General features: G+C 33.2%; 13 protein-coding genes and 1 pseudogene across 16 annotated transcripts; 8 read left to right on the top strand and 6 right to left on the bottom strand.

Moving 5' to 3' along the window:
* Positions 1-1,611: 1,611 nt before the first annotated feature.
* On the bottom strand, positions 1,612-2,943 carry LOC25491731 (repetitive proline-rich cell wall protein 2). Its single transcript, XM_013599746.3, has one exon. It carries the CDS (start codon positions 2,869-2,871, stop codon positions 1,846-1,848), a length of 1,026 nt encoding a protein of 341 aa, XP_013455200.2. The 5' UTR covers positions 2,872-2,943; the 3' UTR covers positions 1,612-1,845.
* A 3,254-nt stretch (positions 2,944-6,197) lies between these two features.
* LOC25491730 (transcription factor DUO1) lies at positions 6,198-8,198 on the top strand. Its single transcript, XM_013599745.1, has 3 exons — positions 6,198-6,391; positions 7,165-7,402; positions 7,740-8,198. The coding sequence occupies exons 1-3, from the start codon at positions 6,198-6,200 to the stop codon at positions 8,196-8,198; spliced, it is 891 nt and encodes a 296-aa protein (XP_013455199.1).
* Positions 8,199-8,610: 412 nt separating this feature from the next.
* Positions 8,611-14,418, bottom strand: LOC25491729 (uncharacterized Rho GTPase-activating protein At5g61530). The gene is made up of 10 exons (XM_013599744.3): positions 14,261-14,418; positions 13,117-13,239; positions 12,752-13,014; positions 12,533-12,595; positions 12,427-12,445; positions 12,070-12,168; positions 11,880-11,957; positions 11,548-11,792; positions 9,983-10,145; positions 8,611-9,155 (listed from the first exon to the last, which is right to left on the bottom strand). The coding sequence occupies exons 2-10, from the start codon at positions 13,175-13,177 to the stop codon at positions 9,010-9,012; spliced, it is 1,137 nt and encodes a 378-aa protein (XP_013455198.1). The 5' UTR covers positions 13,178-13,239; positions 14,261-14,418; the 3' UTR covers positions 8,611-9,009.
* A 3,013-nt stretch (positions 14,419-17,431) lies between these two features.
* On the bottom strand, positions 17,432-20,335 carry LOC25491728 (cation/H(+) antiporter 2). The gene is made up of 4 exons (XM_024780428.1): positions 20,174-20,335; positions 19,382-19,819; positions 18,830-19,135; positions 17,432-18,646 (listed from the first exon to the last, which is right to left on the bottom strand). The coding sequence occupies exons 1-4, from the start codon at positions 20,333-20,335 to the stop codon at positions 17,432-17,434; spliced, it is 2,121 nt and encodes a 706-aa protein (XP_024636196.1).
* A 4,098-nt stretch (positions 20,336-24,433) lies between these two features.
* Positions 24,434-28,172, top strand: LOC25491727 (quinone oxidoreductase 1). The gene is made up of 5 exons (XM_013599742.3): positions 24,434-24,710; positions 24,801-24,942; positions 26,124-26,350; positions 26,772-27,029; positions 27,746-28,172. Exons 1-5 carry the CDS (start codon positions 24,519-24,521, stop codon positions 28,049-28,051), a joined length of 1,125 nt encoding a protein of 374 aa, XP_013455196.1. The 5' UTR covers positions 24,434-24,518; the 3' UTR covers positions 28,052-28,172.
* Positions 28,173-29,171: 999 nt separating this feature from the next.
* Positions 29,172-35,673, bottom strand: LOC11434689 (mitochondrial import inner membrane translocase subunit TIM44-2-like; annotated as a pseudogene).
* Positions 35,674-43,649: 7,976 nt separating this feature from the next.
* Positions 43,650-47,822, top strand: LOC11432860 (uncharacterized). Of its 2 annotated transcripts, none has more exons than XM_013599741.3 (3): positions 43,650-43,797; positions 44,742-46,027; positions 47,278-47,822. In XM_013599741.3, the coding sequence occupies exons 1-2, from the start codon at positions 43,795-43,797 to the stop codon at positions 46,014-46,016; spliced, it is 1,278 nt and encodes a 425-aa protein (XP_013455195.1). In that variant the 5' UTR covers positions 43,650-43,794; the 3' UTR covers positions 46,017-46,027; positions 47,278-47,822. The 2 variants fall into 2 exon arrangements, with proteins under 2 accessions (XP_013455195.1, XP_003605354.2); XM_003605306.4 differs by having other exon boundaries at positions 43,659-43,797; positions 44,651-46,027.
* Positions 47,823-48,215: 393 nt separating this feature from the next.
* On the bottom strand, positions 48,216-49,621 carry LOC11424511 (protein LURP-one-related 15). The gene is made up of 3 exons (XM_003605305.4): positions 49,328-49,621; positions 48,972-49,199; positions 48,216-48,673 (listed from the first exon to the last, which is right to left on the bottom strand). Exons 1-3 carry the CDS (start codon positions 49,559-49,561, stop codon positions 48,536-48,538), a joined length of 600 nt encoding a protein of 199 aa, XP_003605353.1. The 5' UTR covers positions 49,562-49,621; the 3' UTR covers positions 48,216-48,535.
* A 4,691-nt stretch (positions 49,622-54,312) lies between these two features.
* LOC11425711 (PH, RCC1 and FYVE domains-containing protein 1) lies at positions 54,313-62,839 on the top strand. 2 transcript variants are annotated; one of them, XM_003605303.4, is made up of 6 exons: positions 54,313-54,724; positions 56,085-56,171; positions 56,676-58,685; positions 59,155-59,301; positions 60,675-61,642; positions 62,466-62,839. In XM_003605303.4, exons 3-6 carry the CDS (start codon positions 56,817-56,819, stop codon positions 62,617-62,619), a joined length of 3,138 nt encoding a protein of 1,045 aa, XP_003605351.2. In that variant the 5' UTR covers positions 54,313-54,724; positions 56,085-56,171; positions 56,676-56,816; the 3' UTR covers positions 62,620-62,839. The 2 variants fall into 2 exon arrangements, with proteins under 2 accessions (XP_003605351.2, XP_024637041.1); XM_024781273.2 differs by having other exon boundaries at positions 54,313-54,755.
* Positions 62,840-68,806: 5,967 nt separating this feature from the next.
* LOC11430604 (non-specific lipid-transfer protein 4) lies at positions 68,807-70,386 on the top strand. The gene is made up of 2 exons (XM_003605301.3): positions 68,807-69,311; positions 70,115-70,386. The coding sequence occupies exons 1-2, from the start codon at positions 68,971-68,973 to the stop codon at positions 70,125-70,127; spliced, it is 354 nt and encodes a 117-aa protein (XP_003605349.1). The 5' UTR covers positions 68,807-68,970; the 3' UTR covers positions 70,128-70,386.
* A 12,047-nt stretch (positions 70,387-82,433) lies between these two features.
* On the top strand, positions 82,434-83,509 carry LOC11434678 (non-specific lipid-transfer protein 4). Its single transcript, XM_003605297.4, has 2 exons — positions 82,434-82,795; positions 83,478-83,509. Exons 1-2 carry the CDS (start codon positions 82,455-82,457, stop codon positions 83,488-83,490), a joined length of 354 nt encoding a protein of 117 aa, XP_003605345.1. The 5' UTR covers positions 82,434-82,454; the 3' UTR covers positions 83,491-83,509.
* Positions 83,510-83,519: 10 nt separating this feature from the next.
* Positions 83,520-89,531, bottom strand: LOC11425593 (uncharacterized). Of its 2 annotated transcripts, none has more exons than XM_024781098.2 (4): positions 89,272-89,531; positions 86,983-87,564; positions 85,670-86,002; positions 83,520-85,042 (listed from the first exon to the last, which is right to left on the bottom strand). In XM_024781098.2, exons 1-4 carry the CDS (start codon positions 89,413-89,415, stop codon positions 84,767-84,769), a joined length of 1,335 nt encoding a protein of 444 aa, XP_024636866.1. In that variant the 5' UTR covers positions 89,416-89,531; the 3' UTR covers positions 83,520-84,766. The 2 variants fall into 2 exon arrangements, with proteins under 2 accessions (XP_024636866.1, XP_024636867.1); XM_024781099.2 differs by having other exon boundaries at positions 86,983-87,559.
* A 768-nt stretch (positions 89,532-90,299) lies between these two features.
* LOC120579877 (F-box protein At5g46170-like) lies at positions 90,300-90,839 on the top strand. Its single transcript, XM_039832610.1, has 2 exons — positions 90,300-90,573; positions 90,652-90,839. The coding sequence occupies exons 1-2, from the start codon at positions 90,300-90,302 to the stop codon at positions 90,837-90,839; spliced, it is 462 nt and encodes a 153-aa protein (XP_039688544.1).
* Positions 90,840-94,756: 3,917 nt separating this feature from the next.
* LOC11429715 (uncharacterized) lies at positions 94,757-95,947 on the top strand. Its single transcript, XM_003605293.4, has one exon. The coding sequence runs from the start codon at positions 95,008-95,010 to the stop codon at positions 95,707-95,709; it is 702 nt and encodes a 233-aa protein (XP_003605341.3). The 5' UTR covers positions 94,757-95,007; the 3' UTR covers positions 95,710-95,947.
* The last annotated feature ends 19,886 nt before the right edge of the window (positions 95,948-115,833 follow it).

Below are 115,833 nucleotides of genomic sequence, written 5' to 3'. Positions count from 1 at the left end.
TTCTTTTTTCTTTTCAATTAAAATCAATTTTCTTTTTCGTTTCAACTCATCTTTCAATTCTATTTTCATCTCTTCAAAAGCAAGCAAGTTTAAGCACAAAAAGTTAAATAAAATCAAGAGGTTCTCATAGAGTACTACGAATATTTAGGGTGCTAATACCTTCCCTAAATATAACCAACCCATGAACCCTAAATCTTTTCAAAATGGGTGGTTTGAAACTTTTTCCCCTTTAAAAAATTTTTTGTTCAGTCGTGAGATAAAAAGTGAGTCAAAAGCTAATCAAATGGCCTTGACCTCCGAAAAATGGCGCGACACTAATCATCATTTTAGTCCTTGACATTAATCATTGATATTTGTAAAAAGGAAATTTAATCTCATTAATTGAAGAATGTAAGACAGTTTATTTAGTTCAATTACCAAAACATATCTTCAGGAAACATCGATCAAAACTAGGGGTGTTCAAAACCGAACGAACCCAATAGAAAAACCGCAAACCAAACCAATCCAAACCGAAACCGCAAAAAACTGCACTTGGTTCGAATGAACTCGGATGACTTTTACACTGAACCGCGCGGTTCGGTTTGGTTTGCGGTTTGCATCTCAAGTACCAAACCAAACCGCAAGAATAATGAATATTACTTAAACATGTACTAGCCCAATTACATAGCTCAAGAATAATCTCATTTGATTAGATTTTTCCATTGTTGCACCATCTGGTTCGATTCTAATTCCTTTCCATCTCTTTCAATTCATTTTCAGTGATGAATTTGTTTCTTTTACTTCTCAATAATTTGTTTCATGCTTATGTTTCTTCTTAATTTTACCTATTTTGATATAAGTTTTACCTAATATTTTATCATATAAACAACAAAATAAAATGTCCTATGTTTATTTTGTAACAAGTTGGCAATATTAGAGTTAATGTAATATTTTTTCATCTCGCGATAAACCGTACAAACCGAACCAATCCAAACCGCATTGGTTTGGTTTGGTTTTGTTTGGATGACTATATAAAAATCAACTGAATCAAACCAAACCGCATGCTTTTTTATCTTGAGGTTTAGATGACTTTTATGCTCAAAACCGAACCAAAACGCACCGCAAACACCCCTAATCAAAACCAAGTCAAAAACCTAATTTTCGTGATCCTTATCTTAACTGATGCATCAACACAAATATAAAACCTTGCGAATTGTGATGCTAATTTTGAAAAGGTAACTAAATTAAATGGCATTCTATAATTGAAGAGACTACATTATCATTTCCATATTTGAGTGAATAATTTGTCCAACTCATTAAACTTTAAGCACCAAAATGATTTTTCAGTTTCTATTAGTACACAAGAATCTTAACGTATATTATGTCAAAAATAAAAAATAAAAATCTTAACCTAAACTTGTTTTGGAAAAATTGTCATATCACGGACATTTTCCAAGTTGAAACTAAAGCTACCACTGAGTCAAGTATATTCCAATGAAATTACAAGTTCGTTAATTTAGTAAATTCGAGATTCAAACATTAATTAATTATTATTTATTTCCACCGTTCAAGACTGAACTTTCATGCACCTTACTGGTATGATAGGGAACAAGTAAAGTATACTCTGTCAAATTTAGTCAACAAACACAAAATAAGAAGTACTAAATCATAACGTTCTTATTCATAATTTGAAGTACAAATGGCACCATTTTCTTTCACACTCTTGTCTTGGCAATAGCATTTGTAAACATAAGATTGAATTGAAGATTTCCAAGAATATATGATCCTTGCTTTGGAAAGTTTATATATCTCTTATTTACTTAAAAGCATGCTTTAAAAACGAGTAGTGCCAACTACGGGAGGGTACTATGGGTGGTGAGGTGGTCCGTAAACTGGTGGCTTCTCGACTGGAGGCTTGTAAACCGGTGGCTTGTAAACTGGAGGTTTCTCAACTGGGGGTTTGTAGACCGGAGGCTTGTACACAGGTGGCTTCTCTACTGGTGGCTTGTAAACTGGAGGTTTGTACACCGGTGGCTTGTAAACTGGAGGCTTCTCTACAGGAGGTTTGTAGACCGGGGGTTTCTCGACTGGGGGCTTGTACACAGGTGGCTTCTCAACTGGTGGCTTATAAACTGGAGGCTTCTCAACAGGTGGCTTGTACACTGGTGGTTTCTCTACTGGTGGCTTGTAGATAGGAGGCTTCTCAACAGGGGGTTTGTAGACCGGGGGTTTCTCAACTGGTGGCTTGTACACTGGCGGTTTCTCTACTGGTGGCTTGTAGACAGGAGGCTTCTCTACAGGGGGTTTGTAGACCGGGGGCTTCTCAACTGGTGGCTTGTACACTGGTGGTTTCTCTACTGGTGGCTTGTAAACAGGTGGCTTCTCTACAGGGGGTTTGTAGACCGGGGGCTTCTCAACTGGTGGCTTGTACACTGGTGGTTTCTCTACAGGTGGCTTATAAACAGGTGGCTTCTCTACAGGTGGTTTGTAGACCGGAGGCTTCTCAACTGGTGGCTTGTACACTGGTGGTTTCTCTACAGGTGGCTTGTAAACAGGTGGCTTCTCTACAGGTGGTTTGTAGACCGGAGGCTTTTCAACTGGTGGCTTGTACACTGGTGGTTTCTCTACTGGTGGCTTGTAAACAGGAGGCTTCTCTACAGGAGGTTTGTAGACGGGGGGCTTCTCAACTGGTGGCTTGTACACTGGTGGTTTCTCTACCGGTGGTTTGTAAACTGGAGGTTTTTCTACCGGTGGCTTATACACAGGTGGCTTCTCAACAGGGGGCTTGTAGACCGGTGGTTGGTAAACCGGAGGCTTGTCATAATTGGCAAGACCCCGAGGGATAGCAAAGAGAGCAAAAAGAAGCAGCACTAAAAAGTTTGAGGAAGCCATGTTAGTGACTTATGAGTTTGGTGCATAAAACACAAGAGTGACTTGCTGCTTTTATACTAGTCGTGATCTTAGTGAAACCACTCAGTCACAGCTGCCTGACTCAATCTTGATAAGGTAATGACTTGGCACTCTCTTATAACAAAAGTCAATGGTTGTTGCTGATTTTCTACATTATTTACCTACGATTTTGTTTTCATATGGTTGCCGGGTCTAAAATTATGTGTGAATTTGAAGGACAAATTGCATAATTTTACAATACACCGACAGGATCAGTAATTAAATATGCCAAAAAAATGTTATTATATAATGTTTCAGTGAGAGTAGTTGCTATCATCATAACTAAACGAAGATCTGGTACAAGATCGTACAATTCTAAAAAATGATGAAAAATAATAGAGACGTGAAACTTGGTTATAAAAATTATTTTTATGATGATGATTGATAGGGTATAGTTGCCATTTATAAAGAAAAACACACACACACATATATATATATATATATATATATATATATATATATATATATATATATATATATATGATTTGCTAGAACACACCCACTAGTTTTTATGTGACACCTTAAGGTGTATTTAACCACTTTTTAGTTATTCACTTGCTAAAATACTCCTTCTAAAAAATAAGTGGGTGTATTCTAGCAAATGCCTATAGGATTTGCTAGAACACACCCACTTGTTTTTTTAGAAGGTGTGTTATAGCAACATACACCTTAAGGTGTATTTATTAACTTTTTAGTTATATCTTGCTAAAACACTCCCACATAAAAACTAGTTGATGTGTTCTAGCAAATCCATATATATATATATATTATCGAAAACAACACAAATTTTGTGTCTAAAACAGAAAGATTGAATTTGTAAACAAACTTACAACATTCAATTCAAGAGTACGACATAATATCTAAAAAATTGACAAAGTTAAAGTGATCGAAATACTAATATATTTAAATATATAATGTTAATAATGAAGTCGGCATTAGTTAAATCAATTATAAGACAAAGCTAATTCATCAATTTCATATAAATAAGTACCAATAACAAAATGAAAAAACCGAACTATACTGCACTAAGAGGGAAACCAAACTACGTCTCAATTTTGGATATATATAAATTATGGGAAATGTTAACTAGTGTTTTGGGCATTGGTTAAGAAATTATAAAAGAAATATAATTTTTGGAAATTGTGTATTTTATTTTTTGAAATTTAAAAAAAATATTGCTTTTAATGTTAACTTTGACATATTTTTTTCATTTTTAATTTCTTAACTAATATCCGGAGTGCTGATTAACATAACCCATAAATTATTGTATTTTAATTTATCCTAACTTTTTCTTAATCTTGCATGTACCCTTTGTCCTTCCACCCACTCCTTTGTCTTGGTGATTACATTGTTTCAACTAAAGATCAATGACTAATTAAGGACAATGAATTTTAACAAATTGTGGACTAAATTGGTAAGGAGTTGCACCAAAAGCATATTCAAGATAAGTGCACCACTTTTGTAGAAATAAATAAAAAATAAAATTCCAATTTTAGAAAATAATTGCATAAGCAAACAAGAACCAAAACGAAAACTACTCCAACTAACCACCCAATTGCACCACTACAACTTTCAAAAAATATTAAAAAATAAAAAAACTCAACGGATCCTCAAGAGTGCTCCCACACCTTACCAAAAGAAAACAAGAGTAACACGCTTACTCTTATTTATTATTATATTTCAATCATCAAACTACTCTATTAACTATAATTAATAAGAGTATTTTAATTAATGAAACATATTTTACCATTAAAATTAAAAATATTAATCATTTTTTTAATAACTGTGTAAAACTATAATTAAGGAATCATCTATATTACATTTGTATCGGCCTTTTGCTAGCTTTTCCCATCGAACAACCTCTTGTCATATTGTCTCCGGCTGATTCACATCTATAGGCGTGCCACCTTCTCTTCGGATACATTGCGCAGCCATTCACTCCTCAAGGAGGGTCGATGCTCGAGCTAAAACCTGATCATTGGTCTCCACCTTCTGTTGCCATAATAAGGTTCTTACGTTTTCAAATGCTCCACAAGATTGTGGCAAAGAGAGAACTTTGAGACGGATTAGGTTGAGACAAGAGACTAAAAATCACAGCATCCATGTTATAGTTTAGCCTTAATGCCTTGTCAATCTTATCCCATAAATTAACCTCTCTCCAAATATGCATAGCACCATGACACTCTAAAAGAATATGAATATTATCTTCAAAATTACTTCTACACAACACACAATCAACGGGACAATGCATGCCTCTACTACTTAGTCAAGCTCTTATGGGAAAATATCCTCTACAAACAAGCCATACTAGATTCTTTATCTTGTGGGGGACTTTATTATCTGCTATCTCACTAACACAAAGTTTATATGCACTTCGCACCGAATACATTCCATTCTTTTCAACTTTCCAAATCAATTTATCTTAATCAACCAACGGATGCAACGGCGTATTTAAGATCATTTGAGCCGTATTTAGATCAAACATATTACATACTATATATAAAGAAAATAGGCTCTTTTGGGCTGAATTTTTCTCCTTCCAATTATACCCTTAAATAAATTTGACTATAAGAATGTTATTTTGTTGGTGTCATTCAAATATATAAGAATTTGTATTATATTTGTTTTTTTTTTAAAGATGTTATATTTGTTATATTGTTTGGTATCTTTGAAGTATAGTTTGTTATAATATGAAAGTGCAAAATATAATTTATCTATGCCTATAATTTTAATCAAAATCAAATCAACTTTAGTCAAAATTGTATAAATCTATTGTTCGTAATTATGAAAACCGAATAAACGGACACGGAATGCCTGTATAAACGCTAGTATAAGATAATCTTTTTTCTTTTTCAAAAGATAGATAGATTGCTTTCTGCACAATGTATTTGTACCAAAAAAATTACACAATATGCATAATTATCGGAAATATGCATAATTATAATGAAGCAAAATTTTAATTTCAAAAAAGTGAAGAAATGGCGGGGTTATGGATGTTCCCACTAACCGTCAAAACCGTTCATAATGCTTAGTGGAAACAAAAATCCCATGAATCCAATCCACATAAAACCTAAACATTAAACCAATAACATACTGCCACGTCACAAAACAACAAAACAAAATCATTACACACCCTCCACGTGGACAAGTGCATGCATTATTCATGCACCCAACCACATAATAACACAACCGTCAAATACATTTCAAATTTAATTTGTCACACCATAAATAAATGAAACGAAAAAGAAACAAATTATGCATTGAAAAAAATGGAAAGAGAATATGAAAGAGGTTACATAAAAAAAGGACCATGGAGTAGTGAAGAAGATGAAGTGTTGTTGAAACATGTTAACAAATATGGTCCTAGAGATTGGAGCTCCATTCGATCCAAAGGTCTTTTGCCAAGAACTGGAAAATCTTGTCGGTTAAGATGGGTTAATAAGCTTAGACCCAACTTGAAAACGTAGTAACAATTTTCTTAACCCTAATTTTAATTATTGTTATACTTAATTTGAACATTGACATTGATTTCATGTTGTGTTGCAACTTTTTGTTTTTAATGTGATGTGTTTGCGTTTGTGTTTGTTTGTATTTTGTGTTTTTTTATGGTACTTGAATTAGACAAATGTTGCTTGTGCATCAAACTTTGGTACGGTGTTTATTGTTCTTTATGTTCAATTGGTAGTTTTTCACACCTTACAAATTTTTGGTGGTAATTTATACTAGTAACGAATTATAGAATCCTCTGTAACACTGACATTTCTGATCGAAAGTGTGATTGATATTTGCCAACAACACATGTGATTACATTCAATTGATATGGTTTTTTAATTATTACCGATGTTAATGTGTCAGTGTAGTGTGTAGTGATTGTGTTTGATTCGATACTTCAAAGGTTGAAACATTGGATATAGTATTGTGACTAAGTTTTATACAAAAAATTAACTGTTTTTGACGGTACATTGTGCATTTGTTTCTATGCATCTGTTTGATTTGAAAAATGTCTTTGCCAAAAATAGTTAGATACAATACAAGAATATTTTACCTTGCAATAAACGTAATAAGAGTTATTCTTTTTAAGGAAGTAATGATATTATTGTCAAGTGTTGGTGTTGGTGTTTGTGTCAATTTGTAAAATAACAATGTCGTTTAATTTAATAGTGTTTGTGTTGGTGTAAGGAAATTGTTGTGTTTTGTTTTGTGATGAAAGTTTGAAATGTGTGATTTCAATTGTAGAGGATGCAAGTTTTCATCAGAGGAAGAAAGGGTGGTGATAGAATTACAGGGGCAATTTGGGAACAAATGGGCCAAAATTGCTACATATTTGGAAGGGAGAACAGACAATGATGTGAAGAACTTTTGGAGTAGCAGGAGAAAAAGGATGGAGAGGAATTATCCAAGGACACCATCACCACCATCAAAGCAACAGAAAAACAAAGGAAAAGCTGTTTCTAATCAAGTAAAAGTTGAAAAGGTTAAGTGAACATGATTTTCTCTTCAAACTTATAAATAAATGAAGTTTCTTTAAATAAGTGAGTCATGTTATTGTCCGCAATCACGAAATCATTCTGAATTGTCCGATTTTATTCTGATAGTGTCCACATTTTGACTTAGCGTATTGAACCTATTTTGCAAATTTGTAATATGAATCATCTGATTAATATTGGAGACTAGAATCGTGTGACAAACAAACGTGAATGCAAGGTTATCTCGATAAACGATAATTTTAGTGAGGGATTTTCAAAATACACTTGATCTATTACATGAAAGATTAGAAAGTATGAACTTAATGATGAAATTGTCTATTTCAGGTTCCTGAATGTGGTTCCAATCAGCTGGAGGAAAATCTTACTTACCCAACTTCTTATATGGCAAACAAAGAAGAGTTCAAGATGATCAACCTTCCAGATTTGACAAAGCCAAACTACCAAAATTTGGAAAGTGAACTTAATGGAATTATTGAGTTTGAGGCCACTCCACTTCACACAGTACCATCATTTGAGTCTTCATCAGCATACAATTTTCCATTACTCCCTGAATCACAGATGGACTTTCCACTATTCCCAGAGTGCCAAGACCTTGTTCAAGATCCCTTTGACCCTAATTTTATGGACATGTTTGAGCAGAAAAAATGTTCAGAAAGTGTGTGGAGCAAGAAGATTGGAACTAAGTTGCCAAGTCTTGGACTTGAAGGAAATTCTCAGAGTACAAGTTCAAACTGCTTCTTTCAGGACATTCCAACTGAGATTTTTGAATACTTTTCTCAGTAATCATTTAACTCTTATTTTACATTTACCATCTTTTCCAAGTATGCTAATGCATGAACTTGTTTCAGGTTTCTTGAATTTACTAAAGAAAAACCTGATAATGCACAATGTGTGACTAGTTGAAGGTCTTATTTAATACCTTCATATTCGAAATATTTCCATTTTTAACTATCAATGAACATGTAAGTCTTATTCATTCTTTCTTTTTTTTCTTCTTAATTACATATGCATAACTTGAGCCCCTCAATAATTACTGAAAAATGAAAACTAGTAGCTGCACAATGAGGGGAGAAATTTATGGAATCTACTTGCATATTCTTCAAATCAAACTTACTTTTCTACACCCCCTTTAGCAACACCCTTGCAATCACACATGTATTAAGTATTGATACATATTGTTCTTAGGTGCACCAAATTGACCTTCAAATATGTGCAATCATGACTACATAAACAATAAACAGATCACATGTCATTATTTTTCCACCAAAAAAATATAATATCACACCACAATAAAAGTACATTAGTGATGAGAGTTTCTGCAAGGAGCAAATAGTAGCTGTACAATACTTTTTGCAATCACCCCTTCACCCCAAAAAAATAAAATCTTAAGAAGACCTAAAAAAATCAGATATACCTTTCACTAAACTGGACCAGTACCCAACATGTTTTCCCAGCATAAACATAGCTGCTATATAATGATCGTCACATCCAGATTGGAAAACATTATTCCAAATCCAATATATCCAAATTGGAAAACATTATTCCAAATCCAATACATCCAAGTCGAAGAATCAAAGGAAAGTAGTATGATCATTCATTTCCAAACTGTCTCATTGGCGTCGGTGAAGACTGCATTATGATGTTCTATGAGCAACTGAACAACCTCGATTGCACCAAAGTCAACTGGCATGCCTTCGTCCAAAGGAATAAGAGAAGATGCATCCATTGCTTCACTCTCGTCTGCAACAGAGAAACAAGAAAATAAGATATATGGTAATCTCCAATCCGCACTATTTCATTGCAGACCAAGTTTTAGTTCAATAGAAGTAAAACAACCAGCTGTTAAACTAACTTTTTTTAGTCTTCCAGAATATTTTGTGATTAGAGTGCAAATGCTGATCATGAGTTAGAATTACAGCTTCATGCAAATTTTAAAATGTTTAGCCACACCCCTTGGAAAGAAGATCCCAAGAGGCTAACATCAGTTAATCATAGAAGTGATTTGTAGCCAAAATATTCTTTCATGAAAACATTCAACAGTTCAACGTCAGTAGGTGTAAGGTTTTTTCAAATCCTTTTAGACAACTTTGGCGCTTCACTAATATCCCACTTTTGACTTTTTATAATTGAAAAACACTAAAGAACTTCAATCTTTTTATTCTACATTGAATTCCCAGCACTAAACAACAAAAGTCTTTTTTCATTACTTGGAGTTGAGTACAGAGATCAATTGAAGCTATCATTAGGAGAAAAAAAAACCAATTTTCGGAAGGGCAATTAAGATCAATCTCTTTTAAATGTTTTCTCTTGGGTATTCTTAGTTCTTTCTACACCCAAAGTTATCCTCCATATGATCAGATCCTATATTGGCCTTCTTTTCAAATTGCCAATATGGAAATACAGGTATAGTGTTCATTGAAGATTATTGAATATCATTATGTTTTCAACGCACAATACAACCTCTACCTCATAAATTATGACTTAGAAGAAGATAGTTGACTTTTCATCACAGCCTACATAATGAATTGTATGTAAATAATCACATGTTTAGGCATCATTTTTCATACCAGCAAGCATGTCCCAAGTAGTTGAACCAGGTTCTGGATTCAAGCTCTGTTTGGAAGGACTTTCTGACATTTGACTCCAGTATTGACGATAAGTTTCAGGTCTACATCCCTTTTGCCACATGATAACAGGTGCCATTTCCATTGCAAGGCTCCGAGAGTCCATCTGAACAAGGTCAACAATGTTTTGCACACTGATCAAAACCAATTTGCATGTAGAATCTAACAAGTAACAAAAGTTTGATTGTTCTTAAGGTCAGCCAATGATGGGAAAATAAAAACAGTAAAGCACCATGATGATCATATTCAGGGGGTGAAGAAGGTCGCTAATTCTGACAAAGCAAGTTATACAACTTGGGAAACAGTGCTAAAATGAGGAGAGAGAGAAAGATTAGAATAGAAGGAAAAGAAAGTTACTGAACACGGAAAATACTTCAAGTTAAAACAAAATTGTAACGTATTAAGGTGCATATACTAGTCAGTGACATAGAACTACCCAAATCAAACAATGAAAACCTACAATAAGACCATTAGAAGAAAGTCTAAATTAAACTAGGAACAAATCCTATCCCATAGAATATACAACAGCAACAACCACGCCTTATCCCACTAAGTGGGGTCGGCTACTTGAATCAAACGACGCCAGTGTTCTATCAAAAACCATGTCTTTCTCCAACTCATTAATCTCTAGATCCTTCTTAATAGTTTCTCTTATAGTTTTTCTAGGTCTCCCCCCCTACCACTAGTCATATGACTCTCCTCCATCTGATCTACTCTCCTTACTAAAAAATTCACAGGTCTTCTCGCTACATGCCCAAACCAACTAAGTTTAGTTTCTGCCATCTTTTCTACTATAGGTTCTACCCCAACTCTCTAATGTTGTCATTTCTAATTCTATCCCATCTAGTCTTACCACACATCCAATCATATGTATGACTTTATAAATAGTTATGACTAGTCAAAGTTACCCTACATTTCAAATAGTATACGACATTTTTCAAATGTTTTACAAGTGGACAATAGTATGCTACATTTACCGTCAATAGTCTTTGATCAAACAACAAAATAATAAGGTGAAACACAAGAAGATTAAAGAATGTTGTGAAAAATATAAAGGTAAGCAGATGGCTAAACACAACTTGAGAAAACAACATGACTCACACAAGTGTCAGACTACAAGTGAGAAAATTAAGTGTACAAAACGGTTCAGAAATCATAACCGTCAAAACCAATTTTGTTAAATACATGACCTAACATATGAAAACAAATCAAATGTCTTAAAAGAAATGAACAATTCAAATGACAATACAGATTTCCAAACAACAAAAGAAATGCATAGATTCAATTTACTTTTGACATGGGTTAAAAGCTAAATACCAAGCAAAAAAAAGTTAATTACTTAATTAGGTTTTAGGAAAGGAAATGTGTATCCAAGAATGACGAGATTTGGGCCAAAAGAATCCACCATACATATTTATTAAATAGTAAAAATAGCGCTCATCCATATACGAAACCCAATCCCACTTCCACGAAGCAATTATTCACACTCACTTACAGAAGTCGCTTACCTTATTGAGAAGTGACTTCTGACTAGCACGGAGCAAAAGTGCGGTTATAAACTCCAGAGTCATATAGTTCACACTGGAAAGCCTCTTAAGTATGTTTCTCATGGAATATATGTTGGTTCGAGCACCTTTGATCTCATTATAAAGCTCCAATGTGGTCAGTGGCTCAGGAAGGCTAGCAAGATAGTATTTTACAAGAGCTGCTACATCAACTGGATTTGAGCCTTCTGGCACCGCAGCAGTTGAATCTGCAACATACAACTTTATAACCAAATATAGCACTGTCTAACTTTAATGATATAATCTATCAATTACTGAAAGAATGATCGATATACCTTGGTTGTATAGGGCAACCAACTGCTGAATAACCTTTTTGTCCCCTTCAGATTTAAAAAGATATGGCAGATTCAATCCTACATATGATTACAACCGTGGAATTACTACAGGATTTGAATTAAACAATCAGAAAAAGAAAGAAACATAGACTGATACATGGATATAGAACCTTACTCTAAAAAAAGCTACCTGAAACTATAAGGTAATCTGCACAATTGACTAGTATCTGAGGAATAGGCTTGCTGCAATCTTGCCTCTGTACAGTAATCTCAATCGGAACTCCAAATACTGAGGTCAAGATGATGAACGGTTAACTACTAGAATGCAGGAAGACACCAATTTTTAATTAAAGTAAAAATCTACATCGAAGAAAAGTATGCTATGCATAACAGTGTGTCAAAATGGAATTCATCGTAAGATCCCTTGTTAGATCAACGGAACTACTTCTACATAGATAACAAAAAACACTGGATAGTTCTACATATTCAGTCCCATTTCCGTCAAATAAATACTCACTTGTTCAATTATGTGGTTTGAGAAACTTACCGTCAGTTTTAGCAACTCCCTACAGAAAAAAAGGAAATAGTAAGAATTTTTTAGAATGATCTATACTGGTAAATAAATGTCACACAATTTTCCAATTGTCATATACCTTTTGCCATCTTTCAATGTCTGTCAAGATAGTCTTACTTTTTTGTGCCGTTATTTTTGCCACCTGAAACAAATGATAACGAGGCCAAATAAAAGAAAGAAAAAATAAAGAATCTGAGCATCAAATTGGAACAACAAAAATATAATTAGTGCTAACTTGGTGTAAGACTAGTAAATAAATGTCACAATTCGCCAAAAATCATTTACACGACCACATTACCTCTTCAACCTTGGATTTCCCCACAACCACCTTTTCTTTTGTTCCTGACAAGCCTCTCCTTAGGAATGCACCAGTTGTAGCAGCAGCAGATATCATTCGGTCTTGCACAGCATGTCTTGTAGACGGCTCCTGAAGACGTGCCCACCGACTTTTGACTATTGTCCCAACTTTTCCCGCCACTTCAGCTACATTACTCTTTGTATCCTTCGTGACCTCGCCAACAAATGTTCCCGCTGATTCCTTAGCTTCTTTAAGCTTGACCCCTACATTGAATTTATATTTGAACAAACATAGACACAAACAACTATCATACAGTAAACAAGAAAAAGAAAAGCAAAAATGTGCACAGATTTAGTGAAAGGTACCTGAGGAAGAAAAGAAACCACTCGCCTTATCTTGCCACTGAGGTGAGATTACAGAAGGCATTGAATCAGAAGCTAGTTACAAAAACAACTCGATAACGGAATCAGTTGAATTGAAACTCGATTCTGTATAGAAATAAAGCGCCATTAAAGACAAGTTAGTTGAGAAGAGTGATTCAAAAAACTATAGTCATCATCATGAATTCACTTAAACAAACTTCTGTTTATAAAATTCATAAAATAAAAGGATTTAAAGAATATGCACTTTCAATATAAACCAGTGACATCACCCAACTTTTGTAAGGGTATTTTGAAATTTATGGTAGGATATGAAAAAACGGTGGTCTCTTATAAGATGTCCGTGGAAAACTGGTTTACACGGACATTATATTGGCCATTAAGATCCTGTTCAAATAAACTATTTAATTAAGCACTTACAGCGTAAGCACACACTTCCATTTAAGTGCTTTTGATTAAGCTATTTCTATAACAAAAACTAAAATATTGTAAAATTGTTTACATATAAGTTATAATTTGTCTTCATAAGCTATCATGAAGAGCTTATGAAGATAAGTTGAAAACTGCTCATAAAAGCAGTTTCCATAAGCTCTCTCAAACACTCTCAAAAGTATTTATGCCTATAGATAAGCTCACATAATTCAATCAAACAATGACCATGTCTGGATAAACAACTTAATTTGCAGCTTACAGCTTAAGCACTTATCATGACAAGTGTGTTTATGATGTATAAGCTACTTCTATAACAAAAACTCAAACAATTTTCATCTACGCAATAAGCCGTAAGCTATCCTGGAGAATTAACAAAAATAAGCTGAAAACAGTTTATGAACATGTCATATAAGCTCTATCAAACAGTCTTATAAGCTCAAATAAGTCAATCTAAACATGCCATAATCTCTAAATAAATCAAAATAAAATAAAATTAGTTATCAATTATCAATATGAATTTCAACAAAATCATCAATCATAAAATTAATAATTTATTTTTTAATTTCAACAAAAAAATAGTCAACCTTGACCATAAAATTAAATTGAAATACAGAAAATATGAACAACAATTGTTAACTAAACTATAACAAATGAATGAATGAAAAAAATTAGAGAGAATCCGATAAAAAAATTGTACCTTGTTCGATTGAGTGGAAAGTAGAGTTAGAGAGAGAAAGAGAAAGAGTGCGACAGAAGAGAAGAAGAGTTTAGAGAGATATGGATTAAGAATAGGACTGCTCTGACAAAGTCGTTAGATCGAATCAAGTAACAACAAAATTATAACGGCACTTCTTTTGTCTTTTAACTCACTTTTTTTTTTTTCTTTCTTATAAACAAAGATTCTTCATTCGCATGTTTAATGTTTGCATCGGCATCCGTTGAAAATTTTATGTGTTTTATATGTATAAACAAATTTTATGTAAATATATGAGAAAACTGATATAATAAAATTGCGGAAACTTGTTAATATATATTGTCAAAATATAAACATTAATATAGTGTTTCTATTGAATAACTTTTTATTTTATATGCAAAACACCGTTCAATGTTTGCACCGCATCTTTTGTAGATTTTTTTAGCACAAATCAAAATGGTATATATATATATATATATATATATATATATATATATATTAACAACAGTGAAGCTCCATGCACAAGGAGTGCAAAGAACACAACCGATCAAAATTTAGAGACACAAAGAAAGAAAAGTCCAACCAAAAATGTTTAAAAGGTTAGTTTTTTTTATATTTTATGTATTATTTGAATGTTAATTAAAAAAATTAAATCACATTAAAAATGATTATCCCACTACAATACAAATAGTATTATCTATAATGTATATAGGGATTTTGGGCTAAATTTTTTAACCTTACATATATTATGCATTGTCCATACCAACTGAGCTAAGCTTACCATGATGAATTTATTATGTATTGAATAAATAAATATTGTATAAATAAATTTGAATTTATTTTCTAATTTTAAATTTATTTTAAGTGCATAAATAAATTAGAACTTATTTTCTAATTTTGAATTTATTTTAAGTTCATAAATAAATTAGAATATAGCAAATAAAATTTAGAATAAAGCGAACAAATAATTTAGAAAATAAATAATTTAGAATAAAGTGAACAAATAATTTAGAGTAAAGTAAACAAAATCATTTAGAATAAAGTAAATAAAATAATTTGAATATTAGTAAATAAATTAAATAAAAGTAGCCACTAACTAGCACAAGGGCATTATAGTATTTTCAGCTGGTTGTGAGCGAAAAGTGCAGGAGGAGAGCAGAAATCGTACATCTTAAGGTGCTTGTATCCTTAAAATTTTATTATTAATTAAAGCTAAGAATAATTTCAAAGATGGGTTCTCTTAACGTGTTGGCTCTAGTGATTCATTTTTTCTAGTATACCCATTGGACTTCCATTGACCCTTTCGTGGACATTAATGACATGGCTCTCAAAATAAATGAAGTATGTACCTGTATCATCCATTTGTACAAGAGTGTGAAGAACTTGATGATCTTTCAATTTAGCCTGAATTATCAATCAGTTGTAGAAATCTTGAACCTTGGTTTGTAATATCAATACTTGGATTCTAAGCCAAGTGCTTATGATACAATTAATTCAATGAAGTATTACTATAGGATCCAAAAGTTCATGAACGATTTTGATTCTCTATTTAATAAATAGATAATCACTTTATTAATAAAAAACCATTCAACTTAGCATGAACAGATAGCTTCATCACACACATCCCAAACAATTGAAAGAAAAACACTCTTCACCTAATAGCACTACCTATATCAGCAAACTGCATATGCCATAGATCAACAAATCTAAATACAAGTATAACAATCACATACTCACTAGAGAGCACTTATCACTTCATCACATTTTTTTAACCACATACTCATTAGAGAGCAAGTAAACAAATTCTTAGAAATCATATTCATCTACGATGAAAAAAAGAAGGCACATTCCTGTATTTTATAATTTGATGACGTGGCAGTCATTAAGTGGGTAAATTTTAAATGATTAAATTTTATAAGGATAATTTGTCAGAATTAACGATTACAGTGACTAATTTTTAAATGACCCTTAATTATAGGGACGAAACACATTAAAGCCCTGTACGTTATAAGTTAATAGTACCTCTTTTCAACATTTTTCAACAAAAAATAATGTACCTCTTTTCAAGAGGTAATATTAAACTTCTAAACAAAATTAAAATTCTAGCTTGAAGGTAATATTTGTTTGATCTGGATAAGCTGGTGCATAAGCTGGCGACGAATCTAAAATTGTGTTAAAACAAACATTCTCATCAATCTTCTTAGAGCTTATGACTTTCACATCCTTCAAGCCATGCCACCAACACTTAGTTTCAGTAGAAATGCAAAAGCAATCGTTCTCTTTTTTTCCCATTAGCGTCTCATAAAAAAACTGTAGTTTTAGATGATAAACAAAATAGAGTTAGAACTCACAAGCCACAGAAAACATTAATTATAAACATTTTGGAGATAAATGCACTTTTACCCCTTTTCATTTGAGCGACTTCCGGTTTACACCCTCTAAAAAAAATTGGATTTCAACATTGTAATTTAGAGATTATTTACTATTTAAACCCTCGTGACATTTGACTGTACAAAACATTGTAAAAGATATTGTAGAATTTTTCAGTTGACTTAAGGTCTTCTTATTTGCTATTTCAAGTGTTCGACTTAAGAGGTTGAAGAATCAATATTAACCTCCTTTAAGTTATCGCAACGCCAAAACTCCAACCTCTTGAAATATCAATCTTTTCAGGCATGTCACAAGAATTTAAAATAAAACTCTCAAGAAAAGGGAATTTCGGAAACAATTCAAGAAACCACTTGTCTATTCAAAAAGTACTCGCCTTAGTGACAATACCCTCAATGAGAAAAACTTGATTGAATAATTCATGATTATTGGATCAATCTTGATAAACCCATCCAAATTGTAAATAACTTAAGGCATCAAATTGTAACGTTAATAATTTATGGGACCAAAATGTAACCAGCAAATAATTTAAAGGATCAAATCATTAATTAAACCTGAATTTTGGTTCTCATTCCCAAAAGATAAACAATATGGTTTGTAATTTAGACTAAATGTGAATAAAAAATTACGATTAAATTGTATGCTTTTTTTTGGACTAGATGAAATGTTGTGCTTGTTAATTTTTTGTTTAACACAATGTTAAGGGAAAAAAAAAAGTTTCATCTATACACCTTATGTTCATAAAGCTAAGTACATGAAGAAGTCTAACTCTATTGTATTTAAATGTTAATCATGTATTAGACCTTTCTTGACATCTCTATGTTGTTGAATGACCAACACAGAACCATGAATATCAAAATCTGAAGAAGCTAAAATATCACCAACTGATCCAAGTTCTGGACATTCCTCCCAATCACTCATATCTATTGTTAGTGAACTATTTCCTCTACCACCCTTTCCAACTATAAACAAAGAGTATATGTCACCAATCTCTTTCAAACATTCAACTGTTTGTCTTCCATTCTTCACAAAATTTTCTACATATCCAATTTTTCCCGAAGCGACATGCCTGTTATAAAAATCAACCATGAAGTTATTGTCAATCTCATCATTCGCAGTCTCTTCCCCGGACAACGACATTAAAATCTCTTTTTCCTTAGATTGTACTCCACTTTTATCAATTTGTTCATTTTCTAATTTAGACGACAACAAAAATCTAATGATTGTCAAGTTAATTCGAGGGCATTTTGAAATGCGTAGGCTCCAAGCAACAGCCTCGCGGTCATCCGGCCCTCCAAAAAAAAGTGTTGCAACATTTTGAATGGTTTCAGATTCTATTAGTTCCGAGAAACCAAATGATGTAGTAAGTCCTCTTTCTATAATTACACCGACAGAACAAGGTGCATGCCTAAGAACCTTCTGATTAGTAATCCTTATACCTTCTTTTCCGCTTTCAAGTTTTCCATCGATTCGTTGATGCTTGTGAAAGGGAAGAAGAATAATCGATACTTGAAGATTTTCTGCTTCGCTGCACACTTCTTCATACAGACTTAGAAAAGAAGAAACTGTCCTTTTTTGTTGGACCAAAATCTTTGTGTCTTCAGTGAAGGTATCTAGGGCATTATTAATGTCCACCACATCATTTCCACCAAAGGCTTCGTCATCATCGCTGATATCGCCATTTTCTTTTTCATGGTATAACAAGTTTGACTTGATTTTCTTCACAAGCTCTATTAAGTGCATTAAATAAGTGGTGGAAGGTGATGTTTTAGAGCCATGTATTGCTAGTATTGTGGCTAGTATCGCAGATACTTGTCGAGGATCATACACACAAGCCAAAATTTTAAGTTCATCTTCCATTTCTTGTGGTTCAATTGTTGTATGGTTGTTTGAAAACATTTTCTCTTCCCCCTTTGCTATAAACGACACAATTATTCCTGATATTATTGTGTTTAATACTATCGATACTAGCAACACATTGTAAGATTCGGCATCAAAACTCTGTAAATGTAAATCAACAAAAGAAGAAACATGAATTAGTACACATTACATACATATTAGATCATTCTAATTCAAAATAGTTGATATTAACAACATAGTCTCAACCCATCAAGTCGGGTTGGCTATCTGGATCAAATTACGCTATAACATTCTATCATAAATCAAGGCGAGAAATGTACTCACAGTGATTTGCTTTGCTGCTGCACCAATGAATAACAAATCAGCATATCCTCTAGTGTTCAACATGAAGCCAAGAAAAATCCCTTCATTTGTAGGAATATGAAGGTAACGACAAACTATAAGAGTTCCGCCGAGTTTGCTACCAATGCTCAACAAGATCAATATGGCTACATTGGCTGTTCGATTCAGTCTTGTAAACACATTTATGAGGTCACATTGTAATCCCAAATATCCAAAGTATACTGGAAGGACAAAGTTATAAATTGAATAACCAAGTTTTTGTAGCAATGTTCTAGCTGTTTTACCTTCCTTAGGAAACAATAATCCAATAATGAAACAACTAATAATACTATTGTAGCCAAAAATTTCTATAACTATTGAGCTAGTTAGAAGCAAAAAAAGTATTAGTAATAGTTCAGTAGCTTTTAGGTATTTTTGGTTTCTATTTCTTGAGTTTAACCAAACGGCTAAGTACTTGTTAATTAGAACCACTATTATTATAGTGATAGCACAATAAAAACCATACAAAATGTGGTATTCTTTTTCCCAACTAACTATCACATTGAAGAACAATAAGCAAGCCATTTCTGTAATCAACGCTGAAGACACCGCGATTCGCCCGATATCGGATGCAGCAAATCGTAACTCCGCCGTCAAACGAATCACCATGGGGGAGCTTGTGTATGATACCATTAGCATAATGGTCATATAAAAGTAATAGTTGGGATTAGTATCATCAGTTAACTCTTGATGCAAATAAAATGAGACAGATAGACCAATTATACCACCCATTAGGGCACCTCCACATGCTACTAAGGTTACCATTTTCCAATGGCGCAATGTGTAGTGAATATTCATTTCCAAGCCAAATAAAAACATGAAATTTATGCGACAAAAGAAGCTCACTACTTGATAGTAATTTATGGAACTGGCTGGAAAGAATGTCTCTTTTATATATGGAATATGAGACATTGGACCTAATATCAACCCAGCCTGTTTCAACAATGCAATATAAACCAATAATTAGTTAATTAATTATAATGAAACTTTCAAATCAATATTTATAGTAACATTAACAATCGAACACAATTAGGGTTTCATGACATCAGGTTAGCGGTCACGATTTTAAATTGTGGTTGCAGTTGCAATTATGTTGCGAACCCCTTTTAATATTGCAGTAAAATGCAAGAAAATATAGTTGATGCATTCAAAATTTTCGTTGCATACCGCAATTTAAAACTATATCTATATCATTTGTAAGTGCGTAACAATTAAATTTTAAATAATTTAGAATATAACGAATGAAGCAAAAAATATATAAAAAAAAAGAAGTGGTTTTATGATTACCAGAATTTGTGCAATGGGTCCAGGTTGGCCCATAGTCCTAAGAACAACGTTGAAGAAGTGTGACACAACAAGAATGCATGACACTTGCATACCCATAGAACTTAGAGGGTTAACAAGATCATCGTTACAAAACATGTCTTGAGCGTCATCCATTGACGACATTGTACTTTTGTTTTGTGTTTGTCAGAAATCAATATGTTAGAGAGGTGATTAATGATATGAAATTCTAAGATCTAACAAAAATAATTTTGCATACGAGGGTCTTCAGGTTCATGTTTCTGATCCTAAAATATTGGTGGAAGAATAGTAATAACAAAACATTTGTCCTTTATGCTCTTTCCTCCTTTACTTTAGCCAAGGCTTACTGCTAATTATTATATTAGTTAATTACTTAATTTTAATAGAAGTAGATGCATCGAAACAAATAGATTGCAACCTATCCAAGAGTGCTTAGATGAGATGGAACGGGTCTCTTATAACTTAACCAAGGTCTTGTGTTCGAATCCAACTTGAGCATGTGGCAGCGTTAAAACTTAAGGAGAGCTTGCCGCCCATTTAAGTTCCATAATACTCGAAGGAATAGTCTCCGCAGTTATGCACGTATCCGATTTACACCCAAAATAAAATAGATTGCAACCTATACGCACACCAAAATAAAATGAAACATTTGTAATTTGAGCTTGATCTTTTTTTTTTTTTTTTTATGTTAAAGATAATTCAATTAACTAAAGGATGACCATAAATCAAATATCAATATTACATAAATATAAGTCGAAGTCTCTTCATACAATTTGGATTATTAAGCTAAATAATGGGCAATTTTATTGGTCTCAGAAAAGAAAAAAAAACCATAAAAACAGACATGAAAATTAGTACACTCCCCATTAATAGATTTTACATAGGTGGGAGATTGTTGATGAGCGTTTAAAGTCAGGGGCACATTAAAAGCATCTGATTCTGTTATAAGATTAAAAAAAAAACATGTTTTTGTAAATTTCAACCCTTCCGCATAGCTAAAACATTTAGTACCTCTAAATTTGGCAATGAAAAGATTTGTCAAATATGAGATTTGGATACAAATGCATAACTAGTTTAATAACTTGTACATATGCACATATGAGATTTGGAGGGTTATCGAATCTGGTAGCTTTCACATGTTCTATGTGATGTTCCAACACCAGACAGAAAATACGAATGATGAATGTAATGTTTAGGAACATCGTGCTAACAGAAATAAATAAAACAATACAAACGTAAAAGACAAGAAAGTAAAGTGCACAGGAGGATTGTTAACCTAGTTCGGTGACAAACACACCTACTCTAGGGCTACCAAGCCAGGAAGGAAATCCACCAGTGTAGTCCTTATTCTAAGTTCTCAGCAAACTCCAAGTTTACAACTCTAGACCTAGGACCTACCCGTCTTGACTTCAACCTAGGAACTCCTAGATCTGAGATCTCATCTCACTTCCGTCAATCAATCACATCCCCTGTGATTATCAGACTACAGCTCAATATTGTGAAGTTATCTTCAAAGACAAACTACCTTCGTGATTCAAAGCTTAGGAGTAGCAACAGCTTACAACTCAATAAAACAGTCCTATGCTTGCATCAAGATAATACAAGAAAGGCTCACAATTAACAAAAACAAAAACTCAGTCCTTATCATGTATCAAAGTGATACAAGAAAAGGCTCACAAATAACAAAGACTCAAAACCCTAAAAACTCTATTCTTGATATGACGACTTGAATGAATAAATTAAGTTTTGCACTCCGCAATATATACTGAAGCAATACGGGCTAAATAGTCTTGTTGGGCTTCAGAACAATGTAGATCCAAAAGTTGATCCACGTAACAAATCAGTAACAAATATAGCAACTCTAAAAAGTAGGAACATCTTTAGGAACTACCAAAACACCACCAAAGATTCCTAAAATATTGTCTATATTTTAGGAACAAATCACTCAGCTGATTCTGGACAAAAACGCGTTACTTGGTTAACAAGAATTAAGGCGTGGATGCCTTAATAAGATAAAGTGTGCGTATAGCTAGGCAAATAAACATGGCACACTGAACCGTGCCAAGATGTTGGAACATCATATCCAACATCATAAATGAATATTTGTTTTAGCAATAATGAGAAGTCAATACACAAATATCCAACAGAATCACTTGTAAATCATGACAAACCTTTTATTTTTTGAGAAAATATATATAAAGAAAATAAAATATTTATAGTATATCAAATAGAAAATTTATTTTGCCAAATCTAAATGTATAAAATTTCAAATATCACCTAAGAAATAGTAAAAATAACTATTCTCACTAAAAATGACTAAAATACCCTTCTAGGCCAAAAATCCACTATAACCAAATCAAATACGCACAAAAACAATTAAATACACATAAACACACATAATAAATAAAATAATTCTAGCTAAAAACGGATTGCTACACGATGCACCAGGCATTATGCGGGAACCTTGACGAAATCTGCGAGCAAGAATTGTTCTTTTCTATCCACCTCCAATTTTGAAATGAGCATATGAAGTAGTCCTATACATCAAAGTGCATTCCCACACGCGTAACTTGATAGCTGATATATGATGAAATTCGAATACCAATAGTAAAGAAAATTAATACTCACCACACAGCCAACATCATATTCATCAAAGGTCAATATCTTCTCATAAGAAAATTCAAAATTAAAGTCATCATGCACAAAAGGGGACGACAAGACATCAAATTTATGGAAAGGAAGGACTTTCTTCCCAAGCTTAAACTTCATGGGAGCGAGGGGTAAACTTAGGAGTAGATATCTTCCTCCCAAACCTATCCTTCATGTGGATACCAAACTTGCCCATATCGACAAAAACCATAGTCACCCAAGATCCGAGAGAAACATTGTAAAAGTCCTTGAGGGCATGCCAACCCGTTGTCAAGTAAATGTGGTCATTGTTCCTCTCGACCAAAACCTCGAACTCATTATAGTTAGAATCCACCAACCTTGCGTAGCGTCCAATTTGGCCCCCAAAGTCATGACCAAAGATTCTTAGCGAAACAACCATGCCCTAATAGTCAATAAAAGAAGAAACAAAATGTTAATAAATGAATTTCGCAACGATGGCAACAACAAATACATGAAGAAAGCATGACTCACGTGTTCAACATCAAACTCAACGACATAGGTTATGTACTTGATACGAAGATCGTTGACGATCTTTTCCAATTCGTACGTTGGATTTGGGTTCAAAGATGCTGGTAACAAAACATAAAGAAATAATCAGTATTAGGAAGATGTAGTATACAATACAGTAAGTATAGCAAAATAAAGGGGTCTCTCATCTCATACCCGTCAAAGCATGGTACGAAAGCAAAGCTTGTATGTCGTTGTTGGCCATGTTTTTGTGCAGACGATGGGATTTGAAAAGATGCGATATGAATAAAGTGAATCAAGTATATATAAAGTGAATCATATACCATATGTCAATTAATCACTTTACATTGGGGGGGAAGAAATGGATGAGAAAGTATAACACCATTTAATGTAATCTAGAAAGGTGCAAAGCCGTCACAAATGGCATTTAGTTTCATAGGGCATGGGGGAATTCAGAATTTGAATTCACTGTTGTAATGCGTTCATTGTATGTCGTTGTTGGCCATGTTTTTGTGCAGACGATGGGATTTGAAAAGATACGATATGAATAAAGTGAATCAAGTATATATAAAGTGAATCAGATACCATATGTCAATTAATCACTTTACATTGGGGGGAACAAATGCATGAGAAAGTATAACACCATTTAATGTAATCCGGAAAGGTGGAAAGCCGTCACAAATGGCATTTAGTTTCATAAGGCATGGGGAAATTCAGAATTTGAATCCACTGTTGTAATGCGTGCAAGCCATTAGTCAGATTTGATCAAGGGATGATATGTTAACCGCGCCTAGTGACAGCGATCCAACATCCTGGATTCTTTGGCACCTAAATAATTAGGTTTAGGGTTTAGAGTGGTCATTGCAATGTTAATTAGGATTAGATATAAGTATAAGTATGATGCCTTAAGAGCATTCGATAAGAAGTTTAAAATGAAAACTTTATCTTAGAATTCGTGTGTTCAACACATTAAAACATCAAAAAATATTTTTTTTTGTATAAAAATTATGCATTGTTTTCATTCTTTTTAATCCTTAACAAGTGCACGTGACGACCCTATGTTCATCACTCTTGTATAAATGAAGTATAGAGAAAAAAATAGCAAAGCCGGACTTTGTTCCTATCTAGACCGTCCACATTCATTCACATCGCATTTGTAACATAAAACCAAAACCATAGGACAAAACAAATGTCATTGCGTTTGTCATCATTGTTGTTCAAACACCACAACCTTCTTCTTCATCACTCTCTACTACAAAAACCAACAACCCCTTTGACCAAAATCATCACTTCAAAATCATCATCACACATAACAAAATCATTTTCAACATCCTCAGAAATGGTGAAAGCTATTCGAGTTCATGAACTTGGTGGGCCACAGGTAAAAAAACTATGATGTTTTGTTTTTTCTATTTGTCTTATGTTTTTTGTTTTCTCACGTGACTTGTATTGACATGATCACGTGACATAGGTTATGAAATGGGAAGATGTTGAAATTGGTGAACCTAAAGAAGGAGAAGTTCGTGTGAAGAATAAAGCTATTGGTGTTAATTTTATTGATGTTTATTTTCGTAAAGGGGTTTATAATGCTCCTTCTTCACCTTTTACTCCAGGTTTAATAATCATTCTCTAGTGAATTGTGTTATTTGTTTTGTTGAATTAAGGAAAATTGTATGTTATTTGTTTGTGTTTTGAATGATCTGTTTATTGATTATTTTAGTTAGGCCCTGTTTGGATTTGTAGCTTATAGCATAAGTGCTGCATTTATCGTGATAAGCACTTATATGTAAGCTATTTCATAAGTTATCTTGGAGAGCTTATGAAAATAAGCTGTTTTGCATCTTATGAACATAAGTTCTCCCAAAAAGTTGTACAAAGTGTTTATGTTTATAAGCTCAAATAAGTCAATGCAAAGATACCCTTTATCTTAAAGTATAAGCACTTGTTTGAGTGTGTTTGTACTGTGTTGGGCTAGTCGTTTTGCTCTGGCTTCAGTTGGGGCCCCCCGCTAGTGAATGGTGGGATTGGTTCCGTGGATTTGTCGGTTTTTTTGGCCATATACTGAGTTCCAAAAAAAAATATGTAAGGTTTTTTTTTAGGTTATTTCAATAAACTATCTGAGATAGATTATGAAAAGTAAATGCTAATATAGAAACTTTAATGAGTTAGTCATCATTAGAGACACGGAAAATTGGTCCCGAATTTGTGAAATAGCAAATTAGTTGTCGAATTTGAAAGTTGCAATCAATTCAATCACCTGTCTTCTAACAGCTTCAGAAATGTTGAGTTCGAGCATATTTTAATTGATTGACGAGCTTCAATTTTAAAAACTGGTTTGCCAATTTTGAGAGACCGAATAGTCTAATCTGAGAACCAAAATTGTGATTCACTCAGACTTTAGTCTTTTTGAAGAAGACTCAGACTTTGATCTTAATTTCATCTTTGAGTACACATACGTACTTATAAGATGATCTTTGGTGGACATTCCTTCAATGTCACTCATAAATTTTCAGTGGCAACTCCTAAAGTCAACTTTGTTCTTAACTAAAGTCCCTGTCTATATTGATATAACTCATGTAATTTGATAAAATGATCACTTTATTACTCATTGTAACATTCTTGTAAAATTTATTTATTTTTTCATGAGTGCTTGTTAACAAGTTTATCAATAACGGCTCTTTATATGCTATTGAACACGGGCACTGCTGATGAATTTCTTAACATTTCATTGCAATGTATCTCATGCCAAGGTATCATGTATTGAGCGAGTTCTTTTCCTCATTTGATGTGGCAGGTATGGAAGCTGTTGGCATTGTGACCGCAGTGGGTTCTGGACCCACTGGTATACAGGTTGGAGATCTTGTAGGTTACGCTGGTCAACCAATGGGCTCATATGCTGAAGAGCAGATTCTTCCTGCAAACAAAGTAGTTCCTATCCCTTCTTCCATTGACCCAGCTGTTGCAGCATCCATCTTGCTGAAGGGCATGACAGCGCAATTTTTGCTCCGAAGTTGCTTCAAGGTTGGTTACTACTATAAATTAACTTTATTATCATATTTGAACGAAGCCTTTTTGCTTTGAACTTTGTTATAGTCTCACATTAGATAAAATGTGATTTAGAAATGAGTGTATAAATAGAAGACATCTCTCACCTTACAAACCGGTTTTGTAAGGATGCATTTGGCTCAACTCAAATTTTAAGATGTATCAGAGCCTATCTAAAATTTGTTGGGCCATGCGCTATCAGGTTGCATTCTAAATGTGCGTAGGGGGAGTCTCACATTTGATTTGATATGGCCTAAAAATGAGTTTACAAGTGAGAGGCATGCCACACCTTACAAGCCGATTTCGTAGGTTGAGTTATACCAAACTTAAATTCTAAGAATTTTCGTTAGCATGCTAATCTAGATTGTTATTAGTATTTTTGTTTTTCGGTTTGCAGGTTGAACCCAGTCACACAGTTCTTGTCCATGCTGCAGCTGGTGGAGTTGGATCCTTATTGTGCCAATGGGCTAATGCTCTTGGTGCAACTGTTATAGGAACTGTGTCCAATAAAGAGAAAGCAGCTCAAGCCAAGGAGGATGGCTGCCATCATGTTATAATATATAAAGAAGAGGATTTTGTCGCCCGCGTCAATGAGATTACGTCAGGCGGTGGAGTTGAAGTTGTCTACGATTCCGTCGGAAAGGATACCTTTGAGGTAGTGTACCTATTCTATTCTATACTACACCTTAATAAAATTTCCAATTCAAATGGTTGGTTACTTGAATGGAAAAGTTAAAATTAATAAATTTATACTCTTGCATGGAAGCATCATTGAAAGTTGCTTCTTTTCTGGTTCTTTATGTGCTCCTTCTGATATGATATGATATCTATTTGAGAACCATGAACGGGCCTAGATTGGGGCCCAGAAGTTTAAGGATTGTTGTCAGATTAATAATGTATTAGAAATTTGGCAGCTTACTGGTAAAGATTTTGTGCTTTTTCACGAAATTGAGAAAGAAAAATGTGGGAATTAGAGATCTTAAGTTCTGTTGCATGTCATTACAGAAAGACTATTCTTAAGTGTCATTAGGAAAAGACTTTTCTCACGATAGATAGACTTAGAGTCTGGTTGGATTTGCTTATTTGAGCTTATGTACTGGCATAAACATTTGTGAACTGTTTGAGAGAACTTATAAAAATAACTTATAACATGCATGTTCGTAAGTTGTTTTCAACTTATTTTCATAGCTCTCCAGGATAGCTTTTGAAAACAACTTATAACTTATATGAAAACAATTTGACTTTATTCTATCTTTTGTTATAAAAATAGTTTATGCTCAAGGGCTTATATAGTAAACACTTATCCTATAAGCTCTCAATTACTCCGTTTATGTAAACCAAGCCATTGATGATATTCTATGATATGTACAGGGATCTTTGGCATGCTTGAAGCTTAGAGGCCACATGGTCAGTTTCGGACAGTCATCCGGCTCGCCTGATCCAGTTCCATTGTCTTCCTTGGCTACAAAATCTCTGTTCTTGACAAGGCCTACCCTATTTCAATATGTTGTCACTCGCGACGAGCTCTTGAGGGCTGCTGGTGAGGTGTTTGCTAATGTTGCTTCTGGTGTCTTGAAAGTGAGAGTTAATCATACTTATCCATTGTCTGAGGCAGTTAAAGCACATGAAGACTTGGAAAATAGGAAGACCTCTGGATCTGTTGTGTTGATACCATAAGGTTATCAATTGTATGTTGTGTTAGACATTAAGTCCTTGTTGGATACCTATCGAAAGAAACTGTTTCATCTTTTTTATTAATAAAAGGACTATTTTGTTCAACAATAGTTTACTTCTTAAATGACTATGTTTCTGTTATCATTGTTGTATATTCAATAATTGGGGGGAATGTTATGGAACCAAAATCACTTAAGAAATGTGATACCAAACAATTACGATAAGTATTTGGAGGACTAAAAGGAAGTTTAGCCTAGCTAACATGGGTTGGGTGTAGCTCTAGCATAAGCCAAGGTTCAAATATCGGTTGGAAAAAATACTCATATTTAGTGTCTGACATGCCCTAAAATGGATTACCTACAGTGGAGGAAGCTTATTAAAACTAGAAAGAAGTTGAGCCTTTCAAAAGTTTGTTTTGAAATTTATGTTTTGAAATTTATGTTATGTGATCCAAGCTGCTTCACTATATAAGGAAGACTTCAAGACCTAATTATTCATTCAAGCCGTCATTCTAAAAGTTTAGATTTTTAGGGTTTGAGTCTTCATGTATTCTGCTCTTGTATCGTTTGTGATGCAAGTTTAGAATCTATTGTGTGTTCTTTCTTGTATCGTCTGTGATACTTGTTAGGACTGTGTGTGAGTATTGATTACTCTTTGTACTACACCGAAGTTGAGAAACTAGGTGCTAGTTGTTTGTGTTGGAAGGTAACTTCTATCTTTGTTTTGGTTTAGGTCTGATAGGTAACAGGGGCTGTGGCTGACCATTAGGATAGTGAGATGGAATCTCAGATCTAGGAGTTTCTAGGTTGAAGTCTATACGAGTAAGTCCTATGTCATATAGTGTAAACGAGGAGTTTGCTTAGAGCTATTGAATAAGGACTACACTGGTGGATTTCCTTCCTGGCTTGGTAGCCCCCAGAGTAGGTGTGTTTGTCACCGAACTGGGTCAACAAACTCATTGTTTTCTTTACTTTCCTGTCATTTATTTTCTTGTTTTTATTTTTGTTTATCGCTTGATGTTGAAACATTAATCTTAACATTGCAAATGCTGAAACATCATACAGAACATATTAAAACAAGTGCGCTAGAATTTCATATATATAATCTAAGATAATTGAATATTGTAAAGCATGGTCTAGTGCTCTGAGAGACTGGCACAAATCTAGAACATGATTTACCATGCAAGCTATCTCATTTCTTATATATAAACAAATACATACCGGCATGTCATTTTGTTAACATCACCAGTAAAAAATACAATGATAATAATTTAAAAAAGGATGTATAACATGGATATCAAAACCCTAAAAAAAGGGAAGAAAGTTAAAAACTAGATCAGAGCTTGTATGCCTTGCTGCTGCATCTCTCTCAGTCTCCAATTTAGATAAATACCATCCTCTGCATGATCTTCTGAATCCATTTGCAAAGCCCATAGATAGTATACAGAGTGAATTGTATCCTAGTAAAAAAAATATAACATGTAAAATAAGAAATGCAAGGTTCTAATCACTTCATGAAACTAATATAACATAAACACTAAATTATGTTGCACCGAGGCTCTCAATGAGCGGGGTCTGAGGAGGGCAGATATACACATTCCTACCTCCACAAGCGGATAGACTTTTTCCTAAGATTTGGACCTGTGACCTACAGGTAGGTCACAAGGCAACAACGTTACGGTTGCGCCAAGGCTCTCCCTCATGAAAAACCGACTGACACAGACGGCATGATCAAGGAAAACCATGAACAAAAATCGAAGCTAAAGCCATAAAAACGAGAGCAGACAGCAGTGGGTTGTGATGAGGGCGAAATAGTTCAGTGTACTTGATGATGCATGGATTCTATTGTAGAAGAGACATGAGCAAACAACGAAAGTCACCACCCCGACATATATAACTGAATGGACCCAAATTATATCAAGAATAACGGAAAAAATGACAAAAAATCGCAAAGTAACGTGACATCTAAAATATTTGAACGAGTAAGGATGTCAAAAATTATATCTTAAGTTTACAGATTCTGATTTTTCTTATGTAAGCAAACACGTAACAACATTTTCTTACTGTAAAATTTATCTATGAGCAGTAAAAAATACAGCATTTACCTTGCCTCCTTCTGTAATTTCCCCATTCCTATCACGTACACAATGGATTTGCTGTGTTTGAAACTGAAAATTCATTTAACAAAACCATCAGGTAAGTTTTATTTCTACCGCGCATACGAATAAATCTCGCAAGCTAACAATGAACTTTTGGAAGTAATAATTTATAATACCACTACAATAATGAATGGAGATGATTCCAATATCTTGACCTCTCTTACATCCGCGTCGGATATATGCAGGATCTGTATATGGAAAATTCATTGTTAAAAATAGAACTACCAAATTTTAGTTCTGGAAAACAGTTTTATGTGTTCAATATGTTATATGGTACTATCAAGTACTAACCTATTAAAACTTAAAAAGCAAAATATAATTGAACACAGCAATAAGAAAGATTGACAAAAAAAATGTAATAATCTCACCTTGTTATCATAGAAGATACCACGATCTTTATAAGCACCATGCTCGGCTTTACAGCGTTCAATCAGCTGAGGGGCACAGTACTTCTTCAATGTTTCAAAATCTCCCTGTATGTTTACAAGTAAAAGCCAATTCATAAACAAATAAATTTAATGCAAAAATTATTCTTAGTGTTTTATTCCTTGATATCAGGTTTTGCATTTAACAAGTGACATAGGTAAGATAGCTAAGCCATTAATCGAGCTCACAGGGGAGGGGTTCAAATGGAGTCTCAAAGTACACAAGAGGCATTTGAATTACTCAAAAGCGATGATTACTATTGCTCCTGTCCTAGCTTTTCCAGACTTCATTTAGGAGTTCATCATTGAAAGTCGGGGCAAGGGTTTGCTACCATTTTGACACAAAATGGCAGACCTGTAGCCTATTAGACTTGGAGAAATATAACTAAATGTGCTTGTATGAAAGAATTTATGGTTGTGGCATTGGCGATTCACACAAGAGGTCGCATAACTGGAGAAATATAACTAAATGTGCTTGTATGAAAATCAGTTTGCACGAATTGGAAGAGCTTAAAACAATCAGTTAGTGTGACTACCACGGATGAATATAACTGCGCCGAGCTAAGCTTTTTGGATACACGTTTGACATCGTTTATAAACCTGATTTGAAAAATAAAGGTGCAGATACCTTATCTTGAAAATAAGGTAACGTATAGATGCTATATTTTTCATTCAAGTTTCCTTAAAACTACTCTGTAACACTGATTATTTTTCTGGTTGAGTTAATTTATTTATCAATACAATTCAGTTTTTCTATTCCTTTTATGGATCCTATATCACTAACCTTGATGTAAGCATTAAGCACCGGTTTTATTGCCTCCTGCACTTCTCCCACAAAGTCTGGTAAAGAAAATTTACTGGCTCATGTGATCAAATTATAAGAAAATGATGTTAGCAAGTAGAATAATAATAATAATAAAATGTTAAGACTAATATAAAAACAAAAGGAGTTAGAACCTACGGATCCCGTTTACGTATTTCCCTATATGTAAGTGCAGCATCTGTCTCTTGAAACGTCCTAGACATGTTGGAACAATTTTATCAAAAAAAATAAAAATACATATTTTGCATAAATGTATATATTTGTGAAAAAAACATTGCTATTTTATATATAAATATCAATTGGACCATCAAGTGGACCGTGTACATCTTCATCTTCCCTAATGTACAAAGAGTAGGTACACCTACACACAACATAATGAAAATAAGGCTGTACAAAAAACATGAAGCCGTGTTTTAGAAGTTATATCTCAAAGTACCGAAGACATATCTCAATCGTATCTTTAGTCCATACTTTCTTTCAACAAACGAATATGAAACCAACACTTCAATTTTGGAGTATCCGGACTTAATAGACTAACATAGTAATCTTTATCATATGTTACAGATATTTAGACGATAACCAGACAAATATTGCACCAAACATATTTACATCTCTTACAATAATCAGTGACTTGGTAATTCTAAGAACAAGAGAAACTGAGAAACATACCTTTGTATTTTATCAATAATGGGGTTGTCAATTCTGTCAATTATATCCCGCACGTCATCTACTATCTGCCAGTTTCATTAAACATGTAAAATACCAAGCCAATAAAAGGTGATTCAGAAGATAGACGAAAAATTAACTTTCTCTAACCACGACCATGGATTAGCGCACAGAACACCAACATTTTTTAAGGGCCCCGAGGCAACATGCAGAATGCTTAATAAAGAACAAAATGCAGGCAGAAAAAAGTAGAATAAAAACCACAGGAGTAGAACGTACATCTCGGCTCGTTGTCTTCACTGGATCAATATATTTAACGAAATTCTTGGATACAGGATGGCGTCTAACCTAAATGAAAAGGTAGAGAAGATATCTTAATGGAGAGACATTGTAGGCAACTCAATTACGAAAGACTTGAAAGTTGTAACATAGTTACCTTATCCCTGAACTCATCAACCTTCTTACTCCACCAAGATTGGTTAGAGGGCATAACAACAAGATCAGTTTTTGTACTTATTTCGCCGGTGAAACGAATACGCTGTCTCTTAGGTGAGTTACTACTTAGCTCCTCCTTTAGTATGTCATAACCTTTCTTGGTCATGTCCACAATTTTGCATCCTTTAATTTTTGGAAGGAAGTAGAAACCATTGGTGACGAAAAGGTTGACTTAAATTTGCCAAACAATGATTCTGAAGCATTGCCAGACGGAGATTCCTCGTTTTTCTCTTCCTCAGGTGATTTCTGACTTCCTTGCTTTGCATCAGCATTCTGTTTTGTTGAAAAATCAGTTGCAGCTGAAATTTTCTCTTTAACATTGTGAGAAACCTGCAAAAGGTATAATTACTGATCAAATTCCAAGAAACGTGACATGTTATTCACAATAGATTAAAGGATATCGAGTTCCTAACCAAAAATTCAATAACAAGGCAATATAGAAGAATCAAAAGCTTTGGCCACACAAACAAACCAAAGCTTTATACCTTCTTTGCAGCAGCTTCAGCTTCTTTCCACACACTGTCAAATTGTCTGTACAGCTGCTCAGTTGTCTGCTTTGTTCTGCAATCGCCAATCAACCATCTCAGTCGCTCCTTTTAAGTGTCGAGCTAGCCTTGACATACAGTGGTATGTCTCAGCCTATTAATGGATAACTTCAAAAGCTTAATGTGACATAAAACAAGACTTACTTTTCTTTCAGACCTTCTTTTATCCCTTTCAGTTCTTCTGCTTTTTCCTTCAGCTCCTTCACAGACTTCTGGAATTCCGGGTTTCTACAACCACCAACGACATGAATCAGACAGAGCAGATGATAAAATATATAAGTGGGAGGAACGAAAAGCTAGGAAATAATCAACAGGGCAGGCTTTTTTATGTCCAAGCATGAAATTTTAGATCTATTCGTTCATTTGTTGTCAAATAACAGCTATAACAGCACTATAGGATAGCGGAATTTGAAGAAATCACTATTGTTCCGCAATATGCTATTTAGTAAAGTAGTTCAAATAGCAGCTATGGCAGCACTATACCACTATATACCTTATGTGTCATCATATATGTGGGCAGGTTACACTAAACCTAACAAAATTTCTAAGCTAAATATATTAATAGACTTATTTAATTCGTGAAATTTTACCTATGAAAAATAAAGTACAAATACGACACGGACACCAAGACACTACACCACTAATGTCATAAATATCGGAGAACGAAATAGGGAAATCAAAAACTGCAAAAAGATGAAGATGTGTGTATGTAAGGAAAATGCGCATATGCTCAAAGTTTTCAAATGCCTAATTAAAATATGATTTTATTACTTTTAAAAGGATATTAGTTTCTGACTTTTGCAATAAAAAAATAAATGTGTCCGTTCTCATGGCAGTCGGGTCCAATGGGTGTTGGAGATATGACAAAGCAACGAAAAAAGTGTATCCATTAGTGTTGCCAAATAGCGGCTATATCATTATCGTGTTTTTGAATTTGAACAAGGTGATGTTTCGTGATATGCTATTTCGTACAAAGAATTGACAAATAGTGGTTATTCTAACACTATGGCGCTCTAGTGTAGCACAATTTGAACAAACCGCTATTTTACGATCCTTAATATTTTCTACTATCTGTAATTGACAACATTGTCCCTCGATACAACTAAACCCAAGAGTGTATGTGCTTCATAGAATTTTACATTCATAAATTAAAATACTCTTTTCAAAGTTACATTGGTTAATATGTTCATTTGATTTTTAAACCAAGATTATACAATGTGCTAACCTTGCTATAAGAACCAGAGTGCAATTTCACAACTTAAAAATGAAGTGTAGAAACTTAAACAAATTAAAATGTTGTCTTCAAAGTTACATGGGTTAATAATACGTTAATTTGATTTCTAAACCAAAATCATACAATTTACTAACCCAGCTATAAGAACCTAAGTGTGTATTTGATTCTGCGGTGAGATAATGATTTATGTTTTGGATACATTAATGTAAAAGTGAGTTAAACAATAAATTTGAGTGTAAAGATCAATTTTAGAATCAAAAGCTTCAATTTCTACCTTCAAGTTAGAATCAACAGTTCTAATCAAGAAAGTAACCAAACAAGTAAAAATCAATTATATACCTCTAAAATTAATTTTAACTCTCCAAAGTGAAAGAAAGCATACACTAAGCTTATGTTTGTTTTCGCGGTGATGCCGCACATTAGACCGAAGCTACAATTCCCAACTCTTAAAAAATAACGACTAATTGGTTTCCCGCCACGAAACCAAACAGTTACTAAGGGTGTGATTAATCTACTAGTAGGTAAGTACTGCACAAAACAACACAATACAAGGTGGAACAGCACATGACAAACTTTTATGGTATTGAACAATTTTTTGTCTTATATGATATTTTGTAGACAGTGGGGTTGGGTAGCTCAACCGGTTGGTGCTAAGCGAGTTTAGAGTTAAAAGTCCAGTGTTCAACTCTTAACAGAAACTAACATAACAATTAAGATACTAACATTTGCCTTTGAAAAGAAAAAAAACATGATGCTATAATTAAAGTTTTTTAAAGTTGCATGGATCAAACGCATGAAAAATAGGAGTGCGTTTGATCCGCTAAAAAACACGTACAACCCCTTAACCTAGCTTTAAGAACCTAAGTGTAATTTGATTAGAACTTCAAAAATTCAATGAAAACAAACTAAAAAGAGATAAAAGAGTGAATGAAATCGTACTTAACAGTTTCATCTTTAACCTTCTTAGAGAATTCATTGAACACACTGTATCCTCGTCTATCAACTGAATTCACAAACAACCTTGTTTTCACACCCTACAACGTTAAAAACACAATTAAAATTAAGAATTAAGAAAAAGATAATGATGAAAGGGAAGAAGAATATGAACGAACTTGTTGAGGAAGAATAAGAGAATGATGATGTGAAAGTAAGAAATCACGAATAAGCTTTCTCGTAGTCATTGTTAAATATTCTTCGTTCAAATAACAATTTCTTTCTCTCTCTATACGTATACATGAGTAGTGTATATATATTTTTTGGACTGTGGGGTTTGTTCTTGAGGAAGAAGAAACATAAGATAGTTTTGACATTGGGTGCAGCTTTTGTTGCAATATTATGCGAGCGAGATCCACACGGGCAGTACGGATGGAAATAGGTCAGGCCGACCTACGGCGGTCTATGGCGTAGCTTACGATAAGTCAGGTGAGGCCAGACTTTTTTCTTAAATAGAGAAGGCCTAAACTTTTTTAAAAACTTATTTATCTTAAAAGGTCAGGTCATAGACCATTTAAAAAGTCTCTTAGGCCTATTGGGCCGACCTATTTAAGTAAATATAAATAATATTATTTATTATTATATTATATTTTGTACTTTAAATTAAAATAAAAATTTGTTAACGTAATTTAAGATTATTAGTATACATTAAATTTTTTTTTTCTATATTTAAATGTAATGTTATAAACTAGAATTGAAATATGATACAATATATATAGTAAAATTCCCTAAAAAAACTCATCTTGATTATCAAAAGAGAGTTTACTCTAATTGATATGTTAGTTCGCTAATCTATTTAAATTTAACTCAATTACTTATTTAAAAATGTTTATATGAAATAGATTTTTAAACAGGCTAGCAGGCCGTATCAGGTTTTCACAAGGCCAAACTTAGGCCGAAAAAGTAAGCCTATGAAAGGTCGCAGGCCAGGCTTAGGCCTTCAAAAAATTTAACAGGTCAGGCTCAGGCCTTGCAAAGCCTAACTCGGCCTAATCTATTCTCATCCCTAACGGTGAGGTATGTGTTATTCTTTTTTATTTTGTTTTTTATTTTTCAAATAATCAATTTCGTCTTTGAATGTGTTGAGTAGTCAAGAAAAAAAAATTAAAATAGTTTAAGAGTTGCAATTTGTTATTGAAAGACATATGAAATTGACTAGAATTAATTAAAAATAGTTTTCAGATTCAAGGACTACATGGATTATATTGACTAATAAATTGCACAATCACAAATAACTTAATTTGAAATTTCGCCATATAAAGGTACTTTGATTCGATTTGTTTTTATGATATATAAAAATAAAAATAAAAGGAAAAATATGTACAAGAGGGGGGCCAAACCAAACCCTCAAAAGAAAACGAAAATTACGGAAAACGCAAATTAGGTAACCCTATACGGTCCCTAAAGAAATCCCCCCGAACAAACTCGGGCATAATGTCCCACCAAATCGTGTCTGTAGCCATGTAACCGTGACTAGCTAGCTTATCCGCTCTTACGAGTACAATATGTTCGAGGCACTTTTCAACCACATGGATACTAAATTTTTGCACGGAGAGTAGTACATAGTTCCCTTTGAACTGAGCAGTTAGTTCTGCTATGGCACTTGATTCTGCATCTGTATAATGTACTGAACAATATGATTTCTACATTTATGTTGAGCTAGGTGATTATCAAGCTTTTGTTGACTGTTTCCGTTGGAGAATTCAATGCAGCGTTGAAGCAAATAGCAGCCATGTTGATCAGTAGCAACACCAAAACAGAACCTGGTTGCAGCATCATATATAAACTCCAACTTAAGAACAATCTCAACCTTTTCCATGTGTATGTAACTGCCAAAACCTCTTACGTTCCAATAAAGAATTTTCATTGAGAAGGCATTGGTAACGGACCCTGGGAGCGGGTTTGATATCCTTTCTTCTTCTTCCGACTGCTTTTGGAGACAACCGCGGTAAACCCATCCTCATCTGCCACATTCGAACCAACCAGGGCCTTTTGAATTGTTTCCAAGTCTTTAGTAATAATAGGGCAGCGATGCGGAATAACAGTAGCAAAGGGATGCGACTTTGACACAGGAGAATCTGCATGTATTTCAACGCCATCACTTTCACCGTCAGAACCCTCCTCCTCATTGAGCTGAAGTGCGACTGAGAGGGGAACAATTTCATGTTGTAACTGCAGCTCCGGTGCATCCTCTTTGGGAGTGTCGTTATTACTGACAAACCCATCAGTATTTTTGTCAAAAGTCGGTATGAATTGCAATTGAATGTGGGGTAATCTCATGTGATAAATTCAGCACCGGTTCAGCCAATGTGGGAATATCAGTATTACTGACAATCTCGTCCGTAACTTTGTCAAGCGCCAAGCGATAAGAGAATGCAAACTTAGCACCTAAGGCATTCGCACTTGCGTCTAGGGCTGCAGAAGTTTCAGGATGATCAATAGTCTTAGCAACAGTCAGATCACTAACCGTGGGCATGTGCTGCTCAGTAGGCTGCTCCGTCACCGCAATTGGCACCGTAATTTCCGTTACCGGTGCTGTAGAATTAGATGCCGGTTGTTCAAAAGCAATTGAGACATTGTCATGTCTAAAACATCATGACATTATTGTGTTCTTATTTTCCTCTTTTTGTTATGTAATTGCAGGGAACTCAAAGATTTTTGCAAAACTTGGATTTGTTTGCAAATGTTGTGATGGAATTGGCGGCAGTTGTACCGGTACGACGCAATCTTGCAATAACTTAGCAAATGTACTCGGAATTTTTATTTTTTTGTCAGGAAGATTTAGTGACTAAAATTCACCTCTTAAGGTGAATAAGTGGATCCTTAAAAAATAGGTGAATAAGTGGGAATTTGTGTTCGACACTTGACCACTGTATACTACAACATAACCATCCAAAATATTTAGACATAAAATTGCTGAGCTTTAACTTCAAATAACCACATTAAAAAGATAATCATTTACTCTAGCAGGAATACTTTACTCTAGTAGGAATACATATTTAATCATTTTTTGTCTATGCATTAGCCACATTATATTGATTGTCTAACTTAGTGAGTTAATGAAATGAGGATCAAAACGCTATGTGTCTTGAACCCATGAGATACAATTTTGGATATATGTGGTAAATTTTCAGATATCACATTTTATTTTATTTTTTTGGTACAAAGATATCACATCTTTAACTACTCGTTAGTTTGGTTCCTACATATGAGTTTGGCTGCTTCAGCTTCTAGTATTTTCTCATACTCTCCGTCCCACAATAAATGATCTATTTGACAATGTGCACTATTGACTTAACATATTTTGACCACATTTTTCTACTAATATACAAAGATAAATATATCGTATAAGATGTTGTTGGATTTGTCTTGATAAATATTTTTAAAATATTAAATTTTCATAATTTTTTCTAATAGATAATTGAAAATATTAAAGATAAAACATATGTATTGGTATGTGTGACAGAGTCAACTGTATCAATTAATATGGGACGGAAGAATTACTGGATGTACTTCATAGCCATTTACAATAGGTGGTTGAATTCTCGAGGTCCCTTAAGGCTGATACTTTCAGCCAACTTCATTCCATTCATGAGTTCTTGCCTAGTTAAGACTATCACAAATGGTGACGTTTTCACCATTTAAGATTCGGTACATAATATGTACTCTTTTGAGGAGAATTTTTTGGGGGGTCTTACAAGACCCATGGTCTCACTTAAGACGCCCAATCTTAAGTGGGACCCATACCTTTTTAATATTAAAAAATTGATATGTAATGATATAAAGTTATTGATAGTTGATTGTGGATCTCATTTAAGAAATTTGTGTAAGATGCTAGGTTGGAGGCATTGAGTTCTTATTAGGTACTACTATTAAAAAATTATAAATGAGTGATATGTACACGTGAGATCCATTTAAGTACTTAAAAATGGGAGTCTCCATTGTGAATGCTCTAAAAAAATCTTCATCTTATCATCGACCTCTGACTTTTACGACCTATTCATTGAATCACTCAATGTAAGTTGTTAAAGGTTCGTTCTTATTCTGAAAAATGGCTCTGAGACTGTCCACACACTTTGGTTGTTCCCGTAAAGCAATAAAGTGGGTCGTGAAACACGTATAGAGCCCAGTCCATTAATCAACATAGCATGGCCTTAAACCCTTGAACCATGTTATAACGTCTTATTGCAGAACATTTTTCACTTCACCAAATCACGTGCACTTCGATAGAACAACAATCTGTCAACCATTTCGATATGGATGTTGGTGTCTCCCAAAACACTACGAGTATTTTAAAGTGGAAAGACTAAGTTCAAGTATACACTATCCAAATTATAGTATAAAAAGATATCTAAGAAAATAAAATAAATCATTTGTCACAATATTAAAATAAAGTTGATGGTTTGGAAAAATAGTTAAAAATATTTATAAGTTCTCAAAGTTAAAAGTGTGGATTAAACAAAGATTCAGTTATGATAGAGCTTAACTATGATCTACATAGTTATATCTTTCTATGACTTATTGACAATCTAGTAGCCACTGGAGTATATTGCAACTCAGTCTTCATGATAAGCACGTGAAGACGTTCAGTCGAAGTACAGTCTCATAATCTTAAAATATTACATTGCTAAGTTAGGTCATCAACATTTTCCACTGAAGTGTTAGTTAAGCTTTGACAAGAGTTCTAGTTAGATCTGACCACTTAAGAGGCTTCTCTAAGATCTAGTACTCATGTAAATTAGTCTCTCTTGCTCCCTTCGCCTTTCGGTGCATAGAGACTAACTCATATCAAACAAACATTTTCCATTCCCTTGCCCGATCGGTATCAGGGATCTATAACATCAAAAGTAAAAGAGATCAATTTACCCTTTTAAAGATTTTGAGTTAAAATAATTTGTTTGAAAGAAGTCGTGAAGTTATAACTTTATAAATCTTAAGCAAAGATTATCATAACCTCATCATGTCTAAATCATAAAGAGAGGTTTAGCTCATAATGAGCTTAACCTTAGAGATGGAGATGAAATGAAACATAAATAAAAACATAAAAAGCTAAATAGATAGATAAAATAAAGCTAGTTCAAGATTACAATCCTTGAAGGAAATAGGTGAGCTAGAAGCATCATCAAGTAATCCTAACTCTAATTCACTAAGAACTAGCACTCATGCTCATCTATGGAGAAGATGAGATGGAGTGAGAACTCTAGTGCTCCTAACCTTCGCAGAAACCTACCTCTCAATTCACTATGTAAATTTTGAACCCTTGGCACTAACACGTGGTTGCCCTTTTATAATACAAGCTAAGGTCAACCACTACAAGTTGTACCTTTTAGTCATTTCCCATATGAGTTGTCCTTATCTTATCGTACCTACTCTATACATATTCCTTTTATTTCTCGTACTACCAATCATTGGTAATTAAGTGCACTACGTCTTTCTATATCTTCAGCGAAGCATAGTAATCCATGTTGCAGTTTCCCAGATCTCCAGTGCAATTCATCACCATGTTCCATCAAACATCCAAAACAAGTATTACTAGTTCAAAATGATTAAATAACACTAAAAATTAATTAAAACTATAAAATCCTAAATGGACACTGATTAAATGATTTAGGTCACGCATTCACTCAATTTATCGTTCATTTTGGGGGATAAGTGCAGCAGGATAACCAACAATTTTGCATGTTATCACACCTCCAAACATGAACATTCCGAACTTTGTTCATATGAACATTTTGAACTCTAAATTTCTTATCTTTGTAAGCTTTGGAAGTATGATAGTTTGAGGAGGTTCTGAGAATCTTCATGACTTGTATACATATTTTCTTTTATCTTGTTTTTCCATGCGAGATTTTCAAATCATATAACACAAAACTCAATGTGAATTTTGTCACATAACTTCAAGCACTTTCTTATGTAGCTTGTGAAGTAAGTTCTTCCATCATGATTCAAGTTCTTCCATCATGATTCTTGAGCTGTGAATCTTCATGGATATTTGATATTGTTGTTTCAACTGATGATATACTCATTCTTTCGTTGTTGAGTAGATACAGTGCACTTATTGATGTGAGTGGCTTCTAGCTTATCCACTTATGTGATTCCTGTTCTTTTAACAAAAACTCAATTCAAAACATCAATATATCACCATTCATAAAACTTATCATTTATTCTACGAGGCTTGTTATCATTAAATTATTCATCAAAAAGATTTTTGCTTTAACAGAAATTTTGTAATGCTGTCAAATCAGACCAAAGTCCATGACTCTGTAAATAATTGTGGTACAATAAATACCCGCTATATAAACTTTGTGATTATTACAAATATATTCCAATACCATACACTATGACGAGGAAAAACAAACCACAAAATCAACATCCGCCCCCCACAATGTCCAAAGATTCGGAAGCAGAGAGCCTATATTATTGGTACAACATTTAAAGACCCAAATATTATTCCAAAACCAACTCGGGATAGAGCTAAAAGTAACCATTGGTTCGACCAAGAAAACCAAAGAAGGACCATGTACACGACACAATTCAATAAGAGCAACACGAGATTCATGATATGCCGCCTTCACAACTTTTTTCTTTTGTGCCTTCGTCAAATAGGGAGTGAGTGGAACATCTACTGAGGCACTGTTAGCTAATAAATCTTTCACCAAATTCATTTCCCTCTGTAATATTGGATCCATCGGGTCGTCAAGACCAGCCATAATCTTTTGAATATCCTGGCATAAAGTCAGAAGCCAACGTGAGGATCGGTTGAACATCATGTAATCGTGATTAATGTTGCGTCACTATTTCATCGACAACATTATGCAACGACATATGAAAGGAAGTCTTAGACTTTTCCATATGTTGTGATGTTGTCTTAACAAGATAACTTGCTATCTGCGCATCTAAATTATTTGCAGGATGAAGGGAAGAACTCACGACCTGCGCATTCTCTGCTGGCTGCTCATGCTGTGTACCATGTACCTCCACACTCTCTTTTTGTATGTCTACAATCTGAAGGACCTTATCTGCGTGTGCCTCCTACTGCTGTTGGGGAGCCACAACCTTAAAAGTGTTAGAGGATCAAATGCCTTCTGGATTATCCCGTGACTTCCACCCTTGCGTGTACTGTTTCTGCGAATTTATCGGTTTCTTCCCTTTCTCAATTGGAATGGGTTTCTCTTGTTTGTCTGCTTTTTTCAGATGTAACCATAGGCAAGATGTTAAATTATGGTCAATGCTTTTACAATGAGTGCAAAATTCCAGCAGCCCTCATATTCAATCTCAACGGGGAATGCAAAACCTTTCTATTCCACCATAACTTCATAAAAAAAAACTCTGAAAAGGTCTAAATCCACCAACAACCTGGCATAGTGTCCAAATAGTGTGTTCTTAGTAACATTATTATTTAACAACGATGTCTTGATAGCCACTGCTATCTCATGCGGCAATTCCCACAATTGTATCCAAACTTGAGTATGTGGCTGCCGTTATGTGTTAGCGTTAAAGTCCTTCATCCATTCAAATCAACGCAACATCCTAGGTTTCAAACTAACCATGCATGATGCCCATATTGTTTGCAAGTCCTCGTAAAAAGCAAAAGAGAACTCATAATACCCCCCGCCCAGGGATAGCATACACCATTGTCCATTAGTCTTCCACAATTTTTGCAGCTTTGCAACGATATCTTTGGAAGAATATGGGTTATCCCCCTTGTCAATACTAGTCTGCCCCAAAGGTTAACCATACACGCTTCTAATCCTCGAGCATAAGCCTCATGGATAATCTTAATCGAAAGTGTGTCTCCACGAATTGACGGTATTGAAAACAGATATGAGAATTGTACTTGAGGTCCTCTAACAACTTGTGCAAAGGACGGTTTTGGAGTAACAACCATTGCAGAAGAAGAAAGCAGTGTAGGATCCAACTAAAATACTCTATTATAGGATCCAAATAAGTATTGCTGCATCGACAAAAATGAGTTTAAATGTGGTTGGATGTAAATCTTGAAGCATACAAAATAGAGGTGCTAAAATTCAGAATTTTAAAATAGGGAATTAAATCCAAAATTAATCAAAATAAAGAGAGTAAACTACATTTAAACCTAATTAAATAAAGCAATCACCACTTTCAAAATCTATCTAAAATCCATTCCACCAAAAAAATCTATATAAAATCTAAAGTATTTTTTTGACTTATCTTTTAATGTTTTTAAGATAAATAATTTATCAAAAAGAAAATAATAATAATTTAATTAGAAAATAAAAATACCCTAGCAAAATATAAAAAAAGATTATAAGTCTGTGTTTGTCAATGCCTCTTCATAATCAAACAAAACAACAAACAAATCGGTAAATCTCATCATCACCGCCGCTTCAACAAACAACAACCCGTTTCTTCCTCATCATCCATTTCCATGGTAATTTCTTCACTCCTTTTTCCTTTCCATTTCGTTTTTAGCTTTTTTTTCCGATCCAATTTTTAGCTTTTTTTTTTTTTTGCTGGTGAATTATTTGTTGAATAATCAGTGCATGCAATATGAATTATAGGTATAACAATAACAATAATATATTTAATTAGTTTGAAAATATGAATCACCGGCACGGATCCACAAACACTGACACATGTCGGACACCAGGACAAGCCTTTTATCAGAAGTGTAGGTACTACAAAGGGGATCAGTGACTTTGGTGGCGGGAAAGTCAATGTGACTTTAGTGAATTTGAGAGAAAGTGAGTCATATATAGGTGACGGATAGACGCAAAGTCATCGTGACTTTCCCACTTTAAAGTTAGTAGATCCGAATTATTCATTCTCAGTTCCATTATCAATGTTTTATCAATCATTTAATTTTATTTTTTGATATTTATTAGTAATTAGCTTTGTAGCATCGACACTTCTGATCTTATTGAAGACGTGTCCGGTGTCCAACACTACACATGTAATTACATTCAATTATGTCATTAGCTCAGATTACTAGTGGTATTGACGTGTCAGTATTGTGTTTTTTTATTTATTGAAATATGATGAGCTTTTTTGACTTTGTGGTTGTTTTTTAATTTGTTTTAGGATTTTGAAACATATAAAAATATGTTGTTAATGGGATAAACTTGAAAAAAAGGGGTTAAGGTCGAGTATAAAACTAGTGTTGATGTGTCGGTGTTATGTCTGGTGTCTGTGCCGTGTGTCTGTGCTTCATAGGAAATTAGTATTCGCTTATTTAAACATGATGAGCTTTTTTGACTTTGTTGTTGTTTTTTAATTTGTATTAGGATTTTGAAACATATAAAAATATGTTAATGGGATAGACTTGAAAAAAAAGGGGTCAAGGTTGTGTATAATATGGAGCTTGATTTGAATCAGGAGCCTTTGGATCATCAAACTAGTACGTCAGCGGGTTCATTTGATTCTATGTTGGAAGAACTTGAATCAGCCGAAGAAAATATACGAAACCGAATCATACACCTTGAAGCAATTACTTCGAGAGCGAGGCAGCGTCGGGGGTTGCCGCCGAGTTCCTCTCGGATTCAGGTAACCAATGTTATAGGAGAAACTGCAACAGCAGGTGATGTTCAAGGCGAAGAACGGAGGGAGGAGCGGAATGATGCTGGTCAGGAGGAAGGGATAGTTGAAAGTGTGAAAGGGGGGAAAAGGAAAAGTTCGCATTTGATAGCAAAAGCTCTAGGGATGGAAGAGATTGATAATGGTAAAGTGGAGGAGAGTAGTGGGAATTTCTTTGATTGTAATATTTGTTTGGATATTGCAAGAGATCCTGTTTTGACATGTTGTGGTCATTTGTTTTGTTGGCCGTGTTTCTATCAGTTATCGTATGCCTATTCAAAAGCGAAGGAATGTCCTGTTTGTAAAGGAGAGGTTACTGAATCGGGTATTATTCCAATATATGGGCATGGAAATGGCGGCGGTGATTGTCAGATGGAAATGAAAGAAGCCGGTTTAAGAGTTCCTCCTCGACCTAAGGCACCTAGAGTTGAGAGTATTAGACAGAAGTTGCTAACCCAAGGAGCATCTTCTTCTTCTATTGTCCAAAGTATTCGGCGGTTTCAGAACCGAATTGGTGGATTTGGAGAGCAAGTTCAGTTAGAAAGCCCTACTAGTACCACACCTGATAGAAACAATGGTTTGCCTGTTCAGTCTCGCACGCAGACCGACAATAATGAACATGGTGGTTCTCAACAGGTTTCAAGGTTGCTAGAGCAAGGAGCTTCTTCGTTTTCGTCACTTTCATCAGCATTAAATTCTGCCATGGATTCTGCTGAAAGATTAGTCCAGGACCTTGAGTCATATATCAATGGTCACAATACAGGAGGAAGCAGAGAGCAAAATCCTCCTGCTGTTACTAGAAATTCAACTTTAGGTGTTGCTGCTACAAACCAGTCAGAGAGTCGTGCTCGAGATGTTGATCTGACCAATTCTGTAGCTGCCGCAGCTTCTGTTTCTCCTTTAAGTAGGAATGTTGATAATGTTGATAATGTTGCTGTTACAGGCTCACAAATTCATACAACTGATAGAAATGTACAGGTTAGTTCGCTAGACCCTTCTTCATCTAGAAGTAGAAGAGGAAATCGCGCTTCAAGACAAGTTTCAAATGAACCAAGAAGAAGAAGAAGACTGCGATGATGGTCTTTTATGTAAGTGGACATGCATTATATTCATCACATGTTCCTCGTTTACATGCATGCATAGTACAATTTGTTTGTCATACACAATTTTTATTCGCTGTCTAAGACAAATATCAAATAACATCTTAGTTATTGACATAAATATATCAAGTTTTATTCAATCGATGTAAGGATATTTGCCTGTTTGGATTGACTTATTTGGGATTATCTACTATCTACTGGTACAAGAACTTGTGAGACTGTTTGATATTGCTTGTGAAAACAACTCATGACATGTTCGTAAGCTGTTTTAGTTTATTTCTATAAGCTCTTTAGGACAGCTTATTAAAAAGCATATAGCTTATATGAAAATAGTTTGACTATACTTTTACTTTTATTCTATAAATAGTTCATACATAAGCACTTATATGATAAGTTAAACTGTTTATCCAAATAGGGCCTGCTAATTGTCAATATCCTCTTATGTTTGTAACAGTATGGTGTCTCACTTGAGTAAGTTCAGGTTATCGGTCATCATACCATCCCTTTACATGTTCTTATTAGATTTATCTTGGTCTTTTGAATATCTAGTTCTGAATCTTTTGGTCAGTATTCAGATTGGGTTTTCCTGCCTCATTTACTCCAGTTGGGGTCATGGCTTGATTACTTGAATACAAGCTGTGGATAAGAGCCTTTAATATTCTATAGCTTATGCACATAAGATTATGTGCATTGCGGGCAGTTGTTGTATTATCGGCATGCAGTTTATCATGATTGCTTCTTATAAAATAGTTTTGTTGAATCTAAAATTACCACTTACATTCTATCTACTGTGGATGTCTCAATCTCTCTTTTGGTTAACGGATTTCAAATTGATATAAAAGCAAAGTTTCAAGCCATACAATATCTGCAACAAACTAGAAGCATGTGTAGTACATAATGAAGCATGCATCTATGCGAAATAAAGACACATTGCTCTGTCGAAACACAATCACACCTAATTAGCTTAACATTAGAGTTATAGACTTTTCTTTCATTCTGTATTTTCTTTCTTATTTCCACTCCTTCTGTATCGGCACAAGGCCGACAGCAACTCGTATGACGATAGAAAAATAACTCATAGTAAATCTAACTAAGTAGAGAGAAAATTAATTTAAAGTGAAGGTGCTTTACTGATTTTTAGAATTTATTGATACCCACTTCTGTTTTTAGTGATCTTTTTGGCGAAACAGCATGGAAACTTATGGCTTATCCAGATATCCTGTTGTTGCTTGTAATAGGGAATCTTGCTCAAGATGTTGTTGCTGTGACCGTTTCTACAGCTGCAGCAGCTTCTGTGTCTCTGTTAAATAGGAATGTTGATAATGTTGCTGTTATAGGCTCAGAAATTCAGACAACGGATAGAAACGTACAGATTAGTCTGTTAGATCCTTCATCAAACGGTAGAAGACGGCATGGTGTTTCAAGACAAGTTTCAAATGAACCAAGAATATTGAGATGATGGTCTTTTATGTTAGGGATTGTGCATTATATTCATCAAAGGTTCCTCGTTTACTTGCATGCATACCTACATTTTGTTGGTCAGCACAATTTCATTCTCAGTCTACAAATTTATCTTAGTTATGTATATATAGCAAATCTTATTCAATAGATGTAAGGATATTTGCATGTTTGGATTGATTTATTTGAGCTTATCTATATGCATAAGCACTTGTGAAACTGTTTGATATAGCTTATGGAAACAGCTTGTGACATGTTCATAGGTTGTTTATGGCTTATTCTCATAAGCTCTTTTGGATAACTTATGAAAACATTTTAAAGCTTATATGAAAACAATGACTTTATACATAATCACTTATATGATACTCAAAAGAACCAAGATACTCCTTACATTCCATCCCATTTTTCTAACACAAGTTGAAGTATTATGTGATAATATCAAATATAAATATAATTCATCAATTTTTGTTAGCTCTCCAAATAAATGAAGGGATCAATAACACTAATTGAACAATTTATATCAATAATATGTAATATGTCGATGATGAATTAAGGGTGAGTCATGCATGTTGCAAGTGGTTAATGAGATTTAATCAAGGTCGAATCAGTTTTTGGGAGCACTAAGTTTAATTTCTCGTTGAAACAACATTGACATACATAAGTATATATACATAGAATTTAGAGGGGGAAAAAAAATACATAGAATGATTTTGGAGAAATGAATCACGATTTTATTAATTGAGTGAATATACATAAGTATATATATACACTGAAAGTTAGAGATAGTTGGCAAATAACCAACTTAATTAAATTCAACTAACTCTCTTCTCTTATTGATTGAAACAAAAAAAAATCCTAACTAATAGCTCTCCAAGTAAATGCTTATATGCAGAGAGGTGTGTCATTCAAGCTTGCACACCTAAAAACTCAAAATATCAATTTTGGGTTCGAATCCAAGTAATCACAAAATATATCCAACTTAACAATTTTGATATTATTCGTTAAGCTATACTTTGCGGACAATTGCTACTGTTGTTGTCATGTTTTGTCTTGGTTAATTTCGTCAAGAATCAACATCACTGCTACGATGAATGCATAGTCAACATTGGGATGCACCCTAACCGTGAGATTATCTTTGCCAAACGCAGCACTTTGAACAGTCTCCTTCTTATGCATCTACAATCAAATAAAATTGCATTTGCAAGATTAAAATTTTAAATAAAAACTTGCTTCTATAAAAAAAAAATATCTTACATTTTTACGGGGTTAAATTTTCACGTAAATTTTACATTGTCAATGTATCACAATCAACTACGAGTGTAACTTTAAAAATGAGAGTGATAAAAATCAAATGTATCTAATGATACGTTTTTGAGTCATTGATGGTATAAAACTTTTTCACACCGACGGTTTATATGAATTAATTCCTTGAACAATGCTATGCTATGAAATAGTAAATAGAAAGGATCATTACCTGGGCAACAATGTGATGAGATTCACCCGCATAAACAACACAAGATCGCTCTAACCAACTTCCTTTGACCTTAAAATCACTAATATCTTCTTTAGCATTACTAGCTAGGAACACATCTAATTTGATCTTTGTTTGAAACATGGTTGATCGCTTTACGCTAAATATCAAATCTTTCACCTCTGTACTTTCACCTCGAAAAGCTTGCCATCTATCATGCCCCGTCATCGCCTGTATAAAAATTTACAAAAAATATTAATCTAACAACTAATTACTAACATTGATATTAAAAAAAATTGACACTGTCATAAAAAATGATCAAAATATGTGGGGAATTGAAGAAATTAGTGTCAAATTACCTTTCGTCGCAGCGTCATGACAACAGATTTTCCAGCTGCATCAAGTAAGAGACTTTGATCATAAAGGGATTTGAGGTTGAAAAAGATTTTGCCATTAAAATCTTTGACTGTGAAATTATCAGTTAATGTTGTGACATTTCTCACAATTGATAGGTCAACTAAATGAGGAACACGATATTGAGGACCAATGATACCACTCTCATAATTTGCTGCAGAAGATTGTACTCTCTTCATGATTCTTTGTTTGAAGATGGTGTTATGCTTATGTATGTATTCTTCTATGGTTCATATATATATATATATATATATAATGGCACTTAAAAAAATACTATATATAATAAAGTGTGTGTATATAATAAAGTAGCATTGTATTTTTGTGCTTTGTTTGCATCCGTGTTTGACATGAAATCAATTTATATGAAATGGTCAATGACAAGTTTAATGGGGGCTATAAAGAAGACTTAAAAAATGTTGAACGTTGAAAATCTTTTTAATGTATGTGTTACTAGACGCTTTCAAAGGTACGTGTGGTGGTGATGATATTTTATTTGACAAATTGACAAATGATGATGTTAGAAGCATCATCGTCCATGACAATAGATGATAAACCAATAGAACAAATTTGCAAGTTCGAAGTTGACCAAGCTTCATTCTTAACAAGTCAATCCACTTCTTAACTTCATTCATCTAGCGTGTGACAAAAATAAATTGATCATTATCTCGAGAAGAAATGCTAACAACATTCACTTTTCAACACTCTCTAATATTCACTCTATTATTGGATGAAATCAATATATGTCCTACCACTTTGTGTGAGTTCAATTTTCAAAACATAGATCCACAATTATTTAAACCAATAAGAGAGTGAATATTAAAAAGGATGTTAAAAAAAGAGTGTTGCTAGAATAACGTGTGTGGTAAGTAGAAATAAGCTCCGAGAAATGTTGGAATCAAATTTAATAATCTCATTCTTAAAGCCCTAATCCTAAGCAAGAATGATGCCATTAAAGACAACTAACAACTCATATGTCGTGTTGGAAGCACAATACTTTCTTCATAAAGCACCGAAGCCAACGAGACTCGTATTACGAATGAGTTGCTTTTATAGCGGCATCAAAACTAAGTATTTAGAATTATCGTATTCATAAGGACTTGTGCGATACTTAAGCCGTTCAACAACGAATATTGTTTTTTTAGTATGGAAGGATAGATTGTTTTTGTATCAGTCTTTGTAGTTAAATAATGAAACTAGAATAGAGAGATATTATTGTCGGGATTAAGTTTGATAACTAATCGTCTAATGACCTTCCTAGATCAATTATATACTCCTCCTATTTCAATTATTCCTTCAACTGTCCCTTATTGTATGTTTTCATGTCTGACAAAGGACACGATATCCGTTATTTTTATTAACTTCCTATGCCTAGCTCAGTTGACAAATACAATGTCATAAAGGTTAGACAATATACGTGATTGTAAACATAACCCGATGTATCACAACTGAAATCCACAAATGCTTCTACCCATGTCCCTTACGGAGAAAGTATATTTCTAGCACTTTCCAAGTCAAGATATCATTTTCGGATTGCATGTTGGAAAAAACATTAAGAAAGGGAATAAAAATATTGATATAATGAAATGTTATTTATAGGCTTATTAGATCGTTTGGTCCATTATTTAATTTCATGTTTTCATTTTGGTCCCACAATTAATAAAAATGGCGTTTTAGTCCCTCACATTTTCCTCCGTTTGCCAAATAAATCCATGACAGTTAACTTTAACCCCCAAATGTCTATGGTGGACCAACATTATAGATGGTCCACCGTACACCTTATTAATTTATTTAATTTTAGCCTTTAGATCATTTTGAAACAAAATAGGCCCTTGGATCATGCAAGACCATTTAATCTTATAATAGACCACAAACACATGATTTTTCTTTCATTTTCTTCATCTTATTCCTTCTATTTCTTCTTCATCTTCATCACCTTCATCCATCTTCATACTCATTTAAACCCAGAAAAATAAAATAAAAAATTAAAACAAAAAAAAAAAAACACACACACACACGACACTTCATCCTTCTATTTCTTTCTTGCAATTCTTCTCCCAAATTTTTCATTTCTCTCCAATTCACATCGCTGGAGGAATAAAAAAATCAAATTTTCTATGTATAATTTTCTTCTTCTTCTTTCCATAAACAATTGCCTTCAATCTCTGTTAAGTTCCATCAATCTCTATATAATTTTTCCTTTCCATAAACAATTGCCATAAAATTGAAAAGAAAAACTTCATTAATTGAAATGGATTGTGAAGTGATGAAAATTGTTGCTACTTTTTTCCCTTCCAATTCTAGTTTGTGTATAGCATTTAAAGCACAGAAAGAAGCAGCTGCACCTTCATTCATGATGATTTTTTTTACAGTTGTTGTTACCCTTCAACAGATTCCACTTTCAGAATCCAACTCAGATATGAAAATCAACCCTAAAATCAACACCAAAATTCAATTTCTTCATCAATGCATCCTAAAATCAAACCCTCCAAATCCCTAACCTTTTTTTTTTCCCAATTTCAATTTCCCCCAAATTTCTTAAGCCCAGAAAATGAAAACAATGAGAGTTAATAGTTAATGATTTGTAGGTTTTAAGAAGTGAACCAAAAGAGGGAGTCTCAAACCGAAAATTAGAAGTGAAAAAGAAACAAGAAGGAAGAAGCAAAAAATAGTGAACAGATGAATAGTGAAGCAATGGAGGGAGGGAGAGAAGTGGTGGTGGTGGAAGAGAGAAGTGGCGGTGGTGAAAAAAAAATTGATTTTTTCTACTGTATGATTTTGATTTGTGATTTTGGGTTTATGGTTTAATAGGGTTTGATTAATTAGAAGAGAAGATGGGATTTTGCAGAGAGGGAAGAGGCAGGTTGAAGATGAGGAACCATAATGCTAGGTTTCTAAAAAAAAATGCTTTTTTATACTTGCCACGTGGGCTACTAACGGAAAAGAGATTTATTTGACGGAAGGGATTTATTTGACAAACGGAGGAAAATATGAGGGACTAAAATGCAATTTTTATTAATTGTGGTACCAAAATGAAAACATGAAATTAAATAAGGGACCAAACGATCTAATAAGCCTAATTTATATATAACCAGCCATATCAAGTATAAGATTCATAACTACTACACCTAATCCCAACAATGGTTAAACATAACCTTACAATAAGAAACAAGAAAAAAAGAGATGTGACATCGAAGCTGATTTCTCGATCTCCTTTGATGTAGCCTTCTCCTTTAGATCACTCTCTCTCCATGCCTATATTTATGAGCTTCTAATATCTGCAACAAATCTTGGGGCAAAGGTATGAAATGATCCCTTCAAAAGAATTCTGGTAAGCGGATTTTTGCTAAGCGAATTTGGATCACCTAGCGAACATAAGATTTCTTTAGATGAAGGGAAATTACATCTTATCAAACAGGTCACTAAAACTGCCTTGGTTCGCTAGGCGAATTGTTTCTCACCTAACAAATCTGTTATTGAAAATTCCCAAAAACTCTCTAGAATTCCTCATTTTAAGCTCTCGCTCTTGCTTGCCTGGCGAATCTTCTTGTCTTGCAACTTTGAAATTTAGTTTGTTTTTTCTTGATACGCTCCTGGCTCGCTTAGCAAATGCGCGCTGACTCAGAATTATTGCTCTTTACCAGTCTTGGTCTTTAAGCTCAAAAACCTACAAAAATTGAAGGAAAATAGGTAAAATGAACTTAACTGGTATTATAAGCATAAGTATATATGTATGATTTCTTGGTTTTCTTGATATTACTTGTAAAACAAGTTAATGCGTATCGTGAATAAATATGTAAAATAACCAAAAATCTGGTACTTATCAATTAGCATAGGAGCTCCCATCAAAATTTATCTTAACAATATCATGGAAGGAGGATGCCATCTCACTAACCGCGGTTCAACAACTTCTTTTTCGACTAAAAGACAGCCACAATAACATCATTTGAGGACTGAATTTGATTGAAACTTTCTAAGAAGACTAAGTTTGATTGTTAAAGAGAAAATTATTTCTTAATCGCCAAAGATGCTAGCAAGTGACTTTGAATTTAATATCGTTTGGAGAAAAAAGGTAACACTACATACCATATACAACAGCCTCCCAAATAAAGAAGTCTCCACTAGTGTTATAATTGAAGATGCTTGTTATCACAAGGTTTGATAATTAGGAAGGATAATAGTGGCTAAATGATGAAATTGTCGATTTCGATTAATAAAAAAAAATCCTTGTGTTGAGTTAAGATATTGATGATGTGCATATAAGGAATGCAATTGCAAAACAGGTCATCAACCATCCAATGACCACAATTCATGTAATTGAACTAAAATGATTAATGAATTCACGAAAGAAAATCACTTGTTTAATTGGTTAAATAATTATTGTCAAAGTTTATTTATTTTCGGCCGAACTCTATAATATTAACGTATCAAAGGTTTCTTAATTACGGGTAGTTATAGGTTTCATCAAAGGTTTTTATAAGCCTTCATTCAACAATGCAGTCCCATACCTGCAATGCCTCATGATCTTTCTCATTCCGATGTGATTCGGTTCGTCTAAAAGCTCTCAAAAGCTCATGCCTTGTGCATCCGCGACCACTCCCCACCCTCGTCAGCCTTGAGTGTTACACCACGTTTGGTAGTCCAACCTCTTATACTAAATACAACCTCTATTGGTAGAAACCATGTGATGTAAGAACCACATGAAATCAAGTAAGGTAAGAATCACACGCTAAACCAAATAATTGAATTCAAAAGGTTAATGAACTTTTCCAAAAAACAACTTGTTCAAGAGAATCCGAATTTGATTTTTAAATTAAACTATTCTTGTCTGACTTTATTTTTTTTTTCGGCCGAACTCTAGGATATCAGATTCATTCCCCTGAGAAGTCAAAGGGTTAAAGTAAAAAAAAAAAAAAAAAAAAATATGGCGCGCGAAATCTTAACTTCCCTTATATTGCTTGAAATCACAACACGTAGTTTCCTTCCTCTCATTTCGCATCCTTTCCTCATTCATCATTCATCTGCAATTTTTCATACTTTCTCCGATCAACCCTAATCCCCTTTTTCACAAAACTAATTCCATAATCTCATGCATGTGAACCAAAAATTTTCAGATCCATGCCACCAATTCGATTTCTATGAACTTTGAAGCTTAATTTTATCAAGATTATTATTGAAGGTTTAATAACTTTGTTGTGAGATTGCAAAGTGATTATAAAAAGATCAAGGATCTTTATGATTGATGCCATTGTTGTTCGTTGATTTTGGTATTGGGAAAATTCCATACCATTTTTTGAGATGGAATGGAAAATCCAGCTAGTTATGGGAATCATGAGATTGAACAAGTTAGTTTCATCAAAGGTTTCTTAATTACTGGTACTTATAGTTATACATGTCTATTATGTGTGTGAAAATCACTTAGATTGATTGTAACAGATTTAATTGATATAGCAATAAAATGAGATTATTATGTATTTTTTTCTGGAATTTTTGGTATTTTAATGATTGTAGTTTAAAATGCCAGATTAGGGTTTTATCATGTTGTAATCTACAAAGCACAGACACGGGACACGACACTGACACCGTCACGGATAAAAATCTTGAAAAAATGACATAATTCAATGTAATCACAAGTGTCAGTATAGTGTCGGACACGCCTTCAGTTAGAAGTGTTGATGCAACAGAGGTTGTAATTAATAAGGATGTGCGTATATTTGTTGGTAATCTGAGACAAATCTATATCCTTGTTTTCTTTATGATTGATGTAGTAATCTGAGAGTATTAAACTGATGGCTTAGTTTGTATATGGCGGTTCTTAGAGCTCTTTTTGTGTATAGATTTTTAGATTACCCCTCTGTGTACTTTGTTAATAATATTTTGATCTTTTTCGAAAATATCACAAGTGAATGATCCTCTATAGCACCGACACTTCTAATCAATGGCATGTCCGGTGTCCACGCATGTCTTTGTCCGACAAGACACCGGAAAATGTGATTACATTCAATTATGCCATTTTCTTAAATTACTACCGGTGTTGACATGTCAGTGTTAGTGCTTCATAGGGTGAATCTATAAAGATATGATTTATGATAAAACACTATAGTGTCATTTGATCCATGGAGCTGATTCTATCTAATGGGATAAGACTTGGTTGCTCTTGTTGTTTGTAGACACACATTGTTTAAAGAAAGGCATTCTGTTATTTAATAAATGGGGGAAAGGAAAGCCAAAATTTTGCAAATTCAGAAGACTATCACTGCGAGATTTCACCAAAACATTAAATTCACGTTACAACATTAGATATTATTAGTTCCTCCTCTAGAGTAGATATATGCACAAAGATGGTTTTAAACTGCGGTTGTGGTTACGCTGCAAACCTTTATATTGCGGTAAAATACAGGCAAATGTGGCGGATGCAGCCAAAATTGTGGTTTTGATGTCATTACGTAGACCTCAGAACCATTATACTGTGGCTGCAATTGCGGTTGAAGACCGCAATTTTAAACTAAATGTCGAGTATATGATATCTCTGTATGCACAATTATAGGTTTAATGTCTTTACTAGGATGAGACAGTTCAACTTTCTCATACAAAAGAAACTAATCCTAATAATTTGATTTTCGGTCTTAGGATTCTGGCTATATATATATGGTCATATTAACAAACTCTTAAAGACATCTTATGCTTGTTGTAACAACTTTGCAGGTTTTCTTCAGATGAAATTTGCTACCAGAAACAGATTATCTTTCATTTTCACTTGTTTATAATAACAGGGTATGGTTGCTTGATTGGGTAAGAAAACAAATTGACTTCCATAATGTATTTATAAATATTGAATTTGGTTTGAAGAAAGAAAATTAATTGACAAATGCATTTGTTGTATTTTCCATTTATGAATAGAAGTAGAGAGTGAGAAATGTCAATATATTCATGGACTTTCTCTCTTTAACGCTATTATTTGGTTAAATCCCACATAACATAGTATTGAAAAGAGAATTTTAAATCGTAAATGCTGTATAACACTTGACTTTTCATTTTTCTCTCTTTGCACTTAAATGTTGGTTTCCAAGTATATAGTTTATGTCAAATTTCAATTAAGTTTGTGTGGTGTTTAGGGTCAAATATGTAAAAATCTTGATCCTAATAACTCCAGGAATGTTTTTGAAATTATTTCAATTGAATGAGTGAATACGTAACTGGTGATTACTTTTACTCAGTTTGTTAAAATTTTGCATTTGTATGAATCCATGCTATGAAATGCGAACTTTCTAATTAGTTAATGTTTTGTATAATCAGGGACTGTGCATCACAGATACTTGTTTACACATCTATATTTGTCCTTATTCAGAATGGTCATCCTTTAGATGAAGAACTACAGTTAACTTTGGGCATTGTTCCTGGTAGGCAGACTCAGATGCGAGGTTGGAACTTGCAAATATGCAACCAAGAGCAAGTGCTGTAGACGTTATCCGTTTTAGCGCATCTAGTACACCTAGCAATTCAAGTGGAGGATCTGAAGCAGATGATATTGAGTCAAAAGGTGATGTTTACATATGGGGAGAGGTTTTTGCAGATGGATTTCCTTCAAAGACAGATGTGTTGACCCCTAGGCTGTTAGAGTCAACTGTTGTTCTTGATGTTCGTGACATTGTGTCCGGTACACATCATCTTGCTATAGTAAGCAGAGAAGGAAAGGTTTTTACTTGGGGTGAAGAATCTGGGGGAAGACTTGGTCATGGAATTGATAAAGATTTTGGTAAGCCTCATCTAGTTGAGTTTCCTGATGTTGTTACTTTGGATATTGTTGCATGCGGAGAATTTCATACAAGTGCCGTGTCTAAATGCGATAATTTTTTTACATGGGGTGATGGTACACATAATGTTGGACTTCTTGGACATGGTAATGAGATTAGTCACTGGATACCAAAGAGTGTCAACGGCTTTTTAGATGGACTTCGTGTCGTATCTGTTGCATGTGGATCATGGCATTCAGCATTGGCAACGTCAAATGGAAAATTGTTTACATTTGGTGATGGAACATTTGGTGTTTTGGGCCATGGTGATCAAGAGAGTGTAATGTATCCGAAGGAAGTACAGTTATTAAGTGGACTCAAGACAGTTAAGGTTGCTTGCGGAGTATGGCACACTGCAGCTATTATCGAGGTTGCTTTTCAATCTGGTTCAAATGCTTCATCATGGAAGCTTTTCACATGGGGTGACGGTGACAAATTTCGTTTAGGCCATGGAAACAAAGATATGTACCTGAAACCAACGCGTGTTTCACCCCTTATTGAATATAATTTCCAGCAGATAGCATGTGGACACACTATGACTGTTGCTCTCACTACATCTGGTCATGTATTTACAATGGGAAGCACGGAAAATGGTCAATTAGGAAATCCAAATGCTGCTGGAAAAGTACCTACTTTAGTTCAAGATAAGTTGCTTGGGGAATTTATTGAGGAAATATCATGTGGAGCACATCATGTTGCCGCTGTGACATCAAGAAGCGAATTATATACATGGGGAAAAGGTTCTAATGGAAGACTAGGACATGGTGACACAGACGATAGAAAATCTCCTACACTTGTGCTAGCCTTGAAAGATAGGCATTTGAAAAATATCTCATGTGGTTCAAACTTCACATCTTGTGTATGTAACCAAAAATACGTCAGTGGAACCGACCAGTCTGTTTGCTTTGGTTGTAGACAACCATTTGGTTTAACAAGAATACGGCACAATTGTAATAACTGTGGATTGGTTTTCTGTCATAATTGTAGTTCTAAAAAGGCAATCAAAGCTGCAATGGCTCCAACATTAGATAAACCTCATCGTGTGTGTGATACCTGTTATACTAAGCTTAAAGTTGTTGACACCAATGATCCTTCCAAGTTTAATGGAAAAGCTGTTCCTTCACATTGTTCCACAACTGCTTATGAAAGATTAGACCAAGGTATTATAAGGTCTAAAAGAACTCTCTTTTCTTCTACTACTGAACCAGTGAAATACCTTGAAATTAGGAATCATAAGCCTGGAACTGAACATGATTGTACTTCTTTTGTAAGAGCTTCTTTAGTTCCGTCTCTTTTGCAATTGAAAGATATCACATTTCCAAGTTCACTGAGTTCTATTCCTAGTGTTGCAAAGCCTTCTACACCCCCTAGTTCATCACAAAGTTCCACATCACCAAACAGATCAAGCCCTTCTCCACCCCTTATCAATCCAAGATTTTCTGGTGGTATTGTCAATAGTTTGAGAAGGACTAATGATGTTCTGAACCAACGAGTCTCGGATTTGCAGAGCCAAGTAAGTTTATTGCCGTTGTAAAATAGCAATGACACCCTATGTCATTCAAGAAATGTTCTTTGAACATGAATCTCGGACACCTGAATTCGACAACATTTTAGATGGTTAAAGCAGTTCAATGAATGAATGAATGAATGGTTTATGGATGGATCAATATTGAATAACACATTAACCATCAATTGAATTTAATTAACCATATATTTGAACCTTATTAACCATAGTTTCAGTTGTTTGTTCCAACTACATGTAGATTTGAACACTTGAAAATCAAAGTTAATCAAGGTAACACTTGATGTATCTATTAACCAAGTCTAATCCCTTATTAACAACATATAAGAACTGCATTAACCATTTAAAAAAGATGTTGAATTTAGATGCACCAAATAGATGTTCGAACATTTCTTTAGTTTTTAACGTTGGTTAAACCTAGTGTCCGCATTAACAAGTTAATACATATTTGTTTGTTTAGATTCGAAGTTTGGAGCAGAAAAGTGAAATGAGAGATGTGGAAATTCAGAAACTTCAGAAAAAAGCTACTGAAGCCATTGCCATGGTTGCAGTGGAATCTTCTAGTCATACAGAAGCAAAAGAGTTTATTGAATCTACAAAACATCAGGTATCTTAAATAGACATTGCTCAAATTATTGAATTAATTGTAAGAAATTAATGTAAATGGAATCTGAAATCATGTCGTAAGATATGTGGGTTGACTCGAATATATAAATCACCAGTAGTAAAGATCTCGTGCAAGAGCATGCAATTATGGGAAACAGATGTGAGAAATTCTACCATGTGTCATTAGGGGAACACTTTTCTTAGAATGTATAAAAGATAGAAGATAGATAGGTAGCCTGCACCTTGCACTTGAGGCACAAGATTAAATTTCTAGTACAGTATTGACTGGTATCAAAGAGATTTCGACTAACTAGATAGGAGTTTTGTCTTAGCCACAATGTCTCAATGAACTCGTTCAAGCTTTGTTTGCATATTTTGCGAAAATGCTTTAGAACAAGATAACAATATTGTTAAAAATATTGAGTCTTATTTTTGGTGACAAAAATATTGAGTCAACACCTTGTAGTTTAAATAATTTCTCCTCAACTTACTATTAAGGGTACACTGCATTGTCCTTTCCCGAGGTCTTTAAATAACACTCACACCCCCTCTAATTTTGGAAAAACACAAACCTCGCTGGTCTTCATTTTGTTTAGGAAAATTTAGAGACATGAAATAACTGAACGAAGTGTTATATTTGTACAGCCAATTGAATCCACCAGCTGTATGAGAGAGTTTATGAATAAATGAGCTTATGAGCAATTATGGGGAAGCTAAAGTTGGATGGATATTCAGGTGAGAGTAATTATTGTGAGAGAACATGGCAGTTATGATTTGATCAACCACTGGACTGTAGGCCTAAATTGCTTGACCTAATTTCTGAGTTTGACAGATTGATGCATTAGTTCTTATGTCAGAAATAGTGTTGGAATCCTGTTGAAAGATTATATATAGAGTTATCGAGTGAAAGATTTATGTATCAATTAGAAATTATGGGGCAACTAAGAATGATTGCTTCCCCGTTTAACAAAGCTCTAACGTGCGTGGTTTTAAATATCGGTTGCGATAATGGTTGTAGTTGGGTCTTGATCTTTAATATTGCGGGCACCATCAAAAACTTTTATGTCGCAGTCCAGATCGAACTCCTTTAAGTAGAAAGGAATATGTGTCGGTTAGAGAAATATGTAACAGATATTAATTTTCCTTTAAAAAAATTAGAGGGGTGTGAGTGCAATTTAAAAAGACCTTATGGAAGAGACCTTAGGAAGGACGGTGCAATTTTTCCTTATATTTTAATGAGTGACATAAACTTAATGATAAACTGAATGGGAAAAAAATAAAAGAAGATGGATTTCATAAAGAAAAAAAATATAATGAATAAGGATTTTTTGTTCCTTGTCTTAAATAGCTAGACTTATCTTTTATTTTATTCAGTTGAAGGAAATGACTGAGAAGCTACCGGCAGATATTCCGGAAAGTAATATGTTGAGTACTATCCAAACTCGAGTTGAAGATTTTCTAAAAGAATTTTCGGAATCTGAATTAGAAAATATCGGACCAGCAGATAATATGTTGAGTACTATCCAAACTCGAGTTGACAAATCTGCCGCAGATAATGACTCGTCTAAATTAGAAAATATCGGACCAGCAGAACATGCTGTCATTGTAGGAGCTGATTCTTGTCTAGGTCAATCAAAGTTAGAGGTTTTGCAACATGCAATTGATATATCTACCTCAAATAGTGGCAATTTTGAACTAGAAGATCGTAGAATAGAAAGCAATGCTAATGTTGTAGGAGTTGACCATTGTCAAAATGAAGGAAATTTTGTTGAAGAAATTAATAAACCAACGTTGGAGTCTGAGCAACGTAATTCAACTGATACAACTATCTCAGATAGTGAGACTTCTAAACCGCAAGAGCACATGCATGAAAAAATTGATGAGACTGCAAAAGTTGATCAATCTGAGTCTGAACAAAATGTTCGTCAAGAAACTAATGGATCGTGTAAATTTAGTGTTGGAGAAGAGGTGCCACCCCAAAACTCCGAAAATAGTTCAACATCACTGGAGTCTGAGCAACGTAATTCAACCGATACAACTATCTCAGATAGTGAGATTTCTAAACCTCAAGAGCACATACCTGAAAAAATTGATGAGACTGCAAGAGTTGATCAATCTGAGTCTGAAAAAAATATTCGTCAAGAAAGTAATGGATCGTGTGAATTTAGTGTTGGAGAAGAGGTGTCACCCCAAAACTCCGAAAATAGTTCAACATCGCTGGACAGTTCAAGACATGAGAGACCGCCAGAAACACAATTCTTTGAAAAATTTCAATCTGGTGTTTATGCGTTGCTCACGCTACGGGCTGATGGAATCAAAATATTTAAAAGAGTTAAATTCAGGTGAGTTATATTTCTCCATTTCTGTTTATGATTGTTGGTATATGCGCATGTATCTCAGTCAAGGGATATTATATTAATTACTCTGTCCTTTCTTGAAATATTTGACAATTTTTAAATAATCTTAAATACAGTTTTAGCGTTTCTAATTACTCAAATTCACAACTTTAGCTCCCCTATTTATTTTTCATGAATTTAATTTTCAAATGTATTATTTTTAACAGTTTTGTCTCTACACTGTTTTAATTGAACTTTTGATTTCTAATTTCTTGCATTTTAGAACTTTTGGCTCCCCACAATTGGAGACCAAAAGATCCAAAAAGACTGCAATATTGAAGGATCAAAAGTGTAATTATAATGGTGCAGGGATCAAATTCTCCAAAAATAATATTTGTGGGACAAGATTGGTAAAAATAGAATAAAATAGGGGACCAAATTAGTAAATTTGAAAAATAAGGGGCCAAAAGTGTATGCAAGTCTTTTAAATATGTTCTTCAACTAAAAATGTTTGTTATTAGGTTCTTGAACTAGTCAATATTTTGTAACTGGTTCTCTAAAATTTTGAATCACTTGTTTTTTTTTTTACGAAATAAATACTTTGTCGCTAGGTCCCTAAAATTTTAAATAGGAATCGGGTTTTTCAACTTCAGAGATTCAGTTATAACATTTTTTGTGACTTTGGATACACTATAATGGCATGATTCATGTAGCTGGTCCTATAGTTGTGTTCTCTAGATACTTTTTAATTGACTTTTATTCGGTCTTTTTTACCTTTCTTATTTCTATTTCTCTCTAAATATTATATTTATTCATCGTTTGAATGCAGTAAGAGAAGGTTCACTGACACTCAAGCAGAAGAATGGTGGAGGCAAAACAAAGGTAGGGTTCTTAGGAAATACTGTCCAGTACATCAAAATAATAATGGATCATGTAACATTACACCAAATGTTAAAGAAAATATTGAGTCATTGCCTTCCTAAACTTAAAATTTTCCTATGAGCATCACCAAAGTTTGATGAAATGATTTCACATAGAAGGATCATCAATGTAGTGTGGATAGAAAGGTAGCTTTAATTTAGGAAGTTTAATTGAGAACGTGTAGATATTTTACAACACAATATGCATATAACCAATGTATCAATGAGGATAGGAATTGTAGTCGTAGAAGGAGTTGATTTATATGAAGGAAAATTAGCATTACTTTGATTTTTTTTTTGTCTATCAAAGAATACTACATATGGTGTGATACTTGTGTGCGTGTATAATATCAAATGTGTTGGTAACCTTAACTTAAATATTATGGAATGTTTCTTTTCCCATCCTATAAGCTTCTCTCATGTCCTATTCAGTTCGGATTTATGCAGTTCGGATTCTAAAATCCAAACTGCATAAAAATCCCATAAAACCTCCAAATTTTGGATTTTAGAATCTGAATAGGGTGCGCGAGAAGCTCATAGAATGGGAAAAATAATGGTCAATATTATGTGGTAACAGCCCCGAGCTTGGGCCCTTTTCCACAGGTTTGGGCTTGCGGGTTTTTTCCCCTGCAGCTTGATCGCAAACCCAGACAGTGATGTTGCCTTGTGGGCGACATATTCGGGATGTTTTGAGATTTTATATTCTGTCATTACTTGAAGTTAAAATTTGTTGCATTTTGTTTTCAAAATGTCTTTGAATAAAGAAATATGGTTGAGGCTTTTTTTTATTCTATTTACCATTTTTATAAGCTAATATTGATTGGTGAGTCAGTGTTATGTTAATTTCCATGGTTCAATTCCATACCTCCTACTTCAAGGGTGCATGAGTTATGTAACTTTTAAAATTGTTAGGTAGCTTGATTGATGAATGAATTGAAAGGACATCGAAGAAGTTTTAAAAAGATCCAAGTTTCAAACTCTTAAAACTATTATAATAATTTACTAAAAGTTTTCTATAAAAAACATTGTAGTTAATAGATATTATTTTGCCATATAAATAAATAAATTTGATTAATAATTTTTTTAATGCATAAAGATAACCTTAACCAACATATAATAAAACGAAAAACAAAATTAGTAGAATTTGCTACCATAATTGCAATAGAGCAGCAATGTAGTGTTTTACGAGGTTTAAATAAGGTCAAACTGTTTGAGAAATCCTAAGTTCAATTTTCAACTATAATAATCTTTGATTAAATTTTAGAGTAAATTACACTCCCCTCCCCTCAAAGATGCTTGAATTACACTCCCCTCCCCTCTTAAGTTTAAATGTCAATGATAATTAAATTTAAATATATTGCTATTGATTTTATAAATTAGAGTATAAAATTAACTTTTAAATAATCATGCTTTGATGATTTTAGTAATTTTTCACATATTTTAATTTTGTTTTGGGTTGTTTCATATTTTATAATAGGGTTTAAAACTACATGTTAATGAAATTGTGAATAAAAAATAGGAAAAAATATGTATTCAATTTTTTATTATATTAAAATAGACCCGCAATACTATTTTTTTTAAGTGTGATAAATTATTATTTTTTGCTAGATTATTAGAAATAATAAAAAAGAATATTGAGGGAGTAAAGTGTAGATTTTAACATAAGAGGGGAGGGGGATGTAATTCAAGCTTCTCTTAGGAGAGGGGAGTGAAATTTTTTCTAATATGTTTTGAATAAGAGGGGAGGGAAGTGTATATTTTAACTTAAAAAGGGAGGAGAGTGTAATTCAAACATCTTTGAGGGGAGGGGAGTGTAATTTACTCTAAATTTTATAAATAACATAAGATTATCATGATGATCTATTTTCTTAGCAACCAGAGATCTGAAAGAATAATCTATTTATTTTCTTAGCAACAAGAGATCTGAAAGATAATAAAATCCGTGAATCATTAAAAGGTTTTGTCGTGTAGAGTAATACTTACTTGAGCTTAAATCCAAATAAAAAATTTGAACACACGACTAAAAAAAAATAAAAAATGTCTATTGGTGGCACTAAATAATTTTTATTTAAATTTTGTTTATGTGAGTGTGTCTAAATAGTATTGTTTTGGGCTCTCTCTTATGAAAAACTTTTTCCCTAAAGTTTAATGCTAAAAAGTTTAATTTATACTTCATCTAGTCACTATTATAGATTTTTTTTTTTTGTCAAAAGAAAATTGTTTTTAATTCATTGAAAAAATAATATACCTGGTCTATTATAAAAACTAGATATATCATTTATTAAATGAATTTAAAAAATGATTTTTTTTATAATAATAATCGGAGGAAATAATACACTATAAAGTTCAAAACATACAATTTAATAATATGTTACTACGTTATTTAATGAGTTAAAATACATGACTTCTTATATCTCATACATAGGGATGTGTTTGGCCCTACTTTTTTTAGGTCTAAAAATCACTTTTAGAATAAAGTTGAAAATTAAAACTTTGAAGTTGAAGTTAAAGTTGTTTGGTATTTGTTGTTTTTTTCAACTTAATTAGTACTTTTAAGTTAAAATTTGTTTGGCAAAATACTTTTAAAAGAGCTTTGAAATTTTATTACAATTATCATATATAAAATAAAAGACATTTTTTTTTATAAAAAATTAAATTTTATAAAGACCTGATTTTTTTTTTTTTTTTACCAAATGAAAATTTATAAATTATTATGTAAAACATTATCATAAATTAAATTGAAAGACTTTGGAAATAATTCAATATTAGAATATAAAGATGGTAAACAATGACATTACCAAATGAAAATAAATATAAAGTAAAGTTGCATAAATATCAATACAAAATTCCCAACCAAAAGCAAAATACCAAATGCCAAATAACAAAAGTATTAAAGATAAAGCATATAGCAAAATCTAAACATCAAGCATGAATGCAAATATACTAGAAAACCCAACGTCAATCTTAACCTAAATATTAAATGGTTTCTTATCAATATAGTTGTATAGAACTCACTCTACCAAATCTTCCTTCGAATCTTTTAAGGTTATCAGTAGGACTCGATTTTGTTCATCTTTAAGCATTTCTAAAGCATAACTAAATTGTTAACCATTCAAAAATCCATCATCCTTTGCACTTTTCAATAATTTAACGCAATATGGAAAACATAACTAATTTGTTGACACATTATTCGATGTCGTGTAAAATTTTGTACACTAACATTTACAATGTATATTAATCAAACAAACGTTTAAATTGTATATTTGTATGATTATTTTAAGATAATTTTTTCTCTTATACTATCATTTTGTTCTTGCTCATCTCTTGTTCTCTTTATTTTTTTTTACAATAAAAAAAGAGTAAAAAGGTTATTTTAAAATCTGTAACAAATGATCGTATAAATATCATTGCCCATCAATTAAGAGATAGGTTGAAATGGCATTGCCTTTATCGTCCGATCCAACTGCACTCAAGAGGATTAAGCCATGTGTGAAAGATGAAAGACCATGTACCAAACATAATTTAATAGAGTACAACTACTATATAATTTGAGGCTACTATACAATCGCCAAACCATACCTCGTCCATTAATAGAGTACAACTACCCAAATAATTTGAGGCTATTATACTGAGAAGGACAGGACACTCAAGATTGAACTAGATATGAAAATTAAATTCTACATCTAAATTGACTATTAAAATGAGACAGAGCCAGTACTATCTAGGACATCTTTAGGTAACGTTCATATCAAATTTTTAGACAACCTTTTCTTTGATTGTAATTGTAACAATGATTCTTTTTAGGGATTAATTGTAACAAGGATTTTTTTTTTTTTTTTAACAGGTTAAAATGAAATATGATATTAACCAACAAAGTGATTCATCTCGCATAAGGTGTGCAAAAGAGAACCACTTTCAATAAATTACAAAGTCATGTCTTTTGTGCTTCAAAAAAGAGCACGGTGAAAACCAGACAAGGATATGAAGATAAAATGAAGATTACACAAAAATACCCATATATGATAAAGGGTGGCGCCACCAATCATGGTAGACAAACATAAAAGAAGACAAGTTAGCCTTTATCCAAGTGAAAGAGAGGAGCTTAACCTTGTCTGAAATAGCGTATGAGTCTAGTGCCTTTTGATTAAAGACCCGGTTGTCCCGCTCCTTCCAAATAACCCATACACATGCTAGCCAAATTATGCAGAAGAATAAATGTAAAAATCTCGGCAACCCTGCCATGTGACCAAAATGAAGAAAATGATTGTGAACTGTAGCTGGTGCGACAAAGGATATGTGTAGCCACTTCAAGAGAAATGAGCACACATTTATAAAGATGTCGCAGTCTAGGAAAAGATGTTCCGCAGTCTCCAAAGAACCACAACCTCTGACACAAACATTGTCGTCAATTGGAAGAACGCGCCGCTGAATAAGGTTATCTTTGGTAGGAAGTCTGTTGCGGAGAAGACGTCAAGCAAACACATTAACCTTTAATGGGACATGCTTATACCAAATATCTGCATACACAACCCTGTCACGTGAAGGCTCCGCCATCGTGAGAAAGTGATATGTCCCATTAACAGAGTAACAGTTAATAGGATCGATAAGCCATCTCCACATGTCAACACTATTTTTCTGCAAAACAATATTATGCAGCAAAGAAGAACAATCCATAACACAACAATCCATAACACAAGGATGTTTAATTGTTTCTCTAGAGTGAAAATGTTGTGTTGACTCATGAAAGTCTTGTGAAGTGCCATTGTTACTGTTTATAAAAATAAATTTTCATGCTCCACGACACTTAAGCATCGTTGGAGTTTTTTTTGTTTTGTTTTTGTTTTAATGTAAAATGATAGTTAACTACAGTTGAAAAGATCGAACAATAGTTAACTGTTGTTGATAATAACATTGTATTTTCTATATGATTTTAAAAAAAAAAATTAATGCAAAAACAACAATTTTTATCATTTAAAGGTTTCCTCCATCCCCTATACACCGTTTCTCTTTGATGATGATTGTTTATCAAATGATATTGAGAGACTTCTTTCATCCAATTTATGTAATCCTAAATATCTTTAATAAGCAATTTATGATTGCTTATTGTTACCCATTTAAACTTAATATCTTTAATATTTTAAAAATATTTATCGAAACAAATCAACCAAAATCTTTTACGTCATCATTTATTTTTATATGATAGTAGAAAAATATAATCAAAATATGTTAGGTGAATAATGCACGTAATAAAACTAAATCTTGTTTTATAAGGAAGGGAGTATAAGATCTTATATTTGGGCACAAACAAATTTGTATAATGAGTTATATAATTAAGACGACAAAATCTTTTTCTGTTCAGCATGGTCAGAGAAATTGAACTGTAACCGACAAAAATCTTTTTCTTTTTGACTCAAAATCGACAAATTATAAACATCAATATTCTGTTAAAATTTGAACAGTAAAACTCAATCTATAATAATTGAGATTGTCACAAAAAAAAAAAAAAACTAATCTAATAATTGAGATATTGGTGTTGATTTGGTGTTTCAAGAGTTATTCAAAGGCAACGAACTTCAAGCACATGCCTTTAAACGTGTCCATGTCATCAATCTAATAATTGAGATAAAAATTAAAACCGATATCAATTTAGCAAATACATCTTTAAAAGTATAAAATGTCATAAAATTGTTCATCATCTCTCAAAAATAAAAAATAAAATTGTTCATCGGTTGAATAGCGCTGTTAGTGACTATGACCTAACACGTTAGGTGAACATGTCATATTTTACATCAATCTTATATGAGTGTCGGTTTATTACGGATTAATTTGACGGTTAAATTTAGATCTTCTTACAGATAAATTTATCATTAATTGACGAAAATTTCATAAGCAAATAATCTCTAGTGCAGTGATATTATTGTGAAACTAATGTAGAAGGGTTGTATATTGAGATCATGTGTCATATCATAATAACTTTACAGATGAATTGAAACTATTTTAACCCACCTTTTAAAATTTGAGAGAAATGTTTGACAATTTATAATAATCATAAACTATTTTGATTGATGCTAACAATTTCAAAGAACAATTTTTCTATTCACTCAAGTAGAAAATTGCGAAGTTTTCCACTGGAGAGGATCCTCCCTAACATAATTTGTTCCCCATCTTTAACATAAAAACTAAAAAAATACTTAAACTTTTTGCACTTTCTTTTCACTTACAATATTTAAGATACACAACCAATTCCAAAATATTTAATTTGAAACCAAACACATAACCAAATACCTTCTCTCTTATCTTCTATATAAACCAACACCTTACAAACACTTAATACTCACAAAGCAAACCAAAAACATTACAAAACAAACCAAAAGCAAATTGTAATTTCTATTTCAATTCTTCCCTAGAGAAACAATGGCAAGTTTGAGAGTTGCAATTGTGGCTGCAATTATGTGCATGGTGGTGGTTAGTGCACCAATGGCAGAGGCAGTCACATGTGGACAAGTAGTTGGTTTCCTTACTCCATGTATTACTTATCTTCAAGGTGGTCCTGGTCCATCTGCAGCATGCTGTGGTGGAGTGAAGAAACTTAACGGTGCCGCCAACACCGGCCCCGCCCGCAAGACTGCTTGCAACTGCTTGAAAAGGGCTGCTGGTAACATTGCTCGCTTGAATAACAACCAAGCTGCTGCTCTCCCTGGCAAATGTGGTGTTAACATTCCCTATAAGTTTAGCACTTCTACCAACTGTAATAGGTATGTTTTATATCTCACTCCTTAATTACATATATGAGAAACGCTAACGAGTTTTTTAAGAATACTCTTTAAAGATCTAAAGTAGCAGGTTAATGATCTTGAAAGTTTGAAACTTGCATATTCAATACTAAAAAATTAAAGTGTTCGACTTTTTTAGTGAATAATTTTTTAATTGAAATTTTTTAAAGAATATCGTTAGGGAAAACAAAACCCTATATATGTGTGTAACTCTTGTCATGCATTTCTTTAGCTGTTAAGTGAGATCTAAAGTACCTGAAGAAGTTTTAAGTAGGAGGTCTATGACTCACCTTAAAAAAAAATACCAAATAACTTATTAAATATGCCTAAATAAAATGAAGTGGAACAAAAAACAATATTTACAATGGAATGAGAAAAATAATATTTATTTCATATAATAATATTCTCAAATTGAACAAGTGTCCTCCAAGCTAAAAGATGATGACGAAAATTAAGTGAGAGTGAGATATTGAAATGATAATTGGAGGAGGTCAAATATGTATCATTTTTTTTTTAATATAATATATGTGTATCATTTTATTTATTAAAACAGATTTTATATTGTATAAAATAAGTGGAAACAAATTATGAGTGACTTATACAATTTTGGCCAATCATCAAAATGGAATTAATACCATAAAATTAATAAAAAATATTATAAAATAATCTCAATTTTCATTTGACTTGGGCAATTTTTTTATTTCAAACATAGTATCCCTTCATGAGCATATATATTTATAGTTCTTTTATATAACTTAATTTGCATGTTTTCTTCTGTATTGCAGCATCAGGTTCTAAAGAGTATGAATGACTGAGAGAAAGAAGAAGATAGCATGGCACTTCTTTCTTCTTCTGTATTAACAGCACTATAGCTGGTGAATTTACTAATGAGAATAAAAGAAGGGCAATGTGGGCTCCACCTCTGCGAGTTTCCTCTTGTTTCAGACTTATAATTTGTAGTAATTAAAATGATTTTTTTTTGCCAGTTTGGTTGTTGCATGTGTAATAAATACATTTGATATAAGACTATTCCATGCTACTTTTAACAATTGTATTATTGCTTTCTTCTCCCTATATTTATTTATTGTTGTTGCTCATTTCAAATTATTAGATTTTTTTTTTTAAGTACAATTTTTTTAATATTATTAGTTAGGAAAATTAATATTATATGGGTTTAAAAATTTTATTTTTCAAAAAAAAGTTAAATAAAAATACTAATCGACGTCAATCCAATAATGATCACGTGAATGTTTATGTAAAGGAAGTTGTACAAAAGGACAATGGTGTACACGGTTTTGACTTAAAAGATCACGTTAAAAAAAACTTAAACGACTAATCTATTACAATAAAATAACTTAAAGAACTATATTAGTAATTTTGCCTAAATTTTATGAATGAAATTATTATTACATATATTTCTATTCACAATTCTAAGTTCCAATTGGCAAGCATGTTAATATTTGAATTGATTTTATTAGGATTGCTTAATTATTTTTGAACACATCAATTTCATACATGTATATATAATATCTATTCACAATCTTAATATTATAATTTTTTTAGTAAAACAAATTATATAGACTAAGACGTTTGCACACATCTATATAAATGAAATTGATGCATTAATAACTTGCTAGATAAGGAACCAATTCTCAACCAACTTAAAATTCAATTTATTCAATTGATAAGGGATAGTTATTGGCACAAAGGACAAATAATAATGTTCTAATTGTCATCATTTTTGCAACCGATAAAAAAGTATCAAAGTAATAAACTTAATCCATTTGAGTATAACCCTTTGCATCTAACCGGGTTTTATGTCTTTCAAGAGGACTATCAGAGTGGTATTTAGTTTTGTAAACCTACTTGCATCCAATTGGAACTTTTCCTGATCATAAATCAACAATTAACCAAGTATTTGCGAACTATTATAAGGTATGTGGCTCCACACCTTAGTCCTATCTTGAATGCCAGTTTTATAAATCACTTCACGTAATACTTAGCCTCGTCCTTGGAGGGTTGTGGACCATTATAGGATACATAGTTCCATACCCCCGTCCTAAATAATGGAGACTTCTCACTATTTAAGGAGATGGTACCCTTAGATGCATGGGTGAGCTGAAGGGTAAGAAAATACGTCTAAGAAATCCAGCTCGATAGGGGGCGGTTAAGGATAAGTAGCAAGTTAAGACATGAGGTAAGCACTAAGTAGTTGTCAGAGAGGAGATGGGATTTGGAGCATAAAGGCAGGAAAGGAAAGGAAAGGAAGAGGAAAGAGGGATTACTTTTTTCTTTTTGGTAGTGGCCGAGGTTTGAACTCTGAACCTTGCATATATTATGCATTGTCCAAATCAACTGAGGTAAGCTAACAATGACAAAGAGGGATTACTTTTTAAAAATACAGAAAATACATCGCCCTTGACAGCATTGGCGGAGCTACATGCATCTCAGGGGATGCAGCTGAACCCCCTGGGTTCTTAAAATTACACCTACAAATCTTTTCAATTTCAACTTTGAATCCCCTGGAAATTTAAGTTTGCACCCTTATCTCAAAGATCGTTTCACTTCTGCACCTCTACTTTCTCTTTTTTACAGATTTAAATATTTGGTTGTATCTCTTTAGTTTTCGTGTCATGAATGTATGTTAGACACTCTTATCATACTCTCTAAATGTATTGAAATTGTTGACACATCCTTAGTGCATATGTGTTTTTAGTAATTTTATAGATTAAATTGGACAATAACAAAACATATTCTAGAATAAAGTTGACTATCTAAACTAATTCGACGATTAAAATGACTAATAAAAGAGACGTTTATGAATATATTTGCAATTTTCATATCAATATGGCAGCAATATACACACCCATGATAAAAAAATTGAAAGTTCGAAAGTTTGAACCCCCTAACCCAGGGTCCTGGCAACGCCACTGCTTGACAGGAACAATATGTTTGACAATTTAAAATAATCAGAGATTATTTTAATCGATGCTAACAATTTCAAAGAGCAATTTTTCTATGAGTTATGTTATTTAAACAACTATTTTTGTGACATCTTATAAGACAATCAAAGATACACCAAGAAATGTAGGCATTGGTACGAAAACAAAAATAATAAAGAGAGATAGTTGTCTAAAAATAGTTGTAAAAATGTAATATTTTTTTGTTGGTTAAGTAGCTTAGTGACTATAATTCACCTTTAAGGTGAATAAGTGGAGCGTTCGGAGTTCAGACCCCGACCCCTACATATAACAATGCATTGTCCCTGCCAACTGTATTATGTTCACGGAGATATCATTTCTCTTTTTCTATTCACTTAGTTTTAATGTGTGTCAATTACGGGAATATAGTGTGTCTTTCTACCTGCTTAGAAGAAAAAAAAAAGATAGAAGAGTTGAGAATTGAATTTATAATCAAATGAGAAATGATATTTGAACAACCATTTTTTGACAACTCTCTCATACTCTCTCTCTCTCTTTTGCTTTTATTTTTGTGTCACTACCTAAATTTCTTTGTATAATTTGATTGTCCAACAAGTTATCACAAGAAATGATTGTTTAAATAACATTACTCTAATTAAATACTTCGATCCCCATGTTCAAACATAAAAAATTAACGATATTAATATTGAGTGTTTGGAAGGAAAAAAAAAAGCTTGTCATAATTTTGAAGGACTGTATTTTGCAGACATTTTTTTAAATTGGAATGGACAAAATTAGGTGTTGCTTTTGTTTTCTTTTAACTGCAGATGTAAATAATCGGGTGCACGGATACTTTTTTTCTTTGAGACTTTTTGCACTTTCTTTTCACTTGCAATATTTAAGATAGACAACCAATTCCAAAATATTTAATTTGAAACCAAACACATACCAAATACCTTCTCTCTTATCTTCTATATAAACCAACACCTTGCGAAACTTTTACTCACCAATCAAATCAAAAACATTCCAAAGCACATTGTAATTTCTATTTCAATTCTTGCCTAGAGAAACAATGGCAAGTATGAGAGTTGCATTTGTGGTTGCAATTATGTGCATGGTGGTGGTTAGTGCACCAATGGCTGAGGCAGTTACATCAGGACGAGGAGCTCTAACTGTAGAACGCTTAGAAGGTGGCGACGGGAGTCTTCTTCCATTATTGGTCTTATTAGCATTAATTATGTAGTCGAATACGTGCTCTAATCTTTAACATTAGGGTTGGGGGGTTTCTCATTGATTTTTGTTTTTGAAGTTTAAAAGTATTGAAAACTATGTTTATTTTATTTTGAAGATGAGTATTAAATTTGTTTTATTGAAACGGTCGAATAATTCCGCTGCTGAATTTTGATTAATGTTATATGGAGTTTTTGAATTATGATTGTTTTATGACTCAGTATAATGAGGAGTATGTGTAACACCTAATCTATTACTTATATTATCTTATTTATAAAATTAAAGTCGAGGTTTTAGGGTGTTACACAAAACAAACTAATGAAACACTTCTAACCAATACCCAAACATGAAAATGGACAAAATCACCGGTTATGATCCAAGATGCAGATGCTATAGGGTTTCACGGTAGAAATGCCAATCCAATTATAGAAAAGATACCAAACGGAATTAAAAAAAAAAAATTGAACTTAAAAAATAATTGATTTGCTAATTCTAACTCCTCACAACTACCCACACAAAACTGAGAATCCTGCTGAATGATACCCCTTCTGAAAAGATTATCGTTTGTAGGTAACCTGTTCCGGAAGAGTCACCAAGCTAATAAAGAAACCTTCACTAGAACTTCCTTGTGCCAAAGTAACACGATCCCTGAGTATTGATTTATGGAGCCGAGGAAGACAGAAAATGATACGCGCCTTTTACGAAATAACTAGAAATCGGATCAAGATGCCACTACCAGGGATCAACAACATCAACCTTCAAAACAACATTGTGAAGTAACAACCTACATTCCACTACCAACTCATCCTACGCCAACAAACTTCTCCGCCAAATCCAAGCCTCCCCTCCCCTCCCTCTCCCCAACCTAAAGAAAACATGTCAGCAACCATCATCCAACTATTCACAGACATCTCAAACAGTCTCGGGAATCTAACACTCAAAGGGATTTCCCCTAACCAAGGATTTTTCCGGAAAAAAGAATCAACCCCATTTCCAACCTTCCTTTGAATATTATCCTCAAACCAACACCCCATCTCCATCTCAACCCCGTCACGAATTCAAACCAACTCCCTCCACGAAGCTGACCCATCCCTACCTCTATCCTTCTCATGGCCACCCTCAATCTCATAACGAGCCTTCAACACCCTAAACCACAATCCCTCCCGAACATAAAATAACTTAAAGAACCATATGAAAATTTTTGCCTAAATTGTATGAATGTAATTATTATTGACATATGTTTCTATTCACAATTCAAAGTCCCAATTGGGAAGCATGTTAATATTTGAATTGAGTTTATTAGGGCTTAATTATTTTTGAACACATCAATTTCATACATGTATACATAATATCTATTTACAAGCTTATTTATTAGGATTGCTTAATTATTTTTAAACACATCAGTTTCATACAAGTATATAATATCTATTCATAATCTTAAATAGTGATGGAGAAACATGTAACGACTTGCAATATAGAAGGTTATATTTGTTTTGGTAAAACAAATTAATAGATTAAGATGTTTGCACACATCCATCAAAACGAAATTGATGCATTAATAACTTGCTAGTGAAGGAACCAACCTCAACCAACTTAAAATTCAATTTACTCAATTGATAAGGGATAGTTATTGACACAAAGGACAGGTATATATATATTTTTTTTTTTTTTTGAATAAACAAAGGAGTGAAGGACAAATATATGTAACTAACCAAATATAACATTGAAAAATTAAATATAGCTCAACAACTTATATTAGAAATTAAATTGAACCAACTAACTTTCAAGGGGAGGGGTCAGTTATTAACTCAAATATTGAAAATAGAAAAGTAAACAACAAACTATTTACTCAATTCACTACCGGAAAACAATCTTCTAAAATGCATAGGAGTATGGGACTTGTGCTGAGTATGAAAGTGCGATAAAATCGGCTGATATGAAGTCTTTCTTTTCTTTTCCTATATATTGAGTTTTTATATCGAGTCTATCTCATCCTCGCATAATCGGTGTGTAAAGTGAGAAGTGTCACTCTTTCTTTAAAATGAATAGGTTCTGATATCAATATTAGGTTTATAAAACTTGTGCTTGCTATTGCATAATTGTGAGACACTTCGACCGATCAATTACTTTTAAGGATGGGAACGTCAGACTTATCCATATTTGGATATGTTTCGCACAAAATCCTTGCACAAGGCTTGTAAGGGTGAAGTGATTAAGTTTTTCTGATGAGAATGATTTGGCATGGTCGCCTCTTAGGTTTATATTTCTTATGAAGGTCCACAACCCTCCAAACACGATGCCTGTAAGGCCGAAGTGATTAAGTTTAATTATGGCGAGCTTGATCTGACTTGGTCGCCCCTTAGATTCACATTTCTTCATGATTGCCCAATGTTGGAAAAATATATTTGACTTCTTAGAATATGGTTATTCTCATCAAATACTTGGTCCTAACTACATCATAAATTCTTTCTTCTTTTTTAATTTTCTCCACACAATGTTCTTTTTTACCGTTATATTTTCAAGTATCATAGATTAAGTCAACAATATATAAAATATTTCAAGGATCAATTAATTCGAGGGGACCAATCCCACCGTCCACTTGCGGGGACCCGTTTAAAGTCATAACAAAGCTCTGTATGAATTTTCTACCACAATTTGCACAAGAGGAAGTTATCGTGTTTATCAAACAAGAGTGGCTGTCTTTGTTTAGAAATATAGACAGAATGTATGTTCAGTAATATTTTTCCTTTCCATTCTTGTATCTTTATTTCTTTTCTGTTCTTGTTCAATTTTTATTTTTTTTGGTTACACTGTTCTTGTCCAATTAACAACAAAAGAATTGTAAGAAAAAATGTGGTCATATAATAAAATTCAACACACATGACATACATTAATATTCCAATCAAGGGTAGGGGAATTGACAAGAAAAAGAAAATTAGTGAATCAACAATGCAGTCTCTGAAATTGGAGGGTACTGTCAATTTAGTTCATAAAATTATTAATATTTCAAAGTAGTTTGAAATTGAAAACATTTCATCACATTAGTTCTTTTAGTTCAGTTAGTTTAGTCGCTGAAATAAACTGACAGGGATTGATGTCATTGTGAATTTTCAAACCCCCAAAGGGTTGGCCTGGTGGTCTAAGTGGGTTATCAAAATTGAGATTTTCTTCAAATCAAAAGAGATAGCAAAATTAACAATCGTAAAATCGCAATCAAAATCGAAGGATTTTATTCAACTAATTTTGTAGAATCGATATAAGAGATTGTAAAATCGCAATCAAAATTGATGGATTTTATCAAAAAAAAAATAATACTAAATATATATTATAATTGGTATATAGTCATAAATGACTTGATTTATAAGAAATCGTAAAATCACAATCAAAATCGATGGATTTTGTCTATTTTGGAATTATACTATGGACTTGAGTCATTGAAGGTGGAGAAAGTCGCAAAATATTAAATTTTAGAATTTAAGTCGGGATTTTCACAACAATGAGTGTAACATTTGCTCTGACTTCAATCAGGGCCGTTCCTAGAGTTTTAGGGGTCTTAGCCATAAATGAGAAAAGGACCCCTTACATAATACATCTTAAAATTTGTTAGCTCATTATTGTGATTTAATTAACTCTTTATTTCATTTTTTTCCCGCTTTCCACTACCAAATAAATATTTTATAGGGAACATTTGAAAATAAATCAAATACTGCATAGACACCAAAACAAAATAAAATGTCGTAGAAGTATAGAACAATAGCACATGTGAAGTAGACTGAAATTTTAGCACCTGAGAATAATAACACCAAAAAAGTAAAAGTATATCAACACGTAATTAACTAAATTTTAAACTTTTGAATGCAAAATTCTCCAATGTTAAACTAATAACAACAATAATACATGATACAAAATTAGTGTTAGACTTTTTAAAGGAATCATAGATACATGAACTCCTTTGTATACTAGATGTACATGATTCCTCTTTTTATAAGTATCTCTAACAAGTTCATTTGATACATGAATGTGTCTCCCATGATCTTGGATTATTAAAATCAACTACGCAATTCTTTCAATCAATTCAAGAAAGTTGACATTACTATATTGATGTAATTTATTTTTTTGCAACCTTTAAAAGATAAGATTAAGATTAATTTCTCTAGTAGACCCATTTTCAAGTAAAATATAATTTGTTTTGTTATGAAAATTATCCCAATTTATTGGATAATAAATATCACCAATATTTTTAATATTAGTGAAGCACATTATTAGAAACAAAGGGTCCAAAAAAATATCATCAATTTCTTCGATAATAATTTTTTTGGCACATTATTAAGAACAACCAAACTTTTTAAAGGGTGGATGTATATAGAAATCTTTGTGCTATACTTGGGTACATATAGCAAATCGCGCCAAAAGGGTGAAAAATAATAACATACTTCAATTCAGCCCTTCATCAAGTCAATGTTTAGGACCTTTATGTTCACTTTACTATATATACCTCCCATAAACAAAATATTTTTATATACACCCCGTCGGTAAAAAAAAAATTGGGCGCCCTACCGGCAAGGGTCCTAGGCCGTCGCACTCCAGACCTATAGTTTAAAGCCGGTCCTGACTTTAATTGGACCCCCTACTAGTAGACAGTAAAATTGATCATCTTAATTAGTCGGTCTTTAGATCGGATATTGGATAAATTCTCAAATTATTTTGAGAATTTTCAAATTCACAAATCATTTTAAATTTCGTTAGTTTCAAATATCAAGTTGACCGTGCCTAATAATTTGAGGGTATAATACAATCTTCAAACCATACCTCACCCATACTTTGCATTTCAAACCGACACTGAGAAGGACTGAAGATTGAACTAGATAAAGTTCACATCAAAATTTTAGGTGACCTTTTCTTTAATTGAAACAATGATGTTTATCTGTTTCTCTAGAGTCCAAACGTTGTATTGGCTTGTAATTAATCTGAAATTTTAACTTAATACTCCCTCCCCATGTTAACAGTGAAACATTTAACAAAAACCATGAGTATTAAAATAAGTTGTTGGATAAATAACTTTTTTTAATGTTGTGACTATTCTGAACTTACATTATCCTTTGTGTAAACTTATATTGAAGGATGATATATTTTAAGATAAATTTATAGTAATAATAATTAGAGATATATTTGAAAAAAAGAGTAATAAATTTGTTTTAAAATTTATTAAGATCTTATATTTATACACAAATAATTTTTTATAAATGATCTTATAATTAATGACAAAGAGAGTGCTAATTTTTTTTTTTTGGTCAAGTAGCCTAGTGGCTAGAGCTCACACAATTTAATTGTGGAGAAGTGGAGTGTCCGGGGTTCGAACCCCGGCTCCTCATATACCACTGAATAGTTTAATTTGGAAAGCAGGGGAAACAACCTCTATTTGGTGAAGAGTGCTTATAGGTTGGGTATGGAGGAACTAGTAGACATTTCTCACTTGCGACGTCCTGGCTACGTGGTTTCACCAACAAGAACATGAACAATTACATTTGCTTATCGCCGACTAAACTCAACCCTAGAGTTTGTAAAAGATAAGGAAAAAAGATTCTGACATGTTGTAATGACGTGATCGAACTCTGTAACATCATGACGAGAAGAGTTGAAAGCATCATATGTTACCTTCGAGGCAACCACAAAATCGACCCTATCAGCCTGCATGTTTGCAAACCATTGCAACACATATAGCAATCCAAGAGCTTCACCAACGTCAACCGAGTATTTTGCAGAGAAGCTCATAATTTGAGCAAGCACACATGTACCAACTTCATCCCGCAAAAAAAATCTGATACCAGTACGATTCCACAAGGATGAAAAGAAGGTATCAAAGTTGCATTTGAATCTACCCGGTGTCTGCTTTTGCCACTTAATTGCTACAACTAAAGGATGACTTACATGATGGCTGATAGTCAGTCCATATTGCGACTGTGAGTTAGTTGGAGGAGCATGCGCTACCAGCCATCCCTCAATAAGGTGTCTCGCTCGCTTAACAATAGGAACACAAAGCTCATGCTTGTTTTTCCAGAGTTTGAGGTTACGATACTTCCAAAGACTCCATAGGATATCAGGTAGTCGTTGTTGAAGATCGACGGGAAAATTGTTAAGTAACGCATAAATAACCTCTTCCGCGGAATCATTAGTTTGAAGAGCGGCAGAAACATCATCCCAAAGACCAATTAGCTGTCATACCTGAATAATAAAAGGGCAATGAAAGAAGACATGTCTTCCGCAACTTCGTTATAACTAACATAGTTAACAGGGCATTACACACCTTTATCTTGTAATCGGACTCTTGTTGGTAAACAACCGCAACACATACGTCAACTGAAATTCTTAATTTTTGGAGGTACCTTTAGTTTCCATATGTCGGCCCAGTAGCCAGGACGTCGCAAGTGAGAAATGTCTACTAGTTCCTCCATACACAACCTATAAGCACTCTTCACCAAATAGAGGTTGTTTCCCCTGCTTTCCAAATTAAACTATTCAGTGGTATATGAGGAAGGAACCATCTGTGTGTGTATATATCATTTTCCTGATCTTCGCTGAATATTTGGTGAATTAGGTATGTGTTCCACTGTTTGTGCCCCGTGTCTATCGGACTATTAACCGTGAAATTTTGCAGAAAAGAAAGCACAAACATATTACCAACCATACATTTACCATTTTGCAGCCTTTGTTCGTCAATAATGGGGATGGAATGACCCGTACCTACGCACCACCGCACGCCACCACGAACAATGAACCGTGCTCAAAAGATACTACGCCAAACATAACTCGGATTGCGTTAGTAAAACACATTCTAATAACTGAGAAAAAAGTTAAACCGACATCAATTTTAGCAAACACTTGCATCTTTAAGAGTACGACATGTTATTAAAATTGTTCATCCACTAACTTGCTTCTTTATAGGTTAAAGGCAACTTAACAGGGACAATTAACGATAAAAGAGAAGCTAAGACATGACGCCGGGGGGGTGGGGGGTAGAAGTATCATGTCTCTTTTTCTATTTAGTTTTAGGTACCGTTTGGCCCGGCTTTTTTTCAGCTTTTCTACGTTTTTAAGGAGAAGCTAGGCCAAACACAATATCAATAAAGTACCTTCGAAAAAGAGTACTTTTTTTAAAATGCATAAAATTGAATGGAATGAGCTTTAACCAAAAGTTGTTGAATGCTACTTCAAAAAACTATTTCTCCCCAATTTATTTCACAAGAACCTCTCTTCAACTCCCGCCGGCAACCTTTTGTTTTATTTTTTCAATACGCTTTTTTCATCCTTTTTTTTTTAATTTTTTTTTAACCGGTCCATTTAATTTTTTAATGAGGTTCCATTTAAGTTTATTATCTATTTTTTTAAGGAATTTTATTATCTTTTTATCACTTATATATTAATTTCAATATCTTTTGATCATCACAACCACGCAAATATTTGTATTCACGCTGTCAATGAATGTCACCGAATATTTTTATTCCCTTTCTTCAACCACGGAAATACACACACACATTAGTGTTTAGAGTAATACTTTATGTTCCTCTTTCTGTTTTTTTTTTTGTTATGCTAATGCGTATAATTTTTGTTAGTGTTGTGTAATGCGTATAATTATTTTTATAAAATTTTGATTTTAATTAAAAGTACAAGTGTAGTTGCCTAAAAAAATATTATACTTATATATAATTTACACATTTGTATTGTAACAAACTATGCATATCTTTTTCTTATTAAAAAAACTAAACATATTTTTTTCAATGACACCAGCAATGTAACAAATATAATATTATATATATAAATTCTTATCTTTTTGACCAACACTAAAAATATGGTATTCTTATAACAAAATTTGTTATAGAGTATAATTGAAAAAGAAAAAACCAATTATTCTCATTATATATACACACATATACATATTATAGATATGATTGAGCGTGACGAAGAAAGCAAAATAAATGAAGAAATCAGTTCATATAATCCAGGAAGAGTGCAAGATGAAGGCTACATGAATAAAGTTAGAAATCAAATAGGAGTTGCGTTGATGGAGAGTAAAAATATTTGAGTTTGTGATGATTTATGTCTTTAAAAAAAAATGATTATTGTTTTTAATTTTCCAAACTACTTTGATATTATTTATGTTATTATTTGAGCCTCCTTAAATTATTTATCCTATTCAAATATTTAACAAGTCGTTTATATGATGATACAAATTTGTATTCATGTTACACAAAATAAACGTCATTGAGTAAATATAGTATTGGTAAAAATATATCTTTTATATTTTAAACATTTTTTCCCTTCAAAAAATATTTTAGACATTTTTTTATTTATTATGTTAATTCATAATGAATTCAAAGTTTTTTTATTTATAGACAATGCATAAATATATGCAAGGTCCCGGGTTTGAACCCCAGACACCACCAAAAAATAATAAATTCAAAGTTTTGTACAATATTTTGCCAAACAGCTTTTAACTCAAAAATAACTTTAGAACTAAAAAAAAAATAAAGAAACCAAACATCTTTATCCTTTTTCTTAAAGAGCTTTATTTTAACTTCGATCCCCATCTTCAATATTAATATTGACCGTTTGAAGGAAAAAAAGAAAAATTTGTCAAGTGGATAATTTGAAGGACTATATTTTGCAGACATTTTTTTAAATTGGAATGGACTAAATTATGTGTTGCTTTTTTTTTTTTTCTTTCTATTAATGCTAAATGTTTGGGTGCACAACTTATTTTCTTGAGACACTTATATTTTTTTCACTTTCTTTCTTGGAATTAATAAATAGGTTTTCACTAAAATATTTGAGATAGACAACCAATTTCAAAATATTTAATTTGAAAGCAAACACATACCAAATACCTCCCATCACCTTGCAACACTTATATTCACCAAGCAAACCAAAAGAAAACACAAATTATATTTTGTATATCAATTCTTTCCCTAGAGAAACAATGGCAAGCTTGAGAGTTACAATTGTGGTTGCAATTATGTGCATGGTGGTGGCTAGTGCACCAATAGCAGAGGCAGCCACATGTGGTCAACTAATTGATAGCCTTATTCCATGCATTACTTATCTTCAAGGTGGTCCTGGTCCATCTGCAGCATGCTGTGGTGGAGTGAAGAAACTTAATGCTGCCGCCAACACCGGCCCTGCCCGCAAGGCTGCTTGCAACTGCTTGAAAAGTGCTGCTGGTACCATTGCTCGTTTGAATAACAACCAAGCTGCTGCTCTTCCTGGCAAATGTGGTGTTAAAATTCCCTATAAGTTTAGCACTTCTACCAACTGTAATAGGTATGTTTTATATCTCACTCCTTAATTATATATATATAACTCTTTTCATGCATCTTCTTGAACTGTTAGTTGAAAACTTCTAGGATTCAAACCTAAAAACAAATATAACCCATACCTAAAAAAAAATGGTAAAATGAATTGAAACAAAATGATGTTGAAGCAGAAAATATATGTACAATGGAATGAGGAAAAAATATTTATTTCATATCATATTCTCAAATTGAACATGTGTCCTCCAAGCTAAGATGATGACCAAAATTAAGTGAGACATTGAAATGATAATTGAAGGGGGTCAAATATGTGTGACTTTTGTTTTTTGTATAAATATATGTGTTATCTTAATTAGCTATTATTATAACAGAGTTTTTTTTTACTAAAAGGTATGAAAAAAGAGTTGAAGCTTTTTATAATAAGTGGAAACAAATTATGAGCGACTTATGTATTTTTGGACAGTCATCAAAATAGAAGTAATACTATGAAAATTAATAAATGAAATTATAAATAAACTCAATTTTCATTTGCTGTGCAATTTTTTTTAATTTCAAACATAGTATCTCTTCATGAGCATATAAATAGTTCTTTAATTTCTTGCTTTCTTATTTTAAATTGAATATCATATATAAGTTTTTTTTTTAGAGAGAATATCATATATAAGTTAATTTGTTTGCTTTCTGTATTGCAGCATCAGGTTCTAAAGAGTGTGAATGAGTGAGAGAAAGAAGAAGATAGCATGGCACATCTTTCTTCAGCATCAGTATAATTTGCTAATGAGAATAAAGAAAGTGCAATAAGGGCTCCACCTATGCGAGTTTCCTCTTGTTTCAGACTTATAATCTGTAGTAAAATGATTTTTATTTTCCCAGTTTGGTTGTTGCATATATGTAATAAACATATTTGATCTATACTATTCCATGCTACTTTTAACAATTGTCTTATTGCTTTCTTCTCCCTATATTTGTTATTGTTGCTCATTTCAATTTTTTTTAAGTAAAATTGATTATTATTATTATTATTAGTTAGGCATATTAAGATGATATGGGCTTAAAATTTTAATTTTTCAATAAAAAATTTAAATAAAAATACTAATCACCGTCTAATCCACGTCAAACCAATAATGGTCACGCAAATGTTTATACACCAGAGGTTGCAAAAAAGGACAATGGTGTGCATGGTTTTTGACTTAAAGGATCTAGTAGGAAAAAACAAAACTTAAAGGACCATATGAAGAATTTTGCCTAAATTTAGTGGATGTATTTATCATTGACATATATCCGTATTCATAATTCTAAGACCCACCTGGGAAGCATAATTATTTGAATTGAGTTGATTATTTTTACAAACATCAATTTCATACCACAATCTTTTTTTGAAGGAATCTATTCACAATCTTAAATACTGATTGAAACATGTAACGACTTAGTATTGATAAGATGAACGGAAGTGATGCATTAATAACTTTGCTAGTTAAGGAACCAACATTTAGTCAATTGATAAGGGATAGTTATTGACACAAATGAAAGATATATGTAACTAACCAAATAAGACATTGAAAATTATAGCTCAACAACTTTATATTAGAGATTTATTAAAAAAAAAAAAAACTTTATTTAGAGACTAAATTCAACCAACAAACTTCCAATGTAGATTATAGTAGGGGTGGGGTCAGTTATTGACTCAAATGAGAATAGAAGTAAACAACAAACTATTTACTCAATTCACTACAGGATTGCAATATTCTAAAATGCACTAGAATATGGGACCTGTGTTGCGCACGACGGTGCGACAAAACCAACTTCGTTTCTTTTCTTTTTCTATATATTAGGTTTTGATATCGAGCATAACTCATTCCTACAAAATCGGCTTGCAAGGCGAGGGGTGCCACTCTTTCTTTTGAATGAATAGGTTATAGATTGATAGATAGATGACTAAGAAAACGTCGATAGCATTACTGACCTTACAGAAGATGAGACATCAATACTGTCTAAATGTCAGATTGAGGCGACCGGGACAAAGGCATGTATCTTGAACCAATTCATCTGGTGCTGAATTTTGTATGATAGATGAGACACCATGGTAGACATGTCGCGATTCTCCACCAAATATTAGAACATCTCCTGATTCTAGAAGTACATTTTCTGCCTTCTCAACATTCCTTTGATCACTATAAAGAAATTCTGCTGAATCACCAATAGAGAAAGAAACAACTGGCAACCCTTTTTGAAGACTTTCTCTGCTTTCATCGCGATCCTGGATCAAGTGGTTAGGAAATGGAAGCGAAAAAAGTTAGCAGAAAAATCAATGACTTGAACATTTCAGCGAAAACTTGTGCTTAGCTATTGGAAAATCACGAGTGGCTTGGACCATTTACTTTAAGAAAACGTTTTTTTATTTTCATTTCATGTTTTCACTGTAAGTGACAAGACTGATACATGGAGTGTTACATGAATGATAGACTACGGATGTAGATTTCCTAGATTAACAAATACATGCATTTACACTCATTATTTGATCTAGACGATTGATTTGAGATCGGCAACTCCAAATACACTTTTACCAAATCGTCTTTAAATAATCTACACAATTGATTTGAGATCGGACAACCAAAATCAATCACTTCATCACACATTTAATGTATGGAGTCCAAATGGATAGACTACAAATAACATTATGCCACTGTAAAGTCTAATATGTTGCAAGAACATATTTGACTACTTCAAATATGGTCATTGACATCAAATACTTGGTCCTGAATATATGTTCGTTTTTATTGTTATATTTTCAAGTATCTCAGATTAAGTCAACAATATACAAATATTTCAGGAATTCTTTCTATCTGATATAAAAAATGCCAAGCATTAAAGTAGTGAAGCTGACCTGATGAAGACCAAGCCTTCCATTGGTTAAATAAAAATTGACAATGCATATATCAGGAGTAATTGAAGGCAATATATGCTCCACAGACTCCTGATTAATTAGATTACGTGCTTCTTGTATAGATCTTATAACTAACTTGCTAAAGTAATGAGGAATACTTGGTGGCTTGCTACCATCAATTTCCCTTTTATATCCATATTTTCTTGTTTGAGGATCCCAATCCATGCCAAGACACATCATCTTCAATCGAAATTTTGCTCCATCTCCATAACCTGGTTGATAGAATCCTCCAGGACCAAGACCAAGATCCCGGCATTTTTTCACTATTTCAACCTAAAATTGTATGGAAAAATGTGGTCAAATAATAAAATTTAACACCTATGAAGCATGAACGTTCCTCAGATTAGGTGTGTCCTGGTGTCGGACACGCGTCAGTGTCTGACACCGACACCAACACGCGTCGGTGTCCGTGTTGTGTCTGTGTCCGTGCTTCATAGTTCAACACGTATGACATACATATATATTCCAATCAAGCGTAAGAAGTGATTGTGAATCTTTCAGGAATATGAAGGCAGACCAGGCATATAAATGCATTCTATTACAACAAGTGAAAGAAATTCCAAGAATTGACAAGAAAAAGAAATTTAGTGAATCAACAATTTAGGCCCTGAAATTGTAGGGTGCTGCCAATTTAGTTCATGAAATTATAAATATTTCAAAATAGTCATTGAAATTGGAAATATCTGATCACATTAGTTCTTTTGGATCAGTTAGTTCGAGACTGAAATAAACTGACGGGGAATGATGTAATTGTGAATTTTCAAACCCCCAGGGATTGGCCTGGGGGTGTAAGGCTTGACACTTAGGAGTGTGCTCCTCTGTTGGTCTCAACTCTCAAGTTCAAATCATCTAGATGCTATCAATTCCTATGTTGGCCAGTCCATATAGGACTTTGCTTTGGCTTCAATATCCCCCCACTAGTGGGCGGTGGGATTGGTCTCCCTGATTTGTCGGTCCTTGGACCGGATATTGATTCCAAATTTTTAATTTGAATTTTCAAATTCACGAATCATTTTAAATTTCGTTAGTTTTAACGATCAAGTTGACTGTGCCAACAATTTTACGGATTAAATTGGTGATTCACTCAAAGGACATTGCTTGAATCCTAAATATTACTCATATCTTATACACAACGTAGGCTAATTCTGAAATATGTCTCCTCCTATAATGTCCTAGGACTCCTAGCCTTTAAGATACATAATAAAATTAAATTTCAACTTTTGCATTCTGAACAATCAGGTAAAGTCAAGTACCTGTTCTTCATGTGTTAAGTGGTGTTTCAAGAGAACCATCCCAGGCCTCAGTATTACGTCATTTGTTTCTTTATTTGTTCCTCCATCCTGCATCTCAAATTCAATGCAGCTGTCCTTGTTCTTTTCAAGCGGCGTAGCTCCTGTTAAACCAGAATTTCTTATACCGCGAAAGCAGATGTCAAAGTTGATTTTTCTGTGACTGTTATTATACAGTCTATTGGTTGATGCAGCATTGTCCTTCTTCCAAAACTGACCTTGTTGATGTGATTCACAGTGGCTTTTGAACTCTTTAGTCACTGACAATGTCTTTGTTGTTGATATATTACCATCACTATCATGAAAACTGGAACAAAAACTAGATTTACTAGACTTATTCTCTTTTTCCGGTCCCAATCCTAAATCAACGCGAATTTTCCTCTTGAATTTGCTTTGTTCAGAAACAGTACTAGATGGTGGGGAAGGTAAATGATCACAACTAGACATTGACTCGCATAGTGAATTTTTCTTTGTATATTTATGCAACGGTATAAAATATTTTTCATTGTCATGAGAAACATCTGATAATGGACTATCAGGCCTAACCTGAACATAAAACAAATGTACACGATCACGTTTGCATGAAGTGTAATCTTAGGTTTAGCACAGAAAGCCTAATATAAATATTATTGAATCCTGCAGGTCATAGCCAAATTAAGGAAAAATGCAGAGTCACATTATAACTTACATGCAAAAGTTAATACCAAATACACAAAAAATAACAAATATTTCTAATTTGTTTTTCTGATACATGTAGCTATAAATCGTAATTAGAAGTTAGTTACATGATTAACAAAGGCTAAGACTCCAATAAATGTATAGCCATGTACACTATTCGACTTAGAGTATTGATCAATGAATTCTTTTAAGTCTTCCCTTTGTTGTCCTCTAGTTCTTTGGTTCATAAAATGATATCAGATTAATTTTTTTTCTCTGCATTACTGTAGTCCTTCGCTTTTGTAATCATGTCTTGCCACACCAATAATGAGTTGCAAGGTTTATGCAAAGAACATGAAAGCTATAGACCTGTTTCTGAATATAAATGTTCTATTATATGAACTTGTGCCTCATTCTGTGATCCTTCGAAACTTTGCGAGGAAAATTATGTCATCAGATTCATCATGGCATATAATGACCACTTTGCTATACTAAGGTCTCAGGTTCTAGTTCTACTAATAGAACCTTTTCCTCCCATGAATGAAGTTTGTCTACGATGTTTCAACATGAGAGACAATATTCTGAGCACCTATTGAAGATGTTCACTCCATCTACAAGTTGCCAAAATTACATTTGCCAATGTTCGACTCACATTTGCCTCTAACCGTATCCGACGCTTCAATTTCAGTTCAACCATCTCAGTTTTATACATTTCATACTTTGACCTTAAATCAACCGGTGTTGCCAATCTCAGATAATTGAAAATGGCGGTTTATTCAAATTTTGTTACGCTACAATGTTGGTATAGTCACTATTTTACAATGTTTTGCACTAAACACCATGTTGCAGAAGAATATCGATTTGTTCGAATTCATCTACACTATAGCCGCTATTTGACAGTACTGACAGCAATTATCCCTACTTCTGTTACATCTATGATGACTCTATCCCCAACCAGACCATGCAGCCACCTCATCGCCACAAACAGAAACGGGTATTGTTACAAAACTAATCCAACCATCATAATCCACATGAACAATTTTTGTAAAACAGAAACACATATTGTTTCAAAAATGTATAAAATATAACAGTAATAATCATTCACAACTAAAACTCACATACTATTATGTCAACAAAGCCTTGATCGTTATGTCACTTAACAACGGCACAAAACAATAGTATTTGCAAGTTATAACAATGCATGCAGTCGAGTAAAATTTCAAACATACCATTAAGCAACCATATAGGCAAATGCAATCAAACATAAAAACTAAAAGGGTTAAAGGTGTTTTACCCATGTAATATAGCTCATTTCCGGTTTTCCAGGATATTTTACAGAGAGAAAACCGGAAATGACCCTGTATTACACAGGGGATAAAGCACCATTAACCCAAACTAGAATGACGAATTGTAAGTTTCTGGTATTGTGGGACCTGAGAGCGATCTCTTGTTCGAAGTTTCAAGTTCGATTCTCTCATGTACCAATTTGGATGGACTAATTTAACAAATTGTAAGTTTACTAAAGACTAACTTATGCTATACTTACAGTTTGGAAGATCAAAATAACGATTGATGAGTAAAAGTAGAGAGACATACATTTGCATTATCAACGTTTCCACCTTGTGACACTGATTCTGTTGGTGATGACGTGGCATTTTTGTTTGTTTCACCCATCAAGAAACGGAGGTAAAAACGGTGATTTAAGAACAGAGGAGAATGAAACGATCGTGAAGAAAGCATGAGGATGGCTGAGATTATTGATTAGTGGTAATTAACGAGAGAGTTAATTACTCTACCTTGGTTGAATGAAACGAGGAAGAAACAATTTTCGAGATTAGGATTAATGTGATGCTACCGGCCAAATGGACTTTTTAAATTGAGTTTAATTGCATATGTGTCAAGTGATTAGTAACGTGGCGCCTACATGGCATCAGCTGACTGGGTAACCATCTCGCCGACTCAGCTTTTACACTTGAACTTCCATTTTTGCCCTTAATGAACTCAGTGACGCGCAAAAAGACCTAAATGCCCCCTGACTTTCCCTTTCTTCTTCCCTGTCCAGAACTTCTTAGTCGAAAATTTCCCATTCTTCTTCCTTCTTACAAGGCTTCTTCATCCTTCACAAATGTTGAATCCCAATTCGCATCCAGTAGATCTGGGTAAGTAGATTTCCCATTTTCAACACATTTCATGTTCCTGTAGGTGAGAATTGAGGAGCAAGGCCCACTTCAGAACATCTTCTCTTATCCCCATAATGAACCCAGCAACTAATACGAGCAAGGATATTGGCTACAATGATTTGAGATTGAAGATTGAGTCCAATGAATTAGTGAGGGCCAAAAGGATCTTACTACACCTAACAAGTGGAATGACTATGTTACCATTTAGTAGTGACTCATTAGTTCTAGAAGATTGGTGACTCACTAGTTTGTTAGGAAGGATCTAGAATAACTTTGCCTATATAATATCTTGTATTTCCTCTATTACAATCATCAATGAAATTAATCAAATCTCTTCTTTATCTCTAAATTCTAAGGAGTGTGATCCCTACTCGAATTGGGTCGTATCAGCAACACCATGGCTTTCCATTCCTTCTTCCCTCTCTTCTTCATTCATCAATCTCAATGAACCCAACAACAACAACACCATCGATCTCTTCACCACTTGAGCCACTGAACAAGATCGGTGATTTTAAAGCTCTTGGTCGATGTTGTGTCGTTTCGCGTCATTTTCACTCTTTAGTTCCACAAGTTGCAAACGTTGTTGTTCGTGTTGACTGTGTAATTTCTGATGATGATTCCAATTCCTCGGAGAATTCGAGTGATAAATCTCGTGGTCCGTTTTGGAATTTGTTGAGGTTGGTTTTCGGTGGAATTGCTAAACCGATTCAAAATTTAGGTCAATTTTTGGGACCGCAAAGGGGATGAAATTCGTCGGTGAATTCGGGTTCTGGATCTTCTCTGCTTGTTGTTGGAGGTGAGGAGGATGGTGATGGTGGTGTTACACATCATTCACCTACTCAGGTTTTGAAGAATTTTAACAAGATTTGTTTGTTATGGGTTGAGCTTCCTAGTGGTGAATTAGGGATTGAAGACGGGGTTTTCTCGAAATGGAGAGTTGATTCCCCCAATCTTCAGTTGACTGGTAAAAAAGGGTTGTTTTGAAGAGAGAAGAATGAGTTCTGGTGAGGGAAGAAGAGAGGGTAGAAGGAAGAAGAAAGCTAAAGGTATTTTGGACATTCTACATGTGTCTTGGCTCATTAAGGGCAAAAAAGTCATCTGACCTGTGTTTTGCTGACGTGTCATGAGTCATACCCAGTCACCACATTCCACATAAGCGCTACGTTGCAAATCATCATCCACCTCACCAAAAAACGTAATTATGACTGAATTTCAAATGATTAATAATTGTAGTGGCAAAATGGGAGGATTAGTAAGTACATGGAGTAAAATTCAAACGAACCCTATTTGCAGGGACTATAAACATATTTAAGCCTAATTTATATTTACGGGCAAAAAGACAGGCACCCATGTGTCCGTATTTCCGCTCTTTTTATTGCGCTAACGTTCGAAAATTACGAACTATTTTTTTTTGTATGAAATTTTAATTTTGATTAAAATTAAAAATTTAAATGTTTGATGTTTTTAAGTTATAACAAACCAAATAATATAACCTTCTATCTTTTGTGATGTCTCATGCGTGGAAACTTGTCCTTATTATCAACCTGGAATGTTCCACTAAGTCTCAAATTCTCTGCTCTTCATCTTTTTTACTATTCATAGCCTCATTCTCTATCGGTAAAACAAATTTTGGAAGTTTCACTGTTGAAGTAGTGCTGAGAATAGTATTAGGTTTAAGATATTAAGAAAGTGAAGGATTTGAAGACTTAGGATAAAGGAATGCACTCGAACTTTGGAGATTTACGTTCTCTTTGTCTTAGATGGTTGAAGGTTGCTAAAGGAAGTTAAACTCAAGCTTCAAAGATGCTCAGATCCTTTGGCAACCTTTAGATTCTTAGGCTAGTTATCTTTCTTTTTAATTACAGACCTTAACCTCTAAGAACCCTTAGAGTGTATTTGGATGGGGGAATGTTTTGAGAGAATGTAATGTTTTGAGGGAATTCAACTACTTTGAGATGAATTCTATTGTTTGAATCCACCTCAAAATAATTGAATTCCTTCAAAACATTACATTACTTCAAAATATTCCCCCATCCAAACACACTATTAAGAATGTTTTCATGTATTTATGTTTATTGTTTTCTCTGTTTGTGTTTTATTTTTCTGCAGTTGTGCTTAATAACTTTGCATTTTTATCTATGAAGTTATTGTCTAGAGTTAAAATAGAAGCATAAAGTTTCATGCTAATATTCATTTATTCTTGAATTGAAATTCTGCACTTTAAATATGGCTTAAACTCTGGGAGCTTACAAACTTCACTCTGAGATTAAGTTAATTTTTATCATTGATTAGAAAAATTGTTCATAAAAAATGCTGATGTTTATCATCATAAAAAAATGAGATTGTTATACTAAAATTGATTAAAGAATATAAGGTCTTACAGTTTTGATGATAACAAAGCATGTATGTTAACAATTAGGATACTCAAATGTACATTTAAGTGTGTAGGAAATTCTACATATTAAAAAGTTCTGCCTCTGGACCAAGTCAACCGCTAGACTACTAATCAACGCTCTTGACCATGATAAATCTGTGTCATAGATAAAGACAAGACTCTTATCAAGATCAAGGTCAACCATGTGGAAGTCAATGCTACGTGTGGTTCAAGCCTCTATGTAGAGATTCTCTGTACCAAATGTTGACTTATGGTTTTGTCATTGATACATATGCAACGACTCTCTGCTAAGAAAGGAAAATTTATTCTGATTTAGTGTGTGTTTGGCAACACGTTCTCAGAAGCCAAACCCACGTTTACTTTACAAAACACAGTTTTCCCATTTTTTTTGTTGTTTGGATGTAGAAAAAGATTCACTGAAACGTGGTTTTGGGTCCAAAACGCCAGTGGAGATGAAGTTGAAAATCCTAGCTTCTACGGCAAAGCAAAATCGAGTTTGGATTTTAACTTTTGGTGATTGATACATTTTACCAAATTACCGATAACTTTCTTCTTCACCTCACCCAGATCTTGCACTTTTTACCTCTGAAACTCACAACCACGCACAGATTTGACTATCTCTCTGCAAGGCATAAACAGATAAATCATGAAACCATTAAAGAAGGGATTTTAATTTCCCTCTGAATTTCACTCCGTTTGAAAGGATGAATGAAATTATTGAGAGATGTAGGAAGAAGAATCGGTGTTGATAGATGAAAGAAGGCTATGGAGAAAAGAAAAAAGAAAGCGACAGAAACAAGAGTGTAAACATTATTTTTTTCTTTTTTATTGGGTTGCAGTGTTTTGAGCAGTATTACTCATACCCGGGTTGTCAGTCACCCTCACTCCATGATCATTCTAAATTACACATACCCGGGTTGTCAGTCACCCTCACTCCATGATCCTTCTAAAGGGAGTAAATTCGATTCACTTTCTTCTTGGAAGTCATCGGAGCATGAAAAAAATCTAGTGTTCAGTTCACCGTCTCTATACCAATAGGTTTTGGCATGTTGCCTCCAATACAAATCTTCTTGCACCATGAGTTGCGTTTAGTGTTTATCGAGGGTTTCAAGTTGAAAAACATCCGCCATGTTGCCTTGGTCTCGACATTGAGCCAATTTTTTCTTACACTCTACAATATCTTTATTAGCGAACACGCGAGCTAATCTTTCTTTATCCGCCTTGGGGGTGCCTAAACTCTTAAACCAGGTAAAGTGATACCCATTCATATGTACATCTATCAACCTATAGTCAAAAACAACACTTGACAGAAATTTAGTATTCCGGTTAAGATTGCAGATAAAGTTCCATGAGTCACGACGTCTACTACTTTCTGCAAACCCATAGAATCCTGTGAATTGTCGCATATATACCTCTCCTAGTATCCCTAACTTCAACAATTATATATATGGTTCCAAAAATAGTTCATAAAACAATGAAATTAATGGAGTGACGCCAAAGTAATGCAATGCCACCACCACGACCATTTTTGTTTATCATAAAACAATCGTCCCTGATCATTTAACAAAATTCTTCAATTAAAACTTTATCTTTTTGCCAAATATTTTTTTTTTTTAAAATCGGTATCTGATTCAAGAACCGATCCAAGGGGACAATCCCACTGCCCACTTGCAGGGCCCCGTTTAAAGCTAGAGCAAAGCTCTGTATGGCCTTGCCCACTGAAATTGGCACCAGGGGGAATCAAACCTAAGACCCACCGAAATTGACACTAGAGGGAATCGTGCTCGAGATCTTGAGACGAACAAACTCCAAGATCCCAAGTCAACCACTAGGCCAACTCCAACTCGGTTGCCAAATAATTATTACTCCCTCCGTCCCAAATTGTATGTCGCTTTGGAAAAAAAATTTGTCCCAAATTATATGTCGCTTTACAATACCAATGAAATATTAATGTTATTTTTCCTATTATATCCTTAACTATTAATTACTCTCTCTTCTTTCAATTATTTCATTTATCTTTTCCATACCATTTATTAAGGATAATTTTGTAAAACAACTCATAATTTCTCTTCCCCACACAATATTAATTATATTTCTTAATACGTGTGAAATGGCCAAAACGTCATACAATTTGGGACGGAGGGAGTATTAGATATTCTAGTCATTTTGGTGTAAATTTTGGAATTTTCGGACACCAAAAGGTCTAACTACGACATTCTCAAATTATTAGATATTCTATACAAATTGTATTTTAAGTATGACATTCTCCCCCTAAAAAAAACTATGACATTCTCAAATTTGTTGTGTCCAAAATTATTGTAAAAATTCCTTACTATTTTTACGACACTACCCATAATATACTTATGAGATTCAGTCTATATAAAAAAAAAAAATTGACAAATCTAAATTTTTGTTGTTAGTTAGAGAGGTTCTGGGATTTGAGCCTAAAATATCTTTCACGGAAATATATTTTACAAAAGATTTATTTAGGTTATTTGATCTTGGACAACTTTTAATTCAAAGGCATTTGATTTAATCATATGATTTTTACTTTTTGGATATGGTTTAGTTATATGGTAGCCTAAAAAATTTGCAACAAGTTAGGAGTTTTTGTTACCAGTCTTGCTCATATCTATCCAATGTCAGACCCTAGTCTTACTCATTCCCTTGAATTTATGCATTATTTCACGTAACAAACCTTTTGATTCTACGTTTTCTCTCTGATTTCTTTCAAAAATCACAACCCATTAGAGAACAATGAATGACTCTGAACAACCCACACAAAGTCTTCCTCTTCCGATGTTAACCCCGTTTCAAAGAATGTTTGCCCACCCAAATATTCCACCACTTCAACAACAACCATTGCCGTTAACCTTGAATATTCCTCAACCATCACATCCTCCTCCACCACCACCTCAAGATGTTGTTGATAACCATGCTCCTGTTCGTTCTCGCCGACGAGGTCCGCCTCGTAACGGACCAATCCCTACTCCATTCATATGGGCCACCGACCGCCGAGCAAAAATTCACAGCTTGAACCATCTTCTCCAAAACAGAATCTTTAACATCACCGGCGATGTTAAATGCAAGAGTTGTCAAACAAAGTTCCAGATGTCGTTTGATTTGGTGGCGAAATTCGATGTAATCTCCCAATATTTAGTTACAAACTTCAACACCATGCATGATAGGGCACCAGAGACTTTGATGTATCCAAGATTGATGAAGTGTGTGCATTGCAATCAAGAAAACTGTGTGAAACCGGTAATTGCTGAGAAGAAAAAGAATATCAATTGGTTGTTTCTGTTGCTAGGACAAATGCTTGGTTGTTGTAAGCTTGAACAATTGAAATATTTTTGCAAGTATAATAGCCATCATCGAACCGGTGCCAAGAATAGGGTTCTTTATTTAACTTATCTTGAACTTTGCAAACAACTTGATCCTTCCCTACCCTTGATCTAGAATTAGGGTTAGGGATTTTCTATTATGATTTTATGTTGGTTTTATTTTATGTTAGTTTTAACGTTTCTGGTTTTTTGATTTTGTGATTTGCTGCAGACTCTATTTTTAGAATTTATATTTGGAAACGTATTTCTTATGGGTTCACCAAAAGTACAATATTAATCTGTATATGATTTTTGTATATGTTTTGTTTCTGAATCCGGTTAAATTCTCCTTGTATACAATGATCCTTATCAAAGTATATGTGTTGGTGATTTATGTATACATTGATCCTTATGGCAGTATATGTGTTTTGGTGAATATTCTTTGATCGTTTAGTCTTGTTTTTGTTTTGCTTACTGGTTTAGTCGTGTAGCTATTCAAATATCATGAGTGAGAAAAACAAATCAGGTAGTTCAATGAGTTTGTTAGGGTTATGCCTCAAAACAATAATTTTTTTGCTATTAAATGATTAGCTAAAAAAGGTTTGTTTGTTATGTGTAAAAAAAAAAAAAATAGTTTGTTACAATTTTGCGTGGAAAGAGGTAAAGTTTGTTGTAATTAATCAGCCCGAAAAAGGTTTTATTTTGGTGTAATTTGAGAGAACTTTGAAACTGTATAATTATTTTCATGTTTCGTCTATAAAGAAAATAACTAAATTTTCAAATGAAAAAAAGAGACTAAACCTAAAAGACATTTGTGAAGGGAAAAGACATAAAAATCCTAGCTTTTCTTTTTGACGGGGTCTTCAATTTCTTAAAAATATACTCTAGTATTTGTCAAAAACATAAAATTAAATACTTTAGTTAACTCCCTCTCTTAAGTCTAGTACAATAAGTAACTCATTTGATCAATCTATAGGTAAGAATGATACAGATGAAAAAAAAAAGTGACTAACATTAAAATAAAACTTTTTCGTTACAAAAAAACAAAAACATTACATTAAAACTTGCCTCTAAAACATTCATGATGTCTGGTATTGGGTTCCTGATTCAGTAGCAGGTTATACTGTGAGTGGTGCTTATCATTCTCTTTTAGCCGAGTTTTCTCTCGTGCCACCTGCTTTATCATTTGTCGTGCCTAGTATCTGGAGGAAAAATGTCCCGCTTAAAGTTTCAGTTTTTTCTTGGCGGGTTCTCCGTGATATATTGCCTATGAAGGACAATTTATATCGGAGAAGGATTATTCAGGAAGATGCTCAGTTATGTGTCTCTAGTTGTGGGAAGATTGAAACAGCGAATCACTTATTTTTACATTGTGACGTGTTTGGTCGGGTGTGGCAGTTGGTTCATCGTTGGTTAGGCGTTTCTTCGGTAAATCCTTTAATCATGTCAGATCATTATCTTCAGATTGGTATTTGTTTAGGTTTCGTTAAATCTCGTTGCTCCTTTATGTACTTAATCTAGTTTGCAAGCAATTGGGTAATTTGAAAGGAAAGGAATGCTAGAATTTTCCATACAATAGAAAGCAATCCAACTCAACTTCTGGAAAAAAATAAAGTTGATTTCCTTCTCTTGGTGTAAAGTTTATTCTATTAATTGTTATTATAATTTTCATGATTGGTGCCATATCCCTTTTGTTGTTTGAGTATTGGTTAAACTCTATGTTGACAATATCTTGCTTGCTTGCTGTAACTTTGTTGTAATTTTGGCTATCTCTCTGATACACCTTGTACCAGGGGGATAGTCTTGTGGTTTTAATATATTCCATTTTGATTTCTTAAAAAAAAAAACTTGTCTCTAAAAAAAATACATTAAAACTTAGAAGAGTCTTTCTTTTTCCTTTTTTTTTTTGGTTGCAAATGGCATATTACAAGACCGAGAGTTTATTTATCTTGATCAATTCTTACCTAGTCACAACCCTAAATCAAAAATATTTAGACACATAAATGGAGAGAAATAAAAGAAAAATAAATTAGTCATATCATTTTGTACTTTTATTTTTAAATTTTTCTTATCTATGTGTGTATGCCTAAGTCATTTTTATTTGTGTTTGTGACCAACTTAGGCTTTCTATATTTATCTTTTACTTGAATTTACAAATGTGTAGTCCAAATGTCAACCTTGCTATTTTTCAGTAAATTTTATTAAAATTATTATAATTTTTTTAATGTTCAAACTTGCTATTAAAATTACTCGTGTATTTACTTGACGTTGTGGATGACCAAAATCTTATATGTATGTTATCCACAAATAAAATTGACCACAGAACGGTACGAGATGAATATTTAAATTCGTAAAAATCCGAACCCCTTATTAAACTATTAAAACTATACAATTGTCATATTGCTTAAATAAAAAAATCTTGTCGTCATGAATTATTAGATTTTCTAATTAATGATTTTCGTTTAATTTGTAATTTGTTGTTGTAACAGCTCGTTTTTAGCTATGATTATTTTATTTAATTATTATATGCGTTTATTTGTTTGTAATTAATGATTTTTAGCCTAGGAGGGTATTTTAGTCATTTTAAGAAAAAAGGTGTTTTGGTCATTTGGTGAGTAAGGGTAAATTAATAATTTTATTGGGAAGGTTATTTTTAATGTTTTGTATTGAATAGTTTTTTCTTTTTAATAATGTATTGAATAGTTATTTTATACTAAGTTACTGGTAAGTTGAGGTAATTATTTCGATATGGTAATTATTCGATATTTTAGCGAATTAATGAGTAGTAACTTTGTAGAATTTGTTAGTAAGAGTTTTAGGCCCATTGTGAATGTTAAAAACCTAGCCCATTGGAGAGTAATATATATACTTAACTCGTGAAGGAAAATTAGGGTTAGAAACATTTCATTTCTTAACAAAAGTTAGAGAGGCTGCAGAGAGAAAGTAGATAGAAGAATAGAAGAGGAAGAATTTGGAGAAGAGGAAATCTAAAGCTAAGGAGGTAGAGGGGATAGTGAAGCCATAACTAGTGGATTTGAAGCTTTGAGGTAAGGGGATAGAACTATTTCATCAAATAAGCTATAATCTCATATCATTGTGCAAGGTAAGAGCAGTCATCAATGAAAGTAATAAAATATCTTTGTACGTTTCTAGTTAAGTTACCATCAAGTTCACATATGTCAGAATGTATTAATTCAAATGGTTCAGTTACTCTTGTTACTGATTTATGTGATTCTTTTGTTATTTTTGCTTAACTATAAACTTGAGATTTTTCAAAAACATTAGATGGTAACTTTGGAATTAAACCTAGACCGCTCATATTGTTTTTACGAAACGTCTTAAAATTGTTAGTAATGAATTTAAAATATCAGAAGTACTGTCAAAGGAATTACCAGGTTGAGTCACGATCAGGTCGCTCTCTTTAAGACGTTTCGCGGCACTACCCAAGTTGTGCAAGGTAGACTAACAACCACGCCGTCTCCAGGATAAAATAGCCCAGATCACTGTTACGATTATACACTGCACAGTATACAATCGCTCGAGATATACACCTCTAAATATAGTCTAATCGTTAGATTAGAACTATTCAATACGGTACGTAGCCGCTCTATTCGAAACCGAAAGGGATAGAAAGTAGTAGAAGCAGAAGAATGACTCGTTAACACAAGTCGAAGGGAGTAGAGAGGAATCACACAGGAATCATCGACTGCGAAATTCGGTGTGTAGAATGAGGGGGGCGAGCTCTCCTTTTATAGGAAGAGTTCGTAACAAAAAAACGAGAGACTTGGGGATTAAGTCGGCTTAATCCTCAAGTAAACGCGTTTTGTTTCTTAATTGGATAGAAACCGAAAGGGATAGAAAGTAGTAGAAGCAGAAGAATGACTCGTTAACACAAGTCGAAGGGAGAAGAGAGGAATCACACAGGAATCATCGACTGTGAAATTCGGTGTGTAGAATGAGGGGGGCGAGCTCTCCTTTTATAGGAAGAGTTCGTAACAAAAAACGAGAGACTTGGGGATTAAGTCGGCTTAATCCTCAAGTAAACGCGTTTTGTTTCTTAATTGGATATATCCGAGAACTTCTGGATACTCGTTTTTGGATCGGGTCGGATCGTAACAATTTTATTTGTTACGCATAGCGCTTTCGGATAATGATTAGATTAATTAAATAATTAATATAACATTTTCAAGTGACAAAAAATATATATATATATATATATATATATATATATATTATTTTCCACCCACGACCGGGATATATATATATATATATATATATATATATATATATATATGTTTTTGTAAGCGTTCACCCGTTCACAAAAGTGGGTACCCCAAGGGTACACCCTTGGAGGTCACTCTACCCTTATATAAACACTTTCTAGTTGGTGTGGCTCACCAATGTGGGACATTTTTAAGTCACACACTCACACTAGTTCTTACATTGTGTTTTTCTTATCCAATTTTCTCACGAGATTCAACTAGTGTTCCAACATTAACCATGTTCAAACATCATCACTTATATGCAAATGCACTTCATTCCTAACATCTATATGCATGTCGGTACCTAGTGGCGGAGCACCACTTCGGTCAAGGTGGGCCACGGCCCACCCCCAATTTTTTAATTTTTTATATGTGTAAGTACAAATATACCACTAAACTTAAATACAAAATTCAAGCTAGCCCACTTAAGGTCGTATCTAAGGCAGGGCGAGGAGGGCGACCATCCTAGACCCAAAAAAATAAATCTAAAGTTTATATTAAAAAAAAAAACGAGCGAACATAATCACAAAAGGCGACAATAAATAAATTTGTTTATAAATGAGTAAGAGAGTCATCGAATAACGATGGATAGGTTGTATAATAAAATACTCTTGAATGATGACAATCTAATGGATGGTCGAAAATATTTAAGTTAGAAACCAAAAAACATGAGAATAGTGTTTAGCATATCATTAATACTAAAAAACTACTTGAAACCGTCTACGTCATAAGAAAAGTTGAATCGTCTAGCCATTTTATATACCGAGAAAGATATGAGAAAGATATGATAGAACATTTGATGTAAACACAAATATTAGTGACATTTCATATAAAAATGCTCGTAGGAATTATTTTGTATGAGCATTTCAATATTAAATAGAAAATTCAATATTTTTATTAGTTATTTTTTTACGTAATAAAAACTATAATCTTCAAACAAATTATTTATCACTTTAAGAATTCAAAATACATACTTATTAGTTAAGGCTCAAATTGTAGGTTCGTCCTTGGGCCACAAAAATTTCATAAATAGTCCTGGCCCACCTAATTATCTTCACCTCTACATGTATGCTTTGTTATTTGTTTACTTTAAGAATAAACTAGGTATATAACCCGTGCGTTGCACGAGCTTGATTAAAATATTTTTAATAATTAGTAGTTTTTTTATCGAAAATAACAAATTTGGTAGGAATGTTGAATTTTTCTTTGATTTAAAAAATTGACTTTAAAAATATTTTTAAAATATTTTCCTCGTCAAGTGAATATAGAATAAAAAAAGATAGATAAAAAAAAATTGTCCTTGACATAGACAATTTTTCATTTATCACTAAACAAATCAATAGAAATGTAGTTAAATGGTCTAGTCCGTTTTTTTTTTGGTTACAGTCTAGTCCGGTTTAGGCCTTAGTATATTTTTCAGTATATGATTTTGTTAAAATGTAATAGTGGATTACAATAAAAATATTCTATCTCTTGTTGCCCCTGGTTTTATATTAATATGTCTTTATAATTTATTTAAAAAATAATAATTTTGAAAAGTTTAGGTGATGCCTAAACCAAATTTACAATGTACAATATGTTTATCTAAACTAAGTTTACAATGTACAATATGTTTTTCATGGAATGTACGATATGTATAGCACATTTCCATGCACAACCTATAAATTTAGTCATATTCATGGAATAGTACAATATGTTTAAACTAAACTATGCATTGTCCTTACCAACTAAACTAAGCTCACGGGGACAACTATATTTTTGAATCTCATGGAATGGTTGATTTTTCATGGAATGGATCTACAAAAAAATATCTAAAAACAGTTTCAAATTAAAAGATATTAAGAGTAACTTTTCAAAAAAGTTAGAGGGGGAGAAAATAAGTGTCAAAGGATGAAGGTAGTTTTATAACAAAAAAATTCATTTTATATAGTTTTATCCAAACAAATTAAATTTATTTATTTTTTCAAAAAAGTTATTGTAATTACGATAAATAAACACAAAACTAATTATGCTTTTTTTGATTAAATCTCTAAAAAATAATCTCTGAATTATTGAATGTCAAAATCATTTTTTAAATTTATACAAATGAACCATATATTTAATTTACATTTACTAAGCCTAAGTTTTGTTCAAGTACTTTTATCTTACATTGGATCTATTTGATGCAATACAACTACTTTCTCATGAGTTTTTCTTTTTTCGGTAATCCAATGAATAATGCCAATTGTTTATGCACATGTTCACTCTCATATTAATATTTATGTTTTATTTTTAGAAAACTGATTTTCCTATCTAAGATAAACATCTCAACAAATAATTCATATCTACTTTAATTTTAACGTCCAGATATTTTTTTATCGATCAAATTTGTAATACAACTACATTCTTACGTGTTTTGTTCATCTGTAATATATTTTGATACTTTTTCCATAAAAAATTATTATTCTTTCAACTTGCCTTCTTTTTCCCCAACACTCTTCAACCATTTGGTTTATTAGAGTTTTTTTCTCTACTTTATATATGACTATTCCCCTCTCAGTATAATTTTTCTTATGTTTATGTTTTTTCTCACTATTCTTTATTTTTTACATTGTTGATGTTATTGTTGTTGTTACCATACTATTATCAGGGATAATAATGGATGTCCACGGGTAAACATAGTAGTTAACCTTCTATATTTGATAAAAATGATATTTATGTTGCTCTCACGTTCATATGAATATCTGACATACGAGTATTAGTGGATATTGAGGCATTTGCAAATATGAACGTGTAAAATAATTTTTTATTAAAAAAAGTATTATTATAAAGTAATTGAAGTTAAGTAGAATTTATTCATTAAAATTTATTATTAATAATTGTGGCACTAATGATCATTTTAGTCCCTCCTTTTAAGTTAATTCATGTTTAAACTTCATATTTTTTAATCAAATTTTTCAGAAATGTTTAGAATATTATAAGAATCTATTCCAAAAAAAAAAATTAAATATTTTTAACGAAACATGAATTAAATATGAATTTTCATATTTTTGACGATTAAAAATTCATATTAATTTTTTTTTTAATTTATTTTGGGAGAGATTTTATAATATTTTACACATTTCCGTACAATTTCCTTAAAAATATAAATGTACACATGAGTGGACTTAAAGCCAAGGGTCAAAAGTGGTGATAAAGAATTTTTGGGACTAAAAGACGAAGGCATATTTTAACGAGACTAAAATGAAAAAATTGGTATATTTATAGGGACCAATAGTATATATATTCTACCCAAAATGTTATACCACGCACTTTCACTTAGACAACTGTAACACCCTAAACCTCTTAAGCAATAAATCATGCAAAATAAATAATAATTTTCAACAGTTTAGATGTTACACGTTCATTTCTTAAAACATGCATAAGCAATTTTCATAAAAATTTCGCAATGGAAAACAAACAGACAAAAATGATCTCAACAACATACACAGTTCTTCATAACCATGGCATAGGTCTTATAATTTATCACCAAATAAAATCTCAAGTCTCTAATATAAATGAGCAACAAGTCTCAAAAGACAAAAGTAAATAAACATAGTCCAAAATCCTAATTAGAGCCCTAACTAAAACTCATAAGAAAAGAAACGAGGTAGCTCCAAAGCTAGCCCTCAAGTGAGTCACAAGCAATAAGAAGATCATTCTTGCACGTCTTCTATCCATTCATACAAATAGGCAGACGGTCAACCAAACGACCATTGGAGGTTAGATAACATTCCGCAAATAATATATAATCAATGAAAGTAAAGTGACATATTCAATTTCAAAGATCAATGAATAGACATTTAATTAAATCATTCAACAATGAATTTTCACATCAACATTTTCATCAAGCTTACAAGCACAATAAAACAACAAATTTACCTTTTTCACCTATTCACAACATTCACCAAATTTCACCGACACACATAATCACAAATTCACATAGCCAAATATGACATGTTTCATCAATTATCAAATGCATGCAATGTTCTAGACTCTTTTTAATGCATGTGGTACTAATTAGATTCTGAATATAATTTTACCGTATTGAATCCACACCAATGTAAGAGTACACCTCCACTTACGTATTTCCCCAAAGCAATGTAAAAGTACACCTCCATTTACATTCTTCATAAGACTCAATATGACTATGAATGCATGGACTTTAAGAAAACACTCGACAATACATAAATCACCAAACTAATATATTCACTAAAGCAATGTAAAGTACACCTCCAATTACATTCTTCATAAATTCAACATCATTTGCATTATCAAGTTTTTACATCCACACAATCAACAAGTCATAATTCAACAAGACATCGAATTAAAATCACCAAAGGAATCATCATCAACAATTATCACCTCAAAGAAACAATAACGTTTCAAAATCACATTTTGCATAAAAGCACACAACTAATCACATCATGACATTCATAATATTAAACACCCAACCATCAATGATTCATTCTTATTCTATCCTATTATCGTGAATACAAAGCCATTTGCGAGTTATCCGATCATAAAATCTCATTTTGACAAAGTTCATATATTTTCACAAAAACCATCTTTTTCCAAATAATTCACCAAAAACGAGGCGTTCATGCTCAAACACATCAACAAAGCATTTTCATATATCACATAACATCACAGTAGTTCATACATATCCACATCATAGCTCAATTCCAGTTATTTCAAAAAATTCACTAAGTTCATCTAATTTTTCTCATTTTTCAAAAGAAATTGATTTTCAAAGACTAAGTTTGAAACTCATATATACCTAACATAATCATTCCAAACACATTTTTATAGAAAACAATTCATAACTCCATCATTTTATTTGAAAAAAAACAAGTTTTGAAATTTTTTACGTTCTTCACCTTTTTCAACTAAGTTTCATTCCAATTTATCAAAACCATTTTAATCTGATCCAATTGATGTTCCAGTATATTTTTAAGTTAAAACAACAATCAAACACATCAATAGAAGTACTTAAGGATGTCCAAAAATGGCCCCAGCTGTCAAGGACGACCAAAATCATGAGTTATGTCCTGGGTAACTCGCCACAGCGAGTGCTAGCTCGCCTGGCGAGTTCACCAGCACAGTGGAACCTAGATTTCAGGTTCCACTCGGGAACTCATACAATTTTTCCCAAAAAACCCTGATTTTGATCCCCTTTGACACAAAATCGTTACACAAACTTTGTTATTAGTTAACATATTGTTGTGAGTTCGTTGAAAAATCACACCAATAAAATATTTGATGTGTGGAATAAAATTATAAAGCAACCAAAACAAAGTGGGTGATAGTTATAAACACAAGAAAAGGTAGATAACAACGAGAGAAAGAAAGAGAGAACACATGAAATTTGTTTACCTAATTCGGTCCAATACTGACCTAGTCTGGGGGAGAGAGCAGCTCTTCGTTCAACTATAATGATGAGTTAATTTACAAAGAGATATAAGGTTACATGAATTAGTCTTTAAACATAATTCTACTCAATCTCTTATCGTGACCAAGAGACTCAATCCTAATAGTGTTTCCTAAAGTGAATCAATCCCAACCCTAGTGTTTGTTGCCAAGAGCAGACTCTACAAACCCTAGTTTTTGTTATGGCTTCTAAAACCTTGTTTCCATCTCTCTCTCTCTCTCTCTCTCTCTCTCTCTCTCTCTCTCTAGGAACGTCTTCAGCCAACTACACTAGGAATTTTAGGTAGTTCCACAAGTATATACCATAACCTCTTCAACCACGGAACGTCTCCCGCTTCCTTGAAGATCTCCTTCCATCCAATCACCCTTGGTATTTTAGGGCAATCCCACAAGCCATGCCATACATTCTTCAAACTCCGGAATGTCTTATGTCTTCATGAAGAATTCCATTGCTCACAACTAAAGAATAACACCCAAGGTCTCCATAGTCGTACCATTCCCGGTGTGTTTAACTCCACCTCAAGCTGAGCGTTGTCAACCTCAACTAGAAAATGCGTACATCACACTTTGTCTTTCACCCTAAAACACCACCTCAAAGGTTGATCACAAGTATTCTTACTCCCGCCTCTTCAGACTGACCATAAGTATTCTTCCCACCACCTCTCCAGGCTGATGTTGAGTGTTTAACGTCTCTCCAGATGATCACCGCTCTACTAGGCATCATTCACAAGGTTGGAAACATTACCTTCTTCATTCTCCCAACAACACGCCACCAAAGCACATGCATCCTCAATGTTTTCCAAATCATCAAGGATTTTGTTGAACTCTGTTAGTCGCTCCATGATGGCCTTTGACTCCACCGTCTTGAATGAGTAGAGTTGTTGATTTAGGAATTGCCTGTGAGCCAAAGACTTAGTCATATACAATGACTCCAACTTTGACCACATCGATATTGCGGAAGGTTCCTTCGTGACATCTCTGAAAACTTTATTCCTGAGGCACAAGACAACGGCACTCCTGACCTATTCCACCATCTCGGTCTTCTCCACTTGTGACATGGTGACCGGTAACACACCTTCACCCTTCAAAGCTTTCTCACACTTTTTATGTATTAACACCGCTTCCATCTTTACCTTCCATAACCCAAAATCATTATCTCTGGTAAACTTCTCAATATCCCACTTCTAGCCCATGGTACTTGATTATCGTTTGATCCTTGCCCCACGGTGGGCGCCAATTGTTGTGAAGTCGTTGAAAAATCACACCAATAAAATATTTGATGTGTGGAGCAAAATAATCAAGCAACCAAAACAAAGTGGGTGACATTTATAAACACAAGCAAAAGTAGATAACATTGAGAGAGAGAAAGAAAGAACACATGAATTTTTTTTACCCAGTTCGGTCCAATACTAACCTAGTCTTGGGGAGAGAGCAGCTCTCCATTCCACTATAATGATTAGTAACATTACAAAGAGATATCAAAAAGGTTACAAGAATTAGTCTTCAAATCTAATTCTACCCAAAGTCCTAATCTCTTCCCCGTGACCAAGAGACTCAATCATAATAGTGTTTCCTAAGGTGAATCAATCTCAACCCTAGTGTTTGTTGCCAAGAGCAAACTCTACAAACCCTAGTTTTTGTGTTGGCTTCTAAACCCTTGTTTTCAACTCCCTCTCTCTCGAGGTTTACATCTGATACAATGTCTATATTTATAAAAAAAAATATAACTCATAAATTTGGAACGGATTTCACGCTGAAGATACATTTTTTTTTTCTCCTTTAGTGAAATAATATTTGCATCAAATATTCTCTTTCAAATATATTTACATCAAATCTTCCTTCATACGATACAAAAATATATTTATTGTCCATAAATATAGTTTCAGCACAAAATATATTTGAAACCTTTTATATTTTTAGCAACAATATTCTTCATTCAACAAATTTTAAGTCATACTACAACACATATATTCAAAGACAACCAAAACACTTACAAACATGAACTCACAACATCGTTTCATCACAAATTCAACATCAAACTCATTTTTCACCAAAAACTCATATTTTCACAACTTCATTGAAACTTCTCAGACAACACCAACAATTGAAACCCCAAGAACATACAAACATATATAATCATATATCAAGTGATTAGAAACATGTTTGGACAATAATCACTTACAAATACATGGTTTACACTTGATTGAGCAAAAATCATTAAAACAACTTATTTCAAACATCAACTTTGAACTTGAACATATAAACACATCAATTCCCTAAAATTCAACATACCCATAACTACACATCAATCAGGAACATGGAAATCAACATCAAAATTCATAAAAATCAAAATTCACACAAAAACACTTAGGACCCATTCGTAGAAAAATGAGATTATAGCTTATTTGATGAAATAGTTCTATCCCCTTACCTCAAAGCTTCTATATTTATGTGTACTTATGTGTACTTGATGAAAAATAAAAGTGATGCGTTTGATATGTTTAAAATATTTGTCAAAGAAGTTGAAAATCAATTCAATAAGAAAATTAAGCGTTATCGTAGTGACAGTGGCACTGAATATTTATCACACACATCCAATGAGTATTATAAAGAGCATGGAATAATTCATGAAACAACTGCACCTTACTCTCCTGAGATGAACGGTAAAGCGGAAAGAAAAAATCAAACCTTTATCAAATTAGTAGTTGCTATCATGCTTAATTCTGATGCAGCGCCTCATTGGTGGGGAAAATTTCATTGACTGTTAGCTATGTGCTAAACAGAGTACCAAAAACTAAGATGACATTGATCTCCTTCAAAGGCAAACAAATCAAATCTTTTACAAAAGGTTTACTGCTGTCTTTAATTAACTCACAATCCTTACCATGACCACATATTTGTTTGTACTTGAAGGGATAAATGTGACATAAGAAATTTCAACTTGCCAACACAATGATAAGCAATAAATGAATACCTTGCAACCAAATCATAAACAACGACCAAGAGTATTATATCCTCAAATTCCGATGCTTTAGTTCAAGACAAAGCAAACACAAAGTTTTTTACAAATGATTGGCTTGAGATTCTTCATTTTAACCTAGCTTGGCACACATGAAACAAATGAAATCTATTTCATTCCGTGCTAGCCTTCAAAGAAATAATTGTGATCTCGTTCAAAGCCTCTCCATACTAACTGTGTGTTGATCAATAGAACAACAAAAATTTGAACAATAGAGACATATATATGAAAAATATATAATTGCAAGTAAATTACATAAACATAAACTAGGTAATAATAGGTAGCATTACACCATACAATACACCATAGATTAATTAATCAAAACAACAATGAAGAAACTAAATTAAATGGAATATAATCCTCAATCAAAATTCTTGTCGATACAAAAATTGACAAAGTAATTGTGAATTTTTTATTGAAAAACAAAAAGTGTAAAAAAACCATAACAATTTATAACCTTTCAACCTAGCGATCAGGCCTTCCCATCATTGATGTCATGGGTGAAACCCTGCCGGAAACCACGGTAGTTTGCCGGAACGCCGTGCTGGAAAATTGTACGGCGGATACTAGAAGGAAAACCATGCCTGTTAATAGGTATCCATATTCATGATATATGTATATGCACTTCCTTAAAATTACAGTGCTCAACATAGATATGAACGACATGAATCTAGGAATTTGCACTTTTTTGCACCTTGATGTTCTCGTTTTGTCAAGATCCTAAGACTCAGAATGTTGCTTTTACTATGGTGCCCATGGTTTGGATTTTCTTTTTGTCAATATCATTTCGAAGTTTAATTGATAATAAAATTTTCATGTAAGAAATTTTTTACAATAATAAATGTTTTAGCCATAATCCCCACTAGTAGTTTTTTAATGTTCCATTAATTAAAATATTATGAAATGATTTTCTCAATGTCTTTCGGATTAACCATCACTTCTCTATATTATTTGAAGGAGAATGTTAACAAGTTTCCTAGTGGCTCTAGTTAAAAAACAGATACAGTAATTACGTCGTCAAGTTTGTGTGATTAATACACTAAAAGTTATCAAAATGACTATTTTTTCTTCTAAAAACATGAAGGTGGAGACAATAACAGTGATTTCTTGGAGGTGGTTTCTAGCTTGAAAAAAAAAATGCCTTGCATGTTCTGAGTTGGGAGCTTTTAGTTTTTTTTTTCTTATAAAAGCTTTAAGTCATACTTAACAATACTACTTTATTTCATTTTAATAAATCAATTTGCGGTTTGAATTTGCAATAAATATGTGAATGCAGATCGATTGGCACGGTGCATGCCTACACCTATTTTAAGTCAAATTAAATGAATTTTTTTCTCTCTCTTACAATAGTTACTCATATAAATTTGGTCTTTTTTATTTTAGGGAAATGCTAACCGGTGCCTCCGGGACACTGATTAAGGATAATAAAAAGGGAAATTATATGTTAATTATTGCATTGAAAAAATTGTTTAATTAATCTATAAATAAGTCAACAAAACTTTCTTTTATGGTAAGAATCTTCTTTTTTTGTATGCTTAACCCGTGCCCGGGGCACCGGTTAGCATCACCTTTATTTTATTTTTGAAGAATCATATAAATTTGGTCTTAACTAGTAATCTGAAAAAGAAATGTATAGTTCCTTTAATAAAAAATTATGTTATTTCTTGCACCAGAAAAAAAAAATGTTATTCTTTAATAAAAAATATATCCATCATGTCCTGTCAGTATAAAACTGCATGAGTTGTTTGAGAAAATACCATTCTATTGACATTTTCTGATAAAATATATTATTTCTTGGTGTTGAGCGTAAAATTTTATGTTTATATATAAACCTTTTTTATAATGATTGCAAACAAATGTACCGTTACTTTTAATAAAAAATTACTTCAAACTAAATATTAACAATAACATAATTTTTTATTTTTCTATGACAAAAAGTTTATGTAAATTGGACAATGAATACTCATAACGACCAGGGAAGATATCAAGATTTAAAGAATTCTCAAAGATCATCCATTAAATAAGTTCTCATATCGCCACCGGAAGTCAAACCTATGATCTCACATATGAGTCAGCTCCTTTTCTTTCTTTTGAGAATAAGAGTTTTTTGAAAATAGCCAATAACATAGTTATTTTACCATACATACTGTTTTTCTGAAATAAAAATAAGGGTCATGTTAACTTGTGTCTTTAGGGCACATGTTAAACATTATTTTCATTTCAATAATGGTAAAAATTTGATGAAAAAAGTTAATATTAAACATTTTGAGCAATAAATTAACACAATTTTCAATACATAATTTCTATTAGTGGAATTCTTAATATGTGCCCTAAGGACACAAGTTAACATTTCCCTAAAAATAAATAGGTCAAGAAAACGAGATAATTGGTTTTTTATTAGAAAAATAATACACTAGTACTATATAAATAAACAGATATTATATGAATACTAATAATAGAGATGATTTTTCCTTAAAAAAAAAAAAATACAGATGATTTTGTAGAAAACAAAGTTAACAGTTGGGGGCAAATTGGTAACTGCATGATTCCTGACTTTTGAGGAAGGATAAAAAATTTGAATGCGACAGAAATTTAGAATGAGCACATAATGGAGACATTAGTACTGAAGAAGAGCCGATGGATCTGAAATGACAAACTATTACCACTGCCTTCATGCAAACTATGTGACCAAAATGTTGTCACCATAACAAAAAATGATGTCTAATGTATTCTTTAGTTTTATTCTTTTGTACTTTTCTTTATAAGATGATACCTCCGGTTATTATATCATATATATTTAGAAATAAAAATATTATGAAATCTTCATACAAGCTTACAATCACATATACAAGTAATAGAATATAAAATAAACGGTCCCTATAAGTCCTAGTTCAATTATAAAATTGTCGAAATTGTTAGGCCGAACGTCATGATTGGAATTTATTATAAAGGAGGGAAGTGAATTTATGATGACGTTGTCATTTCGTCCATCTGCATAAAAATAAATAAAAAAAACTCATAAATTATTCTAAGAAGACTAATTAATTTAACGCGGTTCTATACTGTTGTGTATTGGGCTTCCGTTCTTGTGTGTAAAAATGCTTAAATATGTTAGTTGATTATGTTTAACTTATATAAGGAAAAAAAATCATATTAAGGTTGCAAGTTTTTTTTTTTTTTTTAACAAATTTTTTTATTAAGCATACCCTACGCAAGAAGCACCAGGATAGTGATGACATATCGTCTTACGTTATTCTTAGCATGTTTTTGAGTTAATTTCAATCAGTTTTCATCAAGAATAGATGAGTATTATTTGCTTATGGTTTTTGGGACATTTCTAATGTTTTCTATATTGAATCATGTAATTATAATTTTTCCAGAAACATAGTAATTATAGGGTGTTTTGATGTAATTGAAGAAGAAATCATGCAAATCGACAAAACGAAACATTTGAAGATTTGTGAAGACTTTGGGAAGACCATGAATGAATATGCAAGAGGCCTCAGAAAACATTACAAAGGGAGGAATTATTTTCCCAAGTCCCAAGACATCTTATATGGAAGAAACACCCAAAAAGACATAGAAAAAAGTTATTACGCGCAAAACTGCACACTCATACGCCATGAGCTTGGAGGGAACACGCCTTGAGCACAAATTTTTTCCATATGCGCCCCAGCCATGAGCCTTGAGTATGCAAGGAGCAGGTCATAACTGCTTTTTGCTACTTTTTATTGGAAAAAGATCAGTTTTTTGACCCAAACACAGTTGAAAACTTTCCTATAAATACAACACCTCTCATTCACAATTTCTCATTCATAACGAAGTGGTTCAATAGGAAGGCAAGAACTAGGGGCTTGAAGGTAGGAGTCTATCTCCTCACTCTAGATGAGATAGGGGAGCCTGTTTGTAGAACTACTGAGAGGGAGAATATGTTGATGTCCTTCTAAGATTCAATAGACGAGGGTACCTTTTGGAAACTGAGAATTTAGGAACCCTAATATCCATTGTTGATTAAAATACCTTTAAAAAAGTAAGAACCTACATGCACCTTTACGTATTTAAGTGTATCTCCATACAGGATTGACGACCTTGAACACTGAACCATGTAGAAACTCCGATGTAAGGTTCCAACTGACACCTGGAGGGAAAAGAACCCAAACCTCTAAGAGAGTAAGACCCTAAACGTACAAACCTGTGTGATTAGTAGGTGCAACTTGATAGCCTGTAGGTAGTAAAACCCCACGAACTCATCACTTAGATAGAAGATGTTAGAAACTGAATGATGCTTGACAATTTAATTAATTCCAACAAATGAATAGAGGGGATTCGAAGAATCATAACCACCGAAAACATTCTCCAATCAAAACCAGGTTAACTCGTCAACCCTTGCTCGGCTGTAAACAGACTAACCCTGCTATCTTTTATTTTATTTTACTATTTTATTTAGTGTTTTTTGTTCCCAAATAAGTAAGGTGAATTGCCTATGGTCAACGACAATCCCTATGGATAGAATACTCTACTTGCAATTTATTACTTGGTAAACGATTTGCTACACTTGCCTAAATCCGACCATCAGATAGCCAAAGGAGCGAAGTTACAACCAAAAGTCGTCGTATGAAAGCAGAACACCCCAATAAAAAACAAAACCGCAAGAGGGCCGAAATTGTTGTACTACACCGACCATCAAGACAAAAACAGAAAAACAAGGAAACAAAATGTTGATCCTACCCCTATCATAAAAAAAAAATTATCTGCTATTGTTTTATAAAACATCAACCATGCTGCAATAGGCAAACAAAGGCGCAACCACTCCACGTACTCACTATAAAAAAAAACATCGAATAACAACTTCAACTCCTATGTCAAATGCGATCAGCTCGGACCAAGACTTATTACCTCAATAGACAATCACTTGGGTTTACGTTCTTTCTTACTATGTATAAATTGTAGTATTTGTTCTTCCCAAATTCCATCGCCACAACAAAAATTTAATCTCCACCACCAAGTCATCCACCCCTTTTACTGTGTTTTTGCAAGTGTTTAGTAATAAGATTAACCACCAAAGAGAGAAAAGATGAGTGAAATCAAATGTTGTTTTACTAGAACCTCTCATAGTAGAACAACGATTATGGATTCATTAATCATTAGATCACTCTCCTTCTTGGATAGAAGGTTTGTGATTACAGAACATCTTACATTATTCTTAGCATGTTTTTCTGTCATTTTCAGTAGGTTTTAGCTGCAAAAAGGAGGAGTATTACAACAATTGTCTATGATTTCGGGACTTCTGTAATGTTTTCTATATTTGAGTCTGTAATTATAGTTTTCCCGAAACATAGCAATTTTAGGGGGTTTTTAAAATAATTCATGAAGAAATCATACAAATCGGTAAATCAAGAACATCCAAAGATTTGTGAAGACTTTCGGAAGACCAAGAACGAATATTGTAGAGACCTCATGAGACTTTTCAGTGGGAGGAATATTGTTCCCAGGTCCCAAGACAAGTTATTTGAAGAGAAACACCTAAAACTACGGAAAATCAGAGAAACTGGGCCCGAATAGCAGTACCATGTGCCTAGGGCTTGGTGGCAGTAAGTCATGCGCCTAGGGCATGGCCACAAGGCCTTTCACATGCGCCTACGACATGTGTTGTACGCCCTATGCATCTTAAATGTGTGGGGCGAAAGCGTCTTTTTTTGCTTTTTTGTGCGTAAAGCTCGCACTTTTAGTCCAAACCCATTTAGAAACTCTCACTATAAATATCAGCCTTACTCATTTAGTAATACTAGTTCAGAACTGGAATAGTTCAAGAGAAAGGAAATTCTAGAACTTCAGAGGAGTTTCTATCCTCTCCTTGATTTTCTAGGGTATGTTTTTATCTTTAGTAATTTGTTTTTAGTTACCATGTGTAACTAATTCTTTTTAGTTTAGAGTTCTAAGATGCAATTACTCAACTTACATACACCAACACAATGTAAAAGTACACCTCCAATTACATTGCACAACTCCAACAACAATTGCATTATCAAGTAATTACGTCCACACAAATCAACATAGCACATATCAATCAAGTGTCATCACAACAAGCACAATGATCATCAATATCATTTCAACATCTTCAACATTATGTAATCACATCATTACAATATTTCTCACATACCAAGTAAGAAAACATACAACATCTCGTAATTCATTCATACATCTCCATTTAGTCATACAAAACTAAACAAGAAAGATTCGTAAGGTGATTAGCTTAAAAGAATATTTTCATCAATGTTCGTCTCTCTAGACATTTTCCAAGAATTCCCATTTTCAAAACCCAAACCAATTAAGACTCAAGGAAACCAATCACAACCATTTTCAGTAACCATATAATCACTGTACTATCTTAATCCCATTTCATTTCCTTGAAGATTCAATTTCCGGAAAATTCAACGTTCTTGGACAATTTTCAAAGTTTGATTCAATTTCACAAAACAAGTCCAAATCTCATTCAAGGAGATGTTCCAGTAGGATTAATTGTACAAACAGTGATTATACAAGTTAAAAGAAGTGTTTAAAGAAGTTCGGATTGGCCCTAGGAAACTCGGAACCAAAAATTCAAAGTGCTAGAAAATGAATTGCTCGCTTAAGCGACCACCTGGTTCGCTTAACCGAACGAGTTACAGAAGCTACAAAAATGTACGCTTACCAGCTCGCTTGCAGCTCGCTTAAGTGACCACCTGGTTCGCTTAAGTGAACGAGTTACAGAAGCTACAAAAATGTACGCTTTTCCGCTCGCTCGTAGCTCGCTTAAGCGACCAATACCCAGAAAACACTATGAGTGTTCGCTTAGGAGCTCGCTTAAGCGACCATGCATATTTTTCCAGAAAAAGTTACGGGTTCCAACCCATTTTAACCCAAAACTCCCCATTTTAATCCCCTAATGCCCAAATGTGTTTCCAGAAATTGTTTATAGGTCACATAACTCATAAGAGTACTCAAAAACACATTGAACATGAAAATCAACCTCACTTTTAGCCAATTCACCAAACTCTTCAAAATATACCAAAACACCAACAACAATTCAAATTTTCATCATCAATTCATGAATATGTATACCCAAGCAATGATTCATCAACAACAACATCAATTGAACATGAATCATATCTCAATTCAACAACAACTTAGCAAAATTCACCAATTGAGCACAATTTTCACAACTTCACATTTTTACATAATTGAACATGTAATTTCACCAACAATCATACAATTATCATCAATTCATGCATACAAACATATCATCACAGTTGGAGCACGGATTTAGCAACAATTATCCAATTATGAAAAATTCATACCACATTTGAAAAATTGTAAAAATGATGATGATGATTATGATGAAGACTAACCCCCTTACCTTAGATTATGATTAACCTCAACTTAGGCTTTACTTTAGCTCCTAAGCTCACTCCAATTCTTGATTCTTCAAGTTTCTCCTTCTCTAACCCTTTTTCTCCTCTTCACCACTTTCTCTCTCTACCTCTCTCTAGAA

Source organism: Medicago truncatula, chromosome 4 (assembly GCF_003473485.1).
Source record: "Medicago truncatula cultivar Jemalong A17 chromosome 4, MtrunA17r5.0-ANR, whole genome shotgun sequence".
Taxonomy (NCBI): Eukaryota; Viridiplantae; Streptophyta; class Magnoliopsida; order Fabales; family Fabaceae; genus Medicago; species Medicago truncatula.
Note: the sequence above shows the minus strand (reverse complement) of the source record. Positions and strands in the feature narration are given on the sequence as shown.

Excerpts from the sequence above, each read along its gene's own strand:
- LOC25491731 (XM_013599746.3), bottom strand. The coding sequence starts at position 2,871 with ATGGCTTCCTCAAACTTTTTAGTGCTGCTTCTTTTTGCTCTCTTTGCT.
- LOC25491730 (XM_013599745.1), top strand. The coding sequence starts at position 6,198 with ATGGAAAGAGAATATGAAAGAGGTTACATAAAAAAAGGACCATGGAGT. Across the intron at positions 6,392-7,164 it reads CTTAGACCCAACTTGAAAAC|AGGATGCAAGTTTTCATCAG; the intron begins GTAGTAACAATT and ends TTTCAATTGTAG. Across the intron at positions 7,403-7,739 it reads ATCAAGTAAAAGTTGAAAAG|GTTCCTGAATGTGGTTCCAA; the intron begins GTTAAGTGAACA and ends TGTCTATTTCAG.
- LOC25491729 (XM_013599744.3), bottom strand. The coding sequence starts at position 13,177 with ATGCCTTCTGTAATCTCACCTCAGTGGCAAGATAAGGCGAGTGGTTTC. Across the intron at positions 12,596-12,751 it reads GGAAATCCAAGGTTGAAGAG|GTGGCAAAAATAACGGCACA; the intron begins GTAATGTGGTCG and ends CATTTGTTTCAG. Across the intron at positions 10,146-11,547 it reads AGAAGTCACTTCTCAATAAG|ATGGACTCTCGGAGCCTTGC; the intron begins GTAAGCGACTTC and ends GACCTTGTTCAG.
- LOC25491728 (XM_024780428.1), bottom strand. The coding sequence starts at position 20,335 with ATGTCGTCAATGGATGACGCTCAAGACATGTTTTGTAACGATGATCTT. Across the intron at positions 19,820-20,173 it reads GACCCATTGCACAAATTCTG|GCTGGGTTGATATTAGGTCC; the intron begins GTAATCATAAAA and ends TTGTTGAAACAG. Across the intron at positions 19,136-19,381 it reads TATTGTTCTTCAATGTGATA|GAAGGTAAAACAGCTAGAAC; the intron begins GTTAGTTGGGAA and ends TTGTTTCCTAAG.
- LOC25491727 (XM_013599742.3), top strand. The coding sequence starts at position 24,519 with ATGTCATTGCGTTTGTCATCATTGTTGTTCAAACACCACAACCTTCTT. Across the intron at positions 24,711-24,800 it reads ATGAACTTGGTGGGCCACAG|GTTATGAAATGGGAAGATGT; the intron begins GTAAAAAAACTA and ends CACGTGACATAG. Across the intron at positions 24,943-26,123 it reads TTCTTCACCTTTTACTCCAG|GTATGGAAGCTGTTGGCATT; the intron begins GTTTAATAATCA and ends TTGATGTGGCAG.
- LOC11432860 (XM_003605306.4), top strand. The coding sequence starts at position 44,721 with ATGGAGCTTGATTTGAATCAGGAGCCTTTGGATCATCAAACTAGTACG.
- LOC11424511 (XM_003605305.4), bottom strand. The coding sequence starts at position 49,561 with ATGAAGAGAGTACAATCTTCTGCAGCAAATTATGAGAGTGGTATCATT. Across the intron at positions 49,200-49,327 it reads TCATGACGCTGCGACGAAAG|GCGATGACGGGGCATGATAG; the intron begins GTAATTTGACAC and ends ATTTTTATACAG. Across the intron at positions 48,674-48,971 it reads CTCATCACATTGTTGCCCAG|ATGCATAAGAAGGAGACTGT; the intron begins GTAATGATCCTT and ends ATTTGATTGTAG.
- LOC11425711 (XM_003605303.4), top strand. The coding sequence starts at position 56,817 with ATGCAACCAAGAGCAAGTGCTGTAGACGTTATCCGTTTTAGCGCATCT. Across the intron at positions 58,686-59,154 it reads TCTCGGATTTGCAGAGCCAA|ATTCGAAGTTTGGAGCAGAA; the intron begins GTAAGTTTATTG and ends TTGTTTGTTTAG. Across the intron at positions 59,302-60,674 it reads TTGAATCTACAAAACATCAG|TTGAAGGAAATGACTGAGAA; the intron begins GTATCTTAAATA and ends TATTTTATTCAG.
- LOC11430604 (XM_003605301.3), top strand. The coding sequence starts at position 68,971 with ATGGCAAGTTTGAGAGTTGCAATTGTGGCTGCAATTATGTGCATGGTG.
- LOC11434678 (XM_003605297.4), top strand. The coding sequence starts at position 82,455 with ATGGCAAGCTTGAGAGTTACAATTGTGGTTGCAATTATGTGCATGGTG.
- LOC11425593 (XM_024781098.2), bottom strand. The coding sequence starts at position 89,415 with ATGCTTTCTTCACGATCGTTTCATTCTCCTCTGTTCTTAAATCACCGT. Across the intron at positions 87,565-89,271 it reads GAAACGTTGATAATGCAAAT|GTTAGGCCTGATAGTCCATT; the intron begins GTATGTCTCTCT and ends TTTTATGTTCAG. Across the intron at positions 85,043-85,669 it reads GAAGGCTTGGTCTTCATCAG|GATCGCGATGAAAGCAGAGA; the intron begins GTCAGCTTCACT and ends CACTTGATCCAG.
- LOC120579877 (XM_039832610.1), top strand. The coding sequence starts at position 90,300 with ATGAACCCAACAACAACAACACCATCGATCTCTTCACCACTTGAGCCA. Across the intron at positions 90,574-90,651 it reads TAAACCGATTCAAAATTTAG|GTGAGGAGGATGGTGATGGT; the intron begins GTCAATTTTTGG and ends TTGTTGTTGGAG.
- LOC11429715 (XM_003605293.4), top strand. The coding sequence starts at position 95,008 with ATGAATGACTCTGAACAACCCACACAAAGTCTTCCTCTTCCGATGTTA.